This window comes from Tasmannia lanceolata, unplaced genomic scaffold, assembly GCF_043159265.1.
Source record: "Tasmannia lanceolata isolate RefF3 unplaced genomic scaffold, GAP_Taslan_0.1 ptg000013l, whole genome shotgun sequence".
Lineage (NCBI taxonomy): Eukaryota > Viridiplantae > Streptophyta > Magnoliopsida > Canellales > Winteraceae > Tasmannia > Tasmannia lanceolata.
The window spans coordinates 15,808,497-15,949,388 of NW_027518690.1; the positions used below are offsets into that span (position 1 = coordinate 15,808,497).

General features: G+C 39.9%; 2 protein-coding genes and 3 pseudogenes across 2 annotated transcripts; 3 read left to right on the forward strand and 2 right to left on the reverse strand.

The window, feature by feature from the left end:
• Nucleotides 1-6,268: 6,268 nt before the first annotated feature.
• On the reverse strand, nucleotides 6,269-40,367 carry LOC143889883 (glucose-6-phosphate 1-dehydrogenase, chloroplastic-like). Its single transcript, XM_077394274.1, has 10 exons — nucleotides 40,004-40,367; nucleotides 38,720-38,940; nucleotides 38,490-38,584; nucleotides 38,169-38,283; nucleotides 10,136-10,341; nucleotides 9,799-9,948; nucleotides 9,574-9,694; nucleotides 8,435-8,664; nucleotides 7,658-7,858; nucleotides 6,269-6,957 (listed from the first exon to the last, which is right to left on the reverse strand). Exons 1-10 carry the CDS (start codon nucleotides 40,203-40,205, stop codon nucleotides 6,699-6,701), a joined length of 1,800 nt encoding a protein of 599 aa, XP_077250389.1. The 5' UTR covers nucleotides 40,206-40,367; the 3' UTR covers nucleotides 6,269-6,698.
• A 13,992-nt stretch (nucleotides 40,368-54,359) lies between these two features.
• LOC143891015 (uncharacterized) lies at nucleotides 54,360-55,341 on the reverse strand. Its single transcript, XM_077395675.1, has 2 exons — nucleotides 55,046-55,341; nucleotides 54,360-54,714 (listed from the first exon to the last, which is right to left on the reverse strand). The coding sequence occupies exons 1-2, from the start codon at nucleotides 55,339-55,341 to the stop codon at nucleotides 54,360-54,362; spliced, it is 651 nt and encodes a 216-aa protein (XP_077251790.1).
• A 17,842-nt stretch (nucleotides 55,342-73,183) lies between these two features.
• Nucleotides 73,184-78,246, forward strand: LOC143891016 (flotillin-like protein 4; annotated as a pseudogene).
• A 3,027-nt stretch (nucleotides 78,247-81,273) lies between these two features.
• On the forward strand, nucleotides 81,274-82,794 carry LOC143891017 (flotillin-like protein 2 pseudogene; annotated as a pseudogene).
• A 5,852-nt stretch (nucleotides 82,795-88,646) lies between these two features.
• On the forward strand, nucleotides 88,647-109,029 carry LOC143891018 (flotillin-like protein 4; annotated as a pseudogene).
• Nucleotides 109,030-140,892: the final 31,863 nt, after the last annotated feature.

Sequence of the window (140,892 nt, forward strand, 5' to 3'; positions counted from 1 at the left end):
TGAAAAAGTTTGGAAAGGAAATGTATTTCTAAAATTTCCTACTTTACTTTACAACAGAAAAAAAACATAACTTGAACCAACCGTATTCAATTTTTATTCAAAGAGGCCTTCAACTTATGATAGTATCCCTCTAACTTAATCATAATCATAGTATTTCCCGCTAAGTTGAGAAAAGAAAAAAAAAATCCAAGAATTTATTATCAGTGAAAAATGTTTTTCTTATCATCCAAACAGGGCATAACTGTCAATCTAATCTAGGTACCTAATTTGTCTAGGTTACCTCATCTAACAAACTTGCCCAATCTACCTCTGAGACGATCCAATGGTGAGATCTTAACCCAATCCAATTGTGAGATCTCACATGTTCTAATATATAAGGATGGATTCACTGTATTTAAAGAAGATTATTAAACGAGATTATGCATTCTGATTGTTTTTCCCCAAACCCTTTTTGTTCTTGCCTTTGTCTGATCTTGACGATGACTTTCAGAACCTGCTCCTCTATGGCCGTGCTCCTCGAGGCAACCAAGAAATTCTCTATCTCTTCTGTTCTTCTTGAATGCTTATTTTCTGAGATCTCATGGAGATTCTCGAGTCTTTAGGGTTTTTGGGGTTTAAGGTTTTGATGGTTTTCCAATGCCTTTCTAGGGTTTTTGTTTCGATTCCCAATTAGAGAATTCTTGTTACAATAAATTTTTGGCTACTGATATTGGCACTACCATGTTTTGATGATTGCACTAACTCATCTTGTCTTTTATTATTTAAACCTGCTTTGGATGGAAACGAGAATCCAATCTATGTTAGACACCTAAATGATGCTGGTGAGTAAAAAATTCTAATTGTAGCCTTAAAAATTAGTAAAAAACATGATAATAGATGAAGGCTATTGACTACCATGTTTTGATAATTGCACTAAATCATGCTGTCTTTTATTATTTAAATAAACAGCTGTCAAAGGTTATGACTTATGACACTTCTCAAAACCTCTCGTTAGCCGATTAAAAAAGAAGAGACAAGCTGAGTTTGTGCAATTATAAAAACATGGTAGTGCCAAAATCAGTAGCTAAATTTTTTTGTTTCGAACTGTTCTACTGAAAGAGATATTGGATATACGATTGAAACACTTGCATTGATCAAATAGGATTTGCATATGGTGAAATGTTACGGTCCCCCCTTTGGCAAGACCTTATTTCAGCAATTCTTTATTTTAGGCACTGTTACGTTTATTTTAAGCATTGTTACGTTGTCTTTCCTATTTTACCTATTCCATCTTTGTGTTAATTCCTATTCGGGAACTCATAGATCGTCTATATAATGTAGATGCCGTATGGCTAGTGGATTATGCGAAATTCTATTGCTTCCTTGCTTATTGGGAGGCTCGGGTTACCTTGAATCAACCCATTTCTCTTTCTCTTTCCCTCTCTTTTTTTATTTTTCTCATCGTTGAGACCTAGGGTTCTAACAACTTGGTATTAGAGCACTTTTCTGGTCTATGGTACTAACTCGCCATCAGAAAGAGTTTTCCAGCAACACTGACCTCCACATCTATGGCATGGAGGATGCCTTGATAGCTGAAATCAGAGAAGAACTCGATGTGGTTTATCATGCACGATTCAACAACATTGAGATGCAGTTACAAAAGATCACAGATCTTCTTCTGCAAACGCGTCCGTCACCTGAGCCAACTATTACTCATGACAATTCGGGTGCAGGTCTTAAATTTGTCAACACACCGGATCCTGGATGAAGATCATGTTCATCGGGAAGGTGGCTCCGGCTTTGAACGAGAGCAATACTGCCCTCATATGAAAAATTGAAGATAGACTTCCCACGATGTGATGGTAGTGATCCAGAGGGATGGGTGACACGAGCGGAACATTTCTTCCGATTCTATCAAACTCCTATCAACCAACGGGTTACCATCACCTCCATTAATTTAGAAGGTGATACCATCTAATGGTTCAAGTGGTTTGAGAGGATCTATCATGGATCGCCAAACTGGAGAGAGTTTGTAGATGGGTTGTTAGTGCGTTTTGGCCCCTCCTAGTATGAGAACGTTCACGACGAGTTAGCAAAGATACGACATTCTTAGAGTTTCAAAGTTGTTTCGAACGACTCGCCATTCGTGCACAAGATTGGTTGGAACCTCAATTAGTGGGATTGAAGGACTTCGCCGGAAATTCGGTGGGAAATCAAGATGTATTTTCCTCGCATTATGTTCTCGGTGATCTCGTATGCCAGGTTACAGGAAGAGAATGAAGATAGTCGACGGTCCTTCCGTACCGCAACCAATCCACCTTTCGAAGTCCCTCGGCAAAACCCTATAAAGGTTGTTAGTCAACACCAGCCAGTGGAGCGGTTGACAGACGCAGAGCTCAAGGATCAAATGGCAAAAGGATTATGCTGGCGATGTGATGAGAAGTGGCATAGGGGTCACCAATACAAGGAAAAACGACTTCTGATGATTGATGCTGCCGACGACCATGGTTTGAAATTTCAGTTTCGCTACCGGTTTCGCCACCCTCCGTTGAAATTTCGGTCGAAATCCCCTACAGAACGTAAAAATTTCAATTTTTCTTAATATAAAATTTCGACCTAAATTTCGGAAATTTCGGTCGAAATTTTAAAAATAATATTTTATTTACGGGAAACAAGCAATTCACCCGCCTTTCCCTCTCTTTGATCCAGAACGTGATAAAGACGCCTTATCCGAACCAAAAATCACGGTAACAACCCAAACCTCTTTCTCACACAAACACTCATCTCTCTCTCTCTCTCTCTCTCTCTCTCTCTCACGCACAAACACTCATGGGCCCACGATTATTCCATGGAATAATTTTTCAAGACTGCCAAAATGGACCAACTATTACCCTTGGTCCACATTACACAGATGACACCATAGGATGATCCAAACCGTCCATTTGATGGAAATGATTTTTAGGCCACAACCAATTTACATTGTGGCCCAATGGATGGTTTGGATCATCTTATGTTGTGAAATTAAAGTTTATGGACCAATCAAATGGATGGTTTGGATCATCCTAATTGCACACTACAAGTCACCGAAATGTAAATTGTGGAATGTACTTTCATACCATACACCCACACCATTGGATGATCCAAACCATCCATTCGATGGAAATGATTCTTAGGCCACAATCAATTTATATTGTGGCCCATCAAATGGATGGTTTGGATCATCCTATGTTGTTGTGAAATTAACGTTTATGGACCCATAAAATGGATGGTTTAGATCATCCTAATTTCACACTACAAGTTAATGCTTTACGGAATGGCAAATTGTTCTAATTACCTGCTTCTACACTGGTGTTTCTGTGGGAGAAATTGAATTGAAAGATAAGCCTTAAAGTGAATTGAAAGATAGCATTCACATCAAATCCAAAACGCACTCTGTTACGTGCCTAATCGGCCGTAACGGAAATAAACAAAATAAAAGAGAAATAGAGGAGGGGAATGGTTGATTCGAGGCAACCGGACCTCCTAGCGGCTCGATTCGAGAGGAGCCATGACTCTCCAAAACAAAGTCTCCTTTGCTGTAAATTATCTTCTCTTCTCCTTTTTTTTTTCATTAGATTACTACTGCATAAATACAAGCAAGAGAGAGTGCCACATCACAAGCACACTTACCCACTAACAAGACACATCACAAATAACTAACACCCACTTCTTAACACATACACCATAACTAACACCCATAACTCTAAAACACATTCCCACAACTAACACCCACACCATAATTATTATGCACATAACATTCCTTGTTCTTTCAAAGAGTCAAAACATAAAGGGCGGAGAGAGAGAGAACCATCTCTCCCTTGATTTTTAATCCAAGAGAAAGCTTCCTTTTTTTACTTTTCCTTGCTTCAGAAATCAAGGCAGCATGTTTTGTCTCTATCCGACCTGTCGGTCACCATATAATTTCTCTTCAATTAGTAGGATTTCATTTTCTATAAAGAGATGAAATTGACGTTAGGAGGGAGAATTTTTGAGATTACAAGATTTAATGTAAAAGTGGCTTTGAGCCTTCTTCTTTCTCTTTTGTGTTGCGGTTTTCTAAAAGTTGCATATTAAAGGCGGAGAAATTCTATTTAAGTTTTTGATTTTGCTATTCTTCTTCTTCTTCTTCTTCTTCAAGGGAAAGATCCAATTTTTTAAAGTGGACTCTCATTTCTGGTTTTGGAGAGAACAAAACAATAAAAACAAAAATGGGAGCCTTGAAACGGGCTTCTCTGCGTATTTCTGGTTTGGGGAAAGACTGAAAAAAATCCGATTTTGCGATGGTTTTCTCTCAGCCTGTCATGCTTTCCGCTTCTGAAGAAGACAAACAAAGAGAAAACCATCTCAAAATCCGAGATGGTTTTGAGAGAGAGAGAGAGAGAGTTGAGGTACAAAAGATTAAATAAGGCCATCTCCAACAGCAGCTGTTGGAGATGGCCTTATTTAATCTTTTATTCTTTAACACTCCACTTTTTAGGGACCAATTACTCCAAAAGCTTAAGCCATCGGAGAGGACGTTATTTAATCTTTTAAACTTTAACACACAACAGAGCGCATGCGCACACACACAGCGCATGCGCACACACACAGAGAGAGAGAGAGAGAGAGAGAGTACCGGCTGTTAGGGGTGTTCATTATTCAGTTAAAACTGAATAACCGAACCAAACCAAACCGAATTGGTTTTGTTGGTTCGGTTCGGTTTATTTTTTTTTTCGGTTCGGTTTTGGTTTTTTTTTTCTTGGAAATTCGGTTATTCGGTTTCGGTTTTGGTTATCTAAAAAAAATAAAAATTCGGTTAACCGAATAAAGGATGAAAACCATTTTTTTTTTCCAAAAAAAAGTGCTATATGTGCACTTCGTGGGATGATCAAAACCGTCCATTTGATTGATCACAACTTAATTAGGTTGTGCTCAAAAAATCATTTCGATCGGATGATCCTAGCCCTCCGATCCAAACCAAGATTTTACTTTTTTCCTTCTTTTCCTCCCACAATTCGGTTATTTGGTTATAACCGAATAACAGAATTTTTATTCGGTTTTGGTTCCGGTTCGAATTTTGGAAAACGGAAATAAATTCAGTTTTAAGTTTTCAGTTTTTTTTTTCGGTGCGGTTTTAACCGAATAAGCACCCCTACCGGCTGTGGGCTTCAAAACCAATCAAAACCAGTAACTTGCTAAAAAGGGGGGTGAATACCGTCCGGAGGGGGGCAAAATTATCAGCACCCCTTTTTTTTAAATAGTGGGGCCCACTTTATTCAAAAATCTAAACCATTAAGGCCCTGTTCGTTTGAAATTCTGATAACTGTTGGGTGGCCCGAACTGATTATTAGAGTAAAAATTAATGTAATTTGAGTCCAACAATAGGTTCGAGGGCTCACCATCGGTTGTCATAATCCCAAATGAACAGGGCCTAAGTTGTTAGCCCTCAACATAAATAGATTGTACCCTAAAAATCATCTCCACAAGATGATCCTAACCCGTTTGGTCTATAGAGAATTTTATTGGGAAATGATATCAACACTGCAATGTTTTAATAAGATGCACGAAGCATCTTGTCGTTTAGTATTTATAGGGCTTGTAAGAGCTTTTTTTGAGAACCATAATATTCCGACAACCCTTTGAATACTAAACCTCAAGATGCTTCGGCGTATCTTATTAAAACGTCGCAATATCATTTCCCTTTTTATATTGTGTAGTCTGTCTTAGGGTTAGGATGAATTTTTAGAAAAAGGGCTAATGTTGCCTGCACTCCCTTTTCTTGATATTGGAAATCCTCACTTGTACACTTCTCTGGTTGGCTTTTCTCGGCAAAACCCTAATTGAGGCTTGATGAATCAGGGGCCTAAGATAATCCAATCGAGGTATTCTCTATGGGATTTGGCCAGAACTATGGGTTGTACACGGGTGTCTTTTAAGAAGTGTAAAAGTCCTGCTTTTAAGCATTAAAACTGCAGATAAATAGAAGAGTGTCATTATCAAAACAGGGGAGTGCAGATGCGGTTTCCCAGAGTCAAATATACCTACAAATTTGAATTGGCATAACATAAAGCAGCAAAACCGTTGGAGATATCTCTTCTAAAAAATACATGGAACAGCTAGTGTTGAAATTTGAAAATTTGGGGGCCAGCATATTGGGTTGCAGAGTTAAATTTGGAATTGAAAGTATAATCCTCTTTGGGGATGTTAATATGGTGACAAAATTAACAAACCCATGTATGAATATACTTTCAGAACAAATGGTAAAAATGGCTCATGGAAATGTTTCCTGCATCTCTATGAAATCTTCTCTGGACTGAAAATTTACCTGTTTGCTTGTGATCTAGTTCTTGTGTTGTGCTTATCTCATACATAACTCTAAAAACAATATCAGATTTGTTCTATAACATGCATCCTCACTGGCTAGTCTTTCTTCCCAGTAAGATGCTTAACAAAAAACCACCCAAATAATGGGCAGACTCTTCTTGAATGAGAGCAAAATTCCCTACTCATCTTAAACATGTCTGATTACAAACGAATCTCAGATATCCAAGATTCTGACCTATCACCATGTTTCAGGGGATTTCAAGCCTTTGGTGACCTTTCCATTCACCACGGAAATGAATTATTCATATGTTTAACATCTCCTAAATAAACAAAGATTCCGAAGCTTCTCTCGAACTTTCAAGTGTAACTCCGAAGAATCAGCCATGATGGTGATCTGAACTGAGGTCGCCCCATCGGACTTTGTACTTGGCCGCTAGATAATGAGCGCCATCGGGTCCTCGACTCCCATAACTATAAGGCTCAGGAACAATCTTCTTTTCCTCCAGCTCTTTCAACATTGGCGTGAACAGCTCCCACGCAGCATCCAATTCATCACTCCGAATGAAAAGCCGCCGTTCTCCTTCGATTGCATCAAGTAGAAGCCTCTCGTAAGCATCAGGTATTTCCTTCGAATATCTAGAGAGAAAAAAACCCACCAAAATGGCCAGTTGAATTAAAATGCCAGCGAATTAAAAGACAACAGAAAAGGCCACCAAATTATCAGAAGGGACTGAACCATCAAAAGACCTTTTCTCCTTAAATTTTTTGGATAATAAATAGGAGCAGAGGATCAGAGATTCTCCACAAAACATTAAAAATTGCTACAAACTGAGAGCATTTGGCTCCAAGAATATTGGACATTAATGAGATTCTTTCAATATAAGGTCATTTTTAATTGAGTCCCCTCCTAGAAGAAGGATGGATTTTCAAAGGCTTTTTCAGATATACATTCTTTCAATATGTGGTCATTTTAGTTCAGTCCCCTCCTAGAAGGAGAAGGATGGGTTTCCAAAGGCTTTAATTTTTTAGTTACATATTCTTTCAATAAATGGTCATTTTAGTTCAGTCCCCTCCTTGAAGGAGAAGGATGGATTTTCAATGGCTTTAATTTTTCAGACACATCAACAAAACCCAGCTTAAGTATGCAATGCCTTCCATTCCCAGCTGCATATAAGATCATATCTTTGAAAGATCATCACCTTATATTTCTAAAATAGACTATGCTACACACATATGGTACAGAGTAGATGCAAACAAATAATACTGCCAGTTTTAGAAAAGTGGGTCATTTGAAAGTTTAGTCAGCTCTCAATTTCTTAATAATTTTTGCCCATACCTTGCTGCATAATGAAGATTCAGGTTACTGCGGTCCAACCTCATCCCCAAACCAGGGATTTTATTATTGATCTTTAAATAAATGGCCTCATCAGGCTGCACTCGGATAACAAGCTCATTTGTTGCAAGATCAAGATCCATTCCAAAGCTCCTCTTGTATAAATTACCAGGAACATGTCTGAATTGTACTCTGATTTCCGTTCTGAAAACAAAACAATTTCCAATTTTACACCACATCAGCTCAAACTCTAAAAACTAGGGCATTTTATATGGTGTGTGGCCGTATAGTCCAGCATTTTTCAAAAAGTAGCCCACTTCATAGGTTGATTCATAGGATGATCCAAAGCGTTCATTTGTTGGGCCACAACGTAAATAGGTTGTGCCTCGAAAATCATTTCCATTGGATGATCCTATGGAAAAGATTTCCGGGAAACAACCAATTTGTGTTATGGCCCAACAAATGAACGGTTTGGATCATCCTATGAAGTGGGCCGTACAGAACTTTTTGAAAAATACTGGACAGTACATTCACACACTATAAATTCTGTCCTGACCATGAGGTAAATACAGAGAACGCACATTAAAATTAAAAGATAAGGGAAGCTAGACACCAACTCTTTGTTACATCCTATGAAGTGGGCCGTACAGAACTTTTTGAAAAATACTGGACTGTACATTCACACACTATAAATTCTGCCCTGACCATGAGGTAAATAGAGAGAACGCACATTAAAATTAAAAGAAAAGAGAAGCTAGACACCAACTCTTTGTTACATACCGCCTAGTATCCAATGCTTTCCCGGCTTTCATGAGAAACGGCACACCATCCCATCTAGCATTGTCTATAAAAAGAGCAGCCGCGGCAAATGTTGGGGTCAGGCTATCGTTTGGTACGGTCTTATCGTCTCTGTATCCTGGGTATGTAACACCGCCCTTTGTGTAGCTTTTATATTGCCCAACCACCAAGTTTTCTAGTTGCAATGGCTTCATAGAACGTAGAACTTTCACCTGAGAGAAATTAACCAATTTAAAAGAAAGAATAATCCTATGCTGCATCAGTATAAGTACGATTTGTCGGAGTACAGGTACGAGTGTCGGATTGGGCAAACCTCAAAAATAATGATTCGTGGATTCGCCAAAATATTTTATTTAATTCTGAAATTTTCATTATAATAAGAGGAATGATAGATACAAGGGAGCCCTTGTATAAAGAGCCAAAAAAGGGCTATTGATTGGATCCACGTCATCAAATGTAACTGATTTTACTTTTTCAACCAATTTTAAAATGTAACTGAAAATGATGTGGATCCAATGAAGAGCCCTTTTGGCGGCTCTTTATGCAAGGGCTCCCTTGTATCTATCATTGCTCTTATAATAAATAATAAATCAAAATTTTTAGGGGTTTGAATAAATATAGGGATTTGATAGGGACCATCGCAGAAGGCATGTCACGGAACGGCTGTTGCATGTGAGAGCAGCCACGTACTCACATGCAACAGCCGCTCCGCGAAATGACTTTTGCGATGGTCCCAAGCAAAGCCCATAAATATAATGTTTGATTTTCATATAAAAACCTTGCTATTAGGATGGATAAAACTTAAAACATGCAGTAATTGTAAGGTTGTAGTAGCAGTATTCAGAAGGAAAAAACAATTAAAAGAGACCTAGAAGTGTCTCTGTGAATCCTAAAGTATTGGAATCCGAGATGTGTCCAACACGGATTCTTCACCCATTCAGAAGAATCCATGTAACATAGGAATAATCTAAGTAGAACTAGAATAATCTAAGTAGAATCCAACAAATAAAACTGAATAATGCAATTCTTTACAATCCATCAAATAAAACTGAATTATGCAATTCTTTTTTCTTTTTCTTTTTTGAAATGTGAATTATACAATTCTTTCCCTCTGAACAGACCTTTTCGTTCCTGATGTCTTCTGCATCCAAACTGACAGGGGTTTCCATAGCAAAGAGGGCTAATATTTGAAGGAGATGATTCTGCATTATGTCCCTTATGATCCCATAACTGTCAAAATACCTGCCAACAAACCAATACGAAAAAAGTAAGGCGGCTTTTAACATATTATAGGTTATTGTTATAATTTTAACCCCAATATGCATCCGGGTATAATCGAATCTTACCCACCACGTCCTTCAGTACCAAAATCTTCAGAGAAGATCAACTGCACATTCCTTATATACTGCCTTGACCATAGAGGTTCAAAAACAAGATTCGCGAACCGGAGAACAGATAGGTTCTCAACCAGTTCCTTCCCCAAATAGTGGTCGATTCTGCAGAAAGATCATTAGCCGAGATCAGAATAAAAAACAATGGTCCTCTACGGCAAGGATTAAATGTTGGTATCGGCCACAGCCGAAACCGAAAATTTTAGGTGGAAATCTTAAATTTTCGGTGGAATTTTTTAAAATTTCAGTGGAAATCTTGTAAATTTCGGCACCTGGAGAAAGGAAACCCTACCTAAAAATTTGATCCTCCACTAAGTACTGCTTCAGGTCTCTTGTTAAAGCAGCAGATGATTCAGAATCCCGGCCGAAAGGTTTCTCAACGATGACCCGTGTCCACCCATCAGAGGACGAGGCAGAAAAGCTAGCGCATTTCACCACGTCTATAAATATATTTGGTGGAATTGATAAATAGAAAAGCCGGTTCGAGAGCCTCTCACCCTGTATGCACATATAACAGAATTTAGAATAACCATTTATAAAACACCGAAGAAATATACAACCTAGCAATCAAACCACAAAGAATATGCCAATGGCAGGCATGCTTGTCATTTACCTTTGAAATGAAAAATGGTGATAGTGATGAAGTGCAACCTCAAATTGAGGTTGAGGAGGAAGTGGAACAACATGTGCAGCTGTTGTTAGAGCATCCTAAGATCATCAAAACTCATGCAATAAGAGGCAGAATTGGGACTGCTCGTGGCCCATGACTGGAGCAACAGCATTACGCAAAGAAAAGTGCCAAATTTCCAGCATGTAATTTGGAGATGGACTTTAATTCAGTCTTATATAGGGCCCATTCCATTAAAGCTTGATGAGCATAGAAGAGGCCCATTCCAAAACCTATGACATTAATCTATGGGCAGAACTTGAAGAAGAGGTAAACTCTAGGTATTAATCCTCAACTGGTACCCCCCTCGACAATGATTTCAGCCCGTGAATCATGTTCCACGAGAATAATCGGAAGCAGGGATTACGATTGAAATTCCAAAATTTTGTGACGGATTGGAGGTCGAAGAGTATCTTGATTGGGTAACCATGATAAAAGAAGTTCTCGATTACAAGGAAGCATTGACGCATAACAGGGTGGAGTTAGTGGCTTAGAGCCTTAGAGGCTAAGATGTCGTGAGGCGGTGTGGTGGCAATCGATAGATATTCAGAGGCCCAATTGCTCCAACCCCAATTATTCCAACCGACGATTATTAACTGAGAGGAGACGAAGAAATTTATGGGAGAGGAATTCCTACCCTTCAATTACCGGCAGACCCGCAAACCCTATACAATTGACTCTATAAGTTTATTCAAGGTACGAAAATGGTTGCTCAATATATAGAAGAGTTCTACAAATAACCTTATAGGATACACACAAGACCAATTAATCGCAAGGTTCTTGAACGGGTTGAGGCCTTCCATTCAATATGCTTTATGCATCTAAACTTTTGGTATTGTTTTTGAGGACTAAGTAGATGAATAAGACATTGAAGAAATTCAAGCAGCAATCGCCTAACTTTTTCACTGGCTTCAAATGTGTGCCAACAAGATCTAAATCAAGCTGAATTCTCAGCCTTCTAAATCATACACAAATACTTGTGGATTCACAAGTGACTTCATCTAAAACATAAGTGTTTTTGATGTGGAAAGAAGGGACACATCTCATCTGAATGTCCTTAAGCATCTCTGACATCTCTGATAGGAATGGTGAAGGAAGACAAATGGAATACACCTTCTCAGATGATTGGATCTTATCCTTTCCATACCTCAAAAGGTTACTATGGAGCTCATCCCACAAATCAAGCACAGCCAGACAATTTGATAGTATTAAGCTTCATCTTCTTGTCGTTAGCCATCTCCTTGTATTCAAACATTTGTCCGCCTTGGATGGCCATCAATCACATAATCCACATCAAAACAACCTTGATCGGCATGAAAAGAAGCCCCACGCAAAATTCCAAGGATTTGAGTATATAGCTCTCAAAAGCCTTCCACTCTTCCTCATGGCGTGAATGCAATACTTCTCAGTCCATTAATTGCAATACGTGTTGAAGAATCCTCTTATGGAGATCTACAGAGCCTTCTTTCGAGCCATTAAATCAACAATCAACCCAAAGATATGAGAGCTCTGATGCCAAAATGATGAAAACCAAGTTCCTAATTGGGGATTAGCAGAGCTGACTAGTGTTACTTCAGCAACTAAGTAAAGAGAAAATTCAGAATCCAAATATTTTCAGCTTTAAACCAACTAGTAGGATTTCAATAACAACACAGCAAAAGAGAACTGAAAAGGAAAAGCTTAAATAAAAGACAAATAAGCTCTGATAGTTGAGCACCAAGAATTATTACAGAAAGTCGTGAACTGCTATTTACAGAGACTTGTCAACAACTCAAACACATACTTATAGACTTCTCCACAATAACATCAGCACCTTCTCTAAATCCAATTTCAAAATAACTTTAGACTTCTTTCCGCACATAATACAACCAAATCAAAGCAAACAACAGAAATAGAAAAATTTTGCACTGTAACCCTAAATTTGATTCTTGATCCAACTAAGAAAACTAGAAGTTCTTAAAATCTAGAACTCCTTCCAATCTCCTGATCTTGTTAGGACTTCTTTTGCATTAACCAAACCCCTCCCCTTCCCTCGACAACCCAAAGCTCATATTTTCTCCTTGATTTCATCTCCAAATACTTATTAATCTCCAATTTTCAGAACAGACACCTTCCAATCTCCTGATCATGCTTCTCAAGGACCATGTTACATTCTTCTAAAAATATAAGAAAATCACTATAAATATCAAAGTGAAAACGAGAGGGCTTCTAGATTTTCAAATCAACCTGACACGGTAGGACTTTCTGGATGATGTCAGCAGATGTCATGCATACATCATCACATCTCCTCCTTTTTTTTGAAAGGTGACTATTGTATTCATACCATGAAATATACATGGGGACCAGTAGTCCCACCGGAAATTACATAGTATGATGGTCCATGAGTATACTCTAGGATCCAAAAAGAAAAATCATAAAAGACTATATACAAACTTCCTCCAACACCTAACAGAAATCCCCCATCATCTAAACTTCCTTTCATATCGACCCTTCCCAGCAACCTTCTATGCCTTTTAAAAACGTCCAAAGACAAAAAGCAACATATAGCCCACACATCATTCAACTGAAGAAACCAAGGAGTTAATATGCCTTGAAGTGCATCAAGAACCTAAAGCATTTTCTCACCCACCTTGGTAAATAAATGAGAAGGAATGGTTATCTAGGGGAGAAAATCTTCAAGCACGCTTAGATAGACCTACTTACCCATCCTTAATTCTTAAAGAAATTTTTTTTAACATGGGCTTCCAGCTCCTCACAAGATTCCCAGCCCTTGCAACAACCAGAAACTACCATAGCCTACCATAAACAAAACAAGATCCCGAGAACCACCTACCGTCAATAAGTGTCCAACCAGCATATTTACAAAAAAAAAAACCTTCATTTCCTGAGAGCTTTGAGCGCTCAACTCCCACGGCCAGAGGTCTTACCTTTCTTCTCGTCCGCATCTCTTTTCTCAATATCAAAAAACATTCTTTTTGTTTCTTCCACGTCTCCCTTGTAGCCTATACCAATACATCCCCCATTTTGGCCATCTCCTCAAATTCTTCAGAATAAACTTGCTCTTATTCCTCCAAGGTGGTCTTCCCCTAATGCGATTCCGACTGTGTTTGCTCCACTTCCTCCTTGATGCAGATAATAGGCCAATAAGTGGCATATTTGCCCATTAGGATTTCTAGGCCTTTAATTTCCATGTTATTTTAGTTTCCAGAATTTTATTTTCCATGTTATTTAGAATTAGGAAGTATAGTCATTTAGGAATTCTTATTTTAGTAGTTTTTTATCTTTTAGGTTGTTAATTGCCTATTTATAGGCCTCTTTACAGCTTTATTAAAAAAAACTTTGATAATTACTAATTGAATTGAGATTCTCCCCTCTAATTTCCTCTCTTCTTCCTGCTCTTCTTCTCTTCTTCTAGTTCTCCTCTCCTCTTCTTCTCTTCTTCCTCTATTCTTCATCTATTCTTCTCCTTCTCTTCTACTTCTCGCTAAATTCGTCTCTTCTATATCTAATCTTCGTCTTCTAATTCTATCCCCTTTCGCCTATTTCTCTCCCCTTTCTTCAATTTTTCTTCACGGTGCTGCATCAATTTGGTATCAAAGCCAAAGATCTGAGTTTTTTCTCTCCAATTTTTCCCAACCCATCTGCCTCACCATCTCCACTAAAACATGTCCCAAACCCCTTTTCCAGACCCCATTCAAACCCAGTCTCCTCCTCCAACCAGACACCACATAGGAGCCCTAATTTTCAGCGCTAAACCTAAGCCTAACACAAACCCTAACCCAATCCTTTTTTTTCCGACCATAAAAAACCCAGTCCTCTAGATACACTAAAATCAGAAATCAGTCTGTAGAAGTCATTAAACTGCCCCTACCCAGTATCTTCCTGCAGCCAATTACAAAACTGTCCCTGTTTATTCACAGCCCCTGCAAATTCATTACCCTTAAACCCACTACCAGTTGCCTCCGAAGCTGCCCTTTTCCCACTATTAAACTCTACCTCAACAAAGACTCATAAACCATTCGATCATCCTTTGATATCTTACCTGAATACAATCTTCTATTCATTAGTGGGACAGATTTGAAGAACCTTCCACCTCCATCACTTGAAACCCAAATAACCCTAACCCCCCTTCCCTTGAATCTCAGCCAACCTTTCCTCTTTGTTGTTTAACACTTCACAAAAACTTTGATGATTAATACAATTGATTGAGCACTTCTCCCCCAAATTTCTATTCTTCCCTCTCTTCTTCTACTTCTCTTCTCCTATTCGTCTTCTATTTCACCCTAATTTCGTCCCTTCTTCATGTTATTTTCGTCTCTTCTTCCCCTATTATTCTAATTCTATCCCCTTTTGTCTATTTCTCTCTCCTTTCCTCAACTTTTCTTCACGGTGCTGCATCAATTTGGTATCAAAGCCATCAATTTGGTATCAAAGCAAAGGATCCGAGTCTCCGAATATTGAATCGCGAAGCGCTTGCAAATTCTCCCAAGATTTGGAACCCGTACCTCTTTGCCAGACCCCAATCCAATCCGAAACCCAAAACAAAAACCCAATCCTTTTTTTCCGATCAAAGCCATCAATTCTCTGAATTACTGGAAAGCCATAGTAGAAGATAAGGAAGGCAGCTTACTTGTAGGGTAAGTTTCCACAAAAACAATAAAGAAAGTTTCCTTTTACCAAAGTGGAAATAAATCTTTATTGTTGGAAGCTCCCACGGGATAGTGAGGGTTACATCACAATAAAGTTAACTTGCCAAAATCAGCCCCTCTTTCTTTCCTTGGACAACCCCACACGTAGCTTAAGTCTTTCTTTCTACCCCTATTTTACCAGCCACACCCCTCTTTATTTACTTTATACACCTCTTCTTATCTGGACACCCCTTTAGGTGTCATTATTTACTTTATCACATAAAGTAAATAACTCACCCCTCTTATTCCCTAGGCATCCCAACTACAATATTTGTGCACCGATTAGCTTCCCCTGTTTTACTCGAGACACCACCCGTCCAAATAAATAAATAAAAAATAGAAATTGAGTTTCTTTTTTCTCTCTATTTTCTCTCTCCTCTCTCCGCTAGTTTTCTCTCTCCTTACTCGAGCCATTTCTGCTCAAAATTGGCCCTCGGCCTCAACACGAAAGTTGTTCGTAACAACTTTTAGAGCGCATCCAGCATATTTTCAGCAGCGGACAACAGTCTTAAGCACAGTTTCAGGAGCAATCCAAGCCGTTGATCGCGTTCCTTCTTCCAATCATCAGCTTTCACTCATTCGATTTCAAATCCGCGACAGACGTTGTGCTTCTTTCGACATGCCAGACAGATCCGACAGTTGATTTCAGTTTCGATGCCGATCCCAATGGCTCCGCCCTATGTTCCATATTTTGACTGGTATGACGATAGTTATTTGAAAAGCCAAACTCACTATAGCTATTATGAGGATGCATGTCTACAGTGGATCGCTGCTTTGGATGTATATTGTGTGTACTACAACTATGAAGACATAGCGCCCATCTACCGCCTCCGAAAAACTGTGAGAGGACAAGCTCAAGGTTATTTGAAACACTTGGAGGCGAAGCGTCGTCACTTAGGCGAACCTCCATTCCGTCGATGGGAGGAGGTTCGTGAGGAGTTTCTCTACGCTTGTGCGAAAGTAGCTCTTTATCGGTACGAGCAGAGGATAGTACGTGAAGAGGCAGCTCGCCGTGAACAAGAAGTCGCAGCCCGCCGTGCACGAGAAGTTGAACTTGACGCAGTAAAGGAATTTGCTATCACTTTTGACAAGCCAGACACAGATGATGCTATTGGTCCGACAGAAGCTAATGTTGATGAGATTATTATAGTTAAGTCCTTGATTATATCAGATACTGAGTCAGAGATGTCTGATTTAGAGCCAGAGATTCCAGTGATTGTTAAGGCTGATCTCGACGGGCATTATGATTCAGAGGTTTCCCTAGCACCGATTGCCGAGCATCTAGAGAGAGATCTTGGCACTTCCACAGTAGAAGCAAATATTGTGACTGATCCATGTGAGGCTGATTCTTTGATAGAGTTGACCGAGCACCGCCATGAGTTAGAGGTGAGTGACCTGACTGATGAGCCATTACTTGAGAAGGATGTTCGAGAGCATATTGTTGAGGATTGCACTATCTTTGAGCCGGTTAAGCATATTGTCGAGATTTGTGCTGACACGGAGGAGCTTGTTATGCAGATTGATCAGGAGGTCTTAGCATTTACAGAGATTGATTCAACTGGACAAGATAAGACTACAGATGAGAGTATTATGGGAAAGTTTTGCCGAGGCTTGCTTGAGATCGACCATGTAGAGCAGGGATTGATGCTACCCATGGCCATCACTCCAGTACAGGAGGAGTACATTGCTATATTCCCTGTCACATTACTTGTCAGGAGAGGTTCATTTCTTTATGGTTCTCCATGGATGATGTCTTCTTTATCACTACGCTCACGTTCCATACCACTTTTACAGACATCACGAGTGTTGTACCGCATTCCAGAGTTCGACGGATTACGATTCATACTGCTTCAGTGGATCGTGTACATATTTGATCCAGGAGGACTAGAACTCGAGGTCGAGTTCTTTTCAAGTGGGGGAGAATGATGCAGATAATAGGCCAATAAGTGGCATATTTGCCCATTAGGATTTCTAGGCCTTTATTTTCCATGTTATTTTAGTTTCCAGAATTTTATTTTCCATGTTATTTAGAATTAGGAAGTTTAGTCTTTTAGGAATTCTTATTTTAGTGATTTTTTATCTTTTAGGTTGTTAATTGCCTATTTATAGGTCTCTTTACAGCTTTATTAAAAAAAACTTTGATGATTATTAATTGAATTGAGATTCTCCCCTCTAATTTCCTCTCTTCTTCCTGCTCTTCTTCTCTTCTTCTAGTTCTCCTCTCCTCTTCTTCTCTTCTTCCTCTATTCTTCATCTATTCTTCTCCTCTTCTACTTCTCCCTAAATTCGTCTCTTCTATATCTAATCTTCGTCTTCTAATTCTATCCCCTTTCGTCTATTTCTCTCCCCTTTCCTCAATTTTTCTTCACGGTGCTGCATCACTCCTGTATGGCTTTCTCTGCTCAAATTTCTCCAACATTGTTAGGATTCTGGCAAGGAAGTCTTTCTTTTTCTTCTCTCTTCTGTTGAGAAAGCGCCCTGTCGATTTCCTCTTATAGTGGGGAAACCACCTTTTAGTAGCCTCTAGGATTGAGGACCTGTAATAATGACTCCCATAATGGTGAAAGCCGTGTATGGGGTTTCCTTCTCAATACGGAAACATTTCGCATTCTTATGAAAATCGACACGTTTCCTATCTGGATATCGCCTCTCAGGATCTCTCTTGCTCAACTTCCCAACATGCTTTTTGTAGCAAATTAATTCCTTTGTACCCTTCAAGGCAATAGACGCCTTAATGTCTTCTCTTTCTTCCCCTCGGCTCTGGAAGTCCTTTCTGGTGGTGCCACGTGTCCGTGCATTAAACGTGTATTGCCTATGCGTCTTAACTAGCCGACCTTCTTCTACTTGAGGTCTCAACATAGCAGCCAGTGACGTCTCAGGATGGTCTGGTCTTGGTTCAAATTTGAATTTGGCCTCTAGCAACAGTTGAATTTCTTTTTCCTGACCGTACGAGGGAACTTTTCTTTCCTTTTCGTGGAAAGATTTTTCTTCCAGCTGCAGTTCACCGGAATAGACCTTCGTTGCCTTGAATGCTTTCTTTTCCCATAGTGTCGTTAACATCCGAGGAATGATCTTCATTAATGCCATTGTCCTCAGGCACAACCTTAACATCCACTAAATAGCTTTTACCTTCTATCTTCAAGCTAATAAATGGTGGCAAATTTTTCCAGTCTGTGGTGAGGACTTTTACAAATGCAAAGGCCAAGCAGTAATCATGATCCCCAGATAATTTAACTTGAAGGACCTGACCAAAGTATTTTCCCATAGCTTTGAGCAATGGAGATGTCCATGCATCTAAAGAAATATCATAAAATCTAATCCAAATAGTCTTCGCTCCTGTATTGAAAGCAACCTGGGTTCCATGTTTGAAGGGAAAAGACATGACCCCCAAAAGCATCCCCTCCATAGTGTAGGACCTGATATGCTTGGGCTTCCGAGTCGAAGCAGAATAAGACCTCTTCTGGGATGATCATAAAAGGTTTCGGGAGATCTGGAATCTCCCAAGATTTTTTGGCCCATTCCCAGACCACATTAAGGTTCCATGAGCTGCCTTTTATACATCCCACTAGACATCTCTTTAGGACTGTCTTACGCTCTACTACCTCAGCAGAGGGGATATGAATTTCCGTGAACATGCAATAGATTCCATCACTTTGGGATCCCTCCTCCCTGCCAGGATAAATTTTTACTCATATTACACTTCCGGCAACAATGGCGTTGACCGAAGTTGTAATACCCACAGTCATAACAACGCCAAACTCGATCTGTTCGCAGTGGGGGACTGGTCCTTCTATTTCCTTCATACCAACTCTCAGTTGCTCTCCAGTTGCCTAATGGATTGGTTCGTCTAGATCAACCCTTTCGTACCTATGATTTCGCTACGGCGAGGTTTGGGGCGATGTCTTTATAGTTTTTCCTTTTCCAATAAGTATAAGACTTTTTCTACAGCAATCCTTCTGCAATTTCTGCGCTTGAAGGGCATCTAGAACTGAGTATCCGCGTCAATAAGGTCTAGATATACATCCTTCAGGCCCTCTAATCCATACCCACAACTACAATAGCCCCTTCCGCTAGAGTTTCTCAAGTAGATCACACCCGGAAATTCCCCCCGGCGGTGACCAAAAAAGTCCCGCACCGTCATTTTGTGGAACTCTCCCCTAGTTCTCCCTACTAATCATGATTCTCTCCTTCTCATTACAGTACAAGTTTGATGCCTGTGTATCCTGCTTCGAGAGGGTGAGAGTAAATCCATAAAAAATATTCACTATGGCAAGCTCTACTTCTTGACAAACACACGACGGTATTGATTATGCTGTCAAATATCCTAAGTGAATATGCATGGAAATGAACTGGTGCCCCGATACATAGTTGATTGTGATTTTTTGCAGCTGTTGGGTCGCCCCTGGAAAAGTCCCAATTCCATTACATCTCCTCCTTTTGGCCCTAACTTTTCAAGTCCTTTCACTTTTGCATTACGTATGTGCAAATGATCCTTGGAGTGATCATTTGGTAAGAAAGAGATAGCATGACACGGTTATTGGTGACAAACTGCAATCATGTCCTTTCACTTTTGCACTATCATGATCAAACTGCAAGAACAGTAGTTTTCATCTCCTTCACCAACAAGTGGATAAAGAAATACAATATTGTCAAGATGCCACACGATGGTAAGTTGGTAACCATCATGTTATATATAGACTAGTATAGACCTTTCATGTCATGCTCGCATTACAATCATGGGCCACGACACTACTAACGAGTAGATTGGCAATAGCATGCTTTGCCCAAAAATAAAAGAAATAAAATCCATTTGGTTTCTCTTAAAGGTGCCTTTTTTTATCATATATTCTAATTACTAGTTGGAAAACAATGGGTAGATATATAATTTTTCTAAGAGCATGGGGCCAGGAATATAATGCAAGTTGATGTCACATAGGTTTGAATGCTCTAAAGCACCGATTAAAAACTCTCCAAGTCAATCATTGACTCGCCCGAGTAGACTGGGTTTTAGCTTTCCCGAGCTGTCATCTGCATCCCAATTTTGCCCCACCAGTCAATCAAAAACTCCCTTGACTCCCTAAAGTTAGTGAAAAGTTGACCACATCAATTATGGACTCACCCAAGTCGATTCCTTTTTACCTTGGCTGCTCCAAATCTGATTTTTTAAACACTGCTTTAAAATCCTATGACTCACTTTTGGCGACTCAGATTTTCAATCTGATGTTGATGACATGAAATCTTCCTCGGGTTTCGTGTTTACTTTAGCAAATGGGGCGGTGAGTTGGAGGAGCTGCAAGCAAGATACCACAGCGGATTCCACAACTGAAGCGGAGTACATTGCTGCATGTGATGCGGCAAAGGAAGCAGTATGGCTGCGGAAGTTCTTGGGTGAACTCGGAGTTGTTTCCTCAGTTGAGAGGCCCATCATGTTGTATTGTGATAACAACGGGGCCATAGCACAAGCAAAGGAACCCCGATCTCACCAGAAGTCAAAGCACGTCCTTCGGAAGTATCACGTGAGATCATCAGTAGAGGAGATGTAGCCATTGAGAAGATAGCTTCAGCGGATAACATGGCGGATCCCTTGACCAAGGCCCTCACACAAAGAGTGTTTGAGAAGCACCTAGAGGGTATGGGTCTAAGATACATGCACAACTGGTTTTGAGTGCAAGTGGGAGATTGTTAGAATGTATGCCCTAAAAGCCAGTGTTTGATGCATTGAGTCATAATTATTAATAATATCATCATTTCATGACATCCATGGGTACTTATATTGGAATGTGTGTGACGGGCTCATTAACACACATTTGTCCTTAGGTAGCATCGTAGGAGGTGTCATGCTCATGGATTCACAGATCCTATGGAGCGGGGAGATATGGCACTCCGTTTTCTTTGCAGACCTAAAAGGATCCTGGTTGGGGTTGAGGCTGGACACCTCCTCCTGTACACAACCAGCATCAGATCTTGCCTCCATACACGAATTGGGGTGACTTATCTCGGTCACTGGGGTAGGGGACCCTAAGCAAGGTAGAATGGGTGCTTTGAATGGTTCGTGCACTGAATAGGATCTTTTCTAGAATAGCTTGTGGACAGAAAAATTGGATAAAGCTATTCTACTCAAACAGGACCCTTATATGTCCTTCGACCTGAGGAGTCATATTGATCTGTGGGCCCACTCTGTGATTTTGGTCTATCTCAAAGTAGTTCCTAGTTAGGGATTTCTTACGGATAGTGCTGGGTCATAGGGTGACCCTCGAGGTCAATAGGGATACCCAACAAGGAATCCTCTACCTCTTTAATTATAGGAAAGTCATTTACAGTTTCAGTCTTAGTTTATGCCTCTGAAAATACCTGGCCAGGTGATTTGATAAATAGTTTGTCAAAATGTTTTCAAATTATATAAGATATATTTTCGGAAGAATTTACAAATGCATTTGTGGGCCCGAGCTACTAGACTGAAAGGTATACCATTGGGTGGGCCCAGGGGGTACTAAGTGTCCACCCCCCGTAGTGCCCAACCCAGTAAATGAAGAGTGGAGGTAGGACATACGTATATGATACGATTATGGGTATTAGATGATCTGACGGTCATCTTCAGGGTAATGTCCTGGTGGGGGCCACTTACCTAATTGCGACCGTGGTTGCTACATGGCATAGTCGCAGTGGGGCCCATCATGGGTTCCGCAGGATAGGCCGTCGGATCCCTGCGTCGATCCCACTCATTACTTGCTTGTCCCATAAGGATCGTTGGATGATCCGGGATCTGGATTTTATCTTTTGAACGGACGGATATGATCACCTATATGAGATATAGGGAGGAGGAGCACCAAATCATATGGTGCGCACACCCACACAAGTGCAACTTGTTAAAATAAGTGGAAATGTTTTATATGGTGACCAACACAATACCTTTGTTTCCACCATTGTTAAAATAAGTGGAAATGTATGGTGACCGACACAACACCTTTGTTTCCACCCTTGTTACAATAAGTGGAAATGTTTTATATAGTGACCATGAGTTTTTTATGTTATCCATGGATATTTTATGTTAAGGGAGAATTCATATATGGTGTGTAGGAACAGCATTATCACCACAACATAAAATATTCATGTTAGGTGACCGACACAGCATTACCACCATTGAAATAGGTGGAAGTGTTCACTTCTATAGAAAAGAGCAATAGATTAGCAAGCAAGTATGACTGCTGAAAATTGTTTTAGAAGAATTGGAGAAGAGTTCTCTAGCCCTCCTTAAGTCCGATCAATAACCGAGAATCCGCCAATTCAACTTCCGGAGTCCGCACCTTTGAGAAGGGTGAGCCGACCAAGCGAGGAGTAAATCTTGCAGAGATTGTCGGTTGGGCAATCACAACACCTTTGTAAAGTATTCTTGTACTTCTGAATTTTTATTCCTAACCAATAGCATCTAGTAACTAGGTCCGTGGGATTGCGGAAATCAGGCCGAAATTTTTGTTTTACTAGTTTCAAGGCTTCCGCTGCGCCTCTTCGACCGGCTCTCGCATTACAGTGGTATCAGAGCCCTTAGTTACTTAGATGGGATGTTCCAGCAACCAAAGATAGATCATGTTTACCGGTGAGCCCGGAGCCCATTCCCGGCTATCCGAGGTTGCGGAACATCAAGACAATGCATGTTTTAGAAACATTGGCTCAAAGTAGATCTTTGATTCTTGCACGATGGAATTTTGGTGATCAGATGGAATCATGGAATTTTATATATTGTTAGAAATCCAATGATCCCAATAATGCCAAAATCCATCAGCCGGGTCAAAGTTTATGGTAGAAACAAGATCAGCCCATAAACGGAATAAGTGCAGACTTGTGCACTGTCCGATTCTTGAGGTTTTCTTATTTCTCCAACCACTGATGGATCCTAAAAGCAATCTAAAATGTTTTTTAATAATTCTGATTATTAAATACTAAATATGATTGCATGATCAAATTTTTATTGTTGATGGTGGAACATGCATGAGATGCATGTTGTTGTTTATAAGTTCTGTTATGGTTTGTGCATGGTGAAAAGTTGGGCATAAAAGGACATGGACCTCAGCCAATGTATGAGATACATGGCATTTTTTTTATTTATTTAACTGTAATAAGTCCTTAGGCGGTTATGAAAATAACCGGTTTCCCAAGGATCATATATTGATGTATTGAATTCTTTAGGCTAGAATTTGAGGTTTAAGATTCATGATTTGATGTACTGGACGCGGGATGCGAGCCGGTAGGCAATCGATGGTTGGGACTATCTTCTAGCGAGAGACGCACCGCGATGGGATCGTTGATGCTACAACCGGAGATGGTGCAGCCACATATAAAAAAAATTTATTTTTATTTTGGCTTCATATTATGGAACTTGTTGTGTGATTAGATCACACGAGTCCTATGGAAATCCGCCCTAAGGTCGGGTGGATTTTCCCAATTCGATTGGAGGATGCCCATGATCACCACTCGGTTTGACATCTTGGACAATGGGGCTGCTGTTTTTATCATGGTTAGTGGGAGTGCCCTCCTAATCCAAGATGCTGAACCGAGAAGCACTTTATTTATGTTGTATGTTGTGTATTGCTGAGATGGATGTATGGTTTGGTTTATCTCTCGAAAATACCCTCAAATTTAATATTAAGTTGTAGAATGGGATTCATTAAAAAGGAATGTTCTCATGGCCTTCCGCAGCCATCATTTAGTTGGCTAGTTAAAAGGATGTGCGGTCATATGCCAAAGCAGAACCCGCACCTTTTGTTTAGCTAGTGCAACCATCTGATTCTCATTGAGATATGGAAAATGTAGGGAATGTAATGGTCATATGCCAAAGCAGAAGCCAATTATAATTCCTTGCATGTTTCCTAGGCAGTGGGTTTGACTTAAACGAGCAAAGGATGTTGATGCCCAAAGGATAAATACATCGCAATGCTCGTAGGCCGTATTATATTGGAGATCGTATGTAACAGGATGGATTAGAGGAATCCGCTCATTCAGGGCAAGTATGGTCTAGAATAAAGTCGAGGGCCAATGTTGCATGGATGGGCTTCCAATGCCCATTGGAGAAAAAGTGTTTTTCTCTTGATCCTTGGGGTAGAGGGTCCCTTGGATGTAATGTTCAATGGGTAGTACCATCGAGTTTAAAAACCCAAAACTGATGGATATATGTCATGATAATGAACTAATGTGGAAACTTGCTAATTTTTGCCTCATTCCTTTGCATGTAGATTTAAGAAATGGCCTCTTTCAACCCCTTAGCTAGAATCCTTGAGGATAATAAATTGTCCGGTCCTAATTATGTGGACTGGAAGAGAAATCTCACGATAGTACTGAGAGCAGCCAAGGTGTATTATGTTCTGACCACGGTGGCACCAAAAGTGCCAGATGACAATGCCACTAACGAGGAAAAAGGAAAATATAACAAGTGGCTTGAGGATGATGATATGGCCAAATGTTATATCTTGGCTTCGATGACCAACGTGCTACAACATCAGCACCAAGGGTTGCCGACGGCTACGGATATGATGGCCAACATCAAGGAGATGTTTGGGGAGCAGAATCGCACTGCTAGGTTCATCACAATGAAGAGCTTAGTGTCCACCGAGATGGTGGAGGGCACACCCGTCAGGGAACACATGCTCAAGATGATGGGCTTCCTAAATGAGCTTGATGTGTTGGGTGCCTTCTTTGATGCCGAGTCCCAAATAGACATAATTCTGGCATCCCTTCCTCAACCCTTTGATACGTTTGTGTTGAATTACAACATGAACAAGTTGGAGGTTACGTTGTCAGAATTACTGAACATGCTTCAGTCGGCAGAGGATCTCCTTAAAAGGAACCGGAAATCAGCCTTCGTTGTCGAGGGAAATGTTCCCAAGGCGCCCAAGCCAAAAGGCAAGGGTAATAAGAGGAAAGGCATGGGTTCCAAGAAACATACTCCTAAAGTGGTCAAGAACAAGGGTGGCTTTAAGAAGAAAAAGTCACAAGGCAACGATGGATGCTTCCACTGCGGTAAGACAGGGCACTGGAAGCGAAACTGCAGGTCATACCTGGAGAGCCTGAAGAAGGGCAAACCTTCAGAAGGTAAGTTTGAAAGTTTCGTTGCTGAAACCAATATGATTGGTCCTGTTTTCTCGTGGTGTGTGGATACTGGTGCGACCTCACACATCTGCAATGTGTTACAGGGATTCAGGGAAACTAGAAGACTGACTGATGGCGAGCTGTACCTACAAGTCGGAACGGATGCAACAGTTGCAGTCCAGGCTGTAGGAGATTTTAAGTTATCATTCTCTAGTGGTAGTAGTTTACTTCTTAATGACTGTCTTTATGTACCTTCGATCAGGAGAAACTTGATTTCTGTTTCTAAGTTGATTTCAGATGGATACTCTGTGTTTTTTAATAAAAATGTTTTAATAAAGAATGGAAATTCCTTGATAACTGAAGGTACAATAATTGATGGTCTATATATACTAAATGCCTTAGAGAATGTTAACTTCACTGAGAGTATAACGGTTGCAAATACCAAAACTCTAAAAAGGGTTAGGGACACTGCTAATCCGACCTATCTTTGGCATCTTCGACTAGGTCACATTAACCTAGAGCGGATCACTAAGTTGGTTAAGGATGGCCCATTGGATTCAATCCAAGTGGAGCCCTTCCCAACTTGTGAACCGTGTCTGCAAGGTAAAATGACCAAGGTTCCCTTTAAGAGCAAGAGTGGAAGAACTAGAGATTTATTGGAGTTGATTCACACTGACGTGTGTGGACCCTTTTCTCATGAGACGAGAGGTGGTTTTATCTATTTCGTGACATTTACGGATGACCATTCTAGGTATGGATACCTATACCTAATGCGACGTAAGTCTGAGACCCTTGAAAAGTTCAAGGAGTTCAAGAATGAAGTAGAGAACCAATTGGGTAAAACCATTAAGGCTCTTCGCTCTGATAGGGGCGGAGAATACCTCTCTACCGAGTTTAGGGACTACCTGCGAGAAAGTGGAATAATCTCTCAGTGGACTCCACCTGCAACACCACAGCATAACGGTGTTGCAGAAAGGAGGAATCGAACCTTGTTAGATATGGTTCGGAGTATGATGAGCTTCGCCAGCACACCATTGTTTCTTTGGGGCTATGCCTTAGAAACAGCGCTCTATGTCCTCAACCGAGTTCCTTCAAAGTCAGTGCCGACCACTCCGTATGAGATATGGGCGGGTAGGAAACCCTCATTGAATCATATAAAGATATGGGGATGTCCTGCCCATGTGAAAAAGATAGGCACTGATAAGTTGGCAACTAGGACCTATAGGTGTGTATTTATTGGGTATCCCAAAGAGACGAAGGGTTATTTATTTTATAACCCAGGCGAACAAACTTGTTTTGTAAGCCGGAATGCCGTATTCCTCGAGAAAGAGTTCCTCCTAAATACAGGAAAGAGGGATAGGATTGCCTTGGAAGAGCAATCTGATAATCCAATAGAAATAACACATGAGGACACTGAGCAGGAACCCACATTACCTATTCCGACACTCCGACGTAGTACGAGGGAGATCAGGCTACCTAGTAGATTTGTCCATCTTGGAGAAGTTTACAGTATGGTCTCTGATAGAGTCGAGATAGATCCCCATAACTACCAAGAAGCGATGTCAGACATCGATGCGCAAAATTGGCTAGATGCAATGAAATCTGAAATGGACTCGATGTATTCCAATAGGGTCTGGACTCTAGTAGATCCACTGGAGGGTGTAAAGCCCATTGGATGCAAATGGATCTATAAGAGGAAGAAGGGCCCGGATGGAAAGGTGGAGACCTTCAAAGCACGACTAGTGGCAAAGGGCTATAGTCAAAAGGCTGGCATTGACTATGAGGAAACCTTCTCACCAGTGGCCATGCTAAAGTCCATTCGGATATTGTTAGCAATAGCAGCATATTATGATTATGAGATCTGGCAGATGGGCGTCAAAACCGCTTTTCTGAATGGAAACATTCAGGAAGACATTTACATGATCCAGCCCGAGGGTTTTGAGGCTGTCGGAGATGGTAATCGAAAAGTGTGCAAGCTGCAGAAATCCATTTATGGATTGAAGCAGGCGTCCCGTAGTTGGAACCTCCGTTTTGATGAGGCAGTCAAAGAGTTTGGCTTTTCTCAAAACATGGACGAGGCTTGTGTATACAAGAAGGTCAGTGGGAGTGCAGTTACTTTCTTAGTACTATACGTTGATGATATACTACTCATTGGAAATGATGTAGGGATGCTTTCGAGCACAAAGATATGGTTGTCCAACCACTTTGCCATGAAAGACTTGGGAGAAGCGTCCTATATACTTGGCCTTAAAGTGTTTAGGGACAGGAAGGATAGGTTGCTTGGACTTTCACAGGAAAGCTATATCGATAAGATATTAGCTCGGTTCAGCATGATGGACTCTAAGCAGGGGTTAATACCTTTTCGGCATGGAGTCAAGCTTTCCAAGAAGATGTCTCCCAAGACATCTGACGAAAAGCAGAAAATGAGCATCACTCCCTATGCATCAGCTGTGGGTAGTTTGATGTATGCCATGCTATGCACTAGGCCAGATATTTGTTACTCCGTGAGTGTGGTTAGCAAATACCAGGCCGACCCAGGTCTAGAGCACTGGACGGCAGTGAAACATATTCTTAAGTACCTCAAGAGGACAAAGCATTCTTGTTTAGTCTATGGTGGGAATGATTTGATCGTTTCAGGATATACCGACTCAGATTTTCAATCTGATGTTGATGACATGAAATCTTCCTCGGGTTTCGTGTTTACTTTAGCAAATGGGGCGGTGAGTTGGAGGAGCTGCAAGCAAGATACCACAGCGGATTCCACAACTGAAGCGGAGTACATTGCTGCGTGTGATGCGGCAAAGGAAGCAGTATGGCTGCGGAAGTTCTTGGGTGAACTCGGAGTTGTTTCCTCAGTTGAGAGGCCCATCATGTTGTATTGTGATAACAACGGGGCCATAGCACAAGCAAAGGAACCCCGATCTCACCAGAAGTCAAAGCACGTCCTTCGGAAGTATCACGTGATACGTGAGATCATCAGTAGAGGAGATGTAGCCATTGAGAAGATAGCTTCAGCGGATAACATGGCGGATCCCTTGACCAAGGCCCTCACACAAAGAGTGTTTGAGAAGCACCTAGAGGGTATGGGTCTAAGATACATGCACAACTGGTTTTGAGTGCAAGTGAGAGATTGTTAGAATGTATGCCCTAAAAGCCAGTGTTTGATTCATTGAGTCATAATTATTAATAATATCATCATTTCATGACATCCTTGGGTACTTATATTGGAATGTGTGTGACGGGCTCATTAACACACATTTGTCCTTAGGTAGCATCGTAGGAGGTGTCATGCTCATGGATTCACAGATCCTATGGAGCGGGGAGATATGGCACTCTGTTTTCTTTGCAGACCTAAAAGGTTCCTGGTTGGGGTTGAGGCTGGACACCTCCTCCTGTACACAACCAGCATCAGATCTTGCCTCCATACACGAATTGGGGTGACTTATCTCGGTCACTGGGGTAGGGGACCCTAAGCAAGGTAGAATGGGTCCTTTGAATGGTTCGTGCACTGAATATGATCTTTTCTAGAATAGCTTGTGGACAGAAAAATTGGATAAAGCTATTCTACTCAAACAGGACCCTTATATGTCCTTCGACCTGAGGAGTCATATTGATCTGTGGGTCCACTCTGTGATTTTGGTCTATCTCAAAGTAGTTCCTAGTTAGGGATTTCTTACGGATAGTGCTGGGTCATAGGGTGACCCTCGAGGTCAATTGGGATACCCAACAAGGAATCCTCTACCTCTTTAATTAGAGGAAAGTCATTTACAGTTTCAGTCTTAGTTCCTCTGATTAAAGAGGTAGACTGAAACTGTAAATGACTTTCCTCTAATTAAAGAGGTAGAGGATTCCTTGTTGGGTATCCCAATTGACCTCGAGGGTCACCCTATGACCCAGCACTATCCGTAAGAAATCCCTAACTAGGAACTACTTTGAGATAGACCAAAATCACAGAGTGGACCCACAGATCAATATGACTCCTCAGGTCGAAGGACATATAAGGGTCCTGTTTGAGTAGAATAGCTTTATCCAATTTTTCTGTCCACAAGCTATTCTAGAAAAGATCATATTCAGTGCACGAACCATTCAAAGGACCCATTCTACCTTGCTTAGGGTCCCCTACCCCAGTGACCGAGATAAGTCACCCCAATTCGTGTATGGAGGCAAGATCTGATGCTGGTTGTGTACAGGAGGAGGTGTCCAGCCTCAACCCCAACCAGGAACCTTTTAGGTCTGCAAAGAAAACAGAGTGCCATATCTCCCCGCTCCATAGGATCTGTGAATCCATGAGCATGACACCTCCTACGATGCTACCTAAGGACAAATGTGTGTTAATGAGCCCGTCACACACATTCCAATATAAGTACCCAAGGATGTCATGAAATGATGATATTATTAATAATTATGACTCAATGAATCAAACACTGGCTTTTAGGGCATACATTCTAACAATCTCTCACTTGCACTCAAAACCAGTTGTGCATGTATCTTAGACCCATACCCTCTAGGTGCTTCTCAAACACTCTTTGTGTGAGGGCCTTGGTCAAGGGATCCGCCATGTTATCCGCTGAAGCTATCTTCTCAATGGCTACATCTCCTCTACTGATGATCTCACGTATCACGTGATACTTCCGAAGGACGTGCTTTGACTTCTGGTGAGATCGGGGTTCCTTTGCTTGTGCTATGGCCCCGTTGTTATCACAATACAACATGATGGGCCTCTCAACTGAGGAAACAACTCCGAGTTCACCCAAGAACTTCCGCAGCCATACTGCTTCCTTTGCCGCATCACACGCAGCAATGTACTCCGCTTCAGTTGTGGAATCCGCTGTGGTATCTTGCTTGCAGCTCCTCCAACTCACCGCCCCATTTGCTAAAGTAAACACGAAACCCGAGGAAGATTTCATGTCATCAACATCAGATTGAAAATCTGAGTCGGTATATCCTGAAACGATCAAATCATTCCCACCATAGACTAAACAAGAATGCTTTGTCCTCTTGAGGTACTTAAGAATATGTTTCACTGCCGTCCAGTGCTCTAGACCTGGGTCGGCCTGGTATTTGCTAACCACACTCACGGAGTAACAAATATCTGGCCTAGTGCATAGCATGGCATACATCAAACTACCCACAGCTGATGCATAGGGAGTGATGCTCATTTTCTGCTTTTCGTCAGATGTCTTGGGAGACATCTTCTTGGAAAGCTTGACTCCATGCCGAAAAGGTATTAACCCCTGCTTAGAGTCCATCATGCTGAACCGAGCTAATATCTTATCGATATAGCTTTCCTGTGAAAGTCCAAGCAACCTATCCTTCCTGTCCCTAAACACTTTAAGGCCAAGTATATAGGACGCTTCTCCCAAGTCTTTCATGGCAAAGTGGTTGGACAACCATATCTTTGTGCTCGAAAGCATCCCTACATCATTTCCAATGAGTAGTATATCATCAACGTATAGTACTAAGAAAGTAACTGCACTCCCACTGACCTTCTTGTATACACAAGCCTCGTCCATGTTTTGAGAAAAGCCAAACTCTTTGACTGCCTCATCAAAACGGAGGTTCCAACTACGGGACGCCTGCTTCAATCCATAAATGGATTTCTGCAGCTTGCACACTTTTCGATTACCATCTCCGACAGCCTCAAAACCCTCGGGCTGGATCATGTAAATGTCTTCCTGAATGTTTCCATTCAGAAAAGCGGTTTTGACGCCCATCTGCCAGATCTCATAATCATAATATGCTGCTATTGCTAACAATATCCGAATGGACTTTAGCATGGCCACTGGTGAGAAGGTTTCCTCATAGTCAATGCCAGCCTTTTGACTATAGCCCTTTGCCACTAGTCGTGCTTTGAAGGTCTCCACCTTTCCATCCGGGCCCTTCTTCCTCTTATAGATCCATTTGCATCCAATGGGCTTTACACCCTCCAGTGGATCTACTAGAGTCCAGACCCTATTGGAATACATCGAGTCCATTTCAGATTTCATTGCATCTAGCCAATTTTGCGCATCGATGTCTGACATCGCTTCTTGGTAGTTATGGGGATCTATCTCGACTCTATCAGAGACCATACTGTAAACTTCTCCAAGATGGACAAATCTACTAGGTAGCCTGATCTCCCTCGTACTACGTCGGAGTGTCGGAATAGGTAATGTGGGTTCCTGCTCAGTGTCCTCATGTGTTATTTCTATTGGATTATCAGATTGCTCTTCCAAGGCAATCCTATCCCTCTTTCCTGTATTTAGGAGGAACTCTTTCTCGAGGAATACGGCATTCCGGCTTACAAAACAAGTTTGTTCGCCTGGGTTATAAAATAAATAACCCTTCGTCTCTTTGGGATACCCAATAAATACACACCTATAGGTCCTAGTTGCCAACTTATCAGTGCCTATCTTTTTCACATGGGCAGGACATCCCCATATCTTTATATGATTCAATGAGGGTTTCCTACCCGCCCATATCTCATATGGAGTGGTCGGCACTGACTTTGAAGGAACTCGGTTGAGGACATAGAGCGTTGTTTCTAAGGCATAGCCCCAAAGAAACAATGGTGTGCTGGCGAAGCTCATCATACTCCGAACCATATCTAACAAGGTTCGATTCCTCCTTTCTGCAACACCGTTATGCTGTGGTGTTGCAGGTGGAGTCCACTGAGAGATTATTCCACTTTCTCGCAGGTAGTCCCTAAACTCGGTAGAGAGGTATTCTCCGCCCCTATCAGAGCGAAGAGCCTTAATGGTTTTACCCAATTGGTTCTCTACTTCATTCTTGAACTCCTTGAACTTTTCAAGGGTCTCAGACTTACGTCGCATTAGGTATAGGTATCCATACCTAGAATGGTCATCCGTAAATGTCACGAAATAGATAAAACCACCTCTCGTCTCATGAGAAAAGGGTCCACACACGTCAGTGTGAATCAACTCCAATAAATCTCTAGTTCTTCCACTCTTGCTCTTAAAGGGAACCTTGGTCATTTTACCTTGCAGACACGGTTCACAAGTTGGGAAGGGCTCCACTTGGATTGAATCCAATGGGCCATCCTTAACCAACTTAGTGATCCGCTCTAGGTTAATGTGACCTAGTCGAAGATGCCAAAGATAGGTCGGATTAGCAGTGTCCCTAACCCTTTTTAGAGTTTTGGTATTTGCAACCGTTATACTCTCAGTGAAGTTAACATTCTCTAAGGCATTTAGTATATATAGACCATCAATTATTGTACCTTCAGTTATCAAGGAATTTCCATTCTTTATTAAAACATTTTTATTAAAAAACACAGAGTATCCATCTGAAATCAACTTAGAAACAGAAATCAAGTTTCTCCTGATCGAAGGTACATAAAGACAGTCATTAAGAAGTAAACTACTACCACTAGAGAATGATAACTTAAAATCTCCTACAGCCTGGACTGCAACTGTTGCATCCGTTCCGACTTGTAGGTACAGCTCGCCATCAGTCAGTCTTCTAGTTTCCCTGAATCCCTGCAACACATTGCAGATGTGTGAGGTCGCACCAGTATCCACACACCACGAGAAAACAGGACCAATCATATTGGTTTCAGCAACGAAACTTTCAAACTTACCTTCTGAAGGTTTGCCCTTCTTCAGGCTCTCCAGGTATGACCTGCAGTTTCGCTTCCAGTGCCCTGTCTTACCGCAGTGGAAGCATCCATCGTTGCCTTGTGACTTTTTCTTCTTAAAGCCACCCTTGTTCTTGACCACTTTAGGAGTATGTTTCTTGGAACCCATGCCTTTCCTCTTATTACCCTTGCCTTTTGGCTTGGGCGCCTTGGGAACATTTCCCTCGACAACGAAGGCTGATTTCCGGTTCCTTTTAAGGAGATCCTCTGCCGACTGAAGCATGTTCAGTAATTCTGACAACGTAACCTCCAACTTGTTCATGTTGTAATTCAACACAAACGTATCAAAGGGTTGAGGAAGGGATGCCAGAATTATGTCTATTTGGGACTCGGCATCAAAGAAGGCACCCAACACATCAAGCTCATTTAGGAAGCCCATCATCTTGAGCATGTGTTCCCTGACGGGTGTGCCCTCCACCATCTCGGTGGACACTAAGCTCTTCATTGTGATGAACCTAGCAGTGCGATTCTGCTCCCCAAACATCTCCTTGATGTTGGCCATCATATCCGTAGCCGTCGGCAACCCTTGGTGCTGATGTTGTAGCACGTTGGTCATCGAAGCCAAGATATAACATTTGGCCATATCATCATCCTCAAGCCACTTGTTATATTTTCCTTTTTCCTCGTTAGTGGCATTGTCATCTGGCACTTTTGGTGCCACCGTGGTCAGAACATAATACACCTTGGCTGCTCTCAGTACTATCGTGAGATTTCTCTTCCAGTCCACATAATTAGGACCGGACAATTTATTATCCTCAAGGATTCTAGCTAAGGGGTTGAAAGAGGCCATTTCTTAAATCTACATGCAAAGGAATGAGGCAAAAATTAGCAAGTTTCCACATTAGTTCATTATCATGACATATATCCATCAGTTTTGGGTTTTTAAACTCGATGGTACTACCCATTGAACATTACATCCAAGGGACCCTCTACCCCAAGGATCAAGAGAAAAACACTTTTTCTCCAATGGGCATTGGAAGCCCATCCATGCAACATTGGCCCTCGACTTTATTCTAGACCATACTTGCCCTGAATGAGCGGATTCCTCTAATCCATCCTGTTACATACGATCTCCAATATAATACGGCCTACGAGCATTGCGATGTATTTATCCTTTGGGCATCAACATCCTTTGCTCGTTTAAGTCAAACCCACTGCCTAGGAAACATGCAAGGAATTATAATTGGCTTCTGCTTTGGCATATGACCATTACATTCCCTACATTTTCCATATCTCAATGAGAATCAGATGGTTGCACTAGCTAAACAAAAGGTGCGGGTTCTGCTTTGGCATATGACCGCACATCCTTTTAACTAGCCAACTAAATGATGGCTGCGGAAGGCCATGAGAACATTCCTTTTTAATGAATCCCATTCTACAACTTAATATTAAATTTGAGGGTATTTTCGAGAGATAAACCAAACCATACATCCATCTCAGCAATACACAACATACAACATAAATAAAGTGCTTCTCGGTTCAGCATCTTGGATTAGGAGGGCACTCCCACTAACCATGATAAAAACAGCAGCCCCATTGTCCAAGATGTCAAACCGAGTGGTGATCATGGGCATCCTCCAATCGAATTGGGAAAATCCACCCGACCTTAGGGCGGATTTCCATAGGACTCGTGTGATCTAATCACACAACAAGTTCCATAATATGAAGCCAAAATAAAAATAAATTTTTTTTATATGTGGCTGCACCATCTCCGGTTGTAGCATCAACGATCCCATCGCGGTGCGTCTCTCGCTAGAAGATAGTCCCAACCATCGATTGCCTACCGGCTCGCATCCCGCGTCCAGTACATCAAATCATGAATCTTAAACCTCAAATTCTAGCCTAAAGAATTCAATACATCAATATATGATCCTTGGGAAACCGGTTATTTTCATAACCGCCTAAGGACTTATTACAGTTAAATAAATAAAAAAAATGCCATGTATCTCATACATTGGCTGAGGTCCATGTCCTTTTATGCCCAACTTTTCACCATGCACAAACCATAACAGAACTTATAAACAACAACATGCATCTCATGCATGTTCCACCATCAACAATAAAAATTTGATCATGCAATCATATTTAGTATTTAATAATCAGAATTATTAAAAAACATTTTAGATTGCTTTTAGGATCCATCAGTGGTTGGAGAAATAAGAAAACCTCAAGAATCGGACAGTGCACAAGTCTGCACTTATTCCGTTTATGGGCTGATCTTGTTTCTACCATAAACTTTGACCCGGCTGATGGATTTTGGCATTATTGGGATCATTGGATTTCTAACAATATATAAAATTCCATGATTCCATCTGATCACCAAAATTCCATCGTGCAAGAATCAAAGATCTACTTTGAGCCAATGTTTCTAAAACATGCATTGTCTTGATGTTCCGCAACCTCGGATAGCCGGGAATGGGCTCCGGGCTCACCGGTAAACATGATCTATCTTTGGTTGCTGGAACATCCCATCTAAGTAACTAAGGGCTCTGATACCACTGTAATGCGAGAGCCGGTCGAAGAGGCGCAGCGGAAGCCTTGAAACTAGTAAAACAAAAATTTCGGCCTGATTTCCGCAATCCCACGGACCTAGTTACTAGATGCTATTGGTTAGGAATAAAAATTCAGAAGTACAAGAATACTTTACAAAGGTGTTGTGATTGCCCAACCGACAATCTCTGCAAGATTTACTCCTCGCTTGGTCGGCTCACCCTTCTCAAAGGTGCGGACTCCGGAAGTTGAATTGGCGGATTCTCGGTTATTGATCGGACTTAAGGAGGGCTAGAGAACTCTTCTCCAATTCTTCTAAAACAATTTTCAGCAGTCATACTTGCTTGCTAATCTATTGCTCTTTTCTATAGAAGTGAACACTTCCACCTATTTCAATGGTGGTAATGCTGTGTCGGTCACCTAACATGAATATTTTATGTTGTGGTGATAATGCTGTTCCTACACACCATATATGAATTCTCCCTTAACATAAAATATCCATGGATAACATAAAAAACTCATGGTCACTATATAAAACATTTCCACTTATTGTAACAAGGGTGGAAACAAAGGTGTTGTGTCGGTCACCATACATTTCCACTTATTTTAACAATGGTGGAAACAAAGGTATTGTGTTGGTCACCATATAAAACATTTCCACTTATTTTAACAAGTTGCACTTGTGTGGGTGTGCGCACCATATGATTTGGTGCTCCTCCTCCCTATATCTCATATAGGTGATCATATCCGTCCGTTCAAAAGATAAAATCCAGATCCCGGATCATCCAACGATCCTTATGGGACAAGCAAGTAATGAGTGGGATCGACGCAGGGATCCGACGGCCTATCCTGCGGAACCCATGATGGGCCCCACTGCGACTATGCCATGTAGCAACCACGGTCGCAATTAGGTAAGTGGCCCCCACCAGGACATTACCCTGAAGATGACCGTCAGATCATCTAATACCCATAATCGTATCATATACGTATGTCCTACCTCCACTCTTCATTTACTGGGTTGGGCACTACGGGGGGTGGACACTTAGTACCCCCTGGGCCCACCCAATGGTATACCTTTCAGTCTAGTAGCTCGGGCCCACAAATGCATTTGTAAATTCTTCCGAAAATATATCTTATATAATTTGAAAACATTTTGACAAACTATTTATCAAATCACCTGGCCAGGTATTTTCAGAGGCATAAACTAAGACTGAAACTGTAAATGACTTTCCTCTAATTAAAGAGGTAGAGGATTCCTTGTTGGGTATCCCTATTGACCTCGAGGGTCACCCTATGACCCAGCACTATCCGTAAGAAATCCCTAACTAGGAACTACTTTGAGATAGACCAAAATCACAGAGTGGGCCCACAGATCAATATGACTCCTCAGGTCGAAGGACATATAAGGGTCCTGTTTGAGTAGAATAGCTTTATCCAATTTTTCTGTCCACAAGCTATTCTAGAAAAGATCCTATTCAGTGCACGAACCATTCAAAGCACCCATTCTACCTTGCTTAGGGTCCCCTACCCCAGTGACCGAGATAAGTCACCCCAATTCGTGTATGGAGGCAAGATCTGATGCTGGTTGTGTACAGGAGGAGGTGTCCAGCCTCAACCCCAACCAGGATCCTTTTAGGTCTGCAAAGAAAACGGAGTGCCATATCTCCCCGCTCCATAGGATCTGTGAATCCATGAGCATGACACCTCCTACGATGCTACCTAAGGACAAATGTGTGTTAATGAGCCCGTCACACACATTCCAATATAAGTACCCATGGATGTCATGAAATGATGATATTATTAATAATTATGACTCAATGCATCAAACACTGGCTTTTAGGGCATACATTCTAACATCCTTTACCTATAATCAGGAGTTACTTCATTACAGAAAACACTCATAGATCCTTAAACACAGTACGCTAAAATTAAGGTTGAAGATGTATGCCTCTTCCAAGATGTATGCTTAAGGCTTGACATAAATGCAAGATAAGCCAGCTTGCTTCCTGTATTATGTGCTTGACTTGAGTCATGTAATGACATGCCTCACCTTGAGGTGCACATTCCCAATTTTTTTTACATGTTTGGCCATAAAGAACTTGCTTAATTGCATCAAAGCAATGCAAGCCTAATTCAAAGCTAAAATTTGGGGCAGAGGGGTAGGAATAATGTGATCCCTTAACTCTAATGCTTTGTTTGGTTGCTTGGGGTGGCTCGGAGAGTAGTGGAATAGGAAGTCAAAGTGAAGAGACAATCATTTTGATTTGCCTAGAATTACCTCGGAAAATCGTGTAACAGTGTTTGGTTGTGCGGCATATACTCGGAGAGTAGGAGAAAAAGTAGGAGTGTCATTACCAATATAGGGAGAGAGGAGAGAGAGAAAGAGAGAGAGCATCATTCCCTAGAAAGAGACAAGCCATTATTACATGAGAGACATCCATGGGAATCAAAGGGAGTCCAATGGATTTTGGCAACCAAACGTGGAATGGCATGCCCAAATCCAAACCAAATTCCGACAGCTGCCGAGCTTTTATGCAACCAAACAAAGCATAAAAGAAAGGCTTTTCACAAGACTTTTTCTTTTTATATTATCCTAATATACAAAATAAGTTGTGCTCATATGTTTACAAGCATTATACTTCAAACATTATTAACAGTGTAACATCCACATGCGAAAATTGTTCCCAGATGCATTAGTAGAAACGCTCAAACAGAAGGAAGAAAGAAACCAATAAAGCTTACAATTTAAGCAAATTAACATTACCTCATGCTCCTTCAGCTTCTTGTCTAGCTCCAAAAAACTCTCCTCAGAATCATACTGACCTGAATGGTAGAAGCATCTTGCCAGAAACTGATCCATCTTGTCACTACAGTTCTCCCTGAAAAGTCGGCACAGCCCACAGATAGCAGTAAGAGAAAGAATACAAGTTCCATAACCCCCAAAAACCCCAAACGAAATCAACACTAAATTCATAACCAGAAAAGTAATAGGAAAGAATATTATTAAATTATCAATCCCATAATCAAATATATGAATATGAAACATGAACTTTAGAGCAAGATGTAACTTGAAAGAAGCAATTACCTTTTGTCGATTCTGCATGTAAGGGTTTTGCTAATCATGTTTCTTAATTCAGCATCTGTCATCTTACTCCGAGCATAACCAAAAATTGTAAAATGCTGCAACCCACAATTTATTATATCTCTTGCATTCAAAATTCATCATAAAATAGATACATACCATTTAAGCCAAACCAAAAAAGTAAATTGGATGAAATGGGGAAAAAGTGGTATTGAAACTTGGCTGAACCAGACCTTAGGGAGGCAATCTTCATAGTAAAGTGCGAACAGGGCCGGAAATATCTTCTTCTTGGCAAGGTCCCCCGACGCTCCAACCACAGTAATGCTAATGGTGGACTCCTTTTCATTAGAATTAAAACCAGCCACATCATTACTTTCCTCCAATGACGGAATTGGCAACAACCCATCCTTCAATTTCTTCGAAGGAGTTTCCTTTGCAGGCACAACAACCGCACCTATAGCAAAGTTCCCATTTAGATTTTGGGAAAAAAAGAAGAAGGAAGAATCAATCTTACAGAAAGGAATATTCTCAAGATGATACACGCTGATACAAGAAAATGAAAGGAAATTAAAATTCAGAATATTGAAATTATAAATAAACTGAATGCGTATGAGGCCTGAAAAACAACAATTGAGCAGCTCAAAAAAGAGACAGAACAGAAATAGAAAAATTAATAATAAAAAATCTAAAGGAAAAATAAAGTGAACCCAGAAAAGAAAAGAACGAAATATAGTGCTGGTATTTTCTTTATTTTCTGTATTTGTGATTATTTTGGTGTTTCTGTTTGTTGTGATAACTCCTCCCTTTTCTTTGTATTCCTCTTATCCTCTCGATAACATTTCTGTTATGGCTCAAAAATAAAACAAATTGACAATTTAGTAAAGGCTAATAGAGAAAAATAATCCATATGCCAAATGAAAAAGAACAACTTGAGAAGCTGAAAGGGAAAAACTAACACAAATTGAAAAATCATATAGAACACAGACGCAAATTAAACAGATAATAGGACAACCCATATAAAAACTAACAAAAATTGAAAAATCATAGAGAACACACAGAGCAAATTAAACAGATAATAACACAACCCATATAAAAAAAAACTAACAAAAATTGAAAAATCATATAGAACACACAAAGCAAATTAAACAGATAATAAGACGACCCATAGAAAAAAACTAACACAAACTGAAACATCATATAGAACACACAAAGCAAATTAAATAGATAATAAGACAACCCATGTACAAAAACTAACACAAATTAAAAATCATACAGAACGCAAATAAAATTAAGCAGATAATAAGACAACCCATATAAAAACTAACACAAATTGAAAAATCATATAGAACACAGAAAATTAAGCAGATAATAAGACAACCCATATAAAAACTAACAGAAATTGCAAAATAAAGCAGCTAAAAATTTGAAAAAATTAGTAAACCAATCAAGGGAAAAAAAAAAGCAAAAAAAGAGGGAAATCTATGTAACCCAAAACAAGAAGAAGAGGAAAAACTAACCATCTTGCATGCAAATGACATCTAGATGTGGATTTTTGGGGGATTTGAAGGAGACCCTCGTGAGAAATCTTTTGGGAGAGAGACTGTGAGAGAAAATAATTGAACAAGGCTGTATACGTTGGTGCTTCGATAGAGAAGAAGATGAAAAAAGGGTAAAGTGGGAAGAAGAAGAAGAAGGGCAATTTGGGGAAGAAAAGGCCATCTTTCTTAGGTGTATAGTATTAACAGTAGAGGGTTTCAGGTCTAATACAGAAGAAAGATTTGAAGAAAGTGAGAGAACATTGGAATCATCGTGAGGGTCCCTTGAAATCCCCGAAAGGCTATTTATTCTCTGTTTTGAGAGAGAGGAGACAAGAGAGAGGGTTTTTATACGGCTAGTGTTTGAACGACGTTTAGTACTTTAGTAGAGACAGTGGGTAATGCTAACATGCGCTTTGGGGGGGGAGCCGGGAGGGAGTGTGTGACCGAAACCGAAATCCCCAAAACGTAACAAATTTTGGTCAAAATTTCGGTTGAAATTTTGATAAAACATATCTTTTTTAGGGAGACGATATTTTCACGCCACACACACACCCCCCCCCCCCCCCCCCCCCCCCTAACGTTTTTTTGACGTCAAATCATGTTATAAGGCCAGCGCATGCATAATTTTGGGTGGGGGGTTGAAACTATCATCGCCTTTTTTTTTATTTCTTTACGTAATTTCATTAGAATTTACCGAAATTTCGGCCAAAATTTCGGGGGGAAAATCCGACATTTCAATGGCTTCTATAGAATTTTGACCTAAATTTTGGGATTTTGGCTGAAATTTCGGTTTCGGTGAAGACCGAAATTTAACACCTTGGTTTTAATAATATAGAACCCTCCACTCTTTCATTTTACATTTCTTTAGGGCTATTGATGTTGGCACTACCATGTTTTGATAAATTTACTAAATCATCTTGTCTTTTATTATTTAAACAACTATTTTTTGAAAAGGTTTATTTAAACAACTATTATAAGTTATTTCAGTTCCCAAAAATGTGTAAGGAGCTAATTATAAAAGAAAAGACAAGCTGGATTTGTGCAATTATTAAAACATGGTAGTGTGAATACTCAGTGGCCTTCGGTAATGGTCCCTAGCAAATCCCATTATATACTGAGGGAAACTATCACAAGCCACTTGGTCAGTTGGTTTAACACCCTTAACCTTTAAAAATTCATTATTTGTAAATGATATTTGCACACACCTTAATTTAAATAATAATCATCCATTATTTATTTTACAGCTCCCTTTTTTTAATAATAACCCTCCACTCTTTGTTTTACATTGCTTTAATTATATATTGAGGGAAACTAATACAAGGCACTTGAGCTAACTCCCTTAAAAAATTCTTTTTTTATTTGTAAATGATATTTGCACTTCTTTATTTTAACAATAACCCTCCATTCTTTATTTTACACCTCTTTAAATATATAAATAGTAAAAAGGGGCTACGAGAGAGCAGGTACGGTGGGCCCTTGAGAGATATGATACTTAACATAGATTTTATTTATGACTTTATTAAGAGTACGAGGGTCAGTTGGCCCACCGTCTACACTATCTTACAAAATCGATTTTATTGAGGGGGTACTTGGAGGATTTTTGCTAGGTCCCAAGTTGGGAATGAGAATCACATGAAACCTCAAGCAAAACCAAGGTTTTAAATTTTGGCTTTGGTCGTCACGGAAATAGAAATGTTATAGTTTGGGTTGAAAATTTCAGTAGATATGTTATAAAATTACGGAAACATATGAAATCATATGCAAATGATAAAATTTTAAGATGAAACTTTCAAGAAATGCTAGAATATATAAACACAAAAGCAGACTCGAAAACCATCATATATACAAGACAACCATTCATTCCAGTTTAATAACATTGGATACGTAGTGATGTCAATACATACCGCATACCGGTAGTGATGTCAATACATACCGCATACCGCATATAATTTATATGAATATGTGGGATTTGCTAGGCACCATCGCAAAAGCCATTTCACGTAACATCTGTTGCATGAGAGAGCAGCCACCTCATGACTAATGACAAAATCTGTTGAAAAGTGAGCCTATGTGCCTGCTCTCTCATGCAACAGACGCTCGGTGAAATGCCTTATATATAATAGTCCCTAGCTAATCACTAAATATGTATATATAAACACATGAGATTTGCTGGTGACCTTAGAAAGGCATTTCGTGGCTAGCTGTTGCATGTAAGAGCAGCCACACAGGCTCACTTTTCAGTAGATTTTGTCTTATTCATTTAATTCATCTAAGGTGGCTGCTCTCACAGGCAGCAACCAGCCGTGAAATGCCAATGGTCCCTAGCAAATCCCTAAATGCATGTTAGACCAACCAATATGGGAGATGCTACTTCCACTCCCCCTTCCTAGCATTTCAACGTTTTTTAACTTCATTTTTAGAAAAGGAGGAAGAAATCAATCATTTAATTTAACGAAAAGACAAACAAAAGTAGGGTGTAAATATTAGAAAATGAGGTAAAATATTATTTTCTAACCAATATATGGACAGCCATTACAAAGAGAAACTGTTGTAGGAAAGTACAGACACAAGGGCCAATTGTTCAATGGTCCAGACCACTTAGGCCTTGTTTGTTGTGGATTCTGAGAATCTATCTTGACTCGAAAACCAATTCTAGGCAAACAAGAGCATTTGCTTCTCAGTTGTCTAATCGAATCTCCAAATTTGATTCTACCATATCACAGCAAAAATTAGGGGTGCAACTCGGGTCGATTTTTTGGAATTCGGGTTGAGCTTTTACCTTAAAATCGGTGGGGCTGATTTCAATTCATTTTTGGCAAATGCTCAACCCGACCCGACCCAAGTTGCACTCCTAGCAAAAATACACATTGCTGGGATTTAAAATTGATTTGAATTCAAAATCAATTTTGCACTTCAAACCAAATGCTCAACTTTGCCAAGAATTAGTTCTGGCCGGACTCAAAATCCAAAACAAATAGGGCCTTATCATGCTGTCCTGATTATGGATGGCCTCAGAAAAATATCCATTATCAAACTATTTAGTCATATTATTTGTGGGGCCTTCTTGATGAATGTGGGTCACCGGTCGCCGGTCATTGGTCGTCGCATTTTTATTATCTAACCATCCATTAAAAGGTCTCGAATTATTGGAGGCTTAATTAAAACCATTTATTAGTAGAGGACTTTTCAACTATGGCTCATCCATATCAAGGCCTAACAAATAAATGGATTGAATCATGTAACAAGGAAATATGGACTTAGCTTGGCAATTTTGCAGAAAGCCATTTCGCAGCTCACTTTTGCATGAGGGAAAAGCCGCCTCATATGAATTAAATGAATAAAACAAAGTCTTCTATGATTTGACTGTTCTCTCATGCAAAAGTGAGCCGCGAAATGGCTTTTTGCAAAATTGCCTAGCAAATCCCAGTGAATAAATGTGCATGCATCATATAACAACTCAAGAAGAAACACTATAAGAAATACTTGGCACTATGAAAAAAGGATTAACCTAGAGCAAATTATCCTTCACAAGAAAGACATTTGGTCAATTTGTTCAATGGCCCATATTTCTCTCTCCTCTCCGTCTCTCTCATATATGCACACATTGACACAAGAAAAATATAATCTTGCCAGAGTAGGATTAACTACATATTAATTAGTGTGGCATGATCTAGACCATTGGATGCATTTGGATGCCCTTATATTTTATCTTTTACGCGTAAGATTGAATCTAGTCTGTTATCTCAATGTTGTGAGAGTTACGTCTAAGAGGGACGAAGAACTCCACATGGTGGTCCTCATTGTGGGTTTGATTTCAGTGCCGTGATGATAGTGAGAAGCCTTGATAATCTTACATGGGCTATTTGTTGATTTAATTCACAATGGCTTGTAAATAGGATATTAGAGAATGAAATCAAATCAAGATCAAATATTATGAGATTAGAAGATTTGATTTGATTAGGCTATATTGGTTGGTTGGGTTAGATTAGGCAAGTGAATTAGATTATGATAGTGTCTTTCCATAATTATCTTATTCTCTTGCTATGTTTATCATTTGAGTGTTCTATAAAAACACTCCTTGTGCTTAGTGTAAATCATCCAAGATTAATATAATTTTCTATTATTTTACATAGCATGCTTAAAATGTATTTTTCCATGCTAGAATGGCAGCTTAACAACCACGGAAAATTAAGATTTTTATAATATGCTTTAGAAGTGTAAGAAGAAAATTAAATATAATAATATATAGATAATAACACGCGCAACTCTCGAGGATGCAATCTGAGTGACATCCCACCAAAAATGTTGGTGAAAAATGGGCTAGTTCATTTATCGAAAAAAATGGGAAAAACAAACATAAAAAAAAATTATAAAAATGATTAAAAAATTATACAATGCAACTTATTTATATCATATAGATTATGGTTATGAATGGTCTGATCATTGATTTCGACTATTGATCTGATGCGCCCACATTGGATCATCCACATGGAAGCCCATTAGATGGACGGTTCGGATCCATGATGAAACCCTTTATGTGTCTAGGCAGGGGCGGAGCTACATGTAGCATAAGGGGGCAGTTGCCCCTGTTGAGTTGGGCCAAATCGTTAATAGGCCCAACTCAATTGGGCCCAGCCCCCTTTAAAATTTGAAGGCCTGCCCCCCTTATGTATAAGCCTACATAAGCTTGCCCCCTTATGCATAAATCCTGGCTCCGCTACTCTGTTTAGGGAACATATCCGCATTCTTATTTACAATATGGGTTTCTTCCACAGCACATTCTCCCCTGATTAAACCGGTCGAAATGTGATAATGAGAATTGTCGGAATCGATTCCGAGTTGCTTCCCATTTTTTTAACATAGAAATGATGGAAATTCGAGAAATGGGCTTTGCGGGTCGGGGTTGGTGAACTGGGCATCTACCTGATTTATTTTTTATTTTTTTCTTCACTCACCAATCTAAGTACTATGTTCAGCTTAAATTTGTAAGAAATCTGGAAAAATAACTTATAATTTAAAAGAAAAGGAGAAAGAATTTACGGGAACATATCTGCCCTCCCTTCTTTCAATAATGTAATTTATTCTTGACACACTTTTTCTAGTTAGCTTTTAAAGGCTGTTGTGATTCCCGCTAATAAAAGGATGGTTAATAAAGTATAGAGTGTCATTATCAAAATAGAGGGGTGTGAATAATATTTCCCAAAGTTTAAGTACGTGGTTTCCAGCATGTGCCACAGTGGTGTCACTACGTATGACATTCATATTCTTAGCTGCGCAATTTGGGGGCTCACATTTTCTGCAGAGAACGGTCATCTCGTACCAAATTTTGTCCTATTCATTTAGTTAATCTCCTGCGTAGCAGGTCTGAAGTCCCTATTAATGTAGCGATACCCAATCATAAGAATTTGACTCTTATCATCAGTTCATCACTAGGGAGTCCGACCAGGTAAGCATTTTTCTTATCTTTCTAGATCTTCTTTTCGTTTTTCATTCCATTGGGTACCCTTTATAAGCAATATCATTTCCTCTCGGCAAAAAGGAATCTGCCCACAAGTGTAAGCCTTAATTTCTTAGTTCCATTGAAAGGTAGTAATGAAGCAAAGAATTTATTCTGGCTAAATGAATCTATGGCCAGGTTAGTAGTTTATAAAAGATTAAATAACGTCTTCTCTAACAACTTAAGCTTTTGGAGTAATTGGAGTTTCACTAGGTATCAGAGCTAAAGGTATCGAGTTCAAACTTCCTTGATAGTAAAAATCCACATGCAATGGCCAAACCCAAAAGAGGGGCCACATGTAGACCAACCATACAAAAAGGGGCCACACGTGAGGGGGAGTGTTAAAGTATAAAAGATTAAATAGCGCCTTCTCCAACAGCTTAAGCTTTTGGAGTAATTGATTGTTTCGTAGATTACCCAACGAGGGGATTAACATGGGTGATGGCTTAGGGTGCTCAGCGGGTATATTGGACCGAATTGCTTCGATTTGTATTTTTTTTTAATTTATTGCTTGTAAAATCTCATAGTGCATTGTTAATTATGTCACTTTTGAAGGGAACAGACAGGGAATTTGACAGCTAAATTGTGTCACATTTTCCCCTTTTTGGAGGTTGAAAGTGTTGAATGTTATCTGTTTACATAGGATTAATTTGCTTCTTCGTTTTGTATTTGTAGTTGTGGTTTGGTCTCTTTTTACACAAGTATTAAATTTTTGTGATAGGTTGCAAGTAAAGAGAAAGATGGAATTCGCAACACCGGAAAATTCTCTTCTCAAATAGTGAAACCAAAGTTTACACTAGCACAAGATGAACAACCAAAGTAGAAGAAGAACAATGCCCAAAAGAGATGTGCTTCAATATATGATAGAAAGAACAACACTACAAGATAAAGAAGAAAGCTTCAATACATAGACAAAATGTGAAAAAGTTGGCCTTTTCTTTAAACACTAGCTTGCACACAAGAAAGCTTCAATGGCTTCAATGGAAGTTTAGGAAGATAGTGGAGAATTTCTACACAAAAGAGTAAATATGCTTAGTCAAAGGAAAGTAGAGAGGTAATAGCTTTGGTAGGTGGTAGTAGGTATGAAAAAGTAGTGTTTTTAATGCTTAGGGAAGTGGTGGGTTGGAGTTCCAAGTAAGGTTTGAATTTGAAATAGGTGGGTAGTGGGAAAAGATGGAGCAAACATGTGTGGTTCACAAATGTGCAAGTTAGGGAAAATGACCAACATGCCCACGGACACAAGAATACATATTTGCCTTCACTACATCTCTCAAAATAAAATAAAATAAACAAAGCTAAAACAAAATGGGGTTCCAAAAAATACACTTTAAAATTTAACACTCCCCCTTAAAGTGATTTTTTGAAAACTACTCCAAGTTTACCCCTGAGTAGCTCAAATGGTCATTTGGAAAGTGACTTGGTAAAGATGTCGGGAATGTTCTCTTTGCTCATCACTTCCGCTACACCAATTGTACCATCTAACACATTTTCACGGATGAAATGATGCTCGATCTCAATATGCTTTGTTCTTGCATGACAAACAGGATTTTGTGGCAAGTTTGAGCGCACTTTAGTTGTTACCAAGAATAGTTGTCGCCTTGTGAATTGGTAAATGAACATCTTCAATCAACCGCCGCAACCAAACACATTCTTGAGAGGCAAGAGCGACGGGCATTATATTCCGTTTTCGTTGTTGAAAGAGACACTGAGTCTTGTTTCTTACTACACCAAGAAACACCCGTCGATCCACACAAAAACACATAACTGGAAGTAGATCTTCGAACATCCAAGTCCCCTCTATAATCGGCATCGGTAAATCCATTCAATACAAAATCAACTCCTTTCTTGTAATGCAATCCAAAGTCAATGGTAGAATTCACATACTTCAAAATTCTCTTTGCCGCTTCCAAGTGTGGTTTATGTGGCGTTTGCTGTAGACACCCCATTTTGACCGAGCACTAATTGGCTTTGCGTAAATATATACCCAGTCAAATGAATGAATTAGGACCTCAAATTTCATACTAAGCTAGCTTAGGATCCCATCTAGGTCCCTACAAAATTTCGTCGAATTCCGAGCGCGTTTGCCTAGCGAACGAGATGGGAGAGTGTCCGTAGTGTAAACCCGAAAAGGGGGGTGAATTATCCTTGAGGGGTCGCGGCCAGGGGCAGAAAAGACGCAAATGTGTTGTGCGCTTATCAAGTTTTCGCGCATATGGTGCGCCCATCAAGTGGTAGTGTTAATATCAACACCCATTCTTTTCTATTAAAAAAAAAAATCATCATTCTTGAAAGGGGGAGGGGACTTCATTTCTAAAAAAAATCTCAGAGAGGATAGAGAGAGAGGCGATTAGGGTTTCTCCTAAAATTCTTCTTCCCCGGCAAGACTCCGGCCGGATTCCGACAAACCCGAGCTCCGGCTCCGATCTCACTATCATCGTATCATTTATTGTTTCTTTCACCCTCGTCTACACTATAGCGATCTCCATTTTCTTTCTAAAAAAAAACCCTAGATTCAAACCCTTTCTTCTTCCAAACCCTAGATCCTTTGTTCCCCATCTTCTTCTCCACCGACATCATCTCCATCTCCACCTACTACTATCCTCAAACCCCCCATCAAGAACCTTATTTTTCACCTTTTCTACCCTATAAACCCATCTCATCCACCATCTCTCAAGTTCCGGCCAAAATTCCTGCCAGCCTCTGATCTGCTGTCTTCTACCTTGATAATCACTAGATCCGATCAACAAAGCATCGGTGGACTCCATTTGTTCCGGCCAACTCCTATGCTCCGGCTAGTCTTATTTCTTTAAGCTACTTCATTTTTTCAAATCTGTCGTATTCTCGTTGGAAGAAGAAATTCAGATCTGAGATTAAAGATGGAGAGATCGAGAGCTAAGAAATCGAGGAAGAAAATGATGCATGTACTCTAGATCAGTAAGGAAACAAGGTAAATTTATTGTTCTGTGGAGCTTCAGCGCGAATCGCCTCAACTTGAGCAAGAATTGCAACAATAGGTAATTTTTTTGTTGATTTTATTCTACTTTATAAAGTTTTGTGCATCATAGTGGCTTTAATTGATGATTTCTGTTTAAAATTTGTTATTATAAATTGTCATTTTGATGTGTTTATATAGCAGATTTACCATATGCAGTTTTTAAGAATGAGCTAATGCATTCGATTTAGTGTATTCATATGTATAACAGTATCAGATCATGTATAAATCCTATCTAAGTGTATCATTTGCTATATAGAGTAATAAAATCACAGTGTGTACATAGAACTTGATAATTTTTTTTTACATGCTTTAATTTTAATTATTTGTTAAGTAATGATCATAACATGGATAGGGATACACTGGGGATGTTTCGTTAATTTTTTTTTTTTGCCCTTTATCATGAATATTTCTTGAACTGGCAATAGAAGGAATTGGGATCCCTTTTGTTTTAAGCACTTATCAGGGGGTGAATGGACATAATATGAAAGAGTTTTGAATTATCTGTTAGAAATTTCTTTTGTTGGGATATCTAGTCTGTCAAATAAGTATTATGTAAAAAACTGTTAGAGGTATCAAAGCTTTTTTTTTTTTTTTTGGAATAGAGAAAGAGCATATGGTCATGAGTTTACTTCAACCTGTTTGGCAATAATTGTTTAAGGTGTGAATGTTGTTACCAATTATAATTATCTTTTGACAAGATATTGAGTAGATATTTGGAGAATGTTGGTATAACTGCTCTTAGGATAGCTGAATGGGCATATTAATTAGTTGGTATTTCATTGACAAGAGAAGTATTTGTCTATGACAGAATATTTTGGAGCAGGCCATGCAGCCATGTTTAGATATTAACACTAAACTGACTTAGTGTCTTATGGAAACAATATCAACCCAACTATATTTTGGCAATTGTGCAGCCCAACTTTTTTTTTTTTTCATCTTTACAAGACCTTTTGAGAAGTGAAATAATGTATTAGCAGCCATTTGATTTCACCATACTCCCATCTTTGTTGAATTTTTACTCTACATTCATTTGATGTTTCTCGGATAAGCTTTCTAACCATCATGTCTTTGATGATAGCAGCCCCAATCCTTTGATGATAGTAACCCTCACGCATACTTTGATGATAAGAGCCCCTATTCGAGTCAGCCCATGATTCAGTCCCAGTGATTGTATAATTCAGCTCATGGTTCAGCCCCTGTTTGAGTCACCGTTCGAGCGCATGATTCAGCCCCAGTTTTTGCACCTTTCAAGCCCATAATGTCAGCTTAGTCTACTTTTGAAGGGTCTGATCCTTTAAATTTCTCAAGTCAATCCCACATTAAATGCATAGCATAGGCTGTTGAGTAAAATTGAGAAGCCTTTAATGCATAAGAAACTGACAGGTACCCTTCCCTCCTTGTTGGTTGAAAATTTAAATTCTAATGGCCATGATACTAAATCAGTGGACCACTCTCTTTCAGTTGAAAATGACTCTCTTATCCAGATTTTGAATTTTTTTTATATCTTGGTGAACCTATGAGAAATGAGCCTGAAGGTACATATACCCTGTAATCTCTGCAATCATTATGGCCGTGATTATTTTCTATCTCCCTGCAAGGTTATTGAATTAACGTTGTTCATTAAGTCATGGTATCTGTATAAATGGACAGATAGGGATAATACCAAAGTCTTTTCTTTGTAGGTTTATACATATTTCTAGCTTATTTGCAGACTTGTGGAAATTTAGAGTGCTTTGTTTTATTTTAAATATATGGTTTTAAAAAGAGTTCAAGAAATAAATCATTAACAGCAGCTAAGGCTATTATGGTGTTTGCGAGTCCTTAATTTTAGCTTTATACACCCTATTACCATATTAGAGTTGACATTTAACTTCATAAATATGATAGTGATAAGTGATTTTTTTTTATTCTTAATACGGAACATGAAGGGTCCAAAACCATGGCAGTGTACATTTTAGACATATTACTGAGTAGGTGGCATTATTGATTTTAGCTAAACAGGGGATGTAATTGTAATGTTTTATGAAACAGGATTTGGTGATAATGTTGTCATTTTTTTATACTATTATTTACATTACCTGTTTCTATGATGAAAGTTTTAAGTTGTCATGTTTAAAATTACATTGACCTTGCTAATTAATTATGTGGAATTGATGTTCTCGTGACTACATATAAGAATTCCATAAATGCATTTTGCGTATTCTGTAGGACAGGTTTTATATTCATTCTAAAGTGTAGGTAGTCGAAGCCATAGTCATTAAAATGATCTTTATTTCAGCTAGGACAACCTTATGAAGTGTTATAGTTACCCTTCTTAGTTTCAAAGTAGAAGCCTTTCATCATTGCAAAGGGCGATGAAGGAGTTAGCCCAAGCCCATCTTTAGAGGACTTGTTCGGTCCTAATAGCACCTCCTCTTTTGTTTAATAGGCTTACCCAATTTTTTAGATGTTTTAATCATTTTTTTTAGAATCCTTATCATTGTAAGGGCGATGAAGGAGTCATCCTAAGCCCTCTTTTAGGAGGACTTGTTTAAGTCCTGTAGCATCCATTTCTCTTCATTTTAGAAGACTTTCTAAGTCTTTTAGATATTCTCTTTAGACATGTTTCATCTGATTGATGTTTCATTTGTTTGTGATCATGCTAGTTTACTTGTTTGTGACCACGCTGGTGTACCTGTTTGTGAGCACGCTAGTTTACTTGTTTGTGAATCTCTCTTGTGTACTTGTTTAGTGTCTTTATCTGGGAATATGTTCCGAACTACGTTGGCTTGATCCCTTTCCATATGGTACGTAGTGCAGCTTGAGATTCACATCTTAGGTCCAGCCAAACCTTTTAAAAATAAACATTTTAAACCTTCAAAAAATATAAAATTCTTCAAAACCTTTTCGAAAAGATCTTCCCCTAGAGTTAGGAGTATGTCCTAGCTGTTTAGGGTGTTTTAGAGTTAGGTGTCCTGATTTGTATTGATATGGTGTGTCCTGTTGTGTGAGTATCCCTAGAGTTAGGAGGCCTCGAGTCGATCGGTTAGATATTTAGTCGAACCGATGGCTAGACTAGGAAGCATATAGTCAGCCCATGGTTTTCATTAGGTTGCATAGCCTGGATACACATAGGATATAGGGCCCACCTGCATTAGCTTAAGGCTAACAAACTTGCATTAGTTAGGGCATATAGAGAGTCCTAAAAATTACAATTCACATGAACTTAAGCAATGATACAAAAAGCTTTAAAAATCAGTCGAGTCTAGTGGATCGAGTCTAGGATAGCGGTTCTAGATGGTTAGGCATTGTAGTTTAGAATAGGCCATCGAACTACGTTGACTCCGATTCTTCCCGAGGCCGGGATACGTAGAGCAGCTGGGATGGACGGCCATCTTGGTTCGAGTCAAGTCCTGCATTAGAGTTTTAGGATTTGTCTTATCGAGTCGTGTATAGAGTTGAATTATGTTGTGTGTTTTGTTGTGTTTTCTTATTTTCATGTACAGATCCTATACTTTTAGCTGTGCTTGCATGCGTATATTCACCATAACTTAGACACCAGTTAGGCATGTCACTCACAACCTAGTTGTCATTAGGTGACATATTTTTTATCTTACTTTATGTATGCTTATTATTTCATCCCAGAGTCATGCATGATTAGGTAGACGTTCACTTGAGGATATTTGTTCCCATTTCATATGATTTTACCCAAAATTCTTTGGATCTAATAATAAATGGCATAAGAGACCAAGTGCTTGCACTCGGACGAATTGGGGGTGCTCTTCAGACCTTCTCCATTCGTAATCAGGCACGAACCCATTCATTTCTGGTTATCCATGGTATACAAAGTATATTTTGTTTAGGATCCATGGCCGTATACCATGGATGGCGACTCTGAGTTTTGTTTTGTTTTTTAGAGTTCCTTGGTAGAGCTCTCCTTCACGTGTGGATGATCCAAGAGGCCACTGGGGGCTCGTCCCCCACCTCTCTCCCGGATTGGGGTCCACACTTGCATATAGCGACTAACAAGCCCAACGGAAAAAAAAATATCGGGTCTTGTGATAGTCAAGTAGATGAGACTACCCACAAGAGCACGATATGGCCGTGCATCAGGAAGAAGCTGGCCTTCTCCCCGCCTTATCTTTATGTTAGGATCAAGAGGAGAAGAGGATCTTTTACTTCCACTCATCCCAAATCTTCCAACTAATTTCTCCACATAACCTTTTTGAGAAACTAGCACTCCATCCTTCAAAATTTCCACCTCCAAACCAAGAAAGTGACTTAGCTCTCCCAAGTCCTTCATTTCAAAAGAAATAGATAGCTCATCCCTTAGATTTACAACCTCAACATCATTGTTGCCGGTAACTATCATGTCGTCGACGTAAAGAAACACAATGACAAGCAAGCCTTTGTCTTTCTTTACAAATAAACTAGAATTGAAGTTAGAAGCAAAATAACCGCAAAATTGTAAATATTCGGCAATCTTACCATACCACGCACTTGGAGCTTGCTTCAACCCATAAAGAGCTTTCTTGAGCTTGCAAACATGAGTTGGATGATCACTTGAATTGTAACCCGGTAGTTGCTCCATGTAGATGTCTTTTTCAATCTCACAATACAAAAATGCATTCTTAACATCAAGTTGAAACAATTTCCAACCATGACAAGCGGCCAATGAAATTACAACTCGAACGGAAGTCATCTTTGCAACGGGACTAAAGGTCTCCTCATAATCATCTCCATACTTTTGAGAGAATCCTCTAGCCACCAACCTTACTTTGAATCTATCTACACTCCCATTCGCTTTCCGCTTCAATTTGTACACCCATTTACATTTACATGTAACTAGGTTCACATTCTTAGGCTTAGGAACAAGATCCCAAGTCTCATTTTTCACAAGTGCATGCATCGCTTCATCCATGGCATCCTTCCATTCTCCCACCCCTTTTGCTTCATTAAAACAAAAAGGCTCATTGTCATCAAATGGATCGGAAAGGAAACAAGAATAAGTGCTCACCATGTTTTCATCCCGATACCTTGTTGGCTTGACAATCTTTCTTTTTGATCTTCTAGGATGTGATGCGCTATATTCCTCTTCATTAGTTTCTTCATTTTGCTCATCTTCTTGAACATGACATGCAACATCACTCCCCTTATCACCTTGCTCCCCCATCGGCAAAGAAGAAGAAGACCCAAATTCCATTGGAACATTTGGTGCTACACCCACACCATTAGTGGAACCACCATTCAAACCATAATAAGAAGAGACTTCATCAAACACAACATCTCTTGAAACAATACACTTGTGAGTTGTAGGATCCATACACTTCCAACATTTCTTCCTTTCATCATAACCAATGAAAATACACTTCTTCGCCTTAGCATCCAACTTAAATCTCTTTTCATCCGGCATATGCACATAGCAAATTGAACCAAATACCTTGAAATGCTTGACACTAGGCTTCACCCCAAACATCAACTTATAAGGAGACTTCATATTAATCGGATTAAGAGGCACCCGATTACTCACATAAGTTGCACATGCCATACCTTCCGCCCATAAGACATTTTGCATGCAACCAACTTTTACAAGTTTCCACAAGATGCCTAATCTTCCTCTCCACAACTCTATTTTGTTGAGGCGTATAGGCACAAGTGAGATCCCTTTGTATACCATGATCACGACAAAATGCAAAAAATCCATCGGAAGTAAACTCCTCACCATTATTAGTTCTCAACCGCTTGATCTTCTTGTGAAACACACTTTCAACGGTCTTCTTGAACTCAACAAACTTAGACAATGCATCATATTTCTCCCTTATAAAATACACCCAAGTGAATCTAGTAAAATCATCAACAAACATTTAGCGGAAGCCGAAAAATGAAGGTGCCCTATAAGGTCCCATTACATCACTATGGATAAGCTCCAATGGAGCCTTGCACCTTGAAAGAGACTTGTCAAATGGAAGACAGTGTGCCTTACTATATTGACAACTCTCACACACCTTTCCACCACCAAAAGAATTTAAATTTGGTAGCCCATTTACTAGATTCTTATTCACCATGACCTTTAATTTATCCATGCTAATATGACCCAATCTAGCATACCAAATTGAAGCGCCATCATTGGTACTCATTTTATCAACATATAAGGTTGAAGCCGATAAAACAAACAAATCTTTAACTCTCTTACCGGTGTAGACAACATCTGCCTTCAAGCTTGAAATATTTAGAAGAAATTTACCTCCTTAGGCCCGAACAAAACATAATTGCCCGCATCCACCGCATTTGCTACCGAGAAAAGATTCTTCTTCATGCCGGGAACATGAAACACACTCTTAAGTGTAATAGGATCCTCATTCGTTCCACCAATGGTAATTACCCCTTCTTTCTCTACCAGAAGTATGGTGCTGTCCGCCGTGATGATAGCATCATTGCCTTCATATTTTCGAAACTTTGAGAACTTAGATTCGTCGACGGTAAGATGATGCCCACAACCAGAATCGACAATTCAATCATCCTCAAAATTGATGGATGCCAAAGCACCCACCGTAGTAGTTTCCGCCATGAAACATCTACCCCAATCTTCTTCATTTTTCGATCATCAACATTTTTGGCTACATTGCTATCCTTCAATTTCACACTACAATTATTTTGTATATGCCCAAGTTTACCGCATCGGTAACACTTGATACCCTTTCGGTTTCCATTACCCATAACGGATGATCCTCCTTCGTCTCCACCTTTATTTGGAACATTTTTCTTCTCTTTGTATTTGTTGGAGGGCTTCTTTTTACTTGAAAATAATGCTTCTCCTTCACTCTCGGATATTGAACAACCCGCCATTTGTCTAGCTAAAGACTCTTGTAAAGCAAGAAGCTTTTCAAAGAAGGTTGTCGATCCCACCCTTGAATTGATGTAACATAAGGAATATACTCTCTTTTCAACTCATGAATAATATGCCGCTTCATTCATGCCTCCGAAATAGGCTCTTCCGGATCCAATAGAGAAATCTCCGAACAAAGATTTTTTATCTTAAAAAAGAATTGAGAAATAGAGAGATCACCTTGTTTAGTATTCGCCAATTCATTCTTCAAAATTTGTAGACGAGCCATATTCTTCTTGTTTAAAAATCCATAAAGGGTAGTCCAAATCTCACTCGCCGATTTACACCCAATGATGTGCTCAAACAAGTCATGAGAAATAAACTGCTTCAAAAGAAATTCGGTCTTGGCATTCTTCATCCTCCACTCCTTCAATACATCGGCATTTTCTTGTGTATCTTCCGGAGCCACATTGGCATTTCCACAAATAATATCCCATAAATCTTCTCCCACAAGATAAGACTCCATACATGTTCTCCATATCTTGTAATTTGATTGATTTAGCAACTCAATGCCGAGTCCACTAATCCTTCCAATCATATCCATCTCCGAAGCACCGATTGAACTTCTTCACCAAGGGAATCTTGACAAGCACCAACTACAGCCATTGTAGCTTTGATACCATAAAGAGAAAGACGGAATTCGCAACACCGGAAAATCCTCTTCTCAAATAGTGACACCAAAGTTTAGACTAGCCCAAGATGAACAACCAAAGTAGAAGAAGAACAATGCCCAAAAGAGATGTGCTTCAATATATGATAGAAAGAACAACACTACAAGGTAAAAAACAAAAAGAGAGAAGAAAACTTCAATACATAGACAAAATATGGGAAAGTTGGCATTTTCTTCAAACACTAGCTTGCACACAAGAAAGCTTCAATGGCTTCAATGGAAGTTTAGGAAGATAGTGGAGAATCTCTACACAAAAGAGTAAATGTTACCTTCACTACGTCTCTCAAAATAAAATAAAATAAAATAAACAGAGCTAAACAAAATGGGGTTCCAAAAAATACACTTTAAAATTTAACAGCAAGTGATAAAAATCCAATTTAATTTCTTCTTCTAAGGAGTGCTTGATCACATTGACCCCATTGAAATCTAAAAAACCCAATTTAACTTCATCTAGCATGTTGGCCTTTTTATTGCTGACCCCAACTAGTTTGGGACAAAGGCTTAGTTGAGTTGAGTTTGGCCTTTTTTATTATCAATTTTAACTAAGGGTGTCAATTTTGGCTCGGGCTCGGAAGCTCGCTCGAGCTCGGCTCGAATCCTTAACGAGCCGAGCCCGAGTTAGGCCAGGCTCGGCTCGGCTCGTTAAGGCTCGTTAAGAATTTAATATATTTAAATATATATATTATATATTAATATATACATTAAAAGGGTTGTCCATGGAGTGAAAAGGGGGGGGGGGCAAAATATGTCACTTCATTTTTGGAACCCCATTTGTTACTAGGACCACCCCCCATAGTGTAAAAAAAGTAGTCAAATTACACTAGTAGGGCTGTCCAGGGAAGATGAGGGGTGTGAACATAATATAACCCGAGCTCGGTAAGGCTCGCGAGCCGCTCGCGAGCTTTACCGAGCCGAGCCCGAGCCCGAGCCGAGCCTCACTTGTGAGCTTAACGAGCCGAGCCGAGCCTGGCCAAGCTCGGCTCGGCTCGGCTCGTTTACACCCCTAATTTTAACTCATGAACATGAATTTTTCAAAGGGGTATGTTTTGCTCTTTGATTTTTACCACCTGCTGTGTGGACATACTTGCTCTTTGAAATATGCACTTAATTTTTTGTCAATATAGTTCATGCTTGTGAGTTATGGTTTGTGCTTGTGGGTCATTGTTTATGCTTGTGAGAGAAAGGGTCAAGTGACAGGCTAAATAACCCAAAACACTGGAACATGCACAATATTCTCAAAATATTAACAACCCATTATAGAAAAATTCTAGGTACATATGATGGTAAAACATATGCTGAGACATTACTCTGATTTAGGGATTCGTAGTAAAGAAAGGTGGATGCCGAGCAAAATGAGCCTAAACCCCACTATAAGTCACTCTCGTACCCCATTCTAGTATACGTGTGTTCCTGGTATCATTGTTTCACTGGTCAAAAACCTGATTTCTACAAGTGAGTAGGCAAGTTATGTCGAGGATGAAAAGGAGTACTTGCCTAGTATGTCTTCAGTTTTGGTACTGTGCTATCTTGTAGTCCTTGAAGTATAGAAGGTGGTGTCTCCTTCTAAATCTAAGTCCAATCCATTGCAATTTTGATCAATATTATTGTATTTCCGAAAATCGGGAGGTTTTACTTACTTTTTTTTTTGTCATTTTTAGGCTATGGTAATCTTTTCTCCAAGAACCAAATCCAAATGCACTAATCACTATTTTTCATTTTTGAAGGTCAAACAGCCATTGAAATCGAACGTAAAGTAGTAATGTTGCTTACAAAATATAATTTAGCTCTTCTGCTCAAAGTAGATTTGAGAACTTGAGATAAACACTTGGCCTCTTTTTTATGCAATGGGTAGTGGAGATATCCATTTGTGAGCAAAGAAAGGTTACTATAGATTTCACATTTACTACTTGCTGGGTATCAGAGTCGGGACAGGTCAAATATGCTATGAGTGTAGAATTCAATAAACGAAAAAACATCTAATAGTTTAGATTTCATGATAAAAAACTTCTAAACCTAACAGATCTAGTTCATCTGATTATAGATCAACAATCTAATATTAAATATATAAAGTTAAGGCCCTGTTCTTTTAAGATTATTAAAACTGATTGTGAGTGCCAAACCGATTATTGGACTCAATTTTACCTTAAAATTTGAGTCTAATAATCTGTTTGGCACTCACAATCGGTTGCCATAATCTTAAACTAACAGGGCCTAACTAATCTATCCACATGGATTACTAGAATACAAAAAAAAAAGAAGTTTAGATCTTACCTCAAAATACCCTCTGCTCTTGAATCGGTGGGCTGGATCTGCCATAATTTGATCTCATCTTTAGTGGGATTTGATAAATGATTGATGATAGTAGGGACTGATCCCTTATTTATAGACATCTCTCTTTATAGTAACTAATACGGATTATATGCAAGCGTTATTCTGTGCACAATGTAGATATTTACTATATGTATATTAATTTTTGCAACTAAGATACAACAAAAAGAATGGGAAGATGCTTAAATGTATGCTTGGATTAGATTAGGACGTGAGTTCAATTTTAAGCTTACTGTGATGCCCCTCTGAAACTTCTTGTAAGTTGTATGTCAAAAACAGGGAAGTGCACTCTTTAAGTTATCATTCATTTAATTTTATATACTCTCTGAAACCTTAATTTGAGAAGCTCTGAGAAGCCTAACCTGGCCAACCACTTGACACTGGCATGGCATGGAACCTTGCTTTATGTTTGTAGATTTTATCCAATATATTACTAGCAAAGCGCATAGTTAAGAGAAAATTGGGCATCCATCCACATGGAAAATTTCTAAAGGATTCATTAGCCGACCCCAACTAGTTTGGGACAAAGGCTTAGTTGAGCTGAGTTGAGTACTAACCATTTAGTGTATCCTAGGATTGGCATTTTATTTGCATCTGGTTCTTTATTTTCATTATTTTTTGTTATGTTTTATTTTCCAGAGTTGGAGTTGCATACTATGATTCTTTGTTGCTATGTATCCTAGTTATTTCTGTTATGCTTTATGGCCAAGTTCATATAGCTCTTTCTTGATGAATTATTGCAATAGACCTGAAATGACCAAAATTGTTTACAACATACATATAGGTCCAACCAAGATTTTCAAGAAAAAGACTAACCAGACCAATCAAAGAATCCCCAACAAAGAATCGAGAAGTATTTAAGTCCTGGGTACTTCAAAACTGAGTGATTTTGCTGTTGCAAGCCTTATCCTCATTTACCTTTAGGCCTTCGATCATATTCACGAATAGAATAATCATGTTCATTTGAATTTCTAATTCTCTATGAAATTGGAAATCATATCAATAGTATTTGGTACATATGGATACATGAAAAACATTGCAATCGAAAAAATAGAAAAAAAATGAACCAACTCTCGCTAACGAAGAGTAACACTATGAAGGTATTGCTTACCATACTAAATTGGCCGAGGAAAAGAGGGCTATCATCAAATCTGGATAGTGCACTGTCTATGTAATCAAAAGATGCCTATCGTCAAATATGGATAGTGCACTATCTATGTAATCAAAAGATGCCCCTGACATATTCATGGTTTGTTTTTAGATTTAATGCATACAAGACAAAGTATTCAATCTCACAAATTTCATTTTTTGCATCTCCCAAGTTTCTCCTAAGAATCCATTTGTTGCTCTTTCAAGTGCAAAGTGTTGGAGAAAATCCGTGTACTGGTTCAATCTAAGAAAAGAAGATAGGAAGATGCTTCAAGGCGCGTAAACGCTCTCCTTAAGACGATATTTGCCCCCACCAGTAGTGTGCAAAGGGGACCACGAACTCGCCTCTAAGATACAATGAAGCCCAGTTCCAAACCGATTGCTTGACGACGTTCTGCACTGAACGGAATTAAGCCTGAATCACCTTTGCATTTTTCAAGTAATTGAGACCCAAGTGTTCTGTTTCTGCAGAAAACAGAATACTTGAAGAGAACTTCTAAAACAGTAAAAACAGAAACTTTGTAGGGGTTTAGAGAAAGAGAATTGTGCTGGAAATAGCAATTTTGAGTATGCCAAAGTAGAAATCCGAATTCTATACAGAATGAGTATTTTCTACTATTTTTATAGAGCTTCTGGTGGCTTTTCCCGTTGGAAAACACCCTTTCTAGACATCCTTTCAGCGGGTTTGAATTCTGACCGTTAGATCGCGTCTAATCGCGACTCTACGGTTCAGATCAATCCTGGAGTGACCGTTGGCTTATATAAAAACCCTTCCAACTCCGTAACCGCTAGATCTCCCATCCACGGTGCAGATTGGAGTGACCGTTGGCTTATGTAAAAACCCTTCCAACTCCGTAACCGCTAGATCTCTCATCTACAGTGCAGATTGCACCCTTTAGGAACTTGACCGTTGTGTAGAAGAAACACAATCCAATGGTCATCATCCACTAGCTGTTACACCACGATCCGACGGTTCGGATCGCACCCGCTCATGTACTATCCATTGGAGCCCCTAGGCCTGCTGGGCCAACCGTTGGGCCCGAACTGAGGCCCAACCCGACCGAACCATTCGGTCTACCCACCTGACCGATCCAAGTCGATCTTGATCCAACGGTCCGGATCAAATCAAGAAAAATGAAAGGCTCCAATCGCTCCTAAAAAAGCGCCACTATGCGCCCTATAGCCCATTGCACCAATGGTCATCATCCACTAGCTGTTACACCACGATCCGACGGTTCGGATCGCACCCGCTCACGTACTATCCATTGGAGCCCTGTGGACCCCGATCCGAGGATGATGAAGAAACGAGTCCCCCAACAACCTCTGGATCATCCACATGTGAAAGAGAGCTCTGCCATGGAACTCTCGAAACGGATGCCACCCTCATAGCATAGCACGAGTGGCGATATAAACTAGATACCTCCTGATCCAAGGATAAATCCCCAAACCAAAACGTACCTGAAATAAACTCAAAGTCGCCATCCATGGATAAGCTATGAAACCCCAAAATCAAATCCTCTGTGCAATGGATAACCAGAAATATATGGGCTCGTGCCTGATTACGAATGGAGAAGGTCTGAAGAGCACCTCCAATTCGTCCAATGCAAGCACTTGGTCTCTTATGCCATTTTCATTAACTCCAAAGAAGTTTGGGAAAATCATGTGAAATGGGAATAAATATCCCCGAGTGAACGTCTACCTAATCATGCATGACTCGGGGATGAAATATTAAACACACACATAAAATAAATAAAGGATGTGTCACCTAAACACGGCTAGATTATGAGTGATATGCCTAATGGGTGTCTAAGTTCTAATGTGTAAACACATGCATGCTACAACTAAAAGTATATGGTCTGTACAAGAAAGTAAGAAAACATAGCAAAACACACGACATAACAAATCCTAAGACTCTAATGATTAAGCCCGAGTCCTCGGATGGTCTGATATTCATCCAAAGAAGCCTACGTATCCCCGCCTCCGCAAGAATTAGAGCAACGTAGTTCTTCGTGCCTATTCTAAGCTATGATGCCTAAGACACCTAGACCTCTATCCTAGACTCGATCTAAAAGACCGGACTAGTTATTAAAGCTTCTTGAGCGATTATTTAAATTCCAATGAATTACAGATTTTAGGACACCCTATATGCCCTAACTAAATGCAGGTTAGCCCTAAGCTAATACAGGTGATTCCTACAACCCATGTGTAACTAGGCTGTGTTTCCTAAGGAAAACAAAGGGTGGACTAACGTATCCTATTTTAGTCATCAATCGGCGATGTGGATCACCACTTCTAACTCTAAAACTCTCTATCTAGGAGAAACTCCTAGCTCTAGAGGAAGATCTTTTGAAAATAAGGTTTTAAAGGTTTTTGAAAAGATTTTTAAAGTTTATTTACAAGGTTTGGCTGGACTTGGGATAAAGATCCCAAGTTGCACTACGTACCTCGTGAGAGAGGATCAAGCCAACGTAGTTTCGAAACGAACTCTCCTACTACGCTCCTAAAATTTTTAACTCTTTAAATGATTTTGAATTTTTCAAATGTTTCTTGGATTTTAAGATATTTCGAATGTTTCGAGTGTTTTTGAATTTTTAGAATGTTTTCACCCTTTTGGTCAAAGACTTAAGGGAATACACAAAGTAAAACCCTAGGGACGAACCCTAGGGCTAACAGGGGAACCCCTAAACCAGGTAAGCTAGTGCCAAAGACAAGGAGATGATCTAACACTACCAAAGGGACGAATGAGTCAAAGACTCTCTAATAATGCCATCATAAAGATAGATGAGTCAAAGACTCTCTAATAACACCTCTTAAAAACAAATGAGTCAAGGACTCTCTAATAAAACCGCTAAAAGATAAATGAGTCCAAAGACTCTAATAACACCACCTAAATGACGAGTGAGTCAAAGACTCTCTAAAAACACTACCAAGAAGACGAGTCAGTCAAAGACTCTCTAATAATACCACCCAAAGGATGAATGAGTCAAAGACTCTCTAATACTGCTACTAAAAGGATAAACGAGTCAAAGACTCTCTGATAAGGACCAATGAGAAAGACAAATGAGTCAAAGACTCTCTAATAAGGACAAATGAGTCAAAGACTCTCTAATAATTCTACCAAAAGGGGAAGTGAGTCAAAGACTCTCTAATAATTCTACCAAAAGGGGAAGTGAGTCAAAGACTCTCTAATGATACCGCTATAGAAGACAAATGAGTCAAAGACTCTCTAATAATACTACCTAAAAGACGAATGACTCAAAAGACTCTCTAATAACACCACCTAAATGACAAGTGAGTCAAAAACTCTCTAATAAAATCACCCGAAAGAAGAGTGCTAACGAGACTAAGTCTCCTAAGAAAGCTCCAAGTACCCCTATCATCGCCCTCGCAATGATTAAAGACATAGGCAACTAACAGACCAAGTTGGTCTCCAACTAGCAAGGGTACAAGTTGGGATACAACTTGGAGAAGAATTCTATAAATGAGTCATGGCATGCCTCTTATGGGTACACTATCTATCAAAATCAAGGTAACCTTCCTGAGGGTAGTCTCTAGATGAGGCTCGTCTCTGAAAGAGAACTACCTTTCGAGACGAAACACGTCTCCTAATGGGGGAATCAAATATCTAAAGGTATCTAAAAGGACTTGGAAAGTCTACTAAATAAAGAGGGGAGTGCTACTTGGACTGAGCAAGTCCCCTAATGATGGGCTTGGGCTAATGCCTTCATCGCCATTGAAACTAATATCAAGAGAAAAAGGTAAGCTAAAACTGAAGACTACATTAGGTGAACAACTCTAATTTCACTTGAGGAGAATATGATAGTCAAATGAACATTCTAAAAAAAAAAATCTCACTCATCTTTAATCACAAAACAACATTCAATCTTTTTAGTGTCGCAATCCAAACTAAGTAAAACTTCTGACGAGTATAAAAAGGTTGCTATACAAGTTAGACAACGTAATAATTTTTCAAACCGAAATAATTCTTTCAGATTATGACAACTCTGTAGACCATAACAACTTCACAATACTTGATGACTCTATATATCAATGCCATAACACAAGAATGACCCATGTTCCCAGATTTTCTAAAATGAAGGAAATGCAATACAATTATCATTCCAAGACTATGGTCAACACTACTATAAATCCTCATGCTAAAAGAAAAAATGTCTTAAGCATACATATGACCTAGCAATTAATTAAACCAGCAATATATTGAAGGTACTAGATGAATTTGCAATTAAGTCTTGTACGGATTCTGAGTATACAAGATCCAAAATGGCAAAATAATACAAACATTGATTGACAACGCTGACATCCTTAATGAGTATCCATCTATCAAGTGAATGCTCATCATCAGAGTGTGATGCTTCAGTGTAAAAATTATTACACATGCATTTCATATGCAGACCAGAACACCACAATTGAGTAGACAATTAGATTGATAATTAAAAGGAAAAAACACTTGAAAAGCTTAACCCCCTCAAATTAATTCAGTACATTCGGAAATATACACTGCTGTCAAAGGTTTATGAACTGAAAGAAAATTTAAATAAAATGGGAGTCTAAGTAATAATTTGAATATTTTAAGAGTGTAATAAAGGTTACTATATAATTATCTTAACCATATAATCATCACTTGTAAAATAGAAACATGGCCAATGGACTCACAAAATCCAAAGGAGCATTATAGATACAAATGGGGCAGACAACATACAGAATTACCCCTTATTGTCTACATTCTCAATAAATTTTCGAGACATGATTCAAGTTATGAGAGCAGAACACATCAAACTATGAGAAAATAATTTAATAGAGCATAATAATTTCAATAAAAATTAAATCACCTTTATGCTACATCAGTTTTGAAAGACAAATGAGCGTACAAAATTTGCAACTTTGGAAAAACAAATGATGACATCATACGAGAATTTCAAAAGCTATTCATAACAGACCCATGAACATGTAATTTTTACAACCTTCTAAAGGAAAAAGTTGATGAAATGTGAAAATTTTAAAGATTATGCAATACTCATCCTAAAAAAAATACAGCCATAGGCACATTCATTCATTTACATTTCATTCACACATAGAGCCACACACATTTGATATTAGATTTAAAATTGGCATTTAAAAAGAATCAAACAGTGGAAAATAGCAAGCCGATACCATTGTTAATTATGGTTCAACTAATCTGACGTCATTTTGTATAAAAAAAATGCACCTAATGAACAATATATAAGTCAAAGCATTGCCAGTTTATGTTACCTCTTATACATTAGCAACAAGCATCAAATGAACTACATATGTACCAAAATTCACCTATCCTGACATCATTTTTATGCAAGAACAAGTAAACTAAATGGAATAATGAAGGGAGCTTAAGAACATGCAATAGCAATAACTAAGAAAACTCAGGCTAGAAATCATATAGCATTGCTTTTTTAAAACAATTTCTTCAAGGAGTACCAGCCTATGAAAAGGATACGAAAATAAAACTACTGACATAATAGCCTTCCAAGATTCAAAACATGAGCTCCCAACTTCAATACTAAAGATTGAGAGGAACTACATTTGGTAAGAGAAACCATCTGTAGAATTAAAGACGTGCCATACTATTCAGCTTCATTGGGGTATTGCGGCAAATCTCTTTAACCCACTTGAATTACAGCTTTGCTCATCCAAATTGATGTCAACACCAAATTAAAGAATCTACAAAATTCTGCCCATCTCCACTGACCATATAGATTCTATTTTCTATTTCATAGCTGACATTTTCATGAGCTAGAATAAGAACTCCATAACTTTGTACAACCATCATATCATTACAAACGAATTTCAAGGCCTAAAAGAAAGCTAATATCAGCTAGACCCTTAAAGAAAAAGATGATAGCTGAGTAGAATTTCATCTTGTTACAATTGTCAAAATAATACCACTACCTTTGATGAAGGTATATACTACATGCGTCTCTTGGCATAGTTCAAAGAATGATCACAACATAGCACAGCCATAAACAATGACTTGAATATATCATCCATCAAAATTTAACTCAAAATTCATAACACATTCATAAACACTCCCAATACAGTTCATGTTCATGCCAATTACAGTCTCTAAGAAAAATGAACCAATTCCATCTTCTCAATTCACACTTTGATAGCTGATAACTGTAAGGGCTATTAAATCCTAAATAACTGCAGCTGAAACATGGGTCATGGTACAATCAATCTGAAAAACTCTCACACATGTACACAGCATATTTTTTTAAAATGAAATAATATCATTTTTGAGAGTAATGACACAATTCTTCATCATGTACTGAATTCTACATCTCAATAACCTTCTTCATATGCAACTTTTAAGACATTCAAGTGGCCATTACCTTTCTTTCACAATTCATTACATACATGTTAAAAGAATTCAACCCAACATCACCCCATATATTTTAATTAATTAAGAAATAACATTTCCAAGCCAAGAAGATATTGAATGCTAATACCGGTTTCCAAAGTAAAAGGAGACAAGCTTGAGCACATACTAATTATGGAAACATGACAAAATCAAAATTCGAACCAAACATAAACGTTTCCTTCTCTCATTATCCTTATCCAACTGCTCTCGAATGTCACCACAAATGTACGCAGAGTTTATAATTCCATAACTCCTTTTGAACACCAAAAAGAATCAATTTTAAACACTTGTTTGAACAGAACGACATTAGTACACAAAATTCATGTGTCCAATTGACTCATCAAATCATTTTGATGACAAATTAGCTAGAAAAATCAAGTTGAAAGATTAACAACTCGTCTATGGCAAGATCTGAGAAAATGCTTTTCCAGAGTTGAAATTCCTCCTTTCTTCTAAAATTTTCATATACTGAAAACGATGAAAATAATACCATGATTGCACAAGTACAGATCTGAGAATTCTTAAACATGATATTACCCTTTTTTTGACAGATCAGATGAAATAAAAGAAGAATAAAATTCCAAATCTACAAATAGAAGCATACCTTAAAGAAACATTGAGAAATATGGAAAATGAATAGAATTACCTGGCGGAACTTGTTAACAAGATGACTGATGGAAAGCTCGTTGAAGATATTGTTGAGAGGAGAAGAGATTAGAGAGAAAAGGAAGAAGTTAGGGTTTACTCCCCCTTACTTTAGTATTTATATATAAAGAGAACATACAAAGACCACTATGCCCTTAGGCTATGCAATACACCTCCTAACACTCCCCCTCAAGCTGGAATGTATATATTGTACATTCCAAGCTTGTTACATATGTCACTCAATTTTGTATAGCTTAAGGGCTTTGTAAACACATCTGCTAACTGATCAGCAGATCTCGTGAAAGAAACATGAATCTCTCCTCTTTGTATCCTTTGGCGAATGAAGTGGCAATCAACCTCTATATGCTTGGTTCTCTCATGAAAGACTGGATTGGTAGCTATATGAATTGCAGCTTGATTGTCACAATACAGCTGAGCTGGAGCAGATGAAGAGAAACCAATCTCTGAAAGGAGAGAACGTAACCAAATAAGCTCCTCGCTGGTATGAGACATAGCACGATACTCTGATTCGGCACTCGACTTGGAGACTATGTCCTGCTTCTTACTTTTCCACGACACTAGATTGCCACCAACAAAGGTGCAATATCCAGTGGTAGATCTCCTATCTACTGAAGATCCTGCCCAGTCTGCATCACAACAGCCTTCTACTCGGGTATGACCAAGCTTCTTGAATAGGAGTCCTTTCCCTGGTGCTTCTTTCAAGTAGCGAAGAATCTGAATCACTACTGCCCAGTGAGAAGTACGGGGTGAGCTCATATGTTGGGTGACTGAGCCAACAACAAACGATATATCTGGACGAGTGACTGTAAGATATATGAGCTTACCCACCAGCCTCCTATATCTGCCAGGGTCATCTAATAAATCTCCTTCTTCTGGAAGAAGTTTCCCATTTGGGTCCATAGGAGCAGACGCAGGTTTCACTCCAAGGTGACCTGTCTCCTCAAGAAGATCTAGTACATATTTCCTCTGTGAGAGGGAGAGACCTCTAGTAGAATATGCAACCTCAATGCCTAGAAAGTATCTGAGACGACCCAAATCTTTGGTTGAAAACTCGTTCTGCAAGAAGGTTTTCAACCTGCGTATCCCCTCTGAATCACTGCCTGTAATGATGATGTCATCGACATATACTATCAATAGAACACACAACCAGTAGTGGAATGAGAACTGAAGACGGAGTGATCAACTGCACATTGCTTCATGCCATAGTGCATGATAGCATCACAGAATCGTCCAAACCAGGCTCTAGGAGACTGCTTGAGACCATATATAGACTTCCGCAACCGACATACTGAGGAGGACATCGCCCCCTGAGCAACATACCCAGGAGGTTGCTCCATATACACCTCCTCAATAAGCTCACCGTGTAAAGAGGCATTCTTGACATCTAACTGATGCAGAGGCCAGTCATGTGTAACTGCAAGAGATAGAAGAACACGAACAGACGGAATCTTAGCGACCGGCGAAAAAGTCTCTAAATAATCAACACCAAACGTCTGAGTATAGCCTTTTGCCACTAACCGCACCTTAAGGCGCTCAATAGTACCGTCAGGTAAGTGTTTGACGGCATAAACCCAGCGACAACCAACTGGTCGAGCCCCAGGAGGAAGAGGAACTAACTCCCATGTCTTATTGGCCTGGAGGGCCTCCATCTCAAGATCCATGGCCGCATGCCATCCCAAATGATCAAGTACAGCTGGTAAAGACTGTGGCAAAGAAACAGAGGACAAAGAGGAAACAAAACTCCGAAACATCGGGGTGAGAGAATCATATGAAATAACAGAGGAAATCGGGTGAGCAGTACTGTGAGAACGAGTACGAGAAGCAATGGGAGAATTTGAAGTAGGAGTAGGAGAGATAGGTACCTGAGATGTGGGGGGTGTGATCTCCGGCTGCAAGGACGATGGCGCAGGCGGAGGAGGATGAGCTGTAGATCGGTCGACGAGGATGAGCTATAGATCTCAGCCGACGAGGATATGTCTGCGGAGGAGCAGGAGGAGGAGCCTCAGTAGCCTCAGGAGCCTGTAGTGAAGAGGAGGGATCACAAACAGGAATAGTCTCAGGAACGAATACAGGAGGGGAGAGGAGAGGAGCCTGAAGGGTGAGGAGGGGAAGAGGAAGGTCCGAGTCAGGACATGTGGAAGGAGTCTCATGAGAAGATACAAAGTAGGACTCAGACTCGAAGAATGTGACATCGGCAAACACAAAGGACCGACGCAGGCGAGGACTGTAACAGTGATAACCTTTCTGGGTACGAGAGTACCCAAGAAAGATGCATCGTTCAGCCCGAGGGTCCAGTTTATCAAAGCCAGGACCAAGGTGGTGAACAAAACACACACACCCAAAGACCCTAGGGGTGATAGGAAAGGGGTCATGACCAGGGTATAACACATCAAAGGGGGAAGAGCCACCAAGAACCGAAGATGGAAGCTGGTTGGCAAGGTGGCATGCAGTAAGAACAGCATCACCCCAATAGCTCTTGGGAACTCGAATCTGAATAAGAAGAGAGCGAGCCCCATCAAGTAAAGAGCGCATCTTCCTTTCAGCCACACCATTCTGCTGAGAGGTGTGAGCACAGGAAGACTGGTGGAGAATACCCCGACTGGAAAGAAAATCCTGGAACCCATGGGTAGTGGAGAAATATTCTCTAGCATTATCTGTGCGCAAGCATTTGAGGGTACAATCAAACTGATTTGTAACCTCAGAATGAAAAGTACGAAAAGCAGAGAAAACCTCAGAACGATCGTGAAGCAAATACAGCCAAGTCATGCGAGAATAGTCATCAATGAAAACAACAAAATATCTATATCCAAAAATAGAAGGAGTTCTCAAGGGACCCCATACATCAAAGTGCACTAAAGCAAAAGGGTGCGAGGCCCGACTAACAAGCCTAGAGGGAAAAGACACACGGTGGTGTTTTCCAAGTTCACAGGCCTCGCACTGAAAAGACTAAATAGGAACAGAAACTATAGAGGTGCGCTGTAAGCGCTCAATACATGGATGACCAAGGCGGCAGTGCCATTGGTAGGCGTCGACAGAACTGTGTAAAATGGTGCGGGGGGGACTTCATCCAGACGATACAACCCATCTACCTCACGTCCTTTACCAATCGTCCTCCCAGTCGCAAGATCCTGTAATAAGCAATAAGATGGATAAAATGAGACATAGCAGTTAAGATATTTAGTGAGCTGACTGACTGAAAGTAAGTTAAAGGGAGACTGGGGAACACAAAGCACAGAGGAGAGGGTAAGACCAGGGTAGGGAGAGGTACTCCCTATACCAGAAATGGGAGTAGTACGACCATCAGCGAGGGTCATAGACTGAGAGGAAAGAGGGTGAAAAGACTTGAGTGATGATAGAGTACCTGTCACATGGTTCGAGGCTCCCGAATCAATGATCCAGGAGCTCGAGCTACTGAGAAGAGAGGCAGGAGTGCTACCTGGCTGTGCAAAGCCAGCACTGGGAGGATGGGTGGCCAAGCGTAGGCGCTGGAGCTCATCATAGTCGGCCTGAGTGAAAGACGGTACAGCTGGGCTGGAGCCGGAGGAAGATGCTCGAGAATCAGAGTCGTCTAGAGTAGAAAGGTGCGCTGATCGCCCGAACTGAGATGGCGGCGGGGGACGACGCTTAGGATGTAGCACATAACAGGTCTCATCACGGTGGCCCTCGCGCCGGCAATGTGTACAATATGGACGAGGTCGGCCACCATATCCCCTGCCACTAGATAAATTCGTACCCATGGTACGTCCGCCACGACTAGAGTCACGGCCACGGCCTCGGCCAAACATCCCACCACCACGGGCAGGACGATCTCCTACTGCATATGCCGCGGTAGCATGACCATAAAAAAATAGCAGGAGTAAGAGAGGCTCCACCTAGACACTGTTGTGCCCGCTGATAGACCTCCTCGAGGGAAGGCATAGTGCCAGAACCAGAAATCTGCTGGCGAAAAAACATAAACTCGGGGCCCAAGGTCTCGAGAAACTGAACAACGGGAAGCTGATCCCGCTGCCGAGCGGCGACGGCTAAGTCAGTCGTCAAGGGCAGAAAAATGTCAAGCTGCTGACAGTGAGAGACGAACTGACCATAATATGTAGAAAGAGGGGTGTCACCACGCCGAAGATGCATCCACGCAGAATATGTGGCACTAATACGGGAGAGGTTACCAACGCCTGAAAACATAACCGCAGTATGATCCCAAATCCTCTTTGCAGTCGGAAGCTGCATCATAGTCCCTGAAATCTGTGGGATCATACTCTGCCAGAGTAAACTACCGATATGAGCATCATCCGTTTCCCACTGCTCATAAGTGGGATCCAAAGCCGCAGGAGGGTCACGACGTATGGTGTAGACCTTCCTTTTGGAATGAGATTAACTTCCACCGCCACTTTTCAATTCATGTAATTGGAACCATCAAGCTTGACCGTGGTCATCGGGAGGAAGGAGGCATCACTCGATGAATGGAAAATAGGGGTAGAATAAAAAGAGGTTTGCCCGAGAAAGGGATTGTCTACAATAGGAGGATCCATAGAAGGAACGAAGGCAAAATAGACAACACACGACGTCAAAGTAAGGGACAAGAGAAATGAGAAGGCCTCTAGGGCATAAAGAGACCACTATGTGTGGTGAGAGAATGTGGCGTGACTCGGACGATAATAAAAGACATAATAGGGCCTCTAGGGCATAAATGGAGAAGATGAAACGTCGGAGTCGCGGAGCGAAGAAGAAAAGAGGGGCGGAAGAAATTTAGACCATAGAGAGAAAGAGGGTTAGAACTTAGGGTGGGAGGGTTAGGGATTTAAGGTTTCATGAGGATAGGAAATGGACTTAGTAGGGAAAAATGAGGGTTTTAATGAGGGAAAGGAAGGGAAGGGTGAAAATGGGAAGAAAGAGGAAGAGATTGGGGTGGAAGAGAGAGAGAGAGAGCGAGGGAGGAGCAGGAGCAGGAGCAGGGGCGGGAAAAAAAAATTGCCTGGGACGAGTGGGAAGGGTGAGCGAGAAGAAGGAGAAAAAAGGAGGAGCGTGATGCAGGGAGGGAGGAGAGAAGAAGGAGAAGGGGAGCTCCTCCAATGGTCCCTAGGGCAAAAAAACCCCTAGGGCTCTGATACCATGTTGAGAGGAGAAGAGATTAGAGAGAAAAGGAAGAAGTTAGGGTTTACTCCCCTTTACTTTAGTATTTATATATAAAGAGAACATACAAAGACCACTATGCCCTTAGGCTATGCAATACACCTTCTAACAGATATAAACACACCAGATCTGCTAGATCGGATTTGAGTGGGAATTGCTCGTGAAGATGAAGGACTTCGACTGGAGTATGACCGGAATCCGGCAAGGATTTTGATCGAGGAAGAAGAATTTAATCGGAGAATATAGGTTTCATGACAGAGGAGGTCAACAATAGGGTTCCTGAAGGAGATTTTAGAGGTAGCAATAGAAGGAGGTGGAGCTCACAAAGGAAGAAGATGGTGACGGGGAATTGAAGGAGATTTGACCGGATTCAATGGATCTCATCTGAAATTATAGGGTTTGGGGATAGATCTGGGCAAAGATGAAAATGAAAGAGGGTTTTAATGGAGGCAGGTCAAAGCTGCAAGTGAATGACCAAAGCTCCAGCCGGAAAACCAGAGAACATGATAGGATTCCTCTTCCGATCTATATCTCTATTCTATAATTTCTAAAAATGGCAGAGGATTTGGATCTTCAACATCGTGATTAAGGCCGAGATGGACCACCCATATCTACAATAGGAAGCAAGAAAGAAACAAGAACGAAGAAAAAACAAAATACAGAGAAAAACCCTTCTCAGGAGGAAGGTGGTTTGGGTTTGGCCATCTTCTTGTAAAGTATAGAGCTTCTTTCAGGAATTTTCCTCTTACTTTGGGTTGGCGAGTTTGTTTGGGTTTGGCCATCTCTACATTGTTGTTCACTCTTTTCTTTTCTCTCCGTCCAGTTATTACTCACTTGGCAAAAACAAAAATAATGGACAAGGACAAATAAGTGGAAATAGTACACACCCCTTTCCAAGCATTTGGGCTACCTTCTAAAATTATGCATTTTTGAGCTTTTTTTGTTTTGACTTTTTTAAAATAGACAACTAGCAGCTTTTGAAATTTGAAAGCCAGAGTGCCTTTTAACAGATTTGAGCTTAAGTATATTAAAAAGAGATTTTCTAGTTTCCATTGCAGAAAGCATTTCATGGGCTGGCTGTTGCTTGAGAGCAGCCACCTCAAATGAATTAAATGAATTAGACAAAATCTGATATGTAGCTGCTCTGTCATGCAACAGCCGGCCCGCAAAATGCCTGGATGGTCCCAAGCAAATCACCAAAAACAATACAGGTAGAAATAATACTTCCATCTCTTTCACAGCACTTGCACTACCTTCTATATCTGTTCTCTTGAAAATTATGCATTTTCCAACTTTGTTTTGTTGGAAAATGATATAGAGGGCGAGCCTTGGCACAACGGTAAGGTTGCTCTATTGTGACCTGTGGTCAGGGGTTCAAGTCACGGAAACAGCCTATCTACAAAGCAGGAGTAAGGCTATGTACATCTAGCCCTCCCCAGACCCCGCAATGGCGTGAGTCTGGTGCACTGACCGCCCTTTTTTTTGGTTGGGAAATGATATCACGACCATTTTTTAATAACTGCACAAACCCAGTTTGTCTTTTCTTTTTTAATTGGCTTTGTGAAAGATTTTTGGGAACTGTAATCACCTTTGACAGCTCTTTAAATAATGAAAGACGAGATGAGTTAGTGCAAATATCAAAACATGGTCATGCTCATATCATTTCATTTTTTGTTTTGAAATGGCTTTTGAAAGCCACAGAGCCTTTAAAAGATTGTATACTAAGTATATTAAAAAAAAATATCATTTCCCATTCAATTTGCCCACCACACAACAGCAACCTCTACATAAACATTCTACTCTCATTCTACGAAGAGAACGAAACCCCCTTCTTCCCTCCTTTATAACCCTCCCACCTCTTCTCGTTCTTCACATCTCTCTCTCTCTCTCTCTCTCTCTCTCTCTCTCTCTCACGCGCGCACACACACACACACACACACACACATTTTCTAACCATGGTGTGGTGGTACAAAGTTGCCTTGTTGCCAAGGCAACTGAGTGCTTAGTAATCACTGGTTACAAAATTAAGGATATCAAACTAGCCAAGAAAGCATGGATCCTCCCTGACCAATCCTACACCGTATTCGACATCTCCCCCGTAAACTACACATTCAATGTCCAAGCGATGAGCGCCGAGAAGCTCCCCTTTCTCCTCCCCGCCGTCTTCACCATCGGCCCATGAGGAGACGACTTCGATAGCCTTCTCAAATACGCCAAACTCATGTCGTCCCACGACAAGCTATCCCACCACGTCAAAGAGCTCGTTCAAGGCGTAATCGAAGGAGAGACCCGCGTCCTAGCCGCATTCATGACAATGGAGGAAATCTTCAGAGGCACCAAAGATTTTAATCAAGAAGTGTTTGAGAAGGTTTAGCTTGAATTGAACCAATTTGGGTTGTTGATTTATAACGCGAATGTTAAGCAACTTGTGGATGGTCAAGGCCATGAGTACTTTTCGTACTTGGGGCAAAAGACCCAGATGGAGGCTGCAAACCAAGCCAAGGTGGATGTGGCTGTGGCCAGGATGAAAGGGGAGATTGGGTCTAAGCTTAGGGAGGGGCAGACGACGCAAAATGCGGCGAAGATCGATGCAGAGACGAAGATTTTCTCGACGAAAAGGCAAGGGGAGGGGAAGAAGGAGGAGATTAAGGTGAAAGCTGAGGTGAAGATATTTGAGAATGGGAGAGAGGCTGATGTGGCAAGGCAAATGCTGAGTTGGCAACGAAGAAGGCTTCGTGGGCCCAACAGACACAGATGGCGGAGGTTGAAGCGGCAAAGGCGGTGGCGATTAGAGAGGCTGAGTTGCAGAGGGAAGTGGAGAGGAGGAATGCTTTAACTCGGAATGAGAAGCTCAAGGATGAGTTACTTAGTAAGGCTAGTGTTGAGTATGAGACCAGGGAATGTATGATTTTGTTATCTTATCATTGAAAAATGATATTCCTACCCCTTTTGTTTTGCCTTGTTCCCAACCTAGGCCTTGCTTAAGATTAAAATTAGGCTCTATAAGGATTGCAAGGAAAACATTTTTGATGAAATGTATTTTCTTGGAAAGTTGTTTCTTTCCAATATTTAGAGGGAAATAATATGATTGTGATTAATGCTGGCGCTATACAAGGATTACAACCAAAGATCAGTGTTTGGACTAATGGCAATGGTGGTGAGATTGCGGGTGGTGGTATGAATGAGGTGGCGGGTGTGTATAAGATGGCACACGATAGAGTATGCAAATTTTTAAGGGGGTGTTTGGATTTATGGGGGAAATTGACGGGAAAAAAGTTTCCAGAGAATATAATATTACATGGAAAACAATTCTAGGGTCTATAGTAGGTTTGCAATTTTCCTAAAATACAAGTAAACTATTCAATTTTTGAAAAATCATTTCATGGAAAATAGGTGTAAATAAAGTAACCTAAAGGCATGTTTGGGTCTAGGAATTGTTTTTTGTTCGAAAGAAATTTTTTTCTAGAATTTGTTTTTGTTGACGGTTTAGGTCATATCCAAACTTTTCTGGAATTTTGCTCTCTACTGTTTGGATAACAAATTTTTGTTAGTCAATATCAGCCAATCAGAAATTCAAATAAAAGAGACTTCCCCACAATCAGAAATTCTTGTTAAGTCGGTTTTATCAGAGAAGAGACCTATCCACAACCAGTTTTGTGATGTGCAGTGGGACTCTTCCTTGATTTGTCTATCTCTATCTTGTTTTAGTATTTACTAATGTAGGGCGGTTTCTTATTTTCCTTTTGGTTTCTTAGTCCTCCTTGTATTAGGAAACATGGTAAGAGTCATGTTAAGTTGGGAAGCCTAATTCTAGCTAGATTAGAGGTGGAGTTTAAATAGAAAGAGGAAACGTGGGAGAATATGGGTTTTATTCTATAAATATGGGTCGTGTATCAAACAAAAAAAACATAACAGCTTGTGCTTCCTCTGCCTAGACGTTCTTCACTCTCCATCTAAGAAACCACCTTCTTGTTCCCTTTTTCTTGTCCTTCACATCTTCACATCACCTTTTATTTTTCTTCTTCTTCTTCTTCTTCTTCTTCTTCTTCTTCTAGTCTCTCCCTCATCTTCCAACCATGGTGTGGTGGTACAAAGTAGCCAAGGCTAGTGAGTACCTAGTCATCACTGGTTTCAATATTAAGGATATCAAGCTAGCCAAGAAAGCATGGATCCTTCCCGGCCAATCGTATACTGTCATCGAAATCTCCCCAGTAAATTATACCTTCGAAGTACAAGCCATGAGCGCGGAGAAGCTCCCTTTCCTCCTCCCCGCCGTCTTCACCATCGGCCCGCGGGTCGAGGACCATGAAAGCCTTCTCAAATACGCCAAACTCATGTCCTCCCATAACAAGCTCCCCAAGCATGTCACCGAGCTCGTTCAAGGCGTAATTGAAGGCGAGACCCGTGTCCTCGCCGCGTCCATGACCATGGAACAAATTTTTAAAGGTAATGTTAGCTCTCACATATTCTAACATGCCCTCTCAAACATATGTGGATTAAAAAAATGATATTCGTTTGATTACAGTAAAATTATCAAATCTTTTGACCTAATGCATGCTGATGAAGATCTCACATATTCTAACAGGTACCAAAGAATTCACACAACAAGTTTTTGAGAAAGTTCAGCTTGAATTGAACCAATTTGGGTTGTTGATTTATAACGCGAATGTTAAGCAACTTGTGGATGTTCAAGGCCATGAGTACTTTTCGTACTTGGGTCAAAAGACCCAGATGGAAGCTGCGAACCAAGCCAAGGTGGATGGGGCCGAGGCTAGGATGAAAGGGGAGATTGGGTCTAAGCTAAGGGAGGGGCAGACCACGCAGAATGCGGCAAAGATTGATGCGGAGACAAAGATTTTCTCTACGAATAGGCAAGGGGAAGGGAAGAAAGAGGAGATTAAGGTGAAGTCCGAGGTAAAGATTTTTGAGAATCAAAGGGAGGCTGATGTGGCAAAGGCGAATGCTGAGTTAGCAACGAAGAAGGCTTCGTGGGCCCAACTGGCACAGATGGCGGAGGTTGAGGCCGCGAAGGCAGTGGCTATTAGAGAGGCTGAGTTGCAGAGGGAGGTGGAGAGTAGGAATGCTTTAACTCAGACAGAGAAGCTCAAGGCTGAGTTTCTTAGCAAGGCTAGTGTCGAGTATGAGACCAAGGTAAGTATGATTTGGTTAATTTATCATTCGATATTGTTATTTCCTCCGCTTTTGGTTTGCCTTCTTCCCAACCTACCTAGGCCTTTGCTTAAGAATAAAATTAGTAGCTCTCTTTGGATTGCAAGAAAAATTTTCTGATGGGAGTTATTTTTCTTGGTTAAGTTTTTTCTTTCCATGATTTAGAGGAGAATAATATGATTCTGGTTAATTTGGAAGGATAGTATCATAAATTGAATGTCACTCTAAGGAAAATTGAATAGTGTTGGTTCACGTTAATCCCTTTTTGCGTTTAAAAATAAGCAGGAAAATTTAGAAATATTTTTCCTTTCCAAAATTTCCTGCAATCCAAACACGGCCCAGGGAAATTATGTTCCACCCTTTCTAGTCAACCACCCATGTTACCTTTTCTCTTCAGTTTTCTATGGATTTTTTTTATGCTATTTATATTGGTACTACGATGTTGTGATAATTTCACAAACTCAGCTTGTCTTTTGTTATTTAAACAGCGATCAAAAGTTATTATAGTTCCCAATATGCTCGTAAAAGACAAGTTGAGATTGTACAATTATTGAAACATAAATTGCAGTGCAAATATCACTAGCCTTTTTATTTGCTATGTAAAAAGTAAACTGTAAGTATAGTATAGATGTATAAGTAGATGATATAGTAATGGCCTCCAAAGAGACCTCAATGTTCTATTTGCAGATAGAGTGCTAAACGGAAGGGCGCCCTTGCAGCTGGGTTTTTGGAAGGGCCTTGTAAAAATTATTAGCTTTACAAAACTTTATTTGCATATAGAGCCCTTCTTAGCTTGTATACAAATACCCCCTTCATCTTTGAATTTTGTTTATCAAAAAACAGGTGCAAGAGGCAAATTGGAAGCTCTACAAGAAGCAAAAGGCTGCAGAGGCAGAGCTCTATCAGAGGGAGAAGGTGGCCGAAGCCCGCCGAGTGGCCGCTGAGGCAGCCCTCTTCGCTTGTCAGCAAACGGCTTTAGGGGAGCTCTACGCAAAGCAAAAGGAGGCAGAGGGAGTAGTGGCACTCGCGCAGGCACAGGGCGTCTATTTTAACACATTGCTCAAGGCCTTAGATGGAAATTATACGAACTTGAGGGATTACTTGATGATCAATGGGGGAATGTTTCAAGAGATGGCTAAGATCAATGCTGGGGCCATAGAAGGATTACAACCAAAGATCAGTGTTTGGACTAATGGCAATGGCGGTGAGGTTGCGGGTGGTGGTATGAATGAAGTGGCGGGCGTGTATAAGATGTTACCACCATTATTTAAGACCGTGCACGAGCAGACGGGAATGCTGCCTCCGGCATGGATGGGCACGCTAGAAGATTCATCAGAATGATTAATGATTCATCGGCTATATTTTTTTCCATTTGTTTTATTGATTTCGTGGAGTTAAATGTTTAGTCAGATAGTTTCTTTCTTATCTTGATATAGAAGAACAAAAGAGTAGAAATTTAGTTTGCATATTTTCTACATTTTTTGTAGCATGTTCTCTTGCTTTTGATTCTACTTGGTTGCTATTTTAGTTGGGTTTTTAAGAGTTTCTGTATTTAGTTGGCTGGATGTATTCTAGTGGAATTACGAATGCACTGAGTGGAAGTTATTTTAGAACGAAAAAAAAAGAGCTAGAAATTAAAAGTTGTTGACAGATTCTTGGAAGCCATAAACACTCAATAAGAGAATCACAATAGTTTTTTAGGGAATGTAATAGCCAGTGAGTGGATAGGAATAAAATGAGGGCGGATAATGATAGATAAAAACATGTCTGACTATTAAAAATAATTTAAATTCTCTTTATACCTACATTAAGGCCTTGTTTGTTTCTAATTTTGAGATCCGATTGTGAATCCAAAACTGATTATTGTACTCAAAGCTAAACATAAATTTGAGTCCAATAATCAGTCTGGGACTCCCAATCGATTTCCAAAATCCAAAACAAACAGAGCCTTAAGTATCGTGCAGATGTAGTGGGGGGTGTTTGGTTGGTTGAAGTATAGATGATTAAATACCACCAATTCTGTCATCTTATGCTTTTGGTGTAATTGGGCCTTTCACAAAGAAGTACACAACAAATTTATTAAAACAATAATGTCAAATCCATTATAAGCAAATTTTCATCTGCTTACCCTCTCATCAAACACTTTTCCACCTTTAACAATGTACCTTTGGAGACAGAATACTGTTCTCCTCTAGAAAATACATTGACAAGTCACCCATCCGGTAACCATCACTAGTCTTATAAAAACTTGTCCATTGAATGATATTTGATTTAATACTGCAGTTGACAACAGCAGGAAGATAATTCTTGGCTTGGAATATACAATCATTCCACTCCTTCCAAATGCCCCTTAAAAACACACCAAGGACGGCTATTTTCCAAAGAGATTTACGTTCCCAACCAACAGAGAGTAATTACCAGTCACGAATAAGGTCCCCACTCCCTATATTGACTGGAAACATCCACTAAACCCCAAACACTCCAAGATAGCATCCCACGTTCCTTAGGTAAATTTGGGCATCTTTGGAACAGTTTTTGAGTAACTTGGAACCATGAGTATATTATATAGAAAATTCGCAAAATAAGCAGTAACATATTTAACGATTGCAATTACGACAGAAGGCAAAATCAAATAGCAGTGTCATTAAATAGTTGGTTATTTGTTTGATTGGATCACATCCTAATTCTATTTAACATCATGGATCATGGTACTCGAAGGGCAACAAATGGACTCTCTCTGAGCCTATCCCAATCACATGATCACAGCTACTTCTCTTCTAACTTTGAAGTGGGAGATACAGAGCCACTTCAATCAAATGATCAAATGCTTTTGAGGTCATTACCTGGAATTCCTAGTGAATGATTTGCGGAAGGAATTCTCAAGTAATATAATTTGCAGGGACTACAATGCTTTTATAACTTCTCTGACTAACTAGGCAAATCAGACAGCTAATTGTGTCAAAGGACTGTCACACAACTCCAAAGGCACTTCACAGACAGCTAGGTGGGCTTTCTAAAGATCACTTTGATTTTCCAGGAGAGATGGATAATGACCAAAGATAACCTTGGCGAAGAATGGCTATATCAAAATAAGAAAAATGAACTTATCAAAAAAAATAAAAATAACAATGAGCAAAATGAACTGCATCTTGTTATGTGGAAATAAACAACCCAACCTACACAAAATTTGTGTGTGAGGTGGTGGCGGATGGGGTCCGTGGTAATTAGTCTAAGCAGATATAAAATGCTCGCAAGTTCGGTAGATTTGACATATGAGGTTGAGAATAATCAACCCATGGACAGTGCCCTAAAAAAGAGAATTGTACATGACTCTGTAAAGAAGATGAAACCTTTGTATCACCAAGACAGCAATAAGAACAGAGATGCATCCAAATACTTCTTTTTTCCTTGAATCATGGCAATTATGTTAAGAAAAGGGAGACCGAGATGGTCAATACAGAAAAAACAGAAAGAAGAAAAAATACAATTATCCAGATAATGGGGCACTCAAAGAGGTACGAGATGCATCCAAATACTCAACAAAACGATAGAAAAAAAATGCATTCCTCAAAATCAAAACTCGTGAGTTCAAGATATTTCATCAAAGTTGAAACAAGAATTGCAGATAGCCAGATACTCAATCATAATGAAAATTTCTTGATTATTTAAATTTTTATGTTTTGCTTTTGTTTTTCTCGATCAAATAACCGTTTCGAGGCATATTTCTCGGTGTCTCAAAACATGGATGTGGGTTAAAATGTGGCCAAAGCAAATCCTAGTCAACTTGGCATGACGTAACCTACTACTTTGTTGGCACGGATGAGTACTTAGTTGACGTGGTCATAACTTGGGAGAGTCAAAGGAGTTTGGATTAACCTTTTTTTTTTTAAATTAACAAAGAATTTTATTGAGTCAGAAGGAGGGATAGGATGTCCCAGTACATAAGCAAAAAAAGAGAGATCTGACAGTACAGTGCCTATAAAGACCCTGGATTTACAATACAAATGACATGTGTTCCCGTCACATACACCCCATCTTTGGCTAGAGGGTCTGCCATTGAATTGGCCGTCCTTCTCCTGTGAGCAAGATGCGGTCTTAGACATCTAACCAGATCTCGTATCTCGTCGATAATGTTCTGTAGTCTCCAAGGCCCTCTGCCTTGATTGGTAGCCCAAGCTATCACATTGGTGGAGTCCCCCTCCACAATCAGAGGGCCCAAATTGTTGGCAAAATACCACTGTAATCCAAATTGCAATCCCCTCGCCTCGGCTTGTAAAATGGGGTCGACTCGGGGGAGTTTTGAAACTACGTTATTTCTACCAAATTCAAAAGCTCTAAAAGTGGAAATGACAGAAGATTGAATTTCTGATGAAAATTGAAGAATGGCAGACATCTTTGCAGAAGAAAACTGAAGGGATCAAGATTTTTGCAAAGATAACTACAAACCAAGAGACAGTTTTCCCTAGAAGAAAATACTCTCTACAAACACCACAATTGGTCAGAATATCCCAAATTGAAAGACATCTGGATAACACAAGATCACGATAGATCAAGAAATTCAGCTAATCATAAGACTTAAAAAAAATACTTATAAATCCAAAACCCTACACGAATCACGCGTCAACTCCGGGAAACAAAATTCACAATGAACAAAACGAAAACATATCGACGAGAGAAAATGAAACCCAAAAATATAAGGAAACCGTCACATGCCCAATTGGCCGAAACACAAATAAACAAAATTAAAACGATAGAAAGAACAAAGAGAGAGAGAGAGAGAGAGAGGTTGATTTGAGGCAACCGGACCTCCTAAAAGTTCAATTCGAGAGGAACCATTACTCTCCTAAACAAAGTTTGCTCTGCTGCTGTAAAATTCTTTCTCCCATTTCATTGAAATACTCAAGTCAACTCAACAAAGCCATTGTCCCAAACTAGTTGGCGTCGGCTAAATGAATCCTTTAGAAAAATTTCACGAAGAAGGTGAAAGGCATCTACCCGGCTCAAATCCTGGCTCTAGTTGGGTTCCCATTTCATTGAAATAAAGAACTTAAATACAAGCACAAAGAGAGTATCACATCATCAACCCATTTACCCATTTAAATGACACATAACAAGTAACCAACCCCACAAATCTAAAATGCATAATCCTACAATAACTACTTAAAACTAAATCATATACACCATAACAAGTACGTATCATAAACCTAACAATTTAGTAGGAAAATCTTATTAGGAAACCTAACAATTTAGGAAAATCTGCACAGCTCTCAATTAGAATTGTTCCTAATTATATCCCATCACATCCCTTCAATCAAGATCCTAGTAAAAAAACCCCTAACCAACAGAAAATAACAAACAGATCGAACAAATTCTTCTATGAATTACACAATTCAAAATAGAAAAACAAAACATAGGAATTACATAAATGGAACAAAATGAAGTAATTAGGAGAAGAAGAAAGAGGCCGACGGCCGGCGAGTGGCCGCAGAGGCAGCCCTCTTCGCTCGTCAACAAGCGGCTTTAGGGGAGCTTTACGCCAAGCAAAAGGAGGTAGAGGGACTAGTGGCACTCGCCCAGGCACAAGGCGTCTATGTTAGCACATTGCTAAAGGCCTTGGACGGAAATTACGCCAGTTTGAGGGATTACTTGATGATCAATGGGGGATTATTTCAAGAGATCGCGAAGATTAATGCTGGGGCTATACAAGGATTACAACCAAAGATTAGTGTTTGGACTAATGGCAATGGTGGTGAGATTGCGGGTGGTGGTATGAATGAGGTGGCCGGCGTGTATAGGATGTTACCGCCATTATTTAAGACATTGCACGAGCAGACAGGGATGCTTCCTCCGGCATGGATGGGGACGCTCAAAGATTCATCAGCTAATTAAAATTAAATTATTAATAGGTTCATGTGTGTTGAAAATGGGCGTAATTATCGTATTTTATTTTATTTTGTGTGATGCTTTGTTTTTAATTAATTATGTATTTCTATCAATGTTACTCTTTTTACTCTTGCTAGTAAAAATGCACTTGCGATGCACCTGCTATCCAATTAAATTATCCATTTAAAATTGTACATACCACATCATAGGTTGATCTAAACCGTCCATGTGATGGAACACAACATCAATAGCTTGTACCCATAAAATCATTTCCATAGGCTGATCCTAGCCCTCCAATCTATAGAGGTTTCCATGATTGTTGTTCCTCTTAAGGTGCGAAGAATTCGTCATTATTTTTACAGGTGTCCTGCATTCGTAATATCAACATTTCTGTAATTTGACCCCCACATAGTGAATAAGGAAAAGTAGTTTTTTCGTCGTCGTTAGGGGTGCAACACCCGACCCAATTTGGGTTGGGTTGGGTCGGGCTGACCCAATTTGATATGGTACCAATTGTTGACCACCTCAACTCAAGCCGGGTTGTTTTGGATTTTGAGAACCAATAGTGAGTCACCAATAATCAGTTTTTAATTCACAAGCGGTTCGCAAAATCCAAACCAAATAGGGACTAACAATTAACAAAGGGAAATATTATCCGCACTACTATATTTTGATGATCACACTCCTCACTTTATTCAAGTACGGTATGGCCCGCACCATAAGATTATCCAAACCGTCCATTGTGGACTGTGGAGTCTATTTCAATGTTGAAAAAGAAAAACACAAATATACAAAACTTCTTCAGATGGAACCCAAATTCGGGTTTCGGGTCGGGTCGGGTTGCCCGACAGCCCAACTCGACACAACCCGATTTCCAATTGGGGTTGATTTTTCCCAACCCAACCTGATTTGCGAAAAGTTTAACCCGACCCAACCCAAATTCAGGTCGAACCCGACCTGCGTGGGAACATCCAAGCAACAACGACGGTTTGAAATTATATATAGTGCTAATGTTCTTATTACCATATTTGATAATGGCACTACTCACCGTATTTTGATGATCGCACTCCTCACTCTATTAAAATGTACGGTATGGCCCGTACCCTGTGTCGATAGATTTCGTATGTAGATTACGATTTTACCCTGAAATAATTTCTCGTAGAGATAGATGTTAGATATCAGCAAAGGGGTTAATGGTGAAAGAGTAATGCTGACGAGTAAATCCCAGATAAAAGGAAAAGAAATTTCTTTTGGATGGGCCACTTCCTACATAGGTTGTGCCTCAAAAATAATTTTCATAGGTTGATCCGAACCCTCCGATCTATAGAGGGTTATAGGCATGTTTTAAATTTTGAACCCAAAATTTCGGTGGGGACCGAAATCGAAATTTACCGAAATTTCATTTCTCGTCGTTTACCAAATTTCAAACTGAATTACCAAATGTCGGTTTCCGGTGGGGTCCGAAACGGTTACCGAAACAAAAAGTTTCGGTCCGAATTTCGGTCCTGAATTTCGAACCAAATTACCAAATTTCAGTTTCCGGTGGGGTCCGAAACGGTTATCGAAACAAAAATTTTAAACCTTGGTTATAGGTTGATCTAAACCCTCCATGTGATGGAACACAACATCAATCGGTTGTGCCCGTAAAACCATTTCCATAGGTTGATCCTAGCCCTCCAATCGATATAGGTTGATCCTAGCCCTCCAATCGATAGGGGTTTCCATAATTGTTGTTCCTCTTCAGGTGCCCAGAATTCATCAATATTTTGCAAGTGTCATGCATGAGTAATATAAAGTAGTTCTTTCATCATTGTCATATGTCTTTACCTCTTCTTGGTAGTTTTCTGCCGTAATTGTCATAGACAGGCACCATGTGTCGGTACTTTTCGTATGTAGATTACGATTTTACCCTCAAATAATTTCTCACAGAGACAAATTTTAGATTTCAGCAAAGGGGTTAATGGTAAAAGAGTAATGCTGACGTGTGGATCATAAAAGGTGGAGCACAAGCGGAAATAACGGTAAATGACACAAATGCCCTTACATGTGGGATACAATTGGAATTATGGCAGTGGGACACAAGCGGAAATAACGGCAAAGGGTGGAAGAACTTAACCCACAATTCCGCCTTTATATATAGTAGTTAGATTAGATTAGATTATTAAGTATTGAAGAAAATTGTGTCAATCAGCCCAGTTGGATGGATAGTAAGCCAAAAGAAATATCTATCTATCTTCTATTATATTATAGCAGGATGGGGGTTTCACTATTCACTGTTGCGTGAGAGAAAAGGGGTGGATTTTTTGAATTTTTGGAAAATCCTTTTTTTGACTTTCCATTTTTCTCTGAGATTTACAGCATTACTCTTTTACCATTAACCCCTTTACTGATATCTAACATCTATCTCTATGAGAAATTATTTGAGGATAAAATCGTAATCTACATACGAAGAGTACCGACTCAGGGTACTTGTCTATGACAATTACGAAAAAAAACTACCAAGAAGAGGTGAGGACATATGACAATGACGAAAGAACTGCTTTATATTATGCATGCAGGACACTTGCAAACTATTTATGGATTCCGGACACCTAGAGAGGAACAACAATTATGGAAACCTCTATCGATTGGAGGGCTAGGATCAGCCTATATTGATTGGAAGGGCTAGGATCAACCTATGGAAATGATTTTACGGGCACAACCGATTGATGTTGTGTTCCATTCATTACATGGACGGTTTGGATCAACATATAACCCGCTATAGATCGGAGGGTTCGGATCAACCTATGAAAATTATTTTTGGGGACAACCTATGTAGGAAGTGGCCCATCTAATCGACGGTTTGGATCATCTGATGGTACGGGCCATACCGTACATTTTAATAAAGTGAGGAGTGCGATCATCGCAATACAGTGCGTAGTGGTATTATATAATATGGTAGTGAGGACATTAGCACTATATAATTTGAAACCATCGTTGTTACTTGGATGTTCCCGCGCGGGTCGGGTTCAACCCGAATTTGGGTTGGGTCGGGTTGGGAAAAATCAACCCAAATTTGGGTTCTATCTCAAGAAGTTCTGTATATGTGTTTTTCTTTTTCAACACTTAAATAGTCTCCACAGTCCACAATGGACGGTTTCGATAATCCTATGGTGCGGGCCATACCGTACTTTAATAAAGTGAGGAGTGTGATCATCAAAATATAGTAGTGCAGATAACATTTCCCTTTGTTAATTGTTAGTCCCTGTTTGGTTTGGATTTTGAGAACCGATTGTCAGTTAAAAACTGATTATTGCTGACTCACTATTGCTTCTCAAAATCCAAGACAACCCGGCTTCAGTTGAGGTCGTCAACAATTTGAACCATATCAAATCGGGTCAACCCGACCCAACCCAACCCGAATTGGAAATCAGGTTGGGTCGGGTTGAGGAATTTGCAGATCGGGTTGGGTCGGATTGAACCCTGTCGGGTTAGAAATCGGGAACTACTTTTCCTTATTCACTATGTGCGGGTCAAATTAGGGAAAGTTTGATCTTACGAATGCAGGACACTTATAAAAATATTGACGAATCCTGAGCACCGTATGATGTGGTCTGTACAATTCTTTGTCGGCCCGTGCATCTCATGGTGTCTTTTTGCTAGATGGGGTTTCACTATTCACTGCTGAGGTGGCAGCAGGAGAGAAAAGGGAAGGATTTTATGAATTTTTGGAAAATTCTTGTTTTGACTTTTTTAAACATAGGCACCCATTCAACGCACATATTTTCAATCCTACCCCTCCTTTATGGTTTTTAACAAAGGCATCCATTAGAGCCACATAATTTCAATCCTACCCCCCTCCTTTATGCTTTTTAAATAAAATAAATCTAATGGGTGATCTTAACCATCAGATTTATGAGGAGCAACATATTATGGAAACCTCTATAGATTGGAGGGATAGGATTAGCCTATGGAAATGATTTTTGGGGCACAGCCTATTGAAGTTGTGTTCCATCACATGGACGGTTTGGATCAACCTATGATGTGGTCCGTACAGTTCTTGGGCCAGGTACGGGTCCAAGATTCGTGACCCGTAAATTTCCCCGGGTCATTTTGACCTTCCCCGTGTCACCCGGACCCTTACGGGTCGGGTCAAACCCTCCCATATTTTTCAAAATCCTTCAGAGGAACAAAATATTATGCAAACCTCTATAGATTGGAGGGCTAGGATCATCCTATGGAAATGATGTTACAGGCACAACGTATTGATGTTGTGTTCCATCACATGGACGGTTTGGATCAACCGATGTAGTCCGTACAGTTCTTGGGCCGAGTACGGGTCCAAGATTCATGACCCGTAAATTTTCCCGGGTCATTTTTACCTCGCCTGTGTCACCCGCACCCTCACGGTTCAGGTCAAACCCTCCCATATTTTTCAAAATCTTTTTCATGGGCCCAAATATTAATTTCTTCAAATCTTTAAACTGGTCTATCCCCCACAGTTTGTTGGCCCAAAAATTAATTTCTTCAAATCTTTGAACAAGATAGGCCCCACCTGTATTTATCAAAATTAAGTGTACGCACCACCCCATGATCCAAACCTTGCATATTACGGAAACCTCTATAGATTGGAGAGTTGTGATCATCCCATGGAAATGATTTTTGGGCCACAACCTATTTACATTGTGGCCCATCAAATTAATGGTTTTGATCATCCTATGGTGTGGGTCGTGCATTAACATTAAGGCCAAATTGTAGGCCCCACCCATATTTTTCAAATGAAGTTTGCAGTCAACGCCATAGGATGATCCAGGCCGTCCATTTGATGGGCCGCAACGCAAATAGGTTGTGCCCCCCAAAATCATTTCGATGGGATGATTGCAACCCTCCGATCTATAAGGTTTCCGTAATATGGAGTTTCTCTATTGTCGATCATGAGAAGTTAAATATAATTTTTCCCCACTCCCCGTGCATCGCACGGGGTGTCCCACTAGTATCTCTTTAAGGGAGGCACACTATAGAGTATGGAATTCTTTTAAGCGAGTGCTTGGATTTATGGGGGAAATTTATGGGAAAGAAGTTTCCACATAAAATAATATTACATGGAGAACAATTCTAGCGTCTATCGTAGGTTTGCATTTTTTCTAAAATTCAAGTAAACTATTCAATTTTTGAAAAATCATTTCATCAAACATAGGTGTAAATAAAGTAACCTAAAGGCAAGTTTGGGTCTAAAGATTGTTTTTCTTGGAAAGAAAAACTTTTCTCGAAATTTTTTTGGATTTTTTTTTATTGACTGTTTAGCTCATATCCAAACTTGTCTGGAATTTTGCTCTCTACTGTTAGGATAACAAATTCTTGTTAGTCAATATCAGCCAATCAGAAATTCAAATAAAAGAGACTTCTCCACAATCATAAATTCTTGTTAAGTCGGTTTTATCAGAGAAGAGACTTATCCACAACAGGTTTTGTGATGTGCAGTGGGACTCTACCTTGATTTGTCTATCTCTATCTTGTTTTAGTGTCTTACTAATGTAGGGCGGTTTCTTATTTTTCTTTTGGTTTCTTAGTCCTCCTTGTATTAGGAAACATGGTAAGAGTCATGTTAAGTTGGGAAGCCTAATTCTAGCTAGATTAGAGGTGGAGTTTAAATAGAAAGAGGAAACATGGGAGAATATGGGTTTTATTCTATAAATATGGGTCGTGTATCAAACAAAAAAAACATAACAGCTTGTGCTTCCTCTGCCTAGACGTTCTTCACTCTCCATCTAAGAAACCACCTTCTTGTTCTCTTTTTCTTGTCCTTCGCATCTTCACTTCACCTTTCATTCTTCTTCTTCTTCTTCTTCTTCTTCTAGTCTCTCCCTCATCTTCCAACCATGGTGTGGTGGTACAAAGTAGCCAAGGCTAGTGAGTACCTAGTCATCACTGGTTTCAATATTAAGGATATCAAGCTAGCCAAGAAAGCATGGATCCTTCCCGGCCAATCGTATACTGTCATCGAAATCTCCCCAGTAAATTATACCTTCGAAGTACAAGCCATGAGCGCGGAGAAGCTCCCTTTCCTCCTCCCCGCCGTCTTCAGCATTGGCCCGCGGGTTGAGGACCATGAAAGCCTTCTCAAATATGCCAAACTCATGTCCTCCCATAACAAGCTCTCCAAGCATGTCACCGAGCTTGTTCAAAGCGTAATTGAAGGCGAGACCCGTGTCCTCGCCGCGTCCATGACCATGGAACAAATTTTCAAAGGTAATGTTAGCTCTCACATATTCTAACATGCCCTCTCAAACATATCTGGATTAAAAAATTGATATTCGTTTGATTACAGTAAAATTATCAAATCTTTTGACCTAATGCATGCTGATGAAGATTTCACATATTCTAACAGGTACTAAAGAATTCAAACAACAAGTTTTTGAGAAAGTCCAGCTTGAATCGAACCAATTTGGGTTGTTGATTTATAACGCGAATGTTAAGCAACTTGTGGATGTTCAAGGCCATGAGTACTTTTCGTACTTGGGTCAAAAGACCCAGATGGAAGCTGCGAACCAAGCCAAGGTGGATGTGGCCGAGGCTAGGATGAAAGGGGAGATTGGGTCTAAGCTAAGGGAGGGGCAGACCACGCAGAGTGCGGCGAAGATTGATGCGGAGACAAAGATTTTCTCTACGAATAGGCAAGGGGAAAGGAAGAAGAAGGAGATTAAGGTGAAGTCCGAGGTAAAGATTTTTGAGAATCAAAGGGAGGCTGATGTGGCAAAGGCGAATGCTGAGTTAGCAACGAAGAAGGCTTCGTGGGCCCAACAGGCACAGATGGCGGAGGTTGAGGCCGCGAAGGCGGTGGCTATTAGAGAGGCTGAGTTGTAGAGGGAGGTGGAGAGTAGGAATGCTTTAACTCGGACAGAGAAGCTCAAGGCTGAGTTTCTTAGCAAGGCTAGTGTCGAGTATGAGACCAAGGTAAGTATGGTTTGGTTAATTTATCATTCGATATTGTTGTTTCCTCCGCTTTTGGTTTGCCTTCTTCCCAACCTACCTAGGCCTTTGCTTAAGAATAAAATTAGTAGCTCTCTTTGGATTGCAAGAAATTTTTTTCTGATGGGAGTTATTTTTCTTGGTTAAGTTTTTTCTTTCCATGATTTAGAGGAAAATAATATGATTCTGGTTAATTTGGAAGGATAGTATCATAAATTGAATGTCACTCTAAGGAAAATTGAATAGTGTTGGTTCATGTTAATCCCTTTTTGCGTTTAAAAATAAGCAGGAAAATTTAGAAATATTTTTCCTTTCCAAACTTTCCTGCAATCCAAACAGGGCCCCAGGGAAATTTTGTTCCACCCTTTCTAGTCAACCACCCCTGTTACCTTTTCTCTTCAGTTCTCTATGGATTTTTTTTATGCTATTTATATTGGTACTACCATGTTGTGATAATTTCACAAACTCAGCTTGTCTTTTGTTATTTAATCAGCGATCAAAAGTTATTATAGTTCCCAATATGCTCGTAAAAGACAAGTTGAGATTGTACAATTATTGAAACATAAATTGCAGTGCAAATATCACTAGCCTTTTTATTTGCTATGTAAAAAGTAAACTGTAAGTATAGTATAGATGTATAAGTAGATGATATAGTAATGGCCTCCAAAGAGACCTCAATGTTCTATTTGCAGATAGAGTGCTAAACGGAAGGGCGCCCTTGCAGCTGGGTTTTTGGAAGGGCCTTGTAAAAATTATTAGCTTTACAAAACTTTATTTGCATATAGGGCCCTTCTTAGCTTCTATACAAATACCCCCTTCATCTTTGAATTTTGTTTATCAAAAAACAGGTGCAAGAGGCAAATTGGAAGCTCTACAAGAAGCAAAAGGCTGCAGAGGCAGAGCTCTATCAGAGGGAGAAGGAGGCCGAAGCCCGCCGAGTGGCCGCAGTGGCTGCCCTCTTCGCTCGTCAGCAAACGGTTTTAGGGGAGCTCTACGCAAGGCAAAAGGAGGCAGAGGGAATAGTGGCACTCGGGCAGGCACAGGGCGTCTATGTTAATACATTGCTCAAGGCCTTAGATGGAAATTATGCGAACTTGAGGGATTACTTGATGATCAATGGGGGATTGTTTCAAGAGATGGCTAAGATCAATGCTGGGGCCATAGAAGGATTACAACCAAAGATCAGTGTTTGGACTAATGGCAATGGCGGTGAGGTTGCGGGTGGTGGTATGAATGAAGTGGCGGGCGTGTATAAGATGTTACCGCCATTATTTCAGACCGTGCACGAGCAGACGGGAATGCTGCCTCCGGCATGGATGGGCATGCTAGAAGATTCATCAGAATGATTAATGATTCATCAGCTTTTTTTTTTTTTTTTTCATTTTTTTATTGATTTCATGGGAGTTAAATGTTTAGTCAGATAGTTTCTTTCTTATCTTGATATAGAAGAACAAAAGAATAGAAATTTAGTTTGCATCTTTTCTACATTTTTTGTAGCATGTTCTCTAGATTTTGATTCTACTTGGTTTCTATTTTAGTTGGGTTTTTAAGAGCTTCTGTATTTAGTTGGCTGGATGTATACTAGTTACGAATCCACTGAGTGGAAGTTATTTTAGAACGGAAAAAAAAAAAAAAAAACAGCTAGAAATTAAAAGTTGTTGACAGATTCTTGGAAGCCATAAACACTCAATAAGAGAATCACAATAGTTTTTTAGGGAATGTAATAGCCAGTGAGTGGATTGGAATAAAATGAGGGCTGATAATGATAGATAAAAACATGTCTAACTATTAAAAATAATTTAAATTCTCTTTATAGCTACATTAAGGCCTTGTTTGTTTCTAATTTTGAGATCCGATTGTGAGTCCAAAACTGATTATTGTACTCAAGGCTAAACATAAATTTGAGTCCAATAATCAGTCTGGGACTCCCAATTGATTTTCAAAATCCAAAACAAACTGGGCCTTAAGTATCGTGCAGATGTAGTGGGGGGTGTTTGGTTGGTTGAAGTATAGATGATTAAATACCACCAATTCTGTCATCCTATGCTTTTGGTGTAATTGGGTCTTTCACAAAGAAGTATACAACAAATTTATTAAAACAATAACGTCATATCAAATATAAGCAAATTTTCAAACAGTTTTCCACCTCTAACAATGTACCTTTGGAGACAGAATATTGTTCCCCTCACATATCGAATGAATGAGTTTCAATCTTTCAAATATAATTATGACCTTGATCAAAAGCACACATTGGCCACGGAGGGAGACCTTGTTGCCTCGATTGATAGAGGATCCAAAGTTGTTCCTTCACCACAATGCCCACTATTAGTACCAAAGCCAGTGTCACCAATTGCCATAGTTTTCACACCAACACTGGTGTCACCAATTGGTACAGTTTGCGCTTGTGCTACAACTGCCCTTAGTCGGAGACGCTCAGCTCTAGAACCAATGACTTGGCCAAGGACTGAGGCCGCTATAGTGAAAGCCATAGCCGTCTTGGGCATTAGAACGGATTTCCTTACAATGGCTATGAAAGGAACAGCGCCATGAACAGCTACAAACCAGGACGGGGAGAATTTTTCAGTGTGCTCTCTCCATATACCCAGAGGAACGTTGGCGGCCATGCCCAAGATGCCAATTACCAGCATTTTTTCGGGCAGCGGTTGAGGGCGAAGGTTCTTGACGAGAGCTGTCCGGGCTAGGGCTGCCCTAGCAGCGACTATAGCTGGAGGGCACTTTATCTTAATGCCTGGTGGGGGCTGTAGAGCCTTTGCGACGAGCGGTAGGACGCTGCTCACTGCCCTGTAGGACTTGGCAATGGGACAATTCCCGGTTTCCAGCCACTCGTTGCTGAGAGCCTCGTGCAATGAATTTCCCTTCTGAAAGATGAGAGGAATGTCAGGAGGAAACAGAAGAATAATCACTTCGGAAAACCCACGATTCCCAAACCCGGCCCTACCCATGATAAATCTCGAGTCGGGTCGGGTCGGGTCGGGTTTTTTCACTTTGACGCAATTTTTTAAGGAAAATTCTTGTTTGGTGTAGACACCCCATTTTGCTCTACCTTAATCGATAAAGAAATTAGGGTTTGTTTTCCGTCGGTTTTCCAATGTCTTTCTTTCCCGCATCCGTTTGTTACATTTCTAAATATTTTTGGTCGTTTCCGTCGTGTTTCGTATTTTCCCGCTAAATGTTGAGAAGGATTATTCAGAAAAATCTAAACCAGAGAGAATTGGGACCCGTTTGGTGGGCCCGCATTGGGTGCTTCGATTAAATTTGGATCGAGAAAGTTGGACCCATTTGGTGGGGCCGCATGATGCATTTTGATTAAATTTGGACTCGTTTGGTGGGCCCGCATTGAACATTTGTTTAAAATCAAATCAACCGAGGGCCCACATTGTGGGGCCCGCGTTGTGGGGCCTCAGTGGGGCCTCTTGTGAGGCCTCTTATGAAGAGCAATGATGGTAGCTCTCCACTAAGACAACATGATGGGCCCTCCACTAAGAGCAATAATGATGGACTCTCCACTAAGAAACATGATGGGCCCTCCACTAAGAGCAATAATGATGGACTCTCCACTAAGAAACATGATGGGCCCTCCACTAAGAGCAATAATGATGGACTCTCCACTAAGAAACATGATGGTCCCTCCACTAAGAACAATAATGATGGATTCTCCACTAAGAGGGACAACATGATGAGCTCTCCACCAACATATCTCTCTCTCTCTCTTTCTCTCCCTATATATATCTCCCTTCCCATCCATAAAAGAGAAAGGAGAAAAAAAAAAAGAAATTTATCTTCCATTATCTCTTTCTCTTCCATTATCTCTTCCAACCACTCCCTCCATCATTTTCTCTAAGATATTCTTCTTCCATTAATCTTTTCAAATCACTCCCCAATCCCTCCCTCTAAGAGAAAGCGAAAGATGGCGGATCGGATCGGCGGCGGCAAGATCTTCACTACAGGTAGGTGCATTGTTCTCGAAATATTTCCGTATTTTTCCGAATTATTCTGATTTTTTCCGCAAATTGTGTTTTAAAAATGGAAAACTCTTCAAAAAACATCTTTTGATGAAGAAAAATTAAATTATATACCAAACAGATTCTAAAATTAATGAAATTTCGTGGGAAAATAATATGTTACTGATTCATTTTACCATGAATTTTTTAAAGATTTTTGGAGTTTATTTGGTATATTATTTAATATTTTCTTTGAAACTTATCAGATTTTAGGAGAATTTTTACTAACATCAGATCATCATTAAAATTCATAAAAGTTTTACAGTAGTCTTATCTTCCATATTACTTGTTACTGTAAAATTTTCGTGTGATTTGAATCTGTTTTAATATGGGATGTAGTGTTAATTTATAATCTGGTCTGGAAATTGTAAAATCCGAAATTGGTAGTAAATAATTTCTAAAATTCATGAAAATCTCACTGCATGCTATTTTGATTCATATAGTATTTCGGTAGAAATTTCATAGAATTTAGAGTTATATTTCTACTAGTTTATGTGTTAATTGTGCAATCTGGACATTTAATGGTTTAATCAAGATTAAATGTGAATTTAATGTAAAAATATGTAAAACTCATCCTGTAAGCTACATACATTTTCATCTTGCTGCTGTAGAAATTTCAAATCATTTCGAATTTATTTGCAACAATTTCACTTGTAAAACCGCTCATATGCTTAAAATTGATAAAATCCATGGAAAATTCGAAATTAATTGAAAATCATATAAAAATTCCTAAAGAACTTTAAAATTCTGTCACATGTTCACTCCTTAATCCATTGAAACAGAAATTTTAGGATCTTTAGATTTTCCTGGAAAAATGGCCAGTGCATCCATAATCGTATCCCAATTGCAACTTGATCTTTGACAATTTGAATATTTAAGTTATAGCATGTTGTTGGCTCCGAGGTTAGTGTCCACGGAAATCCTGAGATTCTGCCAGGCAATAAGATGCTATAACCTAAGTATTAAATTGCACAAGGAAAGAGCGCACGATTCCCTCCTTTGGATGCCATTCAAGGCCGAAATTGGTGAACCCTAGAACCATTGGTAATCCTTAAATGTCTAGAAACTGAAAATCTTCGAAATCTGAAACTCATTAACCTCGAGAACTTAAATCGATTTATCTTGTGTCTTTCGGAACCATTGGATTATGGTTTCCAATCTAAGAACCATTAGAGCCCAATTTAGGAACACTGGTGTCGTGCCGTGTCCTAGGTTTTAGGGAGTCCTAGAGTTAGGAGTCCAGCCTCATCACGGACGCTTGCTATGAATAGCAACCGTACCATAGGTCTAGTTACACTAGTCACCCGATCTTTTCCTAGGACAAGCCTAGTAAACTAGGATGTAGGCAAAACCTGCATTAGTCTAAGGGACAACTTGCATTCAGACAAGAATCATATAGCATCTTAGATGAAATCCTAAGATAATAAAATCCTCAACTTGAATTAAATAATTCCTCTTAAAACTGTTGAAACAGTCAAATCCGTCTAAGTCGGTGTCCTAGTTGAGTTAGGCATATGTAGCTTAGCTTAGGTGCACCGAACTACGTCGACTCTGATCCCAGTGAGGCTTGGGTACGTAGGCAGCTTGGATGTCTGACGGCATACCACCCGCGAGTCGGCACCACAACAAATTGTGGTGTTTTGTATATTAATTTTCTTGTAAATACTTAATCAAATCAGTTAGGGTTTTCCATGAAATTAGAATTCTAGGAGAACTTTCACGTAGAATGAATCCAGACAAATTAATAAATCAAGATACACATCTAGGATTCACATTGAAATTAGATTCTAGGATGCATGTCACTTAGTTCGCACATTAACATAGAGTTGAATGAGCCATTTAAAATAAATTTAAAAGAGTTAGCTTTTGGAATCGAAGACCGATTATCGGACAAGAATGGTGCATGTGGTGGATAACTCCCCATACCTTCCATTCTCGTAACCAGGTAGCGAGTCTAGATTTCTGGTTAATTATGGGTCCTAGATCCCACATCTAGGTGGCGACTCTGTCAGTCTCTTTCGTGTGGAATTCGGATTGCCTTAGTGATCCCAAGTCCACAGGAAAGACGAATTCAAATCAATAATAAAATGCACACGCCAATCGCGTGGATACGAGAGACCAAGAGAGAGCGCGCGGCGGCTCGCGCCCCACGCCCCTCTCGCGGGATCATATCCCACAGTCTGGCGACTCTGCTGGGGACCACCTAACTTCATTACAATTCCAAAGGATAACTCATTTGAATCTATTTTAACTAGCTCATGAAAACTCTATCTCTTTTATGCTTGTTAGATTAGTTTGTATGCTTTATTTTCTCATCACATATACTCAAACTTAATCTAACAAAACCTGAAGGCATCATAGATTGCGCGAACTTATTGCACACACTTACATCACTTTCATCTAAACCCCTGCATCTCACATGCACACACATCCTATTTTAGGAACCCGGAGTGTTATCTAGCATGGTTGACTGGGATTTCATCACCTGGTGCCTCTGTGCTAGAGAAGCATTCCACCCTTAGCCTAGTACCTTTATGGTGCGTAAACGGATCTCTTGTTCACGTACTGATACGCCGGACACTGGTACAGTATATCGAACATGGATTCGCGCTAAGGGAACTCTTGGCCTTACCCCTAGATTAACCCACACATGCATGTAGTATACGAACACATGTGCATCACGTGTGTGAGCCTAGTTTAGGATATCCTACCCATTTGTGTCTAGATTAGGCCGTAGTCCATCTTCCAATGGCTACGATCGGTCCTAGGTACACAAACAAAGTCATGAGTCGAGATCCTCTCTCCACTCCGCTAGATTAGGATTAGGGTTGATGCCTTCAGGTAACACTGTTAAAATGTGCGAAGACTAAAAACTTTTCCTTTGGGGTTAGGATATAAATCCCATCATTTCCAAAGATCTCATAGGATTAGTCATTCATGATCTATCCGTTGAAAGCAATCTTATACTATCTCATCTAATCTCTTGATCGTGCGTCTTTCATTCTTCTGTCATACGATTCGATCGTATCTTCATGCCATCCCCTAACTGGCAGGAGCAGAATCTCACAATCTTTCGATTAAGCAATCTCATGATCTGATCATGCCTGGTCCAGATGATCCAATCTTGCTTGTACCCTTGGTCTTTTCTTACTCTAAGGGCAACCTTTTTCAAGAATATTTTGCTAAGTCCTTCAGAGTTCACTATCATAATCCTTGAACTAGGGGCGTTCCCCTATGCGAATCAGTAATCATGGTCAGTACAATTGTTGAGTCCGGTCTTACATTTCAAGGTCAATGCCTAGTCCAGGCAAGATATCTTCTGCTTCTCTTTTTTATTTAGAGTTGTGAATCCTAAGAATGTTCAGGATAGGTCATCAGATGTAATAGCCATTTCTTTAAATAAAAATTTCAGTTCCAAAAGTTCATTGGTGTCTGTTTCTTAAGTGTGCTTCTGATCTTAAAATAAGACTCCCTCATCAAATGAGGACAAAATTGACGAAACTCCACTTGAGTCACAACGATTACTTGAACAAGAGGAGGAGCGCCAATCTCAGCCTTTCAAAGATGAAATTAAAGTGGTAAACACTGGCACTGAAACCTTGATCCAGTAAATGCCGATTGAAAATACATTACCCTCTGAAGAGTGTGAAGAATTGGTAAACCCATTTTGAGGATAAAAAGATGGTCCGGTAAGTGTTACCATTAATGCCAAGAGAAAGACCCAGATAGAAGGTTCAAGAAAGAATGAAGTGAATATCATATGCTATGCAAGGGGCATGGAGTGGAAACAACTTTCATATTACCAATCAATGACCTTGGTTCTCAAATTCATAACATGAAGCCATCAAATTCGAGATAAGAAGTTCAAGAGCAAGCATTAAAAAGTGATCATCAGATATCAAGAGTTACAAATCCATAGATGGAGGATGTCGAAGAACAAGTTTCGCTCTATGAAAGTCGAAGGCACGTATTAGAATCTTGAAAGAAGAAGATTCATTATCTCTTACCTGGAAATGCCGTCAAACTCCGAAAAAAAAAATGAAAAAAAAATAATAATCAGTACCAGAGGGACTCTAGTAACCTAGATCGATTCCCAATCTGAACATCGGAAGGCCTCCTTTGGCCGAATAAATCCCAAAATCAGAACCCAACGTCAAAAGAATACTGGTTTGTAAACCCTTCGAGCCTAAATGAAATTTTCTTGAAAACCCATCAAACTAGGGGCATTCGCCCCGAACTACGCGAGACCTGATCCCTACACTGGGGTACGTAGGCAGCTCGGTTAAACTGAGTTCGGTCAATTCAAAAAAGAAAAGCAATTCAATCAATCCAAAAAAAAAAAGAAATTCAATCCTTTCAGAAAAAAAAAGGGGACAAGTTCCTAAAGAAGAGAAGTCAATTATTCTAGAAAGAAGAAAAAAAAGAAAAATCAATAAACTTTCGAACAATTTATCTTCAAACTAGGGGCATTCGCCCTGAACTATACACGACCTGATTCCTACCTTGGGATATGTAGGCAACCTATTCACAGGTTCGGTCGAAATCTTTGTTGAACCTTAAGCCATTCTTTGAAAAGCCCTATCCTACCTATAAAGTCCTTCCGGTGTTCAGAACTAATGATCTAGGTCCCGAAACAAAAAAAAAATGATGATGAATAAAAAAAATGGAGTTTGAAGATCTGCTAGACTGAAAACCTGAAAGGGCGGTTTAGGCAAAATTTAAGATCATTCCCCTGTTAAGTTGAAAACCCGAAAGGGCGGCTTAGGCAAAAGCTAAGGGGATAGCCTGCTGAATCGAAAACCTAGAAAGACGGTTCAGGCAAAAGTTAAGGCTACCACGGTCCGCCAAGTTAAAAACCCTGAAGAGGTGACTTGGTCATGGTAAGAGAATCATTGTAAGAAGGCTACAGCCAGTATCAAGACTGAAGATCAACTGAAGTTCAAGCAAATTTATAAGAAGGTTACAGCCGGTATCAGGACTGAAGATCAATTGAAGTTCAAATAAATTCAAGTGACATCCTCAAAACTGGGGGCATTGGAGCTAAGCAATCCTAGGAGTTGTAATTAAATCATTGAGGCATTACTGTTTTAAGGAAAAAGTCCAGTGTTTACCAATTGAAAAAAATATTCCTTGAAAGGATAGACTTACCAAATAAAACGTTAACTAAGTCAGAAGCATTACTGTGTCTGTCAGTGTAGTTAATCAATCGTTGTTATTCTATGTTCACTCCTTTAGAGCTCCTCAATCCTTTGAGTAGTGCCTTTTATCTAAGTTTTCTATTTAAAAAGAGTCAATCGTCATCCATATGTCCAAATGATGCAACTGTCTCGGTGAAGGAGGCCCGGCTTCGTCAGCTCCCTGCGATTGTACCTGAAAGAGCTTGAGAATCCAGTCAAACAGCTTCATTTCAAAGATGATCAACTCAGAAGAGTTCAGAAGTAGAAACATCAGAAAGCCCAGCTTCCGTAAAAAGATCATACCCCAGGAAGGCATCTTAAAAGAGCCTCAGATGCAATGATGGTCGAGCCAATTTCTCAGAAAGATGAACCGTTAAAATTCAGAATTTCCTTCCAGTTAGTTAAATACTTTCCTGGTCAAGAAATGTTTATCTAAACACCTATCAAGAGGCAAGTCCCACCTTTCCATGATTATATCCAAGAGAGCCGTTGTTCTAGATTACCAATTTCAAGTGTCTTGTTCAAGGTTTCAGTCATCCAAATCCCCAAAGACAAGACCAGCAGTCTCTTTGAGAAAAATCTTGTTGAAGTTTCATAAAAGTGTTTCTAATCTATTCTTGTTAGTAATGGTTCTTCGGTTTGCCGTTTCATCATTCGTCAAAGTCCTAGTTTCCGATATCTTTGTCAGGCACGATCTATAACATCCTCGATTTCATTAAGTTCAAAAAAATCAAAAATTCATCAAATCCAATCCTATGTCAAATTCAAGTTCATGAAAAATCTCTAAATTCTTCGTTATTGAATTCATCAATCAAAGCTATCTTGTTTCTTTGAGCCTGTTTGTGAACGGTGCCTCTTTTCTCGAGTCCATTTGTAAATGGTCTCGTCTTCTCCTTGAACCCGTTTGTGAACGGTGTCTCATTTTTCTGAGTCCATTTACGGTCTCATGTCCTCCTTGAGCCCGTTTGTGGACGGTGCCTTATTTCTGAAAAATCAAAAATTCATCAAATCCAATCCTATGTCAAATTCAAGTTCATGAAAAAACTCTAAATTCTTCGTTGTTGAATTCATCAATCAAAGCTATCTTGTTTCTTTGAGCCTGTTTGTGAACGGTGCCTCTTTTCTCGAGTCCATTTGTAAATGGTCTCGTCTTCTCCTTGAACCCGTTTGTGAACGGTGTCTCATTTTTCTGAGTCCATTTACGGTCTCATGTCCTCCTTGAGCCCGTTTGTGGACGGTGCCTTATTTCTGAAAAATCAAAAATTCATCAAATCCAATCCTATGTCAAATTCAAGTTCATGAAAAAACTCTAAATTCTTCGTTGTTGAGTTCATCAATCAAAGCTATCTTGTTTCTTTGAGCCCGTTTGTGAACGGTGCCTCATTTCTCGAGTCCATTTGTAAATGGTCCCGTCTTCTCCTTAAGCCCGTTTGTGAACGATACTTCATTTTCTGAGTCTATTTGTGAATGGTCTCATGTTCTCCTAGAGCCCGTTTGTGAACGGTGCCTCGTTTCTCGAGTCCATTTGTGAATGGTCTCGTCTTCTCCTTAAGCCCGTTTGTAAACGGTACCTCATTTTCGAGTCCATTTGTGAATGGTCTCGTCTTCTCCTTAAGCCCGTTTGTGAACGGTACCTCATTTTCTGAGTCTATTTGTGAATGGTCTCATGTTTTCCTTGAGCCCGTTTGTGAACGGTGCCTCGTTTCTCGAATCCATTTGTGAATGGTCTCGTCTTCTCCTTGAGCCCGTTGGTGAACGGTACCTCATTTTCTGAGCCCATTTGTGAATGGTCTTTTTATTCTCCTTGAGCCCGTTTGTGAACGGTACCTCATTTTCTGAGTCTATTTGTGAATGGTCTCATGTTTTCCTTGAGCCCGTTTGTGAACGGTGCCTCGTTTCTCGAATCCATTTGTGAATGGTCTCGTCTTCTCCTTGAGCCCGTTGGTGAACGGTACCTCATTTTCTGAGCCCATTTGTGAATGGTCTTTTATTCTCCTTGAGCCCGTTTGTGAATGGTACCTCATTTTCTGAGTCCATTTGTGAATGGTCTCATGTTCTCCTTGAGCCCGTTTGTGAACGGTGCCTCGTTTCTCGAGTCCATTTGTGAATGGTCATGTGTTCTCTTTAAGCCCGTTTGTAAACGGTACCTCATTTTCGAGTCCATTTGTGAATGGTCTCGTCTTCTCCTTGAGCCCGTTTGTGAACGGTACCTCATTTTCTGAGTCCATTTGTGAATGGTCTCTTATTCTCCTTGAACCCGTTTGTGAACGGTGCCTCGTTTCTCGAGTCCATTTGTGAATGGTCTCGTCTTCTCCTTAAGCCCGTTTGTGAACGGTGCCTCGTTTCTCGAGTCCATTTGTGAATGGTCTCGTCTTCTCCTTGAGCCCGTTTGTGAACGGTACCTCATTTTCTGAGTCCATTTGTGAATGGTCTCATGTTCTCCTTGAGCCCGTTTGTGAACGGTGCCTCGTTTCTCGAGTCCATTTGTGAATGGTCTTGTCTTCTCCTTAAGCCCGTTTGTGAACGGTACCTCATTTTCTGAGTCTATTTGTGAATGGTCTCATGTTCTCCTTGAGCCCGTTTGTGAACGGTGCCTTGTTTCTCGAGTCCATTTGTGAATGGTCTCGTCTTCTCCTTGAGCCCGTTTGTGAACGGTACCTCATTTTCTGAGTCCATTTGTGAATGGTCTCTTATTCTCCTTGAGCCCGTTTGTGAACGGTGCCTCGTTTCTCGAGTCCATTTGTGAATGGTCTCGTCTTCTCCTTAAGCCCGTTTGTGAACGGTGCCTCGTTTCTCGAGTCCATTTGTGAATGGTCTCGTCTTCTCCTTGAGCCCGTTTGTGAACGGTACCTCATTTTCTGAGTCCATTTGTGAATGGTCTCTTATTCTCCTTGAACCCGTTTGTGAACGGTGCCTCGTTTCTCGAGTCCATTTGTGAGTGGTCTCGTCTTCTCCTTAAGCCCGTTTGTGAACGGTGCCTCGTTTCTCGAGTCCATTTGTGAATGGTCTCGTCTTCTCCTTGAGCCCGTTTGTGAACGGTACCTCATTTTCTGAGTCCATTTGTGAATGGTCTCTTATTCTCCTTGAGCCCGTTTGTGAACGGTGCCTCGTTTCTCGAGTCCATTTGTGAATGATCTCGTCTTCTCCTTAAGCCCGTTTGTGAACGGTACCTCATTTTCTGAGTCCATTTGTGAATGGTCTCATATCCTCCTTGAGGCCGTTTGTGAATGGTACCTCATTGTCTGAGTCCATTTGTGAATGGTCTCTTATCCTCCTTGAGCCCGCTTATGAAAGATGTCTCATTTTCTTCTTTTTTTTTTTTAAAAAAAAAAAAAAAAAAAAAAAAAAAAAAAAAAAAAAAAAACCGCTTGAGAACGATCTTTTTTCTTTCTGTTCGGAATCCATTCGAAAGTGGTATCTCATTCTCTCGTTGCTCGTTTGTGAACGGCACCGCATCAGGATTTCTTATTATGTTCTAATTCTAGGATTTCATTTAGGGCCTTGCATTAGGTAGTAAATGTTTGCGTCTAAGTTCCGTTTTGTGTAGAGTCTTTTGTCGATTAAAGCTACGCAAAATGGTTCTGTCATTTTGACTTTGGTATTCGATGACTACGTCATCTCTACCAAAGAGGGGCATCTGTAGACACCCCATTTTGCTCTACCTTAATCGATAAAGAAATTAGGGTTTGTTTTCCGTCGGTTTTCCAATGTCTTTCTTTCCCGCATCCGTTTGTTACATTTCTAAATATTTTTGGTCGTTTCCGTCGTGTTTCGTATTTTCCCGCTAAATGTTGAGAAGGATTATTCAGAAAAATCTAAACCAGAGAGAATTGGGACCCGTTTGGTGGGCCCGCATTGGGTGCTTCGATTAAATTTGGATCGAGAAAGTTGGACCCATTTGGTGGGGCCGCATGATGCATTTTGATTAAATTTGGACTCGTTTGGTGGGCCCGCATTGAACATTTGTTTAAAATCAAATCAACCGAGGGCCCACATTGTGGGGCCCGCGTTGTGGGGCCTCAGTGGGGCCTCTTGTGAGGCCTCTTATGAAGAGCAATGATGGTAGCTCTCCACTAAGACAACATGATGGGCCCTCCACTAAGAGCAATAATGATGGACTCTCCACTAAGAAACATGATGGGCCCTCCACTAAGAGCAATAATGATGGACTCTCCACTAAGAAACATGATGGGCCCTCCACTAAGAGCAATAATGATGGACTCTCCACTAAGAAACATGATGGTCCCTCCACTAAGAACAATAATGATGGATTCTCCACTAAGAGGGACAACATGATGAGCTCTCCACCAACATATCTCTCTCTCTCTCTTTCTCTCCCTATATATATCTCCCTTCCCATCCATAAAAGAGAAAGGAGAAAAAAAAAAGAAATTTATCTTCCATTATCTCTTTCTCTTCCATTATCTCTTCCAACCACTCCCTCCATCATTTTCTCTAAGATATTCTTCTTCCATTAATCTTTTCAAATCACTCCCCAATCCCTCCCTCTAAGAGAAAGCGAAAGATGGCGGATCGGATCGGCGGCGGCAAGATCTTCACTACAGGTAGGTGCATTGTTCTCGAAATATTTCCGTATTTTTCCGAATTATTCTGATTTTTTCCGCAAATTGTGTTTTAAAAATGGAAAACTCTTCAAAAAACATCTTTTGATGAAGAAAAATTAAATTATATACCAAACAGATTCTAAAATTAATGAAATTTCGTGGGAAAATAATATGTTACTGATTCATTTTACCATGAATTTTTTAAAGATTTTTGGAGTTTATTTGGTATATTATTTAATATTTTCTTTGAAACTTATCAGATTTTAGGAGAATTTTTACTAACATCAGATCATCATTAAAATTCATAAAAGTTTTACAGTAGTCTTATCTTCCATATTACTTGTTACTGTAAAATTTTCGTGTGATTTGAATCTGTTTTAATATGGGATGTAGTGTTAATTTATAATCTGGTCTGGAAATTGTAAAATCCGAAATTGGTAGTAAATAATTTCTAAAATTCATGAAAATCTCACTGCATGCTATTTTGATTCATATAGTATTTCGGTAGAAATTTCATAGAATTTAGAGTTATATTTCTACTAGTTTATGTGTTAATTGTGCAATCTGGACATTTAATGGTTTAATCAAGATTAAATGTGAATTTAATGTAAAAATATGTAAAACTCATCCTGTAAGCTACATACATTTTCATCTTGCTGCTGTAGAAATTTCAAATCATTTCGAATTTATTTGCAACAATTTCACTTGTAAAACCGCTCATATGCTTAAAATTGATAAAATCCATGGAAAATTCGAAATTAATTGAAAATCATATAAAAATTCCTAAAGAACTTTAAAATTCTGTCACATGTTCACTCCTTAATCCATTGAAACAGAAATTTTAGGATCTTTAGATTTTCCTGGAAAAATGGCCAGTGCATCCATAATCGTATCCCAATTGCAACTTGATCTTTGACAATTTGAATATTTAAGTTATAGCATGTTGTTGGCTCCGAGGTTAGTGTCCACGGAAATCCTGAGATTCTGCCAGGCAATAAGATGCTATAACCTAAGTATTAAATTGCACAAGGAAAGAGCGCACGATTCCCTCCTTTGGATGCCATTCAAGGCCGAAATTGGTGAACCCTAGAACCATTGGTAATCCTTAAATGTCTAGAAACTGAAAATCTTCGAAATCTGAAACTCATTAACCTCGAGAACTTAAATCGATTTATCTTGTGTCTTTCGGAACCATTGGATTATGGTTTCCAATCTAAGAACCATTAGAGCCCAATTTAGGAACACTGGTGTCGTGCCGTGTCCTAGGTTTTAGGGAGTCCTAGAGTTAGGAGTCCAGCCTCATCACGGACGCTTGCTATGAATAGCAACCGTACCATAGGTCTAGTTACACTAGTCACCCGATCTTTTCCTAGGACAAGCCTAGTAAACTAGGATGTAGGCAAAACCTGCATTAGTCTAAGGGACAACTTGCATTCAGACAAGAATCATATAGCATCTTAGATGAAATCCTAAGATAATAAAATCCTCAACTTGAATTAAATAATTCCTCTTAAAACTGTTGAAACAGTCAAATCCGTCTAAGTCGGTGTCCTAGTTGAGTTAGGCATATGTAGCTTAGCTTAGGTGCACCGAACTACGTCGACTCTGATCCCAGTGAGGCTTGGGTACGTAGGCAGCTTGGATGTCTGACGGCATACCACCCGCGAGTCGGCACCACAACAAATTGTGGTGTTTTGTATATTAATTTTCTTGTAAATACTTAATCAAATCAGTTAGGGTTTTCCATGAAATTAGAATTCTAGGAGAACTTTCACGTAGAATGAATCCAGACAAATTAATAAATCAAGATACACATCTAGGATTCACATTGAAATTAGATTCTAGGATGCATGTCACTTAGTTCGCACATTAACATAGAGTTGAATGAGCCATTTAAAATAAATTTAAAAGAGTTAGCTTTTGGAATCGAAGACCGATTATCGGACAAGAATGGTGCATGTGGTGGATAACTCCCCATACCTTCCATTCTCGTAACCAGGTAGCGAGTCTAGATTTCTGGTTAATTATGGGTCCTAGATCCCACATCTAGGTGGCGACTCTGTCAGTCTCTTTCGTGTGGAATTCGGATTGCCTTAGTGATCCCAAGTCCACAGGAAAGACGAATTCAAATCAATAATAAAATGCACACGCCAATCGCGTGGATACGAGAGACCAAGAGAGAGAGCGCGGCGGCTCGCGCCCCACGCCCCTCTCGCGGGATCATATCCCACATTTGGCAAGGCAACTCAACTCATAGAAGTAGAAATTACACTCACGTTACACTTGAATCAAACAATGATGCAATTACTCACATTACACTTGAATCAAGCAATGATGTAATCAAACAATGTTGTAATTACAATCAAACAATGCTGAGTCAAACACTTGAATCAACTCAACTCATAGAAGCAGAAATTACACTCACATACAATAACAGTGGGTGCGTGGGTTTTCACTTTTAACTTTTAACTAACAATAGAAAAAAATGTACATACTATAACTTATGTAACTCAGGTCGGGTCGGGCCCCTTCAAACCCGGCTCGACCCGAGATTCATGCGGGCTTTTGAATGCTCAACCCAGCTAGACCCGAAACCCATGAAACCTGAACCCAACCCAGGTTATTTTCGGGTCGGGTCGATGCGGGTCGGGTAAAACCCGGCTCGAGTTGCAGCCCTAATTACCTGTGAAGAAGTTTCTTTCTTGAAGGCTTCTTTTTCTGCTTTTTCCATTTTTCGGAGTGAGAGTCGAAGCTAAAGGGTCCTCCCGGTCCAAATGTTGAGAGTCTGATAGTGGCTGCCTTTGCTGCTAAGCGGTTAAACTGAGGGGAAGGCTCAGAGGGTGAATTCTTGGGGAGTGAAAATGATCGTCCAGAGAGTGGGACCACTCCATCTTGTCCGTGGAAAACCCTAAATACCAGATCAAAATTTGGTCCATCTTCGAATATGGGACCTTTGGCAGCCCGTACCTGGAAAGAGAACCAGAACAAACACGAATTTTAGTTAAATTCAGATATTAATCTTAGGATTAAACTAAGCCCCAAAAAAGGAAGAAAAGGGATTTGCTACGGATAATCCCAGAAGGCATTTTGTGGGTGAGCTACCTCAGATGAATGAAATGAATAAGACAAAATATGTTGAAAAGTGAGCCTATGTGACTGCTCTCTCCTGCAACAGCCCGCCCGCAAAATGCCTTCTGTGATGGTCCAGCTTGAATTGAACCAATTTGGGTTGTTAATTTATAACGCGAATGTTAAGCAACTTGTGGATGTTCAAGGCCATGAATACTTTTCGTATTTGGGGCAAATGACCCAGATGGAGGCTGCGAACCAAGCTAAGGTGGATGTGGCTGAGGCCAGGATGAAAGGGGAGATTGGGTCTAAGCTTAGGGAGGGGCAGACCACGCAAAATGCGGCGAAGATCGATGCGGAGACGAAGATTTTTTCGACGAAAAGGCAAGGGGAGGGGAAGAAGGAGGAGATTAAGGTGAAGGCTGAGGTGAAGATTTTTGAGAATGAGAGGGAGGCTGATGTGGCGGAGGCGAATGCTGAGTTGACGAAGAAGGCTTGGTGGGCCCAACAGGCTCAGATGGCGGAGGTTGAGGCGGCGGCGATTAGAGAGGCTGAGTTGCAGAGGGAGGTGGAGAGGAGGAATGCTTTAACTCAGACTGAGAAGCTCAAGGCTGAGTTTCTTAGCAAGGCTAGTGTTGAATATGAGACCAGGGTATGTATGTATGGGTATGTATGTATGGTTTTTTTTTTTTTTTTTTTTCAAATCATTGGAGTCCTAATGGGGGTAAATAGGATGTAAAACATTCATTTACCCCCTACGAAAAAGTAGTGGCTGTGGCCATAAGTCATGTAACATATGTACCCCTCATACTATATGTTTGCAAAGATTGCTTGTTTACAATAAGAGGGTTTGCTAGGGACTTTCACAGAAAGGCATTTCACAGTTGGCTGTTGCATGAGGGAGCAGCCACGGAGGCTAACTTTTCAACAAAGTTTGTTTAATGCATTTATTTTATCTGAAGTGGCCAATCTCTAATGCAACAGCCAGACAAGAAATGCCTTTCTAATAAAGTCCCTAGCACATCCCTTACAATATTAATTATTTGGTGGATAGAAAGATAACTATTAGATGTTTAGAAATATATCAAACTCTTTTAAAGACATTTTTGTTTCAAGTTTCAACTTGTTACACAAATGTTTGTTTCATTATCGAGTTCATGCTCCTCCATAATGTTTTAATAAGCCTTTAATTATGACAAGGTTTTATAAATTTTGAAGACTGACTATTTGCTATCTAAAAAGTAGGAGAGCTTAACATAACTTTATTTGAAAATAAGGTTCTTTTTGTTGGTATACAAATAATCCCTTAATCTTTAAAATTATTTTCAAAAATCAGGTGCAAGGGGCAAATTGGGTCAGTTACCAATCTTCTATTTAGCATTCATCTGTTTTAATTGTCATCTGAAAAGTCGGAGAGCTTTGATTTGGGAAATGTTATCAGCACTACCATATTTTGATAGCACTACCATATTTTGATAGATGGGCAAACCCAGCTGCCTTTTCTTCTTTAATTGGCTCTTGAGAGCGGGAAACGTAATTACCTTTTTACAGCTCTTTAAATACTAAAAGACAAGATGGTTTGTGAAAATATCAAAATATGGTTGTGCTGATATCATTTCCCTTTGCTTTATGTATAGTATTAAAATAGGGATCTGCTAGCGTCCATTGCAGACGGCATTTCGTGGATGGATTGTTGCATGTGAGAGCAGCCACGCCATGAAGGAAGACAAAATCTGCTAAAAAGTGAGCCTGTGTGGCTTCTCTCACATGCAACAGCTCATCCGCGAAATGCCTTTTGCAAATCCCATTAAAATATAGATAGATGCTATAGATAATGCCCTCCAAGGAGGCTTAATATTTTTTTTGTAAATATCATTAGCTTAAAACAACTTTATTTGAAAACATGACCTTTTTTTTGGGTCTCCAAAAATTCCCTTATTATTTGAAATTATTTTCAGGTGCAAGAGGCAAATTGGGAGCTCTACAAGAAGCAAAAGGCTGCAGAGGCAGAGCTCTATCAGAGGGAGAAGGAGGCCGAAGCCCACCAAGTGGCCGCAGAGGCAGTTCTCTTCGTTCGTCAGCAAGCAGCTTTAGGGGAACTTTACGCGAAGCAAAAGGAGGCAGAGGGAGTAGTGGCACTCGCGCAGGCACAAGGCGTCTATGTTAGCACATTGCTCAAGGCCTTAGGATGGAAATTATGCCAATTTGAGGGATTACATGATGTTCAATGGGGGATTATTTCAAGAGATCGCGAAGATCAATGCTGGGGCAATTCAAGGATTACAACCAAAGATCAGTGTTTGGACTAATGGCAATGGTGGTGAGGTTGAGAGTGGTGGCATGAAGGAGGTCGCGGGTGTGTATAAGATGTTACCGCCATTATTTAAGACCTTGCACGAGCAGACGGGGATGCTGCCTTCGACATGGATGGGGACGCTCAAAAATTCGTCAGCTAATTAAAATGAAATTATAAATAGGTTCATGTGTGTCGAAAATAGGTGTAATTATTGTATTTTATTTTATTTTGTGTGATGCTTTTGTTTTTAATTAATTATGTATTTTTAACAATGTTACTCTTTTTACGCTTATTAAGTATTGAAGAAAATTGTGTCAATCAGCCCAGTTGGATGGATCTTAGCCACAAGAAATTATACAACTTTAACATAGGGACACTATAGAGTGAAACTTTTTAAGAGGGTGTTTGGATTATGGGGAAAAAGTTTCCAGGCAAACAATTCTAGGGTCTATAGTAGGTTTGCAATTTTCCTAAAATACTAGTAAACTATTCAATTTTTGAAAAATCATTTCATGGAAAATAGGTGTGTTCTTCAACGATTCTCATTCCCTTTTATTATTTTCTAAAGCGAGCAAAACGAGAGAAAGAGAATGTTTCACTCCCAAAATTTGTTCCATATATCAATGACCATTTCCATTCGAGATTCTAAAATAAAAAAATGAGCCCACAATCAGAAATTCTTGTTAATTCTTGTTAAGCAAATCTTCATCTGCTCACTCTCTCAGCAATGAATAAGTTTCAGTTTGTCATAAGCACACATTGGCTGCGGACGAATATCTTGATGCCTCAAGTGATAAGGGATCCAAACTTGTTCCTTCACCACAATGCCCACCAATAGTACCAAAGCCAGTGTCACCAATTGCCATAGTTTCCGCGCTAACACCCGCATCACCAATTGCTACAGTTTCTGCTTGTGTCACTATTGATCTTAGTCGTAGAAGACGCTCAGCTCTAGAACCAATGACTTGGCCCAGGAAAAATAGAATGGAAATAGTTAATTCGAAAATTCTAAGGCCACGCTTGGATACCTACAAGATTAAGATTTGGATTTAGTTCATATTTTGAACTGGATCAGATCGTTTAGATTTCCAAATCAGCTTCAACAGTGCAAAAAATTCCGATTTTGAAATCTGTTCTGCGAGACATTATTTGGAAATCAATATTTATGGCAACTTCCTTCACCGTCGCTGCTCCTCGACAATGCTCTGGTGTAGACACCCCATTTTGACCGAACCCTAATAGAGTCGTTAGGATAGAAACCCTGTCAAAGTAGTGTTTTAATATCCCAAATTTGTTCCCAAGCTAGGTTAGGGTCCCGTTAAAATTCCCGTAAAATTTCGTCAAGATCCGAGCATGTTTGCCTGGCGAACGAGCCAAGGCAGTGTCGTGGTGCAAGTTCAGAAGGGCGGAGGTGAAATACGTCATTTCCCATCTAAAAGAGGGCATTCTTGGGAATTTATGTTGCTTCCCTCGCAAGCAATCTTTTGTGGCCATTAGATCAGATCAGAGGGTTAGGGATCATGTATAGCTGAATGAATTTTCGCCCTGTTTTCTCCTTGGGCCACCCCTGCTAACAAAAATGAATAGTTGCAAATATACCAAAGGGGGTTGTCTCGGAAGAAATGGGGTGTATAAATTTTTCATTTTCCGCATTTAAACCCCAAATCGATTAGGGTTTGAGGAGGAGGTTTTTTAGAATTTTCGTCGAGGAGGAGCAGCTGCAGAGAGGAGGAGAGAAAGAGAGGCAAAAGGAGAGAGAGCTGGGCAGCCATCACCCCCCACCTTCGACCCATCTTCGCCTCCACCACCGGCCATCTTCTCCACCAACCCATTCCCGCCGGCCAACCCCATTTATTCCGGCCACTTCACCGGAATCTGGCTGGTTCTGACCACCCAAAACCCTTCCACCATCAAACCATCTCCCAAACCCATTTCATTTCTTCCACCCTCACCGATCAACACCATGATCTCCATCTTCTCCTTCATTTTTCCCCTTATCCTCTGCAAAAATCCAAAAAAACCGAAACCCCATCACCTCCATTAAATCCGGCAATGAGCTTTGATTCTCCGACCACCAAAATCTAAGCTCCACCATTTCAGACCTCAACCTCCACCTGTGCCATCACCACTATCTTGATCTCCCTCAGCCACCACCATTGCTACCTCCTTCTCCCTTTCACACAAGATCTTAGATCCTTTTCCACCCCAAACCCCATCAGATCCGATCGTTTTGATTGGGAAAATTTATGCAGGGAGCAAAAGCAAGAGCTACACAAAGTAGATTGGAGGGGAGAAGAAGGAAGAAAAGGGTTTACCGATCTTCTTCTTCGCTGTGTTTGAGCGGAGCTCCGGCCAAGCTCCGGTCGTGCCACCTCCGACCACCGACCCTACCACCACCTTCTTCTTCTTTAACTACCACCTCCACCACCTCCACCATCAGCCACCACCCCATCTGTAACCCTCAAACCCTATCCCCTGTTTTTGCCCCCTTTCCACCTTCGGCAAACCCATTGATTCCGGCAAGCTTGCCGGAATCCGATCAAACCCATTTCCATCCACCGAAAAAAAAAGAAAAGAGAGAAAGAGAGTAAAACAGAGAGGGAGAGAAACAGAGAAAAGAGGAGAGAGAGAGAGAGAGAGAGAGAGGGAGAGGGAGAGAGGGTTTCGGGTTTTCTTCTTGGGTCAGCTTTCCCGCCGGCCATTCTCGCTGCCTCCATCTCTTCCTTCTTCGCTTCTTAAAATCCCCAATTCTTCATCTCCTCTCCACCATCAGCCACCATCCAACCATCTTCTCAATTTTTCCCACCATCAGCTCTCTTTACTCTTCATTAGACCATAGATTCAGGGCATTTTGGGTCGGTTCTACTTGCAATCAAACTAGATCTGAATGCTATTGAAGCAGAGCTCGATTCTCTTCTCCTCAGATCTCATCTACAGCAGTATATTTTCTTTCTGGATAGTTTTGTCTGCAACTCAGGTAACACCTATCCCCATTCTGTATTGCTGAAATTTGTATGGTTATTTGCCTTGTTTATTTGAGTGTGGCATTGATTCATGAGTTTGGGTATTAATGTGATCCTTGTATGCAATCTTATTTTCTGTGATGAGCGGATGGTGGAGGGATGTATGCTTAACTGATGTAGGAAATCAGGTTATTACTCATACCCATGTCATGGGTATGCGAATCATCTGATTTCACAGGAGACCCATGTCGAGGGTTCAGCTGAATTGCTTTGTGGTTCTGAAGTTTTATTCTTTGAAATTATAATACATTGATTCATGGTTGCTTATCTTGTTTTCTGCTGTGGTGGCATTGCTTTTGGCTTTAAATTTAATTTGACTTTTGAGTGCAAGATGGCAATCTGTGGAACCCGATCCGAGAGAGGTGGGGGGACGTGCCCCCACGCGAGTCTCGGGATCATCCACGTGAAGGAGAGCTCCACCAAGGAACTCTCGAAAGAGTGCCCTTCACAGCATGAGCGGCGATGTAAAGTGAGATACCTCTCGATTCGGGGACTAGCCCGGATTCGAGACGCACCTTAAACAAAGAAAGAGTCGCCATCCAGGGAAGTAGGCCCTGGATCCCATGCTGTGCTCTGTCGCAACAGATAACCAGAGATATAAAAGGTCCGTGCCTGATGATGAATGGGGAAGGGGTTAGGCGCCCCCAATTCGCCCAAGTGCAAGCACCTGGTCTCTTATGCCATTTATTATTAACTTCGAAGAGTTTTGGGAGAAAATCATGCGAAATGGGAACAAATATCCCCGAGATAACGTCTAGCTAATCATGCATGACCCGGAGATGGGCAAAGAAAGTGAACATCCAAATCCTAACTCATCGCATCTAATCCTAACTCATCACATCTAAGAAAGCAATAAACAATCGCATGCATAGCTACAGCTAAGCAGATAATGACATATATAATGAGATAAGGAAAGCAAATATCTAAGTCTAGACAGATAATCAAGCTAAGACGAATGGATAAACGCTATAGCTAAGCAATCAAAGCAGTAAAGTAAACACACTAGCATGCGAGCCTATGCAAGAGATAAGACTAAGAAGATGGCAATCGACCGCACGCTAGAAGAACAAACAAACTAGAATGCATGAGAAATCTAAAATAAGCACACAGCAAGCTAAAAGGTGTAAGAAAAGAAAGAAATCGGAAAATCAACGGCGTATGAGAACCAAAAAATGCCAGGGGAAAGAAGATGGAACACACGATAGGCTCAGAGGGCGATTCAAAAGGAATCAAGCCCAACGGTCCTAATCTGCTGAAGATCGAACAAGTCTCGCGATCGTCATGACCTATCGTTGGGCTCAGCGAGGACAATCCCTGTAAAGGGGCCGCGCTACGTCATCGCCCGTCCCAAAACCCGATAAAACGTCAGAAAACCGATGAAAACCGAAAAATCAAGATGAAAACCGAAAATGGAATGAAAAGAGGGCTCCGAGTGACCTGGCAATCACCATCCTTGCCCATTTTTGCTTTTGTTTTAAAGTGCTTGAAAATATTTATTAAAAAGGTTTGACTGAACTTGGGTGGACCCAAGCTACCTACGTACCCTGCGGAGAGGGATCAAGCCAACGTAGTTCGGATGAAAAGGTGAGAAATATTTGTAAAATGGTGATGTAAAAAAAGGTGAGAAGGGTGATGTAAAAAATGGTGAAAGGGTGCAAAAATGATGTGTGAAAATAGTGTAAAAAGAAAGGGTGACTGGACTCAGGATGCGAGCTGCACGCCTGAGCTGCCTACGTACCCCTCAGCTAGGGATCAAGCCATCCGTAGTTCGGACCAGATTTTCCTAACTACACTCTAATGACTCGAGATTTTTGAGATTTTTGATTTTTCAGATGTTTTTGATTTTTTCGACACAAGAGGACAGAATCCTATCATCACAAGGGGAGGACAGACTCCTGATATCCTGCAAAGGTTGGACAGCATCCTATGCTTTGCGGGGGAATGAACAGAATCACGACTCTGCAAGGGTTGGACAGCATCCTATACCTTGCAGGAGCGGACAAAATCACATGACTTGATGAGGGGATGGACGGAATCCTAACCCCTATGATGATAGGACAGACTTCTGAAAGACTGAAGGACTGACTCCTATGCTGAAGACTGACTCTGAAAGATGGAAGGACAGACTCCTAAACACTCTACGACAGACTCTAAAAAGGAAGAAATCCCTTAACCTGCGAAGACTCTAAGGCAGGAAGGGAAGGGGTTGGCTCAAGAAGCATTCCGTCATAGCCTTAAATGCTAGCGAAACTCTAAACTCTAATGACACTCTAGTGATGGAAAGATGCTCAAAGAATTCTAAACGAAACCCAAGCCTAGAGGGGGGAGAAGGAAAAGGAAAAGGTGCGGGCTCCGAGTAGCCTCACCATAGCCTTTGAATGCTGAAAGAGTGAGTGCAATGCATTTATCGAGATAAAGCATATCAATTCAGAAAAATCATTGGCAGAAAAAGGCTTTCTTGTCATAAAATAAAATTGCCATAAAAGGGAGCCCACTGCCCAAAGGAATGCTCAGCCAAGATCAGGCCTTTAAGTTTTCCTTAAAAGTAAACTGAAACAAAGGCCAACAGGAAGGTCATGCTCATTATTCTATTTTTCTTCCCTAACCAAGGCATAGTATGCCCCAAGCCCTAGATAACCCATCCTGCATTGTAACAGACCAATATGGGCAAGCGTCTTAGTAGATGAACACGAAGATCTCATACATGATTCCCTCATCAAGCCTAAACATCTAAAAACTGCTCCCATTCGAAATCACTTGATGTGAAGAAAATATTTAAACCCATTTTCATGGATTAGACACTTTCCAATCAACTCTCATTCACAACATGCTTTTACTAGACATGAAGAGACGAACCACCACCTCTCTATTTTGAAGCTTAAAGCTGCCAACAATCTGGTCAGGAACTCAATTAACAGACAAGCTACTATATATTCAGGAAAACTTAATTCTAGCACAGGATTATGATAAGTCACTACAATTCTTGACCACACAAAATATCAAATGGCATTCGAATAAGATTATCATAAACCATAAAAAAAAAAAAACTAACCCTGAGTGAAATCTCAACCGCACACCATCAAATGATCAGCAAAGAGAGTTCACTTCTCTTTTGCTCCTCCTTCAGCAACGGATATGGGGTCCAAGAACCAGAGATTGGATTTGGGGGGTTGGTTTTAGGGTTTCAGAGGGCAATGAATAGGGAGATAATAAGATGGGTTTTAAATGGGATAGAAGTAACAGCAGAGGAGGTTGGTTCGGATGGAGGTGAAGACGTAGGGATGGGGGTTTGGAGAAGATGAAGTGGCCGAGATGGGGGTTTTTTTTTTTAAGGGAGGTAATAGTGAAGATAATGGGTTTTGGGGTGGCAGAGGAGGTGAAATAGGCTTGCCGGAGAAGAAGGTAGGTTCGGTAGTTATGGGTTTGCAGATTTGGGGTGGAGGTTGGGCGATGGCCGGCTGTGGACCCCGATCCAAGAGAGAGGCGGGGAACGGGCCCCACACTAAGTCTCAGGATCATCCACGTGAATGGAGAGCTCTACCAAGGAACTCTCGAAAGAAGAATGCCTCTCACAGCATGAGTGGCGATATAAAAGGTGAGATACCTCTCGATTCGGGGACTAGCCCAGATTCGAGGCGTACCTTAAACAAAGAAGAGTCGCCATCCAAGGAAAAAGGCAAATGGGCCTTGGATCCCATACTATGCTCTGTTGCAACGGATAACCAGAGATATAAAATAAGGTTCGTGCCTGGTTACGAATTCGGAAGGTCTAAAGAGCACCTCATCCGCCCAAGTGCAAACACCTGGTCTCTTATGCCATTTACTTAATAATTTTGAAGAGCTTTGGGCGAAAATCATATGAAATGGGAATAAATATCTCCGAGAAAACGTCTATCTAATCATGCATGTCTCGGAGATGAAATCAAAGGTACACAAGATAAAATAAAAGAAACATGTGTCACCTAAGCATAGCTAGGTTATAAGTGACATGCCTAATGGGTGTCTAAGTTCTGATGAACAAACACATGCACGACACACCAAAAAAGTATAAGGTCTGCGCAATAAAGTAAGAAAACACTGCAAAACATAGAAAAATGACTCGATACCATACGACCCTAAGACTCTAATCTATACCTAGGCCCGAGTCTTTAGATAATCCGATGTTCATCCAAAGAAGCCTACGTATCCCCGCCTCCACGAGAATCAAGGCAACGTAGTTCTTCGCACCTATTCTAAGCTATGATGCCTAAGACATCTAAACCTCTATACTAGACTCGATCTAAAAGACCAGACTAATTCTTAAAGTTTCTTGTGTGATTATTTAAATTCCAATGGATTGTAGATTTTAGGACACCCTATATGCCCTAACTAAATGCAGGTTAGCCCTAAGCCAATGCAGGTGGTTCCTATAATCTATGTGTAGCTAGACTGTATATCCTAAGAAAACAGTAGGATCTATCGCATCTTAGACCTAGTCATCAATTGGCGATGTGGATCGCCAACTGACCGGACGGAGGCGTAAAACTCCTAGCTAGGACTCACTCCTAACTCTAACACAAACAAATAAAACACACAACAAACAAACAACGAACGAGGGAGCAACTCCCGACTCAAAAACTCTCTAACTAGGACAACCTCCTAACTCTAGAGGAAGATCTTTTCGAAAAAACAATATTTTGAAAGATTTTTGTAATTTTGAAAGATTTAAAATGTTTATTTTTAAAGGTTTGGCTGGACTTGGGATATGGATCCCAAGCTGCACTACGTACCTCGTGGGAGAGGATCAAGCCAACGTAGTTCGAAACAGATTTCCTAACTACTCCTAATGACTCAAGATTTTTGAGATTTTTTGGTTTTTTAGATGTTTTTGTTGTTTTTAAGTATTTTTGACTCAAAGGGGACAAATCCTATCATCATAAGGGGAAGACAGACTCCTGATATCCCGCAAAGGTTGGACAGCATCCTATGCTTTGCGGAGGGAAATGAACAGAATAACAACTCTGCAAGGGTTGGACAACATCCTATACCTTACAAGAGCGGATAAAAACATGATACGATGAGAGGTAGAATAGAATCCTAACCCCTATGATGATAGAATTTGATTCCTGAACAAGAGGATTGACTCTCTAGACTAAGGACGGATTCCTGTGCTAGTGGACTGATCAAACTAAGATAAAGCTCAACAAGTAATAAGGAAAGACTTTGTGCATATTTGGCAAAGGTAAAACATCCAGCCGGGCCGGACAGCTACCTAGCCCTAGGGTGCAACAAATGTGCAACCCAATACCCATAAGGTAAGGGGTATGATGCCAAGCCGAGCAAGGTGTTCTTCCAAAAACCAGGAGACGCACAAAGATGAGGATGCTAATGAGACAAAGCATGTCTCCTAAAAGAAAGGGAGGACAATTATGACAAATGAGACAAAGCCTGTCTCCAAAGGGGTTGAATTTTATCACATGAGACATAGCCCGTCTCCCTAAATTGAGGCTCTAAATGACAATGTTTAACGGTATCCCAAAAGACTGGGCAAGTCTAAAAAAAAAAAGAGAGGAGTGCTAATTGGACTAAGCGAGTCCCCTAAAGATGGGCTTGGGCTAGCGCCTTCATCGCCCTGGCGATGAATGGAAAGATCTAATGACTTGAGGCTATCTTTAAAAAGACAAAAGGAAGAAGGATACTACACGGACCAAGCAGGTCTCTCTAAAAGATGGGCTTGGGCTAGCACCTTCATCGCCCTTTCAACGAGAGGGAATTCTAATATCAAAGAATTTTAACAAAATCTATAAGACTGTGTTAGTCTATCAAAAAGAGAAGAAAAAGCTACCAGATAATCGCAAATTTTATTCTAAGAATAAATCAAGTGTTAAGCAAAGAAGAATATACAATCTAATGGCAATCATAAAATGATAAATAACATTAATTAGTCCAGACCAGCCGCTGGATAGCCTAATAAAGTAAAAAACAATATCAAAACACTTCAAAACCAACCACAAACCCCAATACGGGGACTCCAATGAAATCAGATGATGCCAAAGTAATCATCTGATATCATATACACATGATAATATTTCTAATCCCGCCTTGAGATCAGACAGTACTCATGTCGATAATATCGAACAGAGTAGTCATCTGATCTCCTTCTTCCTATTAACAATTTATTTAAATAAATAGGAAATGAGTGTAATAAGCTTTGAGATAATCTCACCTGAACAATCCATTTATTTACCGTCTTCAAAACCTAACTCAAAGCTTAGTATAAAAGACAAATAATAAATTTTTAACAAATCATACAAATATTTTTAAGGATATTTCCAATTTATACAAAATTTAATACATAACAGGGCATCAACTTGTGCAGAAAATGTGCTTAAACCAGTGTCTAAACAGAAGACAGAAATGTGTAGAAACTGTGCATAAACCAGTGTCTAAACAGAGGACAAAAATGTGCAGAAAATGTGCGTAAAATGAATTGAACCAGTGTCAAGACAATAGAGAAATGTGCAAAAAAAATGGGCTGAGTTAATACCAACACAGTGCAGAAAATGAAATGATCATGTGCCAAAACAGTGTGGAAAATGTGCTGATCATATGCCAAAACAGTGTGGAAAATGAAATGATCGTGTGCCAAAACAGTGTAGAAAATGATGGACAGCAGTTTCACTGAGATGGGCATATTAAAAGATGAAAGGAAATGAAATCTACATGATCAATTATAAGTGTTATAAAGTGAAGGAAATAATGGACACATATATAAAACAAGGTAATATCCAAATAACTAAGCAAAATCAACAATTAATATCTTATTCCCTCTCAGATCAAAATCTATCATACAAATGTCCCTGCCATCTGACAAGACATAACTCTCTACTATGTATACATAAATCCTAAATTTCTGCTAATCATTTGCTATGCAATACGTTCTTTACATATGAATCACAAGATTCTAGATACTTCGATCTAAAAAAAAAATGATATAGTCATGACCATGAACAATCATTGACAACTTTGCCCTCTTTTACAAATAATATTAAAACAAAATTTCCCATAAAATTAACATGACACAATGTCAGGTACTAATAAGAAACAAACTAGATCAAGTATACATATATCTCTATTTTTTTTTTTAACTTTTTCATCATAAGGAATATTTAATTGAAGCATAAAGGCTATTGCCTAAAAAAAAATGAACCATGTTTTTGTCCACTATCCAAAATGATCATGAACCCGTCAAAACTAATCAGCCATAACAGTTCTTTTTTTTTTTAGAATTTTCTCTAAAATTTTGTGAGATGAAACATCAATCGACTTTGAATATATACTTCTAACAATAGTTGAATTATTTATGGATAAGTACATTAGGGCTGACCGTACTATTCTAAAACATAGATTTTAATCATTAATAAATTGCAATTGGATAATATGATAATACAGGGCAGTAAGCTCATTTGTAAATGGATATTTGTCCAAGATGTTTCTATGGTTAATTTTAAAGATAAAAATACCGAGTGTTAAGAGCATTAAGAAGAATTTGATATAGAAAGGGGCATCACACTAGAGAATATTACCTATATAAAAAATAATAATAATAATAAAATCATGATCTATAGTACAATAATCTTAAAACAAAAATACCGGAATAAATGCTCACTTCTATTTGACATTTAAAACCACCTCTAGAACTCTTAGGATATTCTTAGAAATGAGGTATTGTACATAATGTCGAAGATCTACTATTATAACTATCCCAGAAAATATATAAGAATATTCATTTTACTAAAACAGATTATAAGTAAAAAGTCTAAAATGATTTTCTCTTAGCCTTACAACTCAAATGATTCTTAATGGATTAGTAATAAACTAGCCTAAACCATTTCTTTATGTAAGATAAATATCATCCAAAAATTATCATGAAACGAATGCTGGCTATACAAAGAAAATGAATGGGGTACAAACAGTCAGAGAAACACTAAATTAGTAACCTTGTATGTACAATACTCTCAAATAATAATACAGTATATAATAGAAATAAAAAAATAAAAATTAAAACACTTGATTCACTAACGGCTTAAACAATTCATTGAACTAAACTGACTAAGACTTAAGCCTAAAACACACAACAGCCCTAACAAATATGTTCTAAAATTCAGACAAAACAAAAAAACAAAACAAAAATCTAATAAACAGGGCATCTCTATCAAATATAACTCAATACTATATCTTCAGGCCTGTATGAGAAAATCAAAGGCTTTAACTTCTCGAAAATAAAAATTAAACTTGTTTACAAGAATAAAATCAGACCACTATTTTCATCAATTGACAGCATTATTTGAAATTATTCCTTCATTTACTCACAATCAATCTTTTAAAATATATTCTTTATGAAAGATTCTCAAATAAATAAATGAAAATACCTGATAATGCTGTCAATTGATTATAACAAACGATTAGCCACCTCTGAATTTCCTTGAATTTTTCACAAAGTCTCGCAGCCGAAAATCTATCAGAGAAGACAATGAATAGCCAGATCTAAACTCTCTCTCTAAGATTTTTCTCAGATTCTCTCTCTCTAAATGGGGAAAACGAAGATTCTCTCTTTTCTTTTCTTTTTACAGATCTACGGTTTGTAATTACAGATCTAATTTTTTTTTGAAAATGAGAAATCAATGAATTTAAAACAAAGATCAATCAAAGAAGAAGATCAGAAACTTAAAGTTTCAAAATGAAGTAAGAGAAAGAAAAAATCTGCAAGGAGAATACAAGGAGAATAGAGAAAGGAACTAAAGGATAGGTTTCTGAAGGTGATCGATCGGAGATCTGACTAATTGACCGAAGAAGGAGGAGAATGAGAGCTAGGATTTGAAATTGTGCAGATCAACCGGAGATCGGAATATGAACAGAATATTGCCGGATTTTTAGCCGGAGATAATAGGAGAAAAAGATCGGATCTGCCGGGGAATGGAGATCATGGAAGAAAAAGAAAAAGAAGAGGAATTGATCGGTTGAAGCCTGGCCGGAGTCCGACCGATGATCGACCGGGGAAGACGAAAGTAGGCTAAGAAAAAGAGGGTTTGGATTTTTTTTTTTTTTTTTTTGAGAAAAGGTTTTCTCTCTCGCTCGTTGGCTGTAAATGAAAGGAGGGTGAAAGATATGGTATGAACTACTCGGAGAAGAAGATCGGGGTTAGCCGGAGCATGAGCCGGAGAAGATCGGAGAAGAAAGGGGTTTCGGCGAATTTGGGGATCTCTCCTCTTTCTCTTGCGAAAAATTTTTTTTTTTCTTAAAAGCTGGTGAATTTCCATTTTTATAGAAAATTTGGGAAATGATATTGGCACTACCACTGATAAGCGCACAAATGTGCGACCCTGACCGGATGATTCACCCCCTTACAGTTTGATAACTGCACTAACTCCGCTTGTCTTTTTTCGAATTTTGTCGTCGGATCTTTCTGGAATTTTGCAGGGATTTTTCTGGGGTCTTAAGGCTTCTAAATATGTGTTCATGGGCATTTGAAGCATTAGGTTGACCTAGATTTTCATTAAAAAGTAAGGATTTTGGGATAAAAATCAAAACCTAGTGGGCCACCCCTTGATTGTACTACATATATTCTCTTAACCCGTTTGTTGGACAAACGCGCTCGGCTCTTCCTGAAACTTTGCAGGGGCTTAGCTGGGATCCTAAGCTAGCTTGGGGTGCAATTTGGGGTTCTATCTCGTTTATTTGATGAGGCTTTGCTCAAACAAGAAGGGATTAGGGCACGATCAAAATGGGGTGTCTACAGATGCCCCTCTTTGGTAGAGCGTGCTTGTCGCGCGAATGTCAAAGCTGAACTGACAACACATTTTGACTGGCCCAAGATTAAAGAGTTTAAAATTTTTTGATTTTTGAAAATGATATCCACAAAATACATGGTGAAATAGCCTTTCACCAGACTATGACTCTGCAAATGCTGGTGAGATAACCTCTCTCCAACTCTTAACTCAGTACATATTGACGAGATAGCCTCTCTTGCAAAACATTAAATGACAGATTTGATTGTAAATGATCTTGAAATTAGGAGAGAAAATGGATTTGAATGCCGTGTAGAAACGGACTTGAATGCCGTGTGAAAACGGACTTTAAATGCCATGTGAAAATGGACTTGGAAGACTTTGGATGCCGTGTGAAAACGGACTTTGAATGCTATGCGAAAATGTACTTGAATGCCATGTGAAAATGGACTTCAAATGACTTTGAATGCCGTGTGAAAACGGACTTTGAATGCCATGTGAAAATGGACTTGGAAACTGGAATGCCGTGTGAAAACGGACTTTGAATGCCATGTGAAAATGGACTTGGAAACTGGAATGCCGTGTGAAAACGGACTTGAATACCTTGAATGCAGTGTGAAAACGGACTTAGAATGCCATGTGAAAATGGACTTGGAATGCCATGTGAGAATGGACTTGAATACCTTGAATGCCGTGTGAAAACGGACTTGAACACCTTGAATGCCGTGTGAAAACGGACTTGGAATGCCATGTGAGAATGGACTTGAATACCTTGAATGCCGTGTGAAAACGGACTTGGAATGCCATGTGAAAATGGACTTAAATGCTTTGAAATAAAATCTTTCAAATGGTGAGAGAAATGACCAAACTCCAAATCGCGGAGCCATTGGCAAAAATATCTTTTAAAATCTTTCAAATGGTGAAAGAAAATGACCAAACTCCAAATCGCGGAGCCATTGGCGAAAACAACTTTTAAAATCTTTAAAATGGTGAAAGAAAATGACCAAACTCCAAATCGTGGAGCCATTTGCGAAAACAGCTTTTAAAATCTTTCAAATGGTGAAAGAAATGACCAAACTCCAAATCGCGGAGCCATTGGCGAACATATATTTTTTAAATGAAAGGAAAATTCATTGAAACGATTGAAGAAATGACCAACTTTGATCGATTTCACAAGGTGAATAAGTCATTCTTTGCTAAGAATGATTGAAAATGCATGATCTTCGCCGAAGATAAAACTCAAGGAACTTGAAAAAAATTTCAGGTATTGACCCTTTTAGAATGAGTGAAAAACATTTTGCTGAGGATTTGACGATTGCAGGAGCAAATTCTAGACTCCGCTAGGGAAATTTTTTTTTTGAAAACTTGACTTTAAAAGAAAACAATTTGAATGAAGAGACTAGCTCAAAGATTGTACTCAAGCTTCTCTGGTTTTCATTTGCTGAGAATAGCTATCCTAGTTATCATCACGCTTGATATCTTTTATGAAGTAAGTCATAAAAGATGCCCCTAGTATGAAATACTTCCATGACAGATTCATAAGAGAGCAAATCACAGGAAATGGTTAAAATTTTTCATTTCATTGAATATCTGAGGTTACAAAGCTTTCAGGTTTACAACAGGCTGTATCTGCCCGACAATTGCCTTTCAATTCTGACGATCTCTGCCATTTCATATGTGCTTGAAAGCCTGCCATATGGACTTGAGAATCAATCATATTCTGAACTTCACTCTGCTGCGCATCACCCTTGAGGGGATACAAATTCATCATTTTTTTTATCACCCCAGCCTTGGGAGGAATATTAACCACACAGGACTCTGGAATTTGACCTTGACTCGACATAGAAAAAGACTTGGACAACCAGCAAATGAGAACTTCGACGGGCACAATGACTTAAACTCTAAGAGAGACTGAATCTGCTTCTTAGTCTGATAAGTATTTTTTTAAAATGGTACAGTCTACCACTCTTAAAATCTTTTGAAAACCGTATTTAAAGGTGTTTCATTCCTTTTTCCGGTATTTCCATCCTGGTTATTATTCCCTTGGATTGCTTAGTCTTAACCCCCTTAGCCTTGAGAGTGTCAGAAGAATTTCTGTCGGTGCTTACTCAGACTTTGAAGTAGTGCCGCCGAAGAAATGAAAGTCTTGCTGGCTTTCAGAGGTTCTGTCATTTATGAAGTCACTGCCATGACCAAATTGCTTTTTCAGGTTTTCGATTTGGCGGACCGCATGCCTTAATTTTTGCCTAAGCCGCCCTTTCAGGTTTTCAGCTTAGCGGGCAAATGACCCTAACTTTTGCCTAGACCGCCCTTGCGGGTTTTCAGTCTAGCGGGTCTAAGACTCCATTATATTTTTTTTTTATTTTCTTTCTGTTTCTCTACAAACCTGGGCCTAAGTACACCAGAAGGACTTTTAGGTAGGCTTGGGTTCAATCAAGTTAACATTTGGTAAGTTTTCATGTATTTGACCGAATCTGGCCTTTCAGACTGCCTACGTATCCCCAAAGAAATGAGAATCAGGTCCGCGTAGTTCGCCCATTTGGATTTCAAAAATTGTTTGTTTTGTTTCTTTCTTTTTTTTGAAGATTTGAAAGTCTTGAAGGATTTGACCGAACCCGAATTGATCAGGCTACCTACGTACCCTGTAAAGAGGGATCAGGTCATGACGTAGTTCAGGTTCAATATCTTTTATGACGCAAGTCATAAAAGATGCCCCTGGTTTAAGTTTATCAAAGAAAGAATGTTTTTATTTTTAGGCTCAAAGTGTTTGCAAATGATTTTTGACTTTGAGGTTGTTGGCTTTTAAGCTCTGATCGATCAAAGACGACCTCCTGGTGTATTTAAGCATAATACTTCTTTAGTTGGTCCAGGTTTGTAGGTTCTGTTAATTTTTCTCCATTTTCATTAAGGAGTCTTACGGCTTTTCCAGGCAGAACTTCATCAACAATGTAAGGACCAGACCAATTTGGTCTGAACTTCCCTCTGGGATCAAACACCGGTGCCCGGTAAGACTTCAAGACGAGATCTCCTGGCTTCAACTCTCGGACCTTGACTTTCTTATTGAAGGCTCTTTCGATTCTTCTTTGATACCCCTGGATATGATACAAGGCTCTCAGCCTTTTTTCATCAATCATCTGCAATTCCTGATGTCTAGCTCTTGCCCACTCAGACTCTGACAGATTCGCTTCCATCATAACTCTTAGAGACGAGATTCTCACTTCAACAGGGAGGACTGCTTCCATTCCATACACTAGAGAGTATGGAGTTACACCTGTAGAGGATCTGATCGATGCCCTGTAAGCCCATAAAGCAAAAGGAAGCTTGTTCGACCAGTCCTTATAAGTCTCGGTCATCTTACTGATTATGACCTTGATATTCTTATTCGCTGCTTCTACAGCCCCGTTGGTCTGCGGTCTGTAAGGAGATGACTTGTGATGCTTGATTTTAAACTCTTCGCACAGGTGCACTACTTCTTTCTTGAAATGAGATCCATTATCAGAAATCAGTTCATGAGGTACTCCATATCTGCAGATGATATTCGCACGAATGAACTTTGCAACTGTATTGGAAGTTATGGAAGCATATGAAGCAGCTTCTATCCATTTTGTGAAATAGTCAATGGCCACCAAGATGTACTCGTGTCCACTTGACGATTTGGGATAGACTTTGCCAATGATGTCAATTCCCCATACTGAGAATGGCCATGGCGAGGTCATAGAATGCAGCTCCGACGGAGGCACATGAATAAGATTCGCATAGACTTGGCATTTATGACATTTCTTCACGAATGCGAAACAATCTGTTTCCATTGAGGGCCAATAGAAACCAAGTCTAAGGATTTTCCTTGACAGCATCTTACCATTCATGTGAGGACCACAAACACCTTCATGTGTTTGCTCTATGAGCTCTGCAGCCTGATCTTCATCAACACACAGAAGCTGAATACCGTCAAATGACCTTCTGTACAACTCTTCACCACAAATGATGAAGTTGGCAGCGAACTTCTGAAGAGTTTTCCTCTCTTTGCTGGAAGCTTCAGGCGGATGCCCCTTGCCTGAAATGAAATTTCTGATATCTGTATACCATGGCTTTCCATCTGGACACCTGGCAGATATTTCAATGGCATTCACATGTGCTGGAGCCCATTGCAATCTTACAGCTAAAGGTTGAACCTCCATTGTCGCAGAAATGTCCAACATTGATGCCAGAGTGGCTAGAGCATCAGCAAAGTGATTCCTTGTCCTTGACAGATGAGTGAAGGTGACATTCCTGAACTTTTTGACCAGAGATTCGAGATAAGTATGATATGAGATCAACCTCGCCTCTTTTGTCTTCCAATCCCCATTTATTTGACAAATGATCAGGATTGAATCTCCGAATACGTCGATGTCTTGAATTCGCAAAGCCAAAGCTGCTTCAAGTCCTGCGATGCATGCTTCATATTCTGCCATGTTATTGGTGCACTCAAATTGCAACTTGATGGATAACGGAATGTACTCCTTCTTTGGAGATACCAAAACTGCCCCTATTCCTTGACCATGATTATTGACAGCTCCGTCAAAGTACATAAGCCACTTGGAACTCGGAGTTTCTTCTTCAATGTCCATAATCTCTTCATCAGGAAAATCAGCCTTCAGAAAAGCATTCTCTTCAATAGGAGCATCAGCCAGCTGTTCAGCAATGACCCGTCCCTTAATTGATTTCTGAGTGACATAAGTGATGTCAAACTCAGACAACAATAGCAACCATCTGGCTGTTCTTCCAGTAAGAGCAGGTTTTTCGAACAAATATTTCAACGGATCCATCCGTGAGAGCAAAAATATCTTGTTCGACAGAAGATAATGTCTAAGCCTTTGAGTCGCCCAGACCAATGCTAAACACGTCTTTTCCAAGACAGTGTACTTGATTTCATATTCCAACATTTTCTTACTGATGTAGTAAATGGGCTTTTCTTTCTTAGACCCTGCCTCCTGCTGAGCAAGCATACAACCCATTGCTGTATCCGTGATGGACAAATACATCAACAACGGTTGACCAGGAATGACCGGGGATAAGACAGGAGGCAAAGACAAACATTGCTTGACTTTTTCAAATGCTTCCTGACATTCTTCATTCCATTTCTTGGAAGAATTCTTTTTCAATAACTTGAAGATGGGTTCACATGTCATAGTTAAATGAGATATGAATCTCCTCAAGTATTGCACTTTGCCAAGGAATCCACGAATCTGCTTTTCTGTCTTTGGTGGTTGCATTTCTTGGATAGCCTTGATCTTCTGAGGGTCTACTTCGATTCCTCTTTCACTGACCATGAATCCAAGCAACTTCCCTGACGTGACCCCAAATACACATTTATTAGGGTTCAAGCGAAGCTGAAACTTTCGGATTCGCTCGAAGAACTTTCTCAAAGCGATTGTATGCTCTGGCCGAGTCCTGCCTTTGACAATCATGTCATCTACATAGACCTCGACTTCTTTGTGAATCATGTCATGAAGAAGAGTAGTCGCAGCTCTCTGATAGGTGGCACCAGCATTCTTGAGACCAAATGGCATCACTCTGTAGCAATACGTCCCCCACTGAGTAATGAATGCCGTCTTCATCATATCCTCAGGCGCCATTTTGATTTGATTATACCCTGAGAATCCATCCATAAAGGATAAGAGTGCATGTCCAGCGATATTGTCAACCAAGAGATCAATGTTCGGAAGCGGAAAATCATCTTTCGGACTGGCCTTGTTCAGATCTCTGAAATCGACACACATCCTGACTTTTCCATCTTTCTTGGGCACAGGTACAATATTTGCAAGCCATTCAGGGTACTCGACTACTTCGATGAATTTCACTTCGAGTAGTTTCTTAACCTCGTCATGAACTTTCAACTCCCATTCTGTTTTAAGTTTCCGGAGTTTTTGCTTCTTAGGCTTGATGCCAGGGATTAGAGGTAATTTGTGTTGGACAATATCCTCGCTCAATCCCGGCATGTCGTCGTAAGACCAAGCAAAAACCTCCTTAAACTCTTTTAGCAAGGTGATTAATTCTTCACGCTCCTCAGGAGATAAAATTTTGCCAATTCGTATTTCCCGAATTAAGGTTTCATCACCTATATTTACGGTTTCAATTTCCTCTTCAAGTGGTTTAGCGCGGCGACTCTCCTCTTGTTGAATCATATGCTTGATTTCAAGGGGAGTTTCGTCGGCTACCTCATTAGAGGGGGAGTCTTGATTATCATTATTAGTTACTTTATCAGGTTTAGAAGCAGAATCAGCAGAAGAGACAAGTACAGGAATATAAGCAAAAGAGTCTTTTATTTCATCAGAATCAATGATTACATCAGATGACTCGCCCACATCAGGCGTTACAGACTCTGAAACAGAATGAAAAAATAAGTCGACATCAGTATCGACACAACCAGAAATATACACAGACGAAGAATCAATGAATACGTCCCCAGACTTGGACTCGACACCATCAAGGACAGACTCGTCATCCACTCCAGAGGTAGACCCGACCTCTACAGTACCTGCATCAAAAGAAAAGTTAGAAATGACAGACTCTGGGACGGACTCAGAAACTGACACAAATTTTGAAACAACTGACTCTTTTGAAGAGACTGGAGTATACTGAAGGACTACTTGGGGTATAACCTGTGAGGTCCAGTTATCCAGAGGTCCCTCGGCTGGGGTGATATAGTCCTCTGGGTTCAGAAAAGGTGCATCTCTTCCAATCATAGCAATGACTGGTGCCTCAGTCTGAAACAAAGAATTCAGGAGTTCCGGTTCGAAGTTCTCAACCCAGTCTAAATCTGATTCCTCTGTTACAACTGACTCCGCAATCTGCTTACTGAAAAAGTCTACTGGCAGCTCATCTGCGAAGAAGATCTCAAGACCAGGCAGCTTTACCCCGCTCTCATCATACCATGGCTCTGAAAAACCGTAATAAGGGCAATCAGCTCCTTCTTTCCGAAATCTGCCATTCATTATCATACTGAAGGGTCCCATTGGAAATTCTAGACCTTTGCGGCGACACTCGGCCCATTTGAACATGTAAGCTCTCATTTCTTGCATCTCCTTGCGAGTTGGCTTGTATCCCAACCCAAACAACCCATCAGATGCTTTCAACTCGGGCCGCTCAGTCGGACCCTGCATATTCTTTCCCAAACCTGCCCCTGGGAGATACCCAAATCGGCGCATCATCTTGACTACCCGAGTATTGGTGCTAGAGAGAAACATAATTTCTTCACTCATAGCCTCTTTCATGGTGATAGCCGAAACCTCCACTGAAAATCCTGTCAGACTGATATCTCTTGTGTTTTCAGTAGCAAGCTCTTGAGATATTTGTCCGACTTCTGGCTCGGGATCTCCCTTGACTGTGATCACCCGGTTGTTTCGAATGAATTTCAATTTTTGGTGAAGCGTAGAAGGGATAACTCCAACCTTGTGCAGCCAAGGTCGACCAAGCAACAGACAAAAAGAAGTCTTGATATCTAACACCTGAAATTCAATGTCAAAGGTTTCTCCTCCAATGACAATCTCAGTAGCCAATGTTCCAATAACATCTCTTCGAGTCCCATCATATGCCAGTATGCCTTGCTCAGACGGAATGAAGTCTTCAGGCCCAAAACCCAGAGTAGTGGCAGTGCTCAAAGGACACACGTTCAAAGCTGACCCATTGTCTACCAGTACTTCGGAGACTTTCTTCTGGTTGCAAAGCAGGGTAATTTTGAGAGGACGAGTATGGTCCTTCCCTTCTGACGGCAAATCTTCGTCTGAGAAAGACAAAGCTTTTGAAGCTTTGGTCATGGCTACCAGGCCGACCAACTCATCTGGAGTAATCTCAACAGATACTTGGGACGAGTTCAGCTCACGAAGTACAACCTGTCTGTGCTTCGGCGATGCCATCAATAAACCCCAAATGGACACATTAGCTTGTGTCTTCTTGAGCTGATTCAACAAACTGTCTTCTTCTTCCTCAAGCCTCTGTTTCTGTTTCTGATTGTCAACCCCTCTTGCAACCTCAGCTGGATTATCAACTCTGAGTTCAGCTGGCTTAAATACTCGTCCACCTCGTGTGACGTGGCGGAGTTCATCACATTGATCGTTCAGGAGCAACAAATCTTCATCTTCTATCCTAAGGGTGTAAGGGGTTTTTATTTCTTCTCCCTCATCATCACTCACCCTTAAGACATATAGAGATTCAGAATCTTTCTCCTCATCTTCACACTGGAAAATATATGACTGGTTTGATGGCCCAGCCACATCAGGATCGTTCCAGGATAAAATATATGGCCTTTCGGATTCTGCCAACTGATCTCCTTCTTCAAATTTCCAGACATAGGGTTCTTCGGATTCCACAGCACATATGAAGGAAGCCGGATCAATGATAGACTCCTCGGCGCAAATGACATTGACCGAGGATGGAGGCGGCATGGCATGCGTAGGAAGGGGGTTTCTAGTTACATTTGGTAACTCGATTGACAGTTCCTTCCTATCAATCATGTTTTGAATTTGGTGTTTCAAAGCTAAACACCTATCAGTGATATGGCCCGTGTTACGGTGGTAATCACAGAATTGATCTTCTCTCCAGGATCTTGGCAAAGGGTTGGGAGGAGGTTTAATGTCAGGCAACTTGATCTTCTTGTCCTTCAATAGCTTCTTCAAAGCTACGGACAAAGAATACGGAAGGGGATCAAAATGACGAAGAGGCTTCTGCTCCATTGTCGGCCTTCTTACTTCAGTAACTACTCTGGGTGGTGGCGGCCTGACATAATTGACATTATGGATCTCTTTCGGCGCCATCACAGGTCGCTTCCCTTCTCTGCCATCAGATGGTACTCTAGATCTCAGGCCTTTAGCCAATGCATCTTCTATCTGAGTCCCAGTCTTAATAAGATGGTTAAAATCAAGGAAATACTGGATAGCCATATGGTGGTAATATTGTGGTGATAGATTTTTCACCACAATCTTGATCTGATCCTCATCTGACAGACGATGAGTCATTTGTGCTGCTTTCCTTCTCCATCTGCGGATGAAGGAAGTAAAAGTTTCATTATGGCCTTGTTTCAAAGCCTTGAGATCTCTTTTGGTCACATCGATCCCCTCCTCCATGGAGAATTGTTCGACAAACCTATTTGCAATATTCTCTAGAGTTCGGATCTCCTCTGACTTTAAGCTTAAGAACCACTTTTTAGCCACTCCGACCAAAGATCTGGGAAATAATAGAGCAACTTGCTCCGGAGATAGACCATGCTGTTGTAAAAGCGGAAGAACAGACATTAGATGGCTTCGAGGACACCCGGTCCCATCGTATTTATCCATGTCCGGAACTTTGAATCTAGGAGGCAATGTGACTCCCGGATACAACATAAAATCGGCCATGTTCAACTTTTTCGGGCCTTGAAATTTTATGTTTTCCATCTCTTGGGCCAGCCTATCCATTCTGTCCGCCATCGCTCTGTCCTCATTGGCTCTATTCAGATTAGGATGACAATTCTCTTCTTCATACTGCTCATTATCAAGATCGTCTTCGACGTTCAAGACCGCAGGCCCGGCCATTGCAGGGGGGGGAGGAGGTATAACTGATGGGTGCTGAGCTACATGTTCTCTGGAAGTAGACTCTCTGTCATTTTTCAGACGTGCTATCTCTTCATTCATGTTATTCATCTGTTGGAGCATAGCCTTCATCATCTCACTCATCTCGGCCAAAGCATTTCCAGAGTCAGCCATCTGTGCAATAGGAAATTGGACGGGCGAAGGGATTTCCTGGAGATTGGAGAAAGGTAATGCAGGGGAGGTAAAAGAAATTGGTGAGGAAGAAAAACGACTCAGCCTGGAATCAGCGGACTGACGGGACCAGGTTGATTTTGAAACGAGGATTTTCTTAGGAGCAATGGCTGCTCAATCAAGAATCCTGATATGGAAATATAAACACTAGATTAAAAAATTTAATAATTGAAATAAACTATTCTCATCAAATAATGACAAGAGAAACAGAAAACACACTTTCATTGATAGAAATTTGGGATTACAATTGATGAAAACATCAGTCTTTGACTTCAATTAGATAAACAAATGGTAATTGAAAAAAATCAATACGACAAAAATATGATAAGGTCTTCAAGGTCTTTCGATACGGGCTCTCTTTCCCTCGGGTTCTTCTGAAAAATCATTCCGCCCAATTTTAGACGATAGAGCAAATCTCTGACTGATGACTTTGTTTCTCCAGGCAGTTACAATAGACTGGATGAGATCAGGAGTAAGTTTCTCGCAAAGAGGAGGAGTTACGATTCTGGGAGGATATGGCTTTCCCGTAATCTGGTAAAGCAAACGCATGGGTGCGTAGAAGGTTGATTTTTCCAAACCCATAAGATATACAAAGGAATATGGGTGAGTACTAGTAATGACCTGAAGGCATGAATGACTCACCATGTGAAGTTTGTCATGGTCTACATGCTGCAACCAAAGGTGCCATTCGTCAATGGATTGGGGTTGGTTGGCCATTGATTGCCATGACGAATGATCCTTAAGGGTATACTTAATGGAATTTTGTGGCTTAAGAATAGTAAGCTTTTCACAAAGCCACAAATAAAGCAGTTTAGCACACCCATAGAAACTATTTTGGACTTTTGAAGGATCAATACGATCTAGTCCTAAGATAGTTTCTGCTAACATAGTAGGAATAGGATTTCTGCCTTTGTTAATCTGGTCTACTATGCCCAGCAAAGCCAATGGGGCAACACGGGGGTCGCCACGAATGATATGGCGAGCAAAAACTCCAAAGATTAAGGCACTACGCCGACAGCTTTGGAAACGGGAGTTAGTAGGGTCAGTGTTTTTAGAAAAAATTTCAATAAGGATATGGACCTCTACATGCGTGCCTTTGAAGCAAGGTAAGGCATCAACGATATCATTTTTGAATAACCCGCAAAAGAGGAAATTAGAAGAGTTTATGTTTGCAGGTTGAATCCAAAGTCCTTCAGATGTGATCTCTAGCAAGGCGCACCAATCTTCAAAGATTGGGCAAAGTTCAAAAGAACCGAATCGAAACACATGAAGAATGGGATCCCAAAGCTTTGCAACTGCCTGAAGAAATTTCCAATTTATACCAGATACGCTCAAGTAATTGAACGTGCTTATGAACCGATCGATCATGCTTCGCTCATGCTCACGCGGAAGGGTTCTGATGACTTCACTTATCCAAATCTTCAACATATTATTCGACATGATTGAACCTGACATTCAGATAAGATAGAGATTACGAAGGAATAAGAAGGACCTTGCAAATGCTAAGAATAATTTGACAATCATTTATATAGGAAGGATACGATTGGTGACAATGGATTTTTCATCTATGATCAGAATGATCAACAGATCAGAAGATAGAACACAGTCATGGAATGACAGAAGTAGGTCCTGAAATGCTTTTTATTTCTTCAAAATCATATCACCTATTTCTGCCACAAGGGCATTCTCGTCATTAAAAATTTAGAAAACCAAATTTTGACCCCCTTATGTCATTTTTGCTATAGCTAGACCCCTGTGTCATTATACGATTTATTTGACCCCCCTACATCAAATCTTCTAATTGTTATAAAGGGTCCCAAGTAGGACCAAGGTTTAAAATTTCGGTTTCGACTAAAATTTCGAAATTTTGGTCGAAATATGGTACAGAAATCGAAACCCATATTTTATTTAATATTAAATTTCGGCAGAAATTTCGGTTAAATATTAAATTAATTAAAAACAAAACAGATTTTTTGGGTCAAATTTAGGAAAACCCGAAATTTCAACCGAAATTCTGAAATTTCGGCCGAAATAAATGACCATTTCGGTTATTGGTGGTTTCGAATTTCGGTCGAAATTTAAAACCATGGGTAGGATGCACAACCCATGTGCCACACATTGAAAATGTTCTCGGCGGTGAAATGGAAGCAATTCACCGAGGAGTCTCCATAGCTAAGTATGAATTTCACCCATCTATGGATTGAATCTGACTCACTCTTAACAGTAAGCACTATCAGGGAGATTTACCGATGCTGTGGAGACAGATCCCTCTACTAGCTGACATTCAATCCAATCTCTCGAAATTTGAATCTTGGAAAATTTCCCATATTTGGCGAGAAGCAAACGGGGCAGCTGACTCAAATGTAATTGCCCTATGAAGGGGTAGAATCTTAGTGCTTCTTCTTTCGAAGACACTATGATTGAGATTTTGGATAAATGTAATCTCATTTTCATTAATATATCTGGGAGGGGTCTGCCTAACCCCAGCTTACCGACCAAAGAAAAAAAAAAGGGTGTGAAGGTCTTAAATGCGGTGACTACGTACTTTAAGTAGGTTTAAGGTCTTAGAAGGGGTGTCCCCAGAATCAATAGGGGTGAATATATCAGCTCCCCATCAATAATTGTTATAAAGGGTCCCAAATAGGGCCAAGGTTTAAAATTTCGGTTTCGGACCTTGAAATTTCGACTGAAATTTCAAAATTTTGGTCGAAATATGGTACAGATATCGAAACCCATATTTTATTCAATATTAAATTTCGGCAGAAATTTCGGTTAAATATTAAATTAATTAAAAACAAAACAGACTTTTTGGGTCAAATTTCGGAAAACCGGAGCCTAACCCCAGCTTACCGACCAAAGAAAAAAAAAAGGGTGTGAAGGTCTTAAATGCGGTGACTACGTACTTTAAGTAGGTTTAAGGTCTTAGAAGGGTGTCCCCAGAATCAATAGGGGTGAATATATCAGCTCCCCATCAATAATTGTTATAAAGGGTCCCAAGTAGGACCAAGGTTTAAAATTTCGGTTTCGGAAAATTTTGGTCGAAATATGGTACAAAAATCGAAACCCATATTTTATTCAATATTAAATTTTGGCCGAAATTTCAGTTAAATATTAAATTAATTAAAAACAACACAGACTTTTTGGGTCAAATTTCGGAAAACTAGAAATTTCGGTCGAAATAAATGACCATTTCGGTTATTGGTGGTTTCGGTGTTGGCCTCCACCGAAATCCGAAATTTCGGTCGAAATTTAAAACCATGCGTAGGATGCACAACCCATGTGCCACACATTGAAAATGTTCTCGGTGGTTGGGTTAATATCATTTTCGGCGTTCTCGGCTCGAGATCCAGCTCGGAAAAATCTGAAGTGAAATCAGAGGAGTTAGGAGAGTTTAATGCCATGGAATGAGATGAAGAAAGCTGAAGGGATATGGATTTCTTCAGCTTTTTCAACGTATTCGCCATTTCACTGTAAAAAAAAAAAATCACACGAGAGGTAGAGGATTTAGGGTTCGAGATATGTAGCTTGTAGAATGGAAAAGTTAGGGTTTGATTCTGCCATGGTTTTTCGCTATTTTTGGGAAGAGAATAACGAATAGAGAGGGTAGGAAGAGAAGATAAGAAAGAACAGAGAGGAATCTCGGTTTTATTTCTATATACTCTGTTATCATTTTATTTTTATTTTTATTTTAAATTTCTTTTTTGTCGTTTTTTGCGTGTGAGAGAGAGCATTGGAAACGGGCGAAAAAGGGGTAGGTTTCTAAAGATGTGGGCAGTTAACGACCGGGTGCCCGTGGGTTGATCCGACCCGACCCGTGTTTTTGCGGGTTGGGTCACCGCGGGTTAGTTTTGACGGGTCACTAAAACTCAGACCCGTGCCCGCAAATTTGCGGATGGGTCGGGTCGACCCGCGGGCACGGGTCGCTTTTGCCAGGTCTAGTGCCACTATTAAAAAATGGATTTTGTTTCTTCAGTTTTGGGGCCCCATGGCAAATGATGCCTCACCCATTTATTACGATAATGGCATTCCATACACTATTAAATTTAGAGAAATTATACGTGGATGGCTGTGCATACACATGCTGCCCCAAAAAACAGCCGGGCCCACATTTTTAAGGTCATCCAAACCATTCATTGTTGGGCCTTGATGTAGATAGGGAGTGCCTATATATAAAATCTTCTCCATAGGATGTTCCTAACACTTCGATTTTTGAAGTTTTAAATTTGACGAAACAATGTAAAAAACCTCCACGAATTGGATGTTTAGGATCATCCTATGGTGAAAGATATTCTGGGCAGACCCTATCTACATCATGGCCCACAAATGAACGGTTTAGATTACCCAAATAATGTGGGCTCCACTATTTTTTTTGTTGGCCTGCACGTGCATGCACAGCCATCCACCATATAAATTCTCTAAATTGTAATACTGTTGCAAGTGATAGCCTATGCTGAATTAAAAGCACATGTCTTTTACAAGCTGTAGGGCATAAGAGGATGCATCGTGAAGAGGTGTGAATGGGCAAGGTAATTTTTCTAGATTAGATTTTGGACCATTTCTCATGATTTGTGTAGATCCTAATTGGTCTGTATGATCATGTTGTGATTGGATGAGATAACTCGATCGTGTGTAATCTGAGTCGTAGGATCACGACCAAACGTGTACAAATGATCAAAACTCGATCTGACTGCGTTTTAGGCCACAACTCACAAGTTGGCGATCAGTCGTGATCCAATGGTCAAATAATAGTTACGACGCGGACCGGGATTTTACACTAGCCAATAGTCTGAATATGGAGTTAATTGTTTTTATATGGTGCCTTACCCTAAATGATTGGCACACAAATAGAAGATGCAGTTTCTTTGGAGTCTATCATGTGGGACATAGACAAAATCCCTTGTTTAAACCGATGGGTCCTGTACAATTTTGAAAAAGCCATTTCACATTCCAAAGGGAAATGTTATCAGCACTTAGGGGTGCAACTTGGGTCGGGTTGAACCCGATTTTTGGGCGGGTTGGGTTGACCAAATTCGGGTTGGGTTCAGGTCCGGGTTGGGACAGTAATACACGTTTTTTACTTTTTGTACTTTATAGCTTCTGACGTTTTGTTGTTTCTTTCCATCCTTTGCAAATATAATAATAGATACAAAAAGTAAAGGGCTAAAGTCGCTAAAGTAAAACCCTAACCTATAAGAGATCTCAACCGCAAGATTGAAGCATGCAAAAATCGATTGATTGGATGATCTCAACCTTCTATTTTCTGGACTAAACACCCGCATATCCTTGTGATTGTGATTGTCATGTTTTCCTCGCATCATCTGCAGTTATTTGATATGTGCATGTGTTTTAGTAGTGTTTTACTGTTTTTTTTTTTCCTTTGGTTTTGAACATGGGTGCCATTTCCCTTACTAAATATCTCATCTGAAATGTCTAAACCCGACCCAACTTGGGAATTCGGGTTGGGTTGGGTTGGGTTGGGTTCGGGTTAGGGAAAAACCAATTTGGGTTGGATTAGGGTTGGAGGTTGAGCTGCTCAACCCGACCCGAGTTGCACCCCTGACAGCACTACCATATTTTGATGATTGCACTCCTCACATTATTTAAAAGTATGGTATGGCCCGCACCATAGGATGATCCAAACCGTCCATAGATGGGCTACAGCCTAAATAGGGTGTTCCCCAAATATAATTTCCATAGGTTGATTCTAAGCCTCTGACTATAGAGGGTTAGAATCAACTCTCTAATATTCAGTCCCTCTATGGATCAGATGGTTAGGATCAACCTATGGAAATGATTTTTGGGGCACAAGCTATTTAGGCTGTGGCCCATCTAATGGACGGTTTGGATCATCCTATGGTGCAGGCTACACCATACATTTTAATAAAGTGAGGAGTGCGATCATCAAGATATGGTAGTGCTGATAACATTTCCTACGGTGCGGGCCATACCTCAATTTTTATACAACAATAAAGTCTATACCCCCCTCTCTCTTGTTAATAAAATAGAAACATCTAATACAACAAAACTTCAAATCAAATCAAACGAATGAGGTCTATACCTTAATTTCAATGAATCAGATCAAACGAATGAATTTTTATACCTCCTCTCTCTTGTTGACCACTGAATCCATTTGGTAGTGTGGCGGGTGGAAGCTCTCCTTCATATTCACTCAACACTGTGTTATTCCGTTCCCCAAATAGCAACTGAAAACACACTAAATGTTGTAACTTTATAAAACATTTTAATTAGGGAAAGCAATAGCAGGATCCAATCGAATTTGTAAAGCACAGTATGGCCCTGTTTGAAAAGGAAATTTCCTACATTTTTACACACGATAAAAGATAACTTGAAGCAGCACTATTTAATTTTTTTCTCAGAAGGACCTTCAAGTTACTATAATATCCTTGTATAATAACCATAATTATATCATTTCCCTTTAAACTGCTGAAAGAAAAAAATTTCCCAAGAAAAATTCTCTTTCATAAATGCTTTTCTTGCAATCCAAACAGGGCGTAAATAGAGAGATAAGAGTATAGAAAGTAAGCATCAAGAAAAGAAGGTACAAAATTTAGTGGCACTAATAAGGCTCTAGAAAAATACAAACGGATAAACTGTAATGTTTATGAGAAATACATGTCACTAAAATCCTAAACTGAATGAAAATTCTGCCCCAAACCCAGCCACAAGCCCGTTTAAAACCCTCCTAATTGTAGCCAAACAGGGAACAGAACATATGCTAATAGCAAGGAGAGGTAGGCTTTGTTTTACTTGACTATCACCTTGAAAGCAATGAACAATCACCTGTATATTAGAAGGGAAAACAAATTAGTGGAATTTGGAGGAATGGAAATAGATAAACAATATAACAGGATCCGCCTCGCGAAAATGACTTCAAAGAAGAGATTTTCTATTTATGAAAATCCGTCATTTCAAACTATAGTATCTATTAAAACTCAGGGACTTTTGCTGATTAGTCCATACATGGCAAAATAATTGCTTATTAGTCACTAAGACAAGCATATTAGTTGAACCGTCCTACTTTTAGAAAATATTTGCTAAAAGGTTCATAAAACTCACGAACTTCAATTTTCTCCGTTTAAAATTTTAAAATGGCAAATTTACCCCCAACTCATTTAATCAGTTTTAGCTTTTTTTTTTATATTTCCCTTCCAATATTTTTGGAAATAAACTAGGAAATAAGCAACAATATTATCTCTTCCAATATTCTCGTAAAAAAACCTTCAACAAAAAATCATTTTAGGAATTAAATAAATTGAAAATCCCTCTAAAATAAATTAAATATGGTCGGTTTGAGTTATCTTTCTTCATAAATAAATAAAGTAAGAAATTTAGGAATATTTTTCGTCTCTAACTTTTCTAAGAAATTCCTATCTTGGTTGGATTGCAAGAAACTATCTCTGATGGAAAATTATTTGTCTGGAATTTTTTTTCATTGAGGAATTATGTCTGATTAATTTAGAGGGATAACATCATAAACCAAAGGTCCCTAACTCAAAAATTGAATAGGGTTGGTTCACCTTATCATTTTTTATGTGTAAGAAATAAGAAATTTTAGATTTTTTTTCCTTTCCGAACTTTTGTTTTGGGAATAAGAACTAGGGTTTGGCTTCTACTCTTAGGAGGAGAAGAAGGGAGAATGTCAAAGGGGAAGTCAATATTGGAAGGGATAATATTGTTGCTTATTTCCGAGTTTTTTTTTTCCAAAAATATTGGAAGGAAAATAAAAAACGGTAAAACAGATTAAATGGGTTGGGGGGTAAATTTGCCATTTTAAATTTTTTAACGGAGATAAATGGAGTTCATGAGTTTTAGGGACCTTTTAGCAAATATTTTCTAAAAGTAGGACTGTTAAGCTAATATGCTTTTCTTAGGGACTATGCCTTGTTTGGACTAATCAGTAAAAATCCCTAAAACTCATGAAAGGTTAAAACGTTAAGTTTTTTGGAAAATGTTTCTGAAAAGTCCATACATAAAACAAGAATTTTTTGTTTGGACAAAAACTATTATTTAACAAAATATTTTATTTTTTTTGATCGTTTGGTTTTTATCATGTTAGAAACAGTTGAAGTTTTCATAGGAATGTGAATAAATAAAGTTTTGGGACTGCAAAAAAGATGTGCATGTAATCGGAAAAATAAACCTATCATTAGTATATTTATAAGCACACAAAAAGCCCTAATACATATTTTTATTTTAAATTATGAAAATGCCCCCTTGCAAAATTGAAATTTCGCTTGGGGTATTTCAACTTATATGGATCGGCTAGAAAATAATTTTGGATCATATAATAGGGATTTGAAATGTATCCCTGGATCCTACAAATGTGTTTAATTCATGTTTGTCCAACTGCAGATTCAGATAGGTCCATCGGACCACTGACAACCCTATGCTTACTCAGATACTGAAATTTAAAAGTTGATATTTGCAATCCCTTATTTATATGTTGACATCCTGGTGGTTAAAACTGTTGGAAGCCTTGACGGTGGAGATGGTGAAAAATGAAACTGAGATGCTTCAAGGCCGATTAATCGCTTTCCTTAAGACTTAAGACGCTATTCACCCCCACAAATTGTTTGCAAGGGGAACCACGAATTTGCCTCCAAGATGCAGTAAAGCCCAGTGAATCTTGACCCTGTTTGTTGAGGTATTGCACAAAGGGAAACAAATCTGAAATTATACCCTTGAATTTAACTAGTATCTGAGATAGTAGTGATTATTTCTACAGAATAACAGTACGCTAGAGAAAACTTCTAAACCAGATTAAAAAAGAATTTTATAAAGGCTTAAAGAGAGTGAAATTGGGAATCACTAAATTTGGGTTCTCCAAATGGAATTTCGTAATTTGTTTGAAATATTGAGATTCTGGTCATTTTATAGACCACAAGGTATCGTTTTTTGTTTGAATTACAACTTTATAGGGCACCTGATAAGACCAAGTTAAAATCTAACAGTTAGATAGCATCCAATCGTGATTCTACGTTCCATATTGATCCTGAAGTGACTACTACTTTGAGTAAAACATCCACCATTAGATCGTGACCGATCATCAATGTGCAGCCCGGATTGCACCCGATCAGTCTAAGACCGTTGGTACTCGACAGATCACGATCCAACGATCCAGATTGCACCCCATTGGAAACTAGCTGTTGCCAAGAGATTCTACGCATCACTTTGCATCCAATCAAGCACTAGCCTTTGGACACATCCGAGCTCTATCCTCTGGTCCAAATTGTAGTTGCTATAGATACCATCATACCACACAGATCTGGATCAACGGCTCTCATAAAATCTCAAAAAATTTAAGCGTTCCAATCGCTAGCTTCTCGCGATGATACATCGTGTGAAGTGGAAAGTACACCAAAAAGCACCCATAGTGCCATATTGCCGAGGCCCCGCGCATGGGTCCGCTATTTTTTTCAAAGCGACCACATTAATTTCAT

What these genes read in the sequence shown, in the direction of transcription:
- LOC143891015 (XM_077395675.1), bottom strand. Translation starts at nt 55,341, where the DNA reads ATGGCGGGTTGTTCAATATCCGAGAGTGAAGGAGAAGCATTATTTTCA. An exon ending in TCATGGCGGAAACTACTACG is followed by an intron (nt 54,715 to 55,045) that starts GTGGGTGCTTTG and finishes AAATATTTCAAG; the next exon opens with CTTGAAGGCAGATGTTGTCT.
- LOC143889883 (XM_077394274.1), bottom strand. Translation starts at nt 40,205, where the DNA reads ATGGCCTTTTCTTCCCCAAATTGCCCTTCTTCTTCTTCTTCCCACTTT. An exon ending in ATGAAGATTGCCTCCCTAAG is followed by an intron (nt 38,585 to 38,719) that starts GTCTGGTTCAGC and finishes TGTGGGTTGCAG; the next exon opens with CATTTTACAATTTTTGGTTA. An exon ending in GTGGAGGATCAAATTTTTAG is followed by an intron (nt 9,949 to 10,135) that starts GTAGGGTTTCCT and finishes ATCTTTCTGCAG; the next exon opens with AATCGACCACTATTTGGGGA.